Source organism: Tenrec ecaudatus, unplaced genomic scaffold (assembly GCF_050624435.1).
Source record: "Tenrec ecaudatus isolate mTenEca1 unplaced genomic scaffold, mTenEca1.hap1 Scaffold_123, whole genome shotgun sequence".
NCBI classification, from domain to species: domain Eukaryota; kingdom Metazoa; phylum Chordata; class Mammalia; order Afrosoricida; family Tenrecidae; genus Tenrec; species Tenrec ecaudatus.
Window position 1 is genome coordinate 395,508 of NW_027457793.1, and position 144,179 is coordinate 539,686.

The window sequence follows — 144,179 nt, forward strand, 5'->3', positions numbered from 1 at the left end:
GGCAGGTCTCCATAAAATGAGCCTTGGATGATTTTCTACATGAATTTTAATTAAAACAAAAATCATTCATTGTTCAGTTCCAAATCCCTAAAGAGAATGTGAAAATCTTGCTATGGGACTCCCCAGAGTAATTAGATGTTCTGCTGAAATCTAATTGACTTGCATTATTCAGAGAGATCTGATGAATGGGAAACTATGTCATGACATAGATTGTTAGTACAACTAGATGAACAGCCCAAATCTACTAAAAATTAAACAATGGCCATGAATCTACAGTGGATTCTTAAGTACCAAAGAGGAATATGAAGATAATTATTTAATGTGGACATCTTAAATATATCTATTACAATTTAAGTATATTGTGTTGCACTTCGCATTTTCTTTCACTACGGAATGTAATTTTTAAACAAGAATGTCTTTGGAAACTATTTTAAAGGAGCAGTTTGCAATAAAGTGTCATTAATCTTTAAAGTAATATGGAAACCAGCTTATTCTTTTTTTTACAAAGTAATAATTACTGCTAACTGACGTCCTGTAACAAACAAGCCAACGATGTTCCAGGTTTTCATGAATTTATTAACCTTAATATTATTCTCCAATAGCTATGAAGCTGCCAAGAGTTAGGTATTTGGTTGCCAACTAAATGGTCAGCAGTTCAAACCCACCAAAGGTTCTTTGGGAGAATGATGAGACTTTGTTCCCCAAAACATTTACGGTCTTGGAAACCCTATACAGGTTCACTATGCATTAGCGTTGACTCATTAGTAGTGGACTTCTGGTTTTTTGCTTGTTTGTTGTAGTGAATATTCTTCTCTAGGTTGATTAACTGATTCTCAAGAACACTGATTAACTGTGATCCTCATTAACACTGTTGATTAGCAATCTATTGCAGTGTTGCTTTGAGTTGTGGTTCTTTCCCCCTCTTGACAGTAGGAGTTAACTGAACATCTATAACCTTTTCTTGATTGAGGTCTTCCTGGGTTAACATCATCTTTCACCATTCAGATCACGTGTAACACAAAAGACACTGTGTCCCATGGTGCAGATTCTACAAATGGTTATAATGTAAGGTCACACGATGGTGAGTTTTTCTTTTTCTTTTTTAAATCTGCTATTCAGTGATTCAGTAAAACACCACATCTTTATTCTACATAATTTCTTTATCCTTTGGATATCCTCTTCTACATGTTTCATAATATTTGTTCTAAATATTCATATTCATAATGTCCTTATATCTATTCATTCCTTTATAAAGTCACTCCTATGACATATAAAAGGTGGAAATGCAAGCAAAAGCACATCCATTGGAGACAGTTGCTGGAAAATGTGTACAGACATAGCTGAGAGAAGGTTTTCAGAAGGTTTCAGGTGATCTCTTAGGAAACTTGTGTTCTGGTTGTCAGCAGCTGAGGTTTGCAATGATGCCTGACAGATAGTTTGTCTTCTCAACCTTTCTTTCTGAATATTATACCCAATTATAGATTATTATATTGAGATCTGTAATATCTGAGATGCATAAAAGGCCGCTCTTTTCCTTACCAAAGCCCCAATTATGTAAATTTCTAACATCTATAGAAACAAATAAAACCTGAATATATTTTTAAGATAAAAAATTAAATGTTTGCAATCAAGATTATTCTGACTCATGTGTTATGGAACAGGATTACTCCATAGAGTTTTAACTGTCATTGTGAATAAGAATCAACTTGAGGGTACTCAACAACATAACAATGAATATTTATGTAAACAGGATGCCAGACATTTCTTTCATAGTGTCATTTTATACTGCCATGGATTTGATGCCTATACAGACACCTATAGGATAGAGTCTGCTTACTAGGGTTCCTGAAATTGTAAATTTTTATGGAAGTCAACAGCCTCATCATTCTTCCTCCAGAAAGCTGGTAGTTTTGAACCACCAACTTAGAAGGTGGTAGCTTAATGCCTAACCCACAGCACCAACAGGTCTCCTGAAATGCCACTTACTCACTCACTACCAAGAGTCAATTCTGACCCATAGCGACCCTATATGACAGGGTAGAAGATCCCCTGTGAGTATTCCAAGACTACAGCTCTTTTCAAGAGTAGAAGGCCTCTTCTTTCTCCATGGGAGCTGACAGTTGCTATCTAGATGCTGACTTTGTGGTTAGCAGCCCAGCAGCCACTACACCACCAAGGCTCCTCTTGATAGATTTCAATGGCCAGACTTTAAGTTATTAGCTGAATACTGACCAGTCGAGGACCTTAAATGAAGTATGAGTGTGGTAAGTTGCAAGATTGTGCAAAAATGATCCTTAAATTATGTCTGATGTTATGTCAGTGTTTCCAGCTAGTTTCTTTTAGAAAAAAATATATGATTATCATAATTTCTAGGCAATAGAGCAAAAAGCTGATGGAATGTAAAACAAAAAGAACTCAATTTTTTATGAAACAATAAACTAGGAAAATATACTAGGCTTTGTTGTTGAAGAATCATTGTAATATGGAATATTTGTTTAATATTGGGAGTTAATCTCAAGGATTTAGGAAAAGTTAATATTAATGAATAATATTGGTATACATTTTGCTTTTGTTTGAAATTAGCCCACTTGCTACAAAAGCATCAAAGTGACCATTAATAACCATCACTAGTAACCACTGTTACTTTTCCTTCCTTTGCAACCATTCATGCCAGTGTGTTGATCTGGTGGGAAGGAAATCAGGGTTTTCAAGGCTATGAACCTTTTCTCTTTCTTTTTTCCTTTTTATTTGTGGAGTCTTACCCACATTGGAAAAGCATAAAAACACCATTGCACAGCTAATCTCACCAGAACTGGGACAGAATCCCAGTACACCCCTAATCTATGTGGTTCTTTCTTCTTTTTCTTTCCCACCCTCCCTCTTTCCCTGTCGTCATATACCATACCCTTCAAAGTTTGCTACTTTGAGTATGAAAACCTCTTGTTTTCTATTTTTTGTCCCTTTATAATAATAGTGTCAAGAAATATGTGTCTTTATGAGATTGACTAATTTTGCTGAACATAATGTCTTCTAAATTCATCCAAGTCATGAGATGTTTGATTATTGTTTCATTACTATTTTTTAGAGATGCTTAATACTTCATTATGTGTAATGACCAGAGTTTATTTATCCATTCCTCCACAGATGGGCTTTTTGTTTAGATCCATCTTTTTTAACGTTTTATTGGGAGCTCTTACAAATATAAAAATCAATAATTCAATTAGATCAGGCATAGTTGTATAATTGCTGCCACCATCATATTCAAAACATTTTCTTTCTTCTTGAACTCTTTGATTTCATCTCCTCTTTATCCCCTCCCTCCTCCACCCTATCACCCCCCAGGAAAATTGTATATGCCATATCTTACAGCATCCAATGTATCTGTTCACTTAAAAATCTGTTATTCATTCTCCTCATGTGGATTATCATTACTATCAGTTATCACTACTATCAGTTCCCCCTTCTCTGGCTCCCCTATCTCTTCTCTTCCTGTAACTCAGAGAATTGTTATCCCCATTACTATTTCTGAAGCATTTATCTATCTTAGATTGCATGCAGTGAATGATCTTAATTATACAAATGAACATATGTAGATCTAACAAGATTAATATTGTACAACTAAGACCATAATAGTAAGGGGAGGAAATATTAAAGACCTAGAGGATAGTTATGTGTTTCATCAGTGCTATACCATAATAACCCCTAGATAATCATCCCTTTTCTGTGATCCTCTGTGAGGGACTGTCCAATTATCTTACAGGTGGGACTTGGGCGTCCACTTTGTTTAGGCTCCTTCAGGTCAATTTGATTGCTTTTTTTTTCAACTTCTGATACCTATTCTTGTTGACACCTCATGATCATACAGGCTGGTGTGCTTCTTCCATGTAGGCTTTGTTGCTTCTCTACTTGATGGCCACTTGTTTAGCTTCAACCCTTTCAGACCCCAGATGCTATATCTTTTAATAGCCGGGCACCATCTGCTTACTTCACCACATTTTCTTATGCAGCCATTTTGTCTTCAGAAATCGTGTCAGAAAGGTGAGTATCATGCACTGCCACATTATTAGAACAAACCATTCTTGGACTGAGGTAAGATTTAAGTAGTGGCCCAAAGTCTACACACACACCTACATATACACACACACAAATATGCCTCTTTATTATTAACACATATGTGTATATATTCTTTCTCGTGCTTTTCTCTATTTCATTTTTCTTTCCTCCTGCCCCACTATCATGTTTACACATGGATCACCTATCAGTAATTCCTCTCAGATACTTTCAATTGATCAAACATAACCAGGAATACTACACCCTCTCACCATCAATTGCAGAACTCTTGCTTTTCCTTGGTACCTGTTGTTACTGGCTTACCACTCACCTGCTCCCACCTCTTCCTATCCCGGGGCCCCTCTGGAACCATCGGTCCCATTGCTGTCTCCTTGGGATTGATTATCGTACCTATTTTATATAGATAGACACCAAAAGAAAAAAGGAAGAAAGAAGAAAAAAAGAGAGGGAGATGGAGAGAGAGACCATACAAATAGGTCCAAGTCTAACAGTTGTTCCGACCTAGATGAGTATCTCTGTTAAATAGGGAGCAGGCCCTGTTGTTATCCATTAGTCCGATTCCCTTTTCTTTCAGGCATCCACATCCCAGGACCTGGTTACCTCCCTAGATGACAGCACTACAGAGGACAGCACTGATGATACAGTTCGTGGAGAGCAACCCGTCTGTCCTGCTCACGTGGGGACAAAGAGTTAAAAGGAGAGAGAGAATAGACCTCATTTTGGTGTGCCAAGCCTTGAGGGTGGCATTCCTGCTCTGAGTAGCTCATTAACAGAGAGGACTGCAGGGTCTGCCTCAGTTCCAGGCATGACGTCCCCTCCCTAGATGACAGCGCATCAGAGGACAGCACTGAAGATACAGTTTGGGGAGTGCAGCTGGTCTGACATGCCCACGTGGAGGCAAACCAAGAGGGAAGTGCAATAGACCAGCAATGGGAACGAAGCCACAACGTTCCTGAGGAATCCTGATTGTATTCTTCTGACTCAGGAGGCAGTGATTGGCACCTCATTTGTACTGGTTGGGTGACATTTACAAGGGGTCCACACTGGAAGTCTAAAGGTGTAATGGGTGGGGGGCAATAGAGCACGCCATCATTGATGGCACCAAGAGAAATGGGGTCTTGTAGAAGGTAGGCCTCTAGGTGTATCTTTTGCTATTATGGAAAATGTTGTAATAAACATGGGGGTGTGTATATTTGTATTCTGGTCTTTATTTCTTTACAGTATATGACATTAATACAAACTAAATTTTTCATCAATTCTATTAATCATATTTTAATGTTTAAAATATATGGAAAGGAAAATATAGTTATACTTGAAAAGCAAAGTTCAAAAAATCTGCTCAGTGTTCCTAACTTTACTCAATTTCAGAACCACAGATCTAAGTTGGAAAAAACCTGCCCAGGCCTAGAGAGAGTCACATTGCCCCAAGGACACAGAGACTGGAGCTTCATTCTAAGTCCCTTTCTTGTTATTCTATTTGCATTACCATATCACCCCTGTGTTATTACATGCAAACATTCATCATTGTATTTTTCTCACTTTTTTGTATGTAAAATATTGTTACCATCATTCCAAAGAAAATTGTTAATACCAGCAGTAAAGCCAAGAGGAAAACAGTGAGAACCATGATAGAGTTAAAGATAAAAAATAATTGTGAAATTTGTGTCATGTCACCACTTGTCTGATTTGGTGGCTGAATACGACATGGCTGTGGGAGTTACATAATTTCATGTCAACTTGTTAAGTGTAGGGGTGGTGTCTAGTCTCTCAGTCTGGCCACAGCCTAAGGATGCCTTCTTGTGGGCATGGCTGTTTCATGAGGATTCTGGAAACTTCCTCTCCATGTTTCACTTTTCTACATTTGAGACGCTCAGAGAACTGGAGGAACCACATGATGATCCACGCAGGCACTGAGATACTTCCACCACCACTGACTCCACAAGACTTTTCAACAACTGGCCCATGGTCTTCCTGCACTTTTCAACATTAAATGTGCCTGTGTGAATATGAAGATGAAGTTCTGTACTAGTATTATATTTATGGGTTAATTGTATTTATGAACTATTGACTTGATCTGGACTGGGTTGGGGTGTTCTCTTAATATACAATTATTTTTTGGTATGAAGTTCTTTCTTATACATACATGTGTGTTTCTGGACATTTCTCTAGTCAACCTAATCTAACACAATTGCGAAATTGACATTATCAATGTTTATTTTGGTGGGGGAAATGTGATTAAAGAGCCTAGCGTAGATAAAAATGTGAAGCAATTTACCACAAATTAAAGCATCCAGACCACTGAAGAGGTTGAAATGTGATTGTTAATCTAGATAAATCGGAAAAGCCCTCGATGATGACAGCCTATCTGAGGGATGTGTGAGGAGGCTGAAGTCTCCACAGTGATTTCATTAAAATGCCGTGGGAACAAGTGCAGAGCAGACTGAAGTGTTCAAAGTCCACCCTGCTGGTTTGAGATCCAGAAAGAGAACAGCATACACAGTGCAGTGAGCATCGGCCAAGTGCACCTAAAGACGGAACCAAGGAATGTGTGGCTAAACACATTGACTGTACAGGGAGCCAGAGGATTTTGTTCACCAGCAGGCCTTTGACTCTGGTGAAACCAGACTTTTTCTGGGTGGAAAAGTGCTCAAAAAAGATCTTCATTACTAAAGAGGACAAAGCATTGCCAGGCCACACTTGTGAAAGATCGGCTCACTCCGCTGCTGTGTGGGAATGACAGTGGGGATTTTAAGTGAAATATCTAAATTAGGGTATCATTTCTAGAACCCACAGATATTTAGACAACAAAACATAATGAAAAGTAAGCTAAGGGCGATGCGCAGGGCAAATAATAAAGCACGGCTGGCCAAGCAGTTTTTCATTGAATGGGTACATGAAATGCTTGGGCCTAGTTTAAAATATTTTCACAAAAATCTTACCTTTAATAGGACACCTCTTATTGAACAATGCTCTTGCTCATCCTTCAGACTTGGAGGGCAAGTTGAATGAAGGAGTCTCCTTTGTCACTCTTAACTTCTTCCCCCAAATACGACTTTTCTCATCCAGCTCATGGACCGGCAGCTCATTGCTAATTTCAAAACCTGTACACCAAGGCCCTGTTCCAGTGGCTCAACTAGTTGACCCTTCAAGAATTCTGGAAAAATGATGTTCCCATTCTCCACTGCATTATCCTTATTCCCAAAGCCTGAGGGGCCGTCTATTACAAGACCATGGACTCTGCATGGCAAAAGTTGTGGCCAGAGACTGACAGCAATCGGCTTTGAAGGCTTTCCAAGGTCTGAAAGGAGCCTGCTGTGGAGGATATTGGGATTGCTGGCCAGTCAGTGGGTTTAGAGGTAGATCGAGAGGATGCAGGGGTGTTAGTAGAGGAGTGCAATTCAGAGGTCAGCACCGAAAAGCTTCAGAACCTTCCAAAGGAGCCGCAACGTACAGCAGCTGAGGAATATCCTCGGGGAGAAGAGAGGGAGGGAGGAGGTTCCTGGTTCATTAATAACATAAGTGAATGCTCTATGGACGAAAGCAGCCACCTTCTGGACAGGACAGCACCCCGATAAGGCAATGATGGGCAGAATGGTAAACCAAGCAAAGGAAAATGCTGCCTCCCACTTTAGTAGTAACAGTTTGAAACCAAGGCAGAAGCAGGTGCCACCAACATATGAATTTTAGTGAGAAAAGGTTGGGGGGGGGGGCGGCATGGATAGAAAAGGCTCCAGAAAGCTTACTGCCAGTAGTCATTATGGAAGAAAGCCCTTCTAAAAATTAATAATGTTTCTCCTCCTCTTCCATTTTCCCTCCTGCTCCCAGTATTCCAGGAAACCTTCAAGTCAAGGTAAAAACTTGTACATTAAAAAATAATTTTACTGTTTTGGATTTTGAAACTTATGTGCTGTGGTTATTGTGTTGATATATTTTAGCAGGTATTTCCACCACCTTGGGCTGATAACTTTGTGCTGAATTCCTGGAAAAATGGATTTTAAGTGTATCACTGGGCCTTAAAACCAATCAATTGGTTTTAATTTTGTTTGTTTTACACCTTCCCTGATTTTAAACAATGCTAAGATAGACATAAATTAAATATGTGATGATAAGCAATTAAAATATCCACTAGAGGGGATGACTAATTTATCTTACATATGGCATAGGAACTAGTACCACACTTCTGTGAAACAGTGAATGTGACTGCCATGTTCTGCTCTAAATTCAAACCATTGATTCAGAATTTGTGCCTCAGAGGGGTTGAAATGTAGATCGGAAATGACTGATGAACATTTTGGAAATATTAGGTCTTCGGCTTTTTTTATGATGGCACATGAAGGCGTTGTTGTTACTGCAACCAGGAGATAATAAAGTAATCATACAAGTGTCAAATAATAATAAAGACTATTGTTCTTGGTAGGTACTGTCCAGTCAGTTCCAATTCATAGCAACCTTATGTACAATAGAACAAAACACTACCCAGCCCTACAGTAACTTCACAATGGTTATGTTGTTTGTTTTTCACGTTTGAGCCCAGTTTTGCACTCACCGTGTCAATCCTTCTGTCTCAGGCCAGCTCCTCTGCTTTACGAAGCACGACATTCTTCTCCAGCGACTAGTCTCTCCTGGTAACATGTACCAGTCTATGAGAAGAAGTCTCCCAAGCATTCAGGTTCTACTTCTTCCAGGACAGATTTTTCTGCTCTATGGGTAGTCTATAGTACTTTCAATATTACTCACCAACACTGCAGTTCAAATGCATTCATTTTTCTCTGATCTTCTTTATACAATGTCTAACTTGCTCATATGCAGCCAATGAAAAGACAATGACTTCTGTCAGAAGCAACTTAGAGCTCAAAATAACAAACTTGCTTTGCAATAGTTTAAAGAACTCTTGTGAAGCAGACTTACTGAATGGAATGTACCTTGGATCTCTTGGCTGCTACTTCCATGAGCATTGATTGTGTAATCACGCAAGACAAAATCCTTGATTTCAGTTGTTCCCTCACTTATCACGATGCTACCTTTTGTTCCAGTTGTGAGCATCATAGGTTTCTTTATATTGAGTTGTAATCCATACCAAAGAAGGCTGAAATCCATGATCTTAATCAGCAAGTTCTCCTTATTTTGAGCAAGGTTGCACTATTTGCATATCAAAGGCTGTTTATAAGCCTTCCTCCAGTCCTGATGCCACAGTCTTCTTCATGTAATCAGCTTCTCTGATTACTTGGTCAGCACACAGATAGAATAAATATGATAAGACGCCACAACCCTGATGCACTCATTCCCTGATTTTAAACCACAGAGTATCCCCGCATTCTGTGTGCAGAATTGCCTATCAATCCATGGAAAGGTTTCACATGAATATAATGAAATCTTCTGGAATACCCATTTTTCTAAATGCTATTCATAGTTTGTTATTTTCTACACAGGCTGGTGTCTTTTCATAGACAATGAAACACAAATGTACATATTTCTAGTATCCTCTCCTTTGAGCCAAGATCTGCGACATCAGTAATGATGATATATCATCTTCTGAATCTGGCCTGAACCACTGTCAGCTCCCTGTCAATGGACTGTTGCAACCATAGATGGATCATCTTCAGCAATATTTTACTTGCATGTGATATCAATGATACTATTCTCTAATTAGAGCATTCTGTTTGGTCACCTTTCTTTGGAATGGGTACAAATATGCATCTTTTCTAGTCAGTTGGACAAGTAGACATCTTTAAACTTCCTGACATGGACTAGAAATGCTTCCATTTTCTTCATCACCTTGTTGAAACACTTCAATTGGTATTCAATAAATTCCTGGAACCTTGTTATTGGCTCATGTAAGAAGTGAGAAGGCTTTCATCTAGACTGAACTTCTTTCTTCGGTCCATTGGTGATAGCTCATATTCTTCCTACTGAAATGGCTTAATATCCGTGGGTTCTTTTTGGTTCTGTGATTCTGCGTATTCTTTTCTTCTTTCTTTGCCATTACAATGTGGCAACTTAACGCTTGCATTTCTCTTCAATTCTTTCAGGTGCATATATGCTGAGTGTGCACTTCCTTATAGGTATTCTTACATTAATTAATATTCAGAATGTGGAATGTATGCTGTTCAAATCTAGGAAAATCAAGATTCGAAGTGTTAGTGAGCTGAAAGGGTCAATCAGAGATTCATAAGGATTACTATGTCAGGTTTATTTCAAGAGGAATGGTGTTGCATTCATGATTGTAAAGGACATTACAAGCGGTATCTTCAAGTACTATTCTGCCAGTCATAGGCTGCCTATGCACATACAAGGAAATCCAGTCAATACAACCATTATACAAATGTATGCACCCACCACTAAAGCTAGCGATGCAGAAATTGAAGAATTCTCGCAATGTCTTTTGAAATCCAGTTTGAAATTGATCAAACATACAATCAAAAGGCAATGACAATTATTGGTGATATAAATGAAAATGTTGAGAACAAAGAGGAAGGAACCATACTGGGAAAATATGCTCTTGGTGATAGAAATGATGTTTGAGATTGCATGATAAAATTTTGAAGGACCAACGACTTAATCCTCACAAGTACCTTTCTTTCAACAGAACAAATGGTGACTACGCACATGGAGTATGTAAGACAGGTGGAAGCTGAAACAAATGTAAAGAAGTCCACCAGAGCCAAAATATAGCCCTGAATCTATTTCACCTGAATTTCAAGAATACTTTTGGTGCATTGAATACTAGTGATAGAAGCCCTGATGAGCTGTGGGATTAACTCAAGAACATCACACATAAAGGAAGTAAACCATCATGAAAAAGAATAACAACAAAAAATCAAAGTGAATATAAGAAGTGCCACTGAAATTTAATCTTAATGGTAGATTTGCCAAGGCACATGTAAGAAGTGATAAAGTCTCAGAGCTAACAGAACATTTCAATGGGTAGCTTGATAAGACAAAGTAAAATATTATAATTAAATGTGCAAAGACTTAGAGTTAATAAAAATAACAATACATCTAGTAAATATTAAGACATAGCATATTATATTTCCTTAAGAGCGAATACAATGTGAGATCCAGACTGTAGTTGATAGGAATTATGTCAACTGGACACTTTTGGCTATAGCAATCAAATTGCATGACACAAGCCTTTTGTATAAGGCCAAGGGGAACAGCAATGACCACTCTCTCTACCCATTCATCTTCCTGATTTCTGGGACTCTACTCATGAACTTGAGGATTCTCAGCATCCTGTCATGTTTCCATTGATTATGAATTCCTGTACCTACCAACCTGTGACCTTCTTGCTTTCTGGCTCACCATTCTCTGTCATCAGCAGGTGGCTACTTGAGTCTGAAGAAGGACTTAAGGATTAGCATCAGATTTATGATTTGAGTTGGTCTGAGGTGGGATACTTCATGATGTATAATTACTTCTTTTTATAAAATTTTTTCTTATACAAAGATGAGTGTCACTGGATTTGGTCCTCCACATATATCATCCTAACACACAAGCTTTCCAACTATTTTAACAAAAACAGTTTTGATCAGGTAATTTTTATGTGATGAATGAATTTTAATTGGATTACTTCAAAAAGTAGAAGTGTACAAGTGAAAGTAAAAGAAAATACTGATCGTATGGCTAGGCTTACATATACAATTTTATTAAACATAATATTTATTGAACACATGCTATAATAATATCAGTGGAAGGACATGAGAAAACACCAGTGAACAATACCTAGTCACAGCTTTAGAAAGAGCATAATCTTCTTGACAAAAAGACTATGGAAATAAATTAATCAAATGGAAATGAATTTGTGTCATCTGAATGCTTGGTACATATAAATGAAATATAACACAGGAAGTATTGTTTATATTATTATATCAGAACCTCTCATTTGATATGTCATTATTTCTTAGCAATTCCTTTACAATTATGTATATATATTTTGCAATGATATTTCTAATGGATAGACAATGTTGTCTGCATAGAATTTTAAATCACCTCATGATAGGGAACGTTGGAAAATGGGTAATGAAGACTTAAGAATAATTGATGCTTTTGAAGTATGATATTGGCCAAAAACTAAATAATGAAATCAAGCTGTCAGAAGAACAAACAAAAATTTCTTGGAAGAACTACAGCTAGAATGTTCCTTAGAACAAAGATGGTGAGACGTTGTATTACATGTTATCAGTAGGGATCAATTCCTACAAAAAGACATCACGCTTGCCAAAGTCATATGGCAGCAAATAAAAGAGAGATCCTCAATGGGACTGATTGACACAATGGCTGCAAAAATGAGCCCAAACATAGCAAGGATTGTAAAGATGGAACTGATTTGGGCAGCGTTCTATTCTGTTGTACATAGAGTTGAGAGGAGTCTAAACCAACTCAGTACCTAACATCAGTAGATATCTATTTATGAAAAATCAAAGACATTTCTAGAAAAAGTTTTAGTTAATGATTACTATGTACACATAAGATACATCATGTTTTCCAGCACCTTGTAGCTGGTCCAGGATCATATGATAGCTTTGGCCAATATAGATGTTTGTAAGAGATGCTTCTATATGTATCTCCACCTCTCTCTGCTGAACAGAACACAAATTAAAATGGTACTGGAGGTAGAATTGGGATCATGATAGTAGAGGGGGGGGAGGAAGCATTCAAGAACTAAAGAAAAATTGTATGTTTCATCATTGCTACACTGCACCTTAATGGCTCCTCTCTTCTCCGCAAATCTTCTGCAAGGGGATGTCCAATTACCCACAGATGTGCCCTGGGTCCCCACTCTGCACTCCCCTCATTCATAATGCGATGGGTTTTTTTTGGGGGGGGGTCTTTGATGCCTAATAGCTGATCCCTTCGATGCCTCGTGATCTCACAGACTGGTGAGCGTGCTTCTTCCATGTGGACATTTCTACCTTACAGATAGGAGTTGGAAATACAGGGAATCCAGGACAGATGAACCCCTCAGGACCAGTGGTTAGAATGGCTATACCGGGAGCATGGAGGGAAGGTGAGGGAGAAAGAGGGAAGCAATTACAAGGATCTACAAAAAGCTTCCTCTTTGGGGGACAGACAGCATAGAAAAGGGTGAAGGGAGACGTCGGAGAGTGTAAGATATGACAAAATAATAATTTATAAACTATCAAGGGTTGATGGGGGAGGGGGAGCTGGAGGGAGGGGAAAATGAGGAGCTGATACCAAGGGCTCAAGTAGAACGAATGTTTTGGGAATGAGGAGCACAAATGTACAAAAGTATGTGGGGATTGTGATAAGAGTTGTACAAGCCCCCAACAAAATGATTTAATTCTTAAAAAATGGAGGAAAACCAAAATTTTCACCAACAGATGGAGAACTAAACATGCTCTTTGGAGGAAGAAACTAAACTTTGTTTTTCTAAACCACAGTGAAATATAAACAAGCCTAACTAATGCAAAGATGGTAGACACATTATTTCTCTACAGCTTTCTTGTATTACTAACATATACTTATAATGCAATTTTATTTGCCATCTATATGAATGATTATAAGTCTTTTCTTCTCAATGTATACAAAAACAGCCTTTGTAACATTTTAGTATAGGGTTGATATGATGGTTGAGGAAGATCACCCAAATTTTTATAGGTTTAGTACTGTAAAGAATACACAATACAGCTCAGTGGTAATGATTTGCTATGAAAATGAACAAAATACATGATGTCTCATGGTTACCATGTGACACTTTCACTAGATATTTTTTCCAGAAATTCCAAAATTAAAATGTATAAAAAATCATATATATTATTTTAATTTTTCTTCATTTTAATCAAATTAACAAATATATTGAATACTAAAACACATATGTTTTATACTTTTAGATCTGTTGTTGGGGCAAGTTAAAATGAATATCACAATCAGTACTTCTTATAACAATACTCTTTTGTTGTTATGCAAAAGACCATGCTGTGCTCTAAAATTAATGATGTTTGTATTCAATTAAATATTGAAAGTACTTTAACATTATTTCTGTTCAAAGAATAATGATTTTAAATTTTCTTTCATAAGTTATTAAACATTAAGTTAGTAATTAGCATAAAATATTTAGGTGAAGACAAGCAGTTGAAAAACAGATTAAGGAGTAAGTAATTTTGTTTTTTGTGGATTCTGTACAGAATTTTTACTGGAAAGTATCAAATGAAGGCCACGGGTTTTAAAGACAGTGAAAAATTTTATAGTAAGCAACCCAGAAGTTCAATTGTGATTCCAGTTTCTTCAGTTTAATTGTGTCGCTATATCCTCTTTCCAAGAGCTTCAATGTATTTCTATGAGTTGTTTTCCTATTGATTTGTACACAGATAAATCACATAGATTACATTGCTTTCTCTGTGTCTGTGTGGCTATGAATCTAATATTTCTGTGAAATGTAATTTTATATTTTATTAGTAGATAGTGCATATCTATTAGACTTGCCATTTCCAAAATAAATTAAACAGATAATTTCTACCAAAATCAAATATCAAAAGGATTGAGCATTGGTACATAAAAAACTATAACAAAACATAGTTAACAAAATCACACTACAGCAAAATAAAAGACTGGGGTGGGAGTGGTATTTCTTAACACCTAAGCAGAGCGTGTCAAGCATGGTTGATTGTTTGCTTGCTTGTATATCTACTTGTAAATTCATTGAAAGCTAGATTCTGAACTGATCTGCAGTGCTTTTATTGTGTAGCTAATGTTAGATAGCAAGCATGCTTATTGAAAACACGTATACTATTATTCTAAAATAAATCAATTTCTACAATAAACTATTTCAGGTGTAGATCTATCGTGCATTTCTGTTTGAATTTCAGAAATGTGTACTAACCAAAATAAAGGAAAGACACTATATTTCTCAAACACTGTACATCTTGTGTGGAGACCTGGTGGTGTAGTGGTTAGACGTTGCACTGCTAACTGCAAAGTCAATAGTTTGAAATCACCAACGACTCCACCTGAGCCGGAAGCAACAAGGGACTGCCAAAGACTTAGCATCTGTAAGACTCACAGGGAGGTTCTACCCTGCCCTTAAGGATCACTGTGTGTTGGCATGGACTCAATGGAGGTGCTTTCTTTCTTTTTGTCTTTCTTTCTTTTAAAAAAGTGGCAAGATCCCCAGGGAATGCTGAAAGTGGACTTTGGGGCCAGGGCGAGGTGCCCGAACAGACTAGACTGGAAAACGCTCCTAAGGGCCAGCAAACGATCCTTGAACGAGCTACAAGCCTTTCTTTTGTGAAGTGTTTTGTTTTGTTCTTTGTAAGTGGTTTGTTTTTGTTGTTTTATTGTCTGGTTGTATACTGTTGCTTTGTTTTCCTCTGTCTTGTTTTCGTGCATGTTAGTGTCTCCACAGGTCTGTCTGAATAGGACAGGCTGGATGAACTACCTGGAGGAAAACAACTGGACCGAAGGTTCCGGGGGACTTGGGGTGGGGGAGGGGGAGGGGGGGTAAGGAAGTGGTGTTAACAAACACAGGGACAAGGGAACAACATGGGACACAAAATGGTAGTGAGGGGGAAGTGGCAGGCCTGGTGGGGAATGATCAAGGGTAAGGTTGTGTAGAGAAGAGGTATAGCTGTAACCCAGGTGGTGACGGAGCATGGTAGTGGGGCAGGAGGAAAGTCAAGGGAGATGGAGGAAGGAGCTGGGAGTCAAGGGGCATTTATGGAGGTCTAGACAAAGACATGTATATGCAAATATATATGAGGATGGGGAAATAGATCTACGTGTCTACATTCATAGGTTTAGTATTTAGGTGGCGGAAGGACCTTGGGCCTCTACTCAAGCACTCCCTCAATGCATGAATACTTTCTTTTATTAAATTTGCACTCTATGATGCTCACTCTCCCGACACAACTGCTGAAGCCAAAGCAGGTGAACAAGTAAATAGTGATAGTGACTGGGGTCTTAAAGGCTTGAAGATAAACAAGCGGCCATCTAGCACAGAAGCAACAAAGCCCACATGGAAGAACACACCAACCTGTGTGATCGCGTGGTCCCGAAGGGATCAGTCACCAGGCATCAAAGAACAAAAAAACATATCATTGGCTGCACACCTCCATGATACGATCACTGAAGACAAACGGGTGCATAAGCAAATGTGGAGAAGAAAGCTGATGGTGCCCGGCTATCAAAAGAGATAGTGTCTGGGTCTTAAAGGCTTGAAGGTGAACAAGTGGCCATCTAGCTCAGAAGCAACAAAGCCCACACGGAAGAAGCACACCAGCCGGTGCGATCACGAGTTGCCAAACGGATCAGGTATAAGGCATCATGCAAAAAAAAAAGAGAATATATATGTGTGTGTGTGTATGTGTATATATGTGTGTGTATATATATGTATATATATATATATATATATATCATAGTGAATGAAGGGGGAAGTGCAGAGTGGAGACCCGAGGCCCAAGTGTTGACCACTGGAGATCCCCTCACAGAGGGGTTTAGGAGAGGAGACGGGTCAGTCAGGGTGCCATGTAGTACCGATGAAGAACACAGCTTTCTCACAGATCCTGGACGCTTCCTTCCCGCAACTACCATGATCCGAATTCTACCTTGCAGGACTGGATAGGGCAGATATGCACACTGGTGCATTGGGAGCTGGAGGCACGGGGAATCCAGGGTGGACGATACCTTCAGGACCAGGGGTATGAGGGGCGAGGCTAGGAGAGTGTAGGGTGAGTGGGTTGGAAACGGGGAACTGATTAAAAGGATCCACATGTGACCTCCTCCCTGGGAGATGGACGGCAGAGAAGGGGGGGAAGGGAGACTCCGGCCAGGGCAAGATATGACAAAATAACAATCTGTGGATTATCAAGAGCTCATAAGGGAGGGGGGAGCGGGGAGGGATGGGGAAAAAAAGAGGACCTGATGCAGAGGGCTTAAGAGGAGAGCAAATGCTTTGAGAGTGATTAGGGCAAAGAATGTACGATGTGCTTTATACAATTGATGTATGTATATGCATGGATTGTGATAAGAGTTGTATGAGCCCCTAATAAAATGTAAAAAAAGAAAAGAATTGAAAAGTATAACAAAGTAGATTTCAGTTCTTTCAATATGCAGACTAACCAATGCTAAGCAGATGACCCATTTTCACGGGGGAAATGTGCTGCAAAGTACCTCTTTAAAGTGTAAAAAAGTAAAGATGTCACCTTGAGTGTGCCTGACCCAAGTCACACTAATTTCATTCAACTCACATGCTTATGAAAGCTGGACAAAGACTGGAAAGTTGGTTCTATGAATTATGGTGTTGGTGAAGAACATTGACTATGCCACGGACTGCAAGAAACCAACAAAGCATTCAGCTTGTACTTCTTCCAACATACATTTGGGAGGATAGCACGACTCTGTCTCATTTACTTTGGACATGTCACCAAGACACAGCAGTCCCTCGTGAAAGACATCATGATGCTTGGTAAAGTAGAGGGCTGAGAAAAAGAAGCCTAAACAAGGTGGACTGACACAATAGTTCCAACAAGAGGAGAAAACAACAACAGAGATGATGCTGGGTTGGTTATTGCTTTCTTCTTTTGTACACAGGGTCACTTTGAGTAGGAACAAACTGAATGGTATCTAACAACAACCATCTTTTACCCAATTTCTTTACCACTTTGGGCAAAATTCATTCTAGTTTTATACAATGCATTTATTTTTACATATTGAGTTTAATCTAGGTGACAATCATCAGGGTTTTCTACATCTAGTTTTTCATAATCAGATTGAAAACAAGTCTTTCTTCCAAGGTTACCAATGGGTGGATTTGAACTCCAACATTTTAATTAACAGCCAACTATTTTTTTCATGCCATTAGTTGGAATCAGAGACTGTTTAAAATATATTTAAGACATGCTAAATATTAGAGACAGCTGGCCACTAGATTGTGGAAGCAAGCTCAACTGGCTCAATGGCTTCCAATTCACAGCATTCCATTTTATGATCATTCTGTCTTCCTCAATCATCATTGAAACGGACGTGTAAAATTACCAAGTTGCTGCTAAGTAATGAAAAGGGCAATGTCTTGGTCTGAAGACTGACACTAATGCCTAGTTGGTCAACTGTTAAATTTTTTGGTTTCACTTCAACAACTCACTACCATCGATTCAATGCTGACTCATAATGACATTATAGGACAGGGTTGAACTGCCCCTGTTCCTTTCTGAGACTGTAACTGTTCACAGGAGTAGAGAGTCAACTTTCCAACTTCAGACCTTGTGGAGTCACAGCCCTACAAGTAACTACTGCACCACCACGGTTCCCTTTGGGTTTTGATTAGAAAACACCATTGTGTTGCCCTTGTGAGCTTTCTCTTTAAATCTTTCTCCTTCCAAAGGCCTGAATTTTTTTAAGTAACTGACAGTGTGCTTGAAGTGAGTCCATCTGAACCATAGGTTTATTTACTGTAGCTTAAGGTAAAACTGAAAAATAGAACATGCGCAAATATCAATGAACTAGAACATATTTATGATCAACTGATTTACAACAAGGTTGCCAGGTCAATTTACTGATGAGGCAAATAATGTTGGAAAACTGATACCCACAAAAGAATAAGAGGTGACCCTTTTCTTGTACCACATGGAAAAATTAACTCAATATGGACCATAATCCTCAATGTAAAAGCTAAAAGCACAACTCAGGGGAACAAATATAGAAGTAAATCTTGAATCAGGAAACTTTGTTTTTAAACCTGACACCAAAAGCTTAAGTGGCAAATGGAAAGATAAATAGGACTACGTCAATTTTGAAATTTTCTTTTGAAAATAAAAAAACTCAAAGTAGGAAAGTATATATGCAAATTATATTATCTGACAAAAGTACAGAGTACATAAAGTATGGGTGACTTGGGGAAAAAAAGAATGGGTAGCTTTTTGGGTATCTTACGAAATTATATCACCCAGCAGAAAAGGACTAGCACACAAAAAAGAAGAAATTATATCATCCTTTTAAATGTGTGGTGGGTTTTAGCGTATGAAGACTTGTAGTTGTATAACCATCGCTACAGATTTTCACATATTTCATTACCCTAAAAATAAAACAGCATAAATTTTCCCAGTCACTTCCCATTATCCCTACACTTATCTCCTTAAAATCATAGAGAGGTCTGAGGGGCCAGCCTCCCCTCTCTGCAGAAGATTTCATTTCAGAGGACAGTACTGAAGAAGCTATACAGCTCTAGAAGAGGGTCATGTCTGATCAGAGCACACAGGAGCAAATGAAGGAAGAGGAAGAGAGAGTGGAACACATCCTGGTCCACCAAGGCCCGAGGGCGATATTCTGGCTCAGAGCAGCCAAAGCACAGAGAGGACCGACCATAGGGCTGGCCCCACTAGGAGACATGATGTCCCTCACTGACCCATTGTGCTATGGGGGACAACACTGGAGACACAGTGCGGGAATTGCGACCAATCTGACCCCACCACACTGAGGCGAAACATTAAGGGCATGAACAGAATAGCAAGGGGGATAGAGCAACGAGGTCCCTAAGGAATACCAAAAATAGACAGTGGGGCCAGGGCATAACACCCCATCAGACTTGACTGAAAAACACTCCTAAAGGTCAAAAACCAGACCTTGAACTATTTACAGGTTTTTTCTTTTTTTGTGGTTGGTTTTTGTTGTTTTGTTGCTTTGCTCTGTCTTGGTTTTTTATGCATATTATTATCTCTGCAGGTCTATCTAGATAAGATAGGTGGGATAAACAATCCGGAGAAGAAAACAATGGGATCTATGGTTGGAAGAAGAGGGGCTGGCAAAGGGAGGCAGGGGAAAGGAAGTGGGTGTCAACAACCCCAGGGACTAGGGAACAAGTCATCCAAAAATCAATAGGGAGGAAGGTGTGGTATAGGAGGCCTGGTAGGGCTTGAACAAGGGCAATATAACCAAGAGTAATTACTGAAACCCAAATTAATGCAGAACATGAAAGTCGCACAAGAGGAAGGTAAAAGGAAATAGAGATCTAAATCCAGGCATGTATATATGTAAATATAATTATATATGATGATGGGGAAATAGATATGTGCATATATTTATAGGTTTAGTGTGAACATAGATGGACATTATTGGGTCTCTAACTCAAGCACTCCCTCAATGCAAGAACACCTTGTTCTACTAAACTGGCGTTCCATGATGTTCACCTTCCTGACATGTTCAATGAACACAAAGCAGGTGCGTAAGCAAATGTGAAGAAAGCCAATGGTGTCCAGCTCTCAAAAGATATAACATCTGGGGTCTTAAAGACTTGAACATAAACAAGCAGCCATCTAACTGAGAAGCAACAAAGCCCGCATGGAAGAAGCACACCAGTCTGTGTGATCACAAGGGGTCCATAGGATCAAGTATCAGGCATCAAAGAACCATATCACTGTGAATGAGGGGGAGCGCAGACTGGGGACCCAAAGTCCATCTGTAGGCAAGTGGACATCCCCTTCTGGAAGGTCACAGGGAAAAGACGAGCCAGTCAAGGTACAGTATAGCACCATGAAACATATAGCTTTCTTCTAGTTTTTTAATGCTTCCTCCCTACCACTATCATGATCCCAATTCTACCTTACAAATCCGGCAAGACCAGAGGATGTACACAGGTACAGCTCAGAGCTGGAAACACAGGGAATAACTCTGATAAACCCCTCAGGACCAATAATGAGAGTAGAGATGCCAGGAGGGGAAGGTGGGGGAGATCTGCTAATTTGCCATGAGTTAAAAAGTACCTGAGACGTCTACCCCTGCTGCCTCTAAGGAGTATTCTGCCTGTGCTTCTTCCAAGATAGATTTGTGTGTTCCCTTGGCCATCTAAGATGCTTTCAATATTCTTTGCCAGCAGAATAATTAGTTCTTCCAGGGTCACCTTTATTCATATTCCAGCTTTCACATGTATACGATATGACTGAAAATGGCATGGCTTGGGTCAGATACACCTTAATTCTCAAAGTAGCATCCTTGTTCTTCAAAACCTTTAAGAGATCCTGTGCAGAGTTTACCAAAGATTAGACACAATTTTGTTTCTCTCATGTATACCTAGTAATGCTTAACCAGTAAACAAAATGGCTTCAAAAAGTTTGTGGTAAATGAAATAGACAATGAAATATTATTCATAAATTTTTGAAGACTCGCATATCCAGAATTGTTCATTAATTGGATATCTGAAATACATATGGAAGGGGGATTATCTCTACAATAAGAGCAAGGGATGAGGTGGTGGTGGTGTGGAGTGGGGTGGCACACCATCTCAGAGAATGAAAACAGCTGCTTCAATGGTTCCCACTGCAGCGGGGAAACTGCAGGTACACTAAAAGAACACAACAATGACAGCATTAAGGTCTTAGAGCTTAAGGACTCCCTCCCTCCTTAGGCCTCTCTTTCAACTATAAAATGTAGCTCTAAAATGAAGAGCTTCTTGGACACAACTTTCAGGAAGCCTGTGGATCCAGGAAAGCCCTGATCTCAGCAGAACCAATTTGGCAATCCACAGGTCTGATTTTTGACCAGTCAGCTCCCTTGGTCTAGATCACTCAATTATGTTCACATAAATTACAACAAACAGGTTCACACGGTTACCACATTTTGACATATTTCAAAGACTCAAATCAGGTTTTCTTTTAAATATTCTTTGAGTCTGGTGAATTAGAATAAAGTTTGAAGGAGAAAAAATCAGACTGGAAGGGGATGGAGTAAGTAAGGCTCCCCAGTGAAATCCTCCAAGGATAGCCATTGGTTACCCTCAAAGAATGTGCAGGTGCATTGTCAGAATGGAAAACAATTCTACAGCAAAATTTTTCTGACCTTTTTCTCATCAATGAAGTTTTAAAATTTTCTTAAACTTCTTCCTAATAAGCTTTGTGATTGCATTGTGTCTTCAAGAAAGTCTAGTAAGATGACCCCTGTGAGTTCCCCTGCCTTGAACTGGCTGAGCAGGTCCCATCAGAGGCCACTGTTTTGAATAACTGTGTTTTGTTTTGTTCTGTTTTACTTTACAAGTGAATTTCCAAGAGAACTTGTCTGCAATCATCCACTAATTGCAGAGGCATTTTTATGTTTTTGTGTATGATCTGGAACCCTAAAAGCACACTTTGTACGTAGCCTCATACACGATGTTACTAAGCATACAGGTTAAAAAAAACTGCTACTTTTTTTTAAGTATTACTGACATTGTCCCATGATATAAAGATTGGGATCTTTGAAAATGTTTTCCTTTTCCTTTACTGAAATCAGATCTCACCCATAGTACACAACAGGATGTAGTCAAAGGCAAATCATTCATTTCAATTCATTATATATAGCTCACTTTTAAAATGGAGAATACTTCAGAAGTTCTAAATCTCCATGTTTAGTAATGATAGAATAATATTTATAATTATACAGCTATAGAGTCGCTTAACTCTTTGGCAGTGAAACAATTAATCACAAATCCCCTATTTGTGGGATTGGATAGCCTGTGATAGTGACTTTAATATCAACACACCAGAAACTTGTCTGAAACAAGTTACATACCTACCCAGGTTTCCAAACCGGTAAAAAGCCGTGTGCATGTGTGTGTGCGTATTATGTTTACTACTGAATCCAACCTTCAGATATATGAAACTATTGACCATAAAATCATGGAATTCTGAGCATACTTGGCACAAGTTTGAGTACAACTTAATAAAAGACGTAGTATTAATAATCACATTTCTTTCTCACACAGGAAGATGGAAAACAAAGCTAAATAATATAAATACTTGCTCTACTCAGGTTTTTTAATCTCCTTTTTCAAGTGAGAGGGCTGTTATCTATAGTCTATGTATTGGCTCATTTACTCAAAAGTAAATTTATGTTTACCTTCTTCTACTCCTAATATAGTCTTCCCTCCGTATACACGGAGAGGGGATCCAGGACTCCCAGCAGGTACCAAAATCTGAAGGTATAAGTCTCTTACATAAAATGATAAATTGTTTGCATGCGACCCATGCATATCTCCTGTGTACTTTAAATCACCTCTAGAGTAACAGTAACACCTAAACCACTACACATGCTATATAAGGAACACTTTATGCTCCCTCCGTCTCTGAAGGATTGCTTGAGCACTCATCACTCAGTTGCTCTCCCCCACCAAATATTTTCCCTTAGGAGTTGGATGTAACAATGATGCAAAACCCTGAGATACAAATAGTCAATTGAACTTAAAGATCAAGTTTAGTAACCTGTAAATACACCATCCAAACAAATCGCATGTGTTGAGTGGGTGTAAGGACTTTGAGAATTTTCTTAAGGATTCCACATGACACTGTGGCTAAATATTGGGCTGGTGAAAGCACAAGGTCAGCAATTCAAACCCACCAGCCACTCCACAGAAAAAAGATGAGGCTTTCTGCTCCAGCAAAGATTGACAGTTTGGAAACCCTACATAGGATGACTATGGGTCAGAATTGACTCAGTGGTGGTGGAATTGGCTTTTTTGGTTACACCAGTGGTTCTCAACCTTCCTAATGCCGCGACCCTTTAATACAGTTCCTCGTGTTATGGTGACCCCCAAAACACAAAATTATTTTCGTGGCTACTTCATAACTGTAATTTTGATACTTTGATGAATCATAATGTACATATCTGATATTCAGGATATATTTTCATTGTGACAAATTGAACATATTTAAAGCATAGTGATTAATCACAAAAATATGTAATTATATATTTCTAAATATTTTTTCAAATGACAAATAAGTGAATTTTTATCTTGAAGTATGGTATATCATGCGTGCCAAAAGTAAAATAAATTGATACATTTTGCAAAAGTATGCACAAAAGGCCAACATCAATGTGATGCTTGAGATAGCTTTTTTCTCACCAGATCAGAAGCATGTATTTTCCAATGGTCTTAGACAACCCCTGTCAAAGTGTTGTTCAACACTGAAAGTGGTGGTGACTCAGGTTGAGAACCACTGGGTTAGACCGTTCTTATTTGAAAATTCTATACATATGAGCAACACAACTTACAACAACATGTAACTACATCATGTCATACATTAATCATGTTCCTTAATTACATATATATACAAATTCATTAAACCACAGTCGTTCTATTTTTAAAGTCAGGCCAAAACAAAGAGAAAGCTGATCATACTTCCAAACAAAGGTACACTAACATCAAATGCCTAATTTATTACTTAACTCGTATCCATAAAAATGGATCAATTACCCTAACAGTGGTGACAGAGAGAAAGTTGCTGACTGACTGGAAAAGTCTACAAATACATATGTATCATAAAATGAAAACGGTGATTATTAATTACATTTTTTAAGCTAACACTTTAAAAATAATAAAATTTTTAAAAATAACACTTTTAATCAGGGATTTGAAACCATCTTCACAGTTCATTTATAACCAAGGAAGCAAAACTGAAACAGACTGGAAAGAATTACAGTCTATGCTCTGTTGGAAAGTGAATCTGCCTCATTGAAAATAAGGGCAGCCCAAGCAACACCTCGCCACCACATCTCTTAGCCTGCAATCAGAAACAGCGCTGCCCAGCTCAAAGATGGCAGCAAATGCACCATTTAGAAAGTGTATTATCCACCCACCTGGTAACAATACAATCTCCCAAATTAGGTTCCTAAAAGGACTCCCTAACCCTCTTCCAAATCCTCTAATCCAGGGATAAAATCTACAAGGTTTCCCATTCCGGTTTTCTTTCTGCTTCATCCAAATTTTAAAATGTTGAGACTCTTCTGATTTTGCTTCTTCAGACATGATTGAATCAGATCAAAACCCTGATTTAAATTAATATAAACTTCCAGCCATTGAGTCCATGCTGACTCACTTGGACCTTGTACGGGCAGAACTCCTGCCCCTGTGAGTTTCTGAGACTGTCACTGTTAACGGAAGTAGAAAGCCTCTTTACATCTTCCACTGAATCAAAAACAAACCAAACTCAGTGCCACCGACTCAATTCTGACGCATAATGACCCTATTGGGCAGGGTAGAACTGCCCCTGTGGGTCACACCACCACAAGCAGCTGCAATCAGGTCGATTCTGATTCACAGTGAGCTTCATAACTGCTCCATATGATTCTCAATCACTGTGCTCTGTTAAGTACACTGCCAGGCCTTTTCCTGTAAGGCATTTCTGGCTGCTTTGATCCACCAATCTTTCCATTCTTAGCCTAGTTAGTAGCTAAGTGGGAACATGTTTGTGCTGCCCAGGGCCTCTACTATAACCAAACAGAGCTCTCAAAGAAGTAGTTAGTATATAGGGTCACTATGAACCAGAGCCACCTTGATGGCTGTGGTTCCAAGGATGCATACGTGCACATGCACAGTTACACACATACACACACAGTGGGTAATTTTTAGATGAAAAAGAGAAACAATGAAAGTGAACTAAATCTACCCCCTGCACAAATCTGAAAAGTTCCCAATAGGATTGTGATGTTGATCAAATTACCACATCCTAGAACCAATCAACTGTCATTTGATGCACCAAAAGATCAAAACTGAGAAAGCTTGTTTAGTCCCTTAGTTGCCAAAATGCTAATAATCTAGTATACATGAGCATGACGGAGAAATTCACATTTGCTTTTGTAATCAATCACAGCGTCTAAATGCTTAACTTCTTCATGCATAGAGTACCTTTATGAAGACAAAAGTAGCAGCTGTTAATGAAGACTAAGTAAGAACATCTAAGAGGTTAACTCTAGGTCTCCTGGTGATTTCCTCAGTTATACAAATCTGAGACCTTTCAGTACATGCTATATGTGGAATCAGAAGATGTTATTACAGATTTCATATATACATACAGTTCACATTCAACATTGGTTAAATGTTTCAGGCATTATTCTGGATGCTGGGGATACTCTAGAGAAGGCAAACAAAGTCCCTGTATTCACATACCTTCTATGAAAGTGGAAGAAAGAAATCATAAATTGTGATAAGAGCTGAAAGAGCCCTAATAAAATGATTAAACAAGAAAAAAGAAAGCAATCTTAAATAACTCCAAGAGAGCAAGACCCTAGGAAAGGAGGCTAATTAAGTATCATTTTCAGTTTGAATTAATTAATGTTAAAAAAAGATATCCAGAAAGCCAGAGAGATGGAGTGACATTGTTTAAACTCCAGTCCAGAGCTTGAGCCACGATCAGACTTCAGACACCAGTGTCTTTTATAATGCCTATTAATGCTTCCGCTGTGGCGTTTCACCTTTTACAGGACAGTCTGAAGAACACAAAGAGGAACACAGGATAGACTACAAGGTTCATATGCCCACCACCCCCCTCCCAATCGGTTTGGTTGATATTCATAGTCAGCTGGATCTAAAACTTTTATGGATAAGTCTCCAAGAAATACAGGTCAGCGGTGTAAAGCAACAATAAATGAAAACTCCAATTTTCCCCACTTCTAAATAACACCCCTGCCAGTAGAAAATCCCCATGTAAGGCAGAGTTGTTGATTTTGTATATCACTTTTGCTTTGGAGAAGTAAATTCGGTTAAGGTTTAGATTTGCTTACACCTGCCTTGGGAAACTTGGTTAAGATTCTATCCTATACTACAGTATTCTGAAATACTTCTGCTTTTCCACTAAAACCTTACAATGTAGCTTTTGGAAGAAAAAAAAACCCACGATTAATGAACTGCTGAGAATTCTGACTCTCTGGAGATGATTTTATTAGGAATCCTATTTCCAAACAGCCATTCAGTGCTTCAAAATAAGTACTCATCTAATTTAATTGTGATGACTTCGCCAGACAGTAACAGCCCAAGATGATGTTTACAAAAGCATGGGGTGCGGGGAGGGAGTGTTTCATACTTCCTGGGTGTTTATAGTCTGCAACCAGTGATAAAGCGACACTTAAGATTATTTAAAGAGCAAAGCACTTCAAGTTTGGGACCTCCCGTAAATTATCCTACGTTCACTGGGTTGCCTCAGCCCCCAGGTACCTGGGACAGGTATTCCGAGTCGCCATGTGCTTGTGCTAGGAAGCACTCTAGGAAGGGACCCCGGGATGCTATTTCACCCGCTGACCACAGGCTCCAGCATTAGGAGCTACTCCAGCGGAGCTTGCAGCCACACCACAGCAGCTCGGAAATAAACGTGACCCCGCACAGCAGCCAGGCTTCGGCCAGCGGAGCGAGGTGCAGCCTTCCCAGACGCTACCATTCACAAGCACTTGCGCTCTGGCCAGGCAACCTTTTGGACACGCATTCTTACCCCCTTGGGCAAAGCAGGGCTTTGGGGGCGAGGCCGCAGGGCCCCTCGGCGGCGCTGGATTTAAAAACACGTCCGTGAAGCCCGCCACACAGGCTTCCCGCTCCTAACACACACTTCTGCGAGAAGAGACACCTGAGTGGCAGGCGGGCCGCGGCGCCGGCGTAGACGCGATGGCGTGAACGCCACTCTCCGCTGAGGCGCCCTCAGGAGGCGCCCGCCCGCGACCTCCGGCCGCGCCTCAGCAAGGCGTCCCGCGGGCCGCCGGGCGCGGGTGCTCCGAGCCGGCACGAAGCGCGGCACGGGCGCCGGAGCCGCCGGCCGGCACCTGCAGGAGCTCGCCGCCCGCCAGCCCGGGGCCCGGAGCCGCCGCGACCCCCGCCCTCGGCCTCGCCGCATCCGGGTCCCGCGCCGCCGCTCTCACCTGCCCGGCGCCCCGCGCAGCGCGCTCCGGATCCGCTGCGCCGTCAGTAGCCCCAGCCGCCGCGGCTGCCCCGCTCGGTCACCTCCCGCCCGCCGGGCTTGGCACTCCGCCACCCGCCGCCCACGTTCAGGGCCCGCTCTGCCGCCGCCGCCCGGACCGACGGAGCACGCGCGCCCGCGCCTCCCAGCGAGCTGCACGGCTGGCCGGGGCCTCCAGCCGCCTTTCTGGAGCCTTTCCTGGCGGGTCCTGAGGGACCGCAGAGCCCCCGGACCCCTGCCTTCCGGAGCGGCCCGCAGCCGCCTCGCGGGGACCCGTCTGCCTCGGCGTTCCCTCGCAGCCCTTCGCCCCACTTGTGCCCCGCGTCGCCGCAGACCCTCCTTCCTGAGCGTGGGAGCGCGGGGATGTTGCCCCGCAGAGTGGATGCCCTTGAAAGGCTGAAGTTCCCGCTTCCGAGTTCAAGAATATTATTCTGTGTGTTCATTTTTGTGATAACAGCTAACACTTTGCTGCAGTTTCATCGCTTAACCAATCCTTTTCGTATCTGCTCTCCTGTTCGCTTTTCTCTCAACCAGGAAATGTCACGCTCCTCATTCTTGAAGCACAGTTGAATTTTTTATTGATTATAAACCCTAATGTAGACTTACTTTAAAGCTCCTGTACGAGGAGGCTTCAAAAATTCATGGGAAATTATATTCTTTTTTCATTCCATTCTCCCACGAACTTTCAGAAGCTCCTGCGTATTGTGATGCTAGTGTACAATTAGTAAAACCACTCTGGCAAATAATTCAGTAGTCTGGGCTATAATTTAGAACTATATGCTATGCAAAGGAAAGGTGGCAAAACAATCCAGTGGTAAAAGAATACTTTGGTTAATTAGTAGTTTAATTGGCTGAATTTACAAGAAATCAAAGGAAGGAGCATACTACATTCAAAAATAAACTTCAGGAGGATTAGAGCGATAAAATATTCAAAGCATTAAAAACTTAGAGGGATTTTTTTTCAAGAGTAGCAATTTAGCTTTAGTAAGGTGGAAACTTTAAGCAAGACAGGAAGGCTCCTGCCTTTAAAGGAAAGATAAAGCTATTTGACTATATACAAATATGTTTACCTTTTAGCATGGTATCACAATGACAAGAAAAGTGTTTTAAAAGAACAACTGGCTATGCAAAACGCATGGCAACCTAACAAAGAGTTTCTATAAATTATTTTATAAGACAAATAACTCGGTTGTGTGTGATTTTAATACAGGCAATGCATACAAATAGACAACTAACAGAAGAGCAGTTCATAAGCATGATTCATAAACATTGAAAAGATGCCCAATGTCATTGAAAGCCCTGGAAACAAATGGTTGAGATATGCATATTAAAGTCATCGAGAGCATGAGCGATAGAAGAGATATTACAATAAGGCAGTCGCACACATTTCATGGTAGCATTGCTCACCTCAGCCCCACTTGGTGGTCCACGTGGAGAGAGGGGGAAGGGAAGGAGGACAAGGGGAATTGGAAACGGGAGGGTAAAGACATACATCACAGGACGGACTTGCACTATGTTATACAGCAGTGAGAGGGGATGGTCTAGGGGTATACATGCAATAGGAAGAGGAGGGATTGGGGTATACACCTGACAAGATGGGCGGATCCTACTTTTAGGATGGCAGCTTAACTTTGACCTGTTTTCTGGATCTCCATGTGAATCATTATCAGTAGGGTGTGAACTCCACCTACAGGAACCAAGCTAATGGTTCCAAGTTTTTACCAAGAAGCAATCCATTGTCTTCAGCAGCAGGGAGCAGAGACAGCTGTCTGGCAGCATTGCCTTGAGGGACTTTGCAAGCATCTGACCCACACACATTATCCTTCTAGCAGGAATCAACCTAGTTAGCAACTTAAATTGGGTTGTTGTTTTTTTTTATCTCCAGACTATATGTTTTTATTGGAGTAGAAAGCCTCATCTTTCTTCCCTGAAGCTGGCTGTTGGTTTTGAAGAGTGAAACCTTGTGGTTAACCGCCCACCCCATAACCTCCTATGGCACTAGAGCTCAATGACTCTGAACTAGCCAGGTAAAATGCTTTGCCCTCAGGCAGCATTTGTTTGCTTCCACCCACTCCCCTGGCCAGCCCTGTGAGGAGTAGTCTAGCCCTCAAGAACTTGCCTGAGTATGCCCTTGATGGGAACTGGGGTACTGAGGTTGCATGTTCATGCCCTGGCCAAGATGTTTGGAGGGCCCTGAACCAGTCCTGTAAACTTTTCTAATCTGCAATAATGTATTTACTCCAATCATGGTCCCTTTCCCATTTCTGTAGTCACATTTCCAACTGTGATGGTCTGATCTGCTGGGAAGGTGACTTTTAAAGGGGCTTCCTTTGTTTTCCATGTGACCCAGCTGTTGTGGATCCCTTAGGCCCCATTATGGCCTCATTCTTAAGGTCTCCCTCAACCAATGATTTGTTTTTTCTGGACTTTGTCCCATTCAAGATTTAACAAGGGGGTCTCTGTAAATTATATTTGAACTTCGAGTCTTCTCCCTGATCTAAAACAATGCACACACAAATATATACCAATTCGATCATTTCTACATGTACAATTTGCTAACATTCATTATATTTCTGAAATTATGTAGCCATTCTCACTGTCCTTTTCCAATTCCAAATTTCCATCATACACACAAGCTCACTGCCCCTTAAACTTTTCACCTAACCTTCCAAGTTCCTGTGTCAAATCTGATCACAGATAGATTATTCTATAAAAGAACACAATGTCTAAAGCAGATCTTCTTTACTGATTCAGCTATTGGTTGGCTTTAAAAAGGCTTTCCAAAAATCAAACCTGCTGCTATCAAATCAATGCTGACTCATAGTGAATACCCGCTATGGGCTTCTGAGACTGTAACTGTTAGCGAGCGAGACCCTCACCCAGACCACTCACTGAAACAGAGATGGAAACAGTAAAGCTTTATTGAAACAGATTCAAATCTGGGCTCTCACCTGCAACAAAGGCAGGCTCAGTCTGTAAGGCGAGAGCCCAGAACAGCATCAAAAGAGAAGTTATTATACTTCCTTGTGGGGCGTCTTGCCAAGCAAGGGGAGGGGGAAGGCAAGTTCTTGTGTGAAACTGGCAAAGCATTCTCAGGAAAGTGAAACAAAACAGTTTTTAAGTCTAATAAAGTAAGTTCTACATTTAAGGTCAGTTTGTCCCCTGTGGTCTGCCAAATGATACTAGGCTGCTTCTTGGAGCTTAAACATCCTGGGCTGGACTACACCTGTTTCCGGCTGTACCTTAAAAATTTTCCATTTCTGATCTGTGGGGGGGGGGGTTGACCTGCCCGTTACTGTTACAGGGCACAGGGTCACAGTAACTATTTACAGGAGTAGAAAGGCCCACCTATCTCCTGCAGAGCGGCTGGTGGTTTCAAACTGCTGACCTTGTGGATCGCAACCCAACATGTAATCACTACACCAATAGTGCTCCTCAAAAGGACTTTAGGGGATGTTTTGGGTTTAAGGTTTTAGAATCTCCACTTTTTCTTTTTCCCCCTTTCATTTCACCCAATTGATATTTGATTCATACTATTTCATACCTTGGTTTTACACATAAGATAGCTCTTGTTCCTAACAGTTCATACAGTGCTTCTACATTCTCCTCCTAGAGTATATGTGCAAAAATGTGGACATATCATAACACTTTTACAAAAGGAGCGCACATGCATAACCAGTTCACAGATTGAAAAAGAGAACCTAACGACATTGCAGACTCCCACTTGAAATCCCTCCCAGTCACCGACTCTGTCCGCAACTTCTAACATCAGATATCTATTTTTCCTAGTTTTGATCCTTAATTAAGTGAATTCGTACAATGTGAGCTCTTTTTATGTCTGACTTCTTTTGCCATATATTGGTCCTGAGCTCTTGGTGATATACCTATACAACTATGTGTAGCGATACCTTGTTCATTTCAGTTGATAGGTATCATTTTTTTTCATTCTCATTGTTTTATAGTATTTCATTACATCTATAGCTCCAAGGGAGCCCTAGTGCCAGAAAGATTCTACATTGGGCCTCTAACCTCAAAGTAGGCAGTTCCAAACCACCAGTCGTTCCATGGGAGAAAGGTAGGGTTTCTGCTCCGGTAAAGAGTCACAATCTCAGAAACTCACGGGCAGTTCTACCCTGTTCTATAGAGTCACAATAAATCGACATGGACTTATGGCAGTGAGTGAAATTTTTGTATTCTGTTCTATACGGTATCATGTTTCCCTTTAGGAATAGTTGTTATTTATTTGGTCCCTATATGTTTGTTTCCAATGGTTTGATAAGCAAAAAAATTGTAAATTAAATCTCTAAAAGACTGTTTAAAATACAAACTGTCCACTCTTACATCATTGTCAATTGCTCTTCCACATGGACATTGAACTGTTAACACCGAGGTCAGTGGTTCAAGCTTACCAGTCCCTCCGATGGAGAAAGATGAGCCTGTTTGCTCATGTAAAGATTCACAGCCTTGGTGTCTCCATGTAGGCTCATTATGAGTCCTGAGCACCACCTTTCTGTGGAAGCCAGTCATCCTCTCTTCCCAGCCACTGCTGTCATTTCCCAATGGGCACAGGAACAAAGGGGCCATGGTGGCAGGTATCAAGGTCGTCTCTTGGAATTACCATGTCCTGTGGTTAAAGTCCATGGTAAACTACAACAATACAATTCTGACAAGATTACTAATGACACAGACTCTTCAGGAGTGACAGATTCGGACACTGAGTCAGGCCAAGAACCAGGAGCAGCTGCAGGACTTGTGAGGGCAAAGGGAATACAGAGTGGGTGGTGGAAGAAGGCAGCTCCAGAGCAGCCCAGCCACATGATCAGTTACAGAGATGAGGACTACAGTTGTTACGAGGGCTTCCTCTTTGCATGTACACATCCAATATTTGGGGTTCATTTACACAATATAAGATGAAAATGAGGTTGTGTGCTGTCAGTTGTACTCGTGTTAGTTGTGTCATGTTACATGCGAGTACATCTTTGTTTGGAGATTCTGTTTGGTTTATAGAGAAGTGTGTAGGTGCCAAATAGACAAGAGGTGGAGTGTGACCGATAGGTTTGGTGTCAATGTGGCTGGGCCAGGGTTCTCAGTAGGATGTAATCTAATTGCATGGTGAGCAGCTATGCAGTTGTGGTCAGATGAGGGTGGAGGGCAATGGACAGGCAGTTTTCTCCTATTTCAGCAAACTCTGGGGGAAGCCATGCCTTTTCCTCCTGGTACGAATCCTGCAGCTGTCTCATTGACCTCTGGATCTTTGGACATCAACCACTAGCCTGCCACCTTCCCTGCTCATCCTGTCATCTCTCAGTGCCTGCCAAGTTGCCATCTTGCTGGAGCACATAGCTGTGGGAGAACAGCCTGAGGAGCAGGCTCCTGGGAGGGAACGTGGGGATTGGCAGGAAGAATGCCCAGGCCCAACTCAGTGAGCTGTTTAATTTCATCCAGGCTGATGCTCCTCCCTGAGATGTCACGGAGGACAAGCTGGAAACAGTTTGTAAATGACCAGGCACCTCACACCATGAGCTTTCTGTGAGTATCCGAGATGGTGGGACCGTGGACTCTGATGCTTGGGCTCTCAGTCTAACCTGCCCAATGTGACTCTAAGGGACATTCTACTCAACCTTGAAAGTTCCTTGCCCCTGACTCTCACCACCATAACCCACTCTCCTGATTTCCAGTCTTAAGAAGTTTCCACAAAGAGCTACATGAGGCTGGGCCCATTTGAGCTTCTTCAAACATAATTCATTGTGACCCTCATGTTCAGTGTCCACCTTCCTACCAAGGGGTCCTGAGTGTCTCGAGGGCCCAAGGTGGCGAGGGCTGATGTGCAGGCTGTCTGAAGGAGGGAATGTGCAGGGAGTCCTGGGGAAGAAGAGCAGAAACTCAGTGATGTCAGTGCTTGGTGAGAGGAGCAGTATGGCATGGCGGGCGGGGTGGGTGGGGTGGGGAGCAGGTGATGTGTTTAACAGAAGAGCATGGGGAGAGGAGCAGTATGGCATGGGGAGGGCAGGTCATGTAATTAACAGAAGTTCATGGGGAGAGGAGCAGTATGGCATGGGGGCGGGGTAGGGCAGGTCATATAGTTAACAGAAGGACATGGGGAGAGGAGCATTATGGCATGGGGAGGGCAGGTCATGTGGTTAACAGAAGGGCATGGGGAGAGTAGTAGTATGGCATGGGGAGGGCAGGTCATACAGTTAACAGAAGGGCATGGGGAGAGGAGCAGTATGGCATGGGGAGGGCAGGTCATATAGTTACAGAAGGGCATGGGGAGAGGAGCAGTATGGCATAGGGAGGGCAGGTCATGTGGTTAACAGAAGGACATGGGGAGAGGAGCAGTATGGCATAGGGAGGGCAGGTCATGTGGTTAACAGAAGGGCATGGAGAGGAGTAACTCATTGGGATAAGGACAGCTGCCATCAAGGTGAGGGGTGGGTATGGGGTGGGGGTTCAGGAGGCTGTGGATGATGTAAAGGGTGAGGAGGGGCAGGGGTAACAGAGCCTGGGAAAGGATGTGACCATGCACTGCAGATGTCCCTGCCCCAGCCAGGGATACTGTCCAAGTTGTTTGCTCCTGGCCACAGCGTGGCCTTCTGTCTCCTACAGACACCAGGGACAGCCCCTAACAGGGGTCAATTTTGTCAGCAGACATGTCTAGAAGCTATTATTCCTGTGCAGCAAAGAGCACCCAGTGAAGCCCACTGGCAGCCACCCGAGGAGCAGCGATCAGAACCCAAGACTGTGCTGCTTCCCTGCCGTCCACCCCCACAGCCACTCGCCATGTGGCTCCACTGCTTCAGCAGCCACCAGATGAGCCTTCTGAGGGGACAGCCACTGATTCACTGGGCTGGAAGATGGTCAGAGAGGTCTTCTTCAGGGAACTCATATCGTTTGGGCCTTCTGTCCCAACAAGCTCTGACCTTGGCCCATCAAGCCAACCCAGTTCAGCTTCCTCTTGGGCAGCTTTCCCATGTGGAAACGCTGTGAATTCCCAGCCAGAGGACACTTCCAACCTCCCAGCAAAGGCTTCTTTCCATGAATATCTCACAGACATGACCTCTGAAGATAGGGCCACACTTTCCTTGACCCTGACATCCAAAAAGTTCCTGTAAATACACATTGTCAAGAGAACAAGTGAGTTCTGACTGCCCTGCTCCCCCCCCCCCCCCCGAGTTCTTTGGGGATGTTGCAATCACTCAGGCAGAGCAGACCACCACAGTCCCCAGTCCTCTGGAGCAAACCGGCGCAGCTATCCAGCCCTGAGCAGCTCATCTCTCCAGGACCTGGGCCATTCACACTAGAAATGGAGCCAGCTCCTCAGGGGCATCTCCTCTGCACAGGGAGTCCCTGGGGACTACTGCCTGGGTCCCGAGGAGCTCCTCCCCACTGCAGTCTCCCTCTGTTCAGTCAAAGAATTTCCAGTGCTGCTCAGTTCAAATCTATCCATCGTAGCTGAGGGAGTGAAACGGAACAGTCCATTGTGTTTCATTTGAGTGATTAACTAGAGATAATAAGCTCCTCTGTCCCACAGATAGCAGGGCCACATTAAGCACAGCTCGGCTGTTAAACGGGTCACATGGAATCCAGATGAAACGTGGCCCAAATTCATCATATTGCGGATCCAGGGGTTCTGTCAACTCACCCTGGTCACGTCCATTGTCTAGGAAATGATGTTGGATATAACGGCCATTTCTCTTAAGGATATGTTACTTTTTCTAGGAAGCAAGTATTGGACCCTTCCATCCTGGAACATAGGAGGACAACGAAAAACAAAGATTCAAGGAAGCAATTAGCCCCAAGGAATAACAGTACCCTTGGACCACAGCTTCCTGAAACCTAAGAAGAGAATAATTAGGTGGACCCCAATACCAACTACCAACCAAGATCATAATCGAGGATCTCTAACCAAGATCATAATCAAAGGACCCGGTTAAAATAGGTGGGAATGTAGAATAAAAGTTAAAGACCAGACTTACTGGACTGAAAGACACAGAAGGAACCTGGAAGACTGTTGCCCTGAGAGTACAACTTCTAACTTGAAACCCAAGGCACCTCTGTAAGTCAACTTTCCTAAAACCCACCACTAGCCCAGTGAAAAATGTGGTCTGGGGGACAATCCACACTACAAAACTAAATGGGTAACATTTTCCGAAAACCTAAGAGGAGGAGACAGGGAAAGTGGACAAAAGAAAACAGGGAGCCCAGGGAGTTAACAGGCAGCTGCTACCTCACTGCAAGAAGTGTGACCAAGGTCACTCAACAATGGTGTAGGAACTGTTGATTGGAAAACAAACTTGCTGTGTAAACCTTCACATAAAACACAACTATAATACAAGAAAAATGTTTCTATCAACTCTGTGGAAGGAGGATCAAAAGCTTGTTGCCTGTACCTGGGTAAGTAAGCAGTTCATGTCCACCTCTTTCTATGACCATGACAACATTTCTCATCTATGAAACAATATCAACCAAAGGGATCGTCAGTAGTTTGTGATTCCCATTTAGTTATATTTGTAATTCTCTAGTTTCTTTGATAGTTCTATTTGTGTTTCTCTTTCACTTTTACTTATGAAAAATCTTTTTATTTGGGGCTTTTTTTGGGGTATTTTATTGGGGGCTCTTAAGACTTTTACTACAATCCATGTATCAATTGCATCAAGCATATTTGTACATGTTGCTATCATAAGTTTCTAAACATCTACTTTCTATTGAGCCCTTCTATTTTACTTTTATATCATAAACACCTGAGTTTCTGAGGTTGGCGAGGGAGTGTAGTAGGTACATAATTTCATGCCAAGTTGAAGCTATATAAACGTGTAGGGGTGGAACTGAGCCTGTCAACCAGGTTACAGCCTGATGGAGCTTCCTTGTGGGCATGGCCTTCTCCGGGGCATCTCCCTCCCTCTCTGCATTCACCTTCCTGCTGGCTGACCCTGGTTGCTACCACTGCCCTACAGATGCTTCCACCACCATTGGTGGAATCCACAGGCCTATGATCTTGCATTCTGCATCATTGCATGTGACTTTATGAGTCTGAAGAAGGACTTATGGATTAGCATCAGACTTTTGGACTTGAGTTGTACTGGACTGGGATGTGTCTTTGATATATAAGCACTTATTGATATAAAGCTCTTTCTTACACATATATGAGTGTCTCTGGCTTTGTCTCTCTGGTCAACCTGGCCTAACACAGGAAGTATATGGAACTGGAGTTCCTGAGTGGCACAAAGAGTTGAGTGCTCCACCACCACTCATGAAAAGATTTACAGTTCAAATTAGAGCTTGGAATTGGTTCCAACTGGTTCAGTCATGGCAGACAAATCAAAGCAGAACATACACAAGTTTTTTAAATTTGGGTGAACCTAAACAGTAACTAAAATGGGAAGTTTAGAGGCTGAAGTCCTGTCATGAGAGTCCCTGGATAGACATAATGGGTCCTTCAAGGAGCATGGTGCAGTAGCTGGGTTAGTGACAGGACTGTGGAGACCGACATGCATTCAAAGCCCAGTTTGGCCACCATCTTTGAGCGGGCCACCAGAGCTGTTTCTGAATGTTCAAGTTCGAACCTGCAAGAGATGTGGTTGCTATACAATGCATACGGTGCCTGTGGTAGTTCTGTAATATGGTGTGAACTTGAGACTACTAAGAGTGAAGGGGTGGAATTTACCCTACCAATCAGGTTGCAGCTTGATGACCTCATTTGGAGGCGCTCCGGAGATAAATAGCCTGCTGGAGGAGGGACACAGACACTCTGCTTGGTATTCCTGATGGCAAGACACATGGAATTATGATAGAGCCCTGGAGCTGGAGGAGCCATGTGGAGGCCCACACCAGCACTGAGATTCTTCCACTGCCACTGGATCCACAAGACTTTCCACCCATTGGCCTGTGTTCTTCCTGCATTTGGCATCATTGCATGTGTTTGAAGACAGATGATTGATAGAAAGATGATAGATAACCTCACCAGGAAGGCCTCACAAGGCTCTGAAAGACTCACATTCTCTGTGATAGGGCTATTTTGCCAAGTAGGCCAATCAGAACACGTGGGCAGAGTTTAATCATGTTGAAACTTGATTAGCGGGCAAAGAGAGAAATGGCTTTCCTAGGCCCCTTCCCTTTTCTCTTCCTGCCTGGTCATGGGACCAGCTTGAGCTATGCTTTACCCCAACCTGGACTGCACTACCCGTGGGCCAAGCCAACCCATGGATGGGATGGCTAGAGCTTGAGGCTTCTTTGAGATCTGCTTTGCCAGGCTGCTGCTGTGTACATTGCTTGAGCTTGAGGCTGGTGGATCCTGTGGCAGTATAGGGGGCTTTCCTAAGCTCCCATGCTACTGACAATTGCTGACTAACCCTGCTGTCTGCTGCCTTCAGGCAGACTTGGCCTGTCTTGCCTGAGGGAAGATTCCAATGTCTGCTTCATTGACCTTGGACTGGCATCCCAGTTCAGTTGAAGGATTTCCAGTATGTTAATGGTTGCATGAAAGTGAGTTCAACTAAGTCTTCTACACTGCTCGGTTAATGTTATATTCATTCTCGATGTATAAACCTATCCTTTTATATATAATCATAAATTTTGGCTCACTCCCTGCAAGACATTCTAGAGGAAAAGCCAAATGGACTTACCCTGATGTAGCCAGAGCCCTGGCAGCTGGAGAAAACATGTGGAGGCCCCTGCCAGCACTGAGATGCTTACACCACCACTGGATCCACAAGACTGCCCACCCACAGGCCTGTGATTTTCCTGCATTCGGCATCATTGCATGTGTTTAGTGAGTCTAAAGAGGACTTTATAGATTGTTATTGGACATATGGGCTAAAAACGTACTTAACAACTTGATCTGGACTGGGCTGGAATGTTTTCTCAATATGAAATTGCCCTTGATTATAAAGCTCTTTCCTATTAAAAAAAACCAAAACAAACACAAATGTCCTGGTTTTGTTTCTCTAGTGAACCCTGCCTAACACACTGTCCAAGCTCTCATAAGCCATAAATCAAATATGGAGCAAAACAGTCAAGCAACTGGTCAGCAAGAGAAAATTTCCACTGGTTCAGATCAGTAGATGTTGTCTATCAGGGTCTTCCAAGGAGATCAGATCATTCATCGGTTCTAGAAGGGTACTGGGAGCTTTCTTCAGGAAGGGAACCCTGCACAGCAGCGGACTCACACATCTACACACAGGGCAGTAAACTTGCTGGGAGGAGGCAGGCATTAACCACTTTACTCAAGAAAAAACAACCATTTTATTCACTGAAGAATAATTATTTTTCCTGTGGTTTTAGGGAGGCTGGTACCAAACATGGGATATGGAATCATCCTTGGTCTAATGCATCCCCTTAGGTGGAGAGTCTACTTGTTCTGTGCCATCAGCAAGGGCTTAAAGTTTTTCTGGAACCCAATCTGTGAGCACCTCAGAAGCATACAGGTACCAGAGTACACACCCAACTCATGAAGTGCTAGCCAAGGATGCAAAGAGACTCTGCTCTGACAATGACCCCAGTGGGTGCTGCTGACAGGGAGGCTGGTAGCTCCAAGACACCTGTGTCTCTGCAGGTAAAGGGTACAGCTGCCTGCTTCTGTAAAGATCTGGTCTGTGAAACCCTACATTGGGACTCTGAATCAGGCTGAAAGGACCACAGACCTGCTGAACAGCAAACCAGTCGCCTTGGAAGCAGGACTGCCAGAACGCTCCTCAGAAGCAAGGATGGTGAATCTGTGTCTCACAGTCGGACATGACATCATCACACAAGTACCTGGAAAAGACATCCTGTTCGGTAAAGCAGAGGGCCAGTGAAAAAGAGGAAGACCCTCAAGGACATGGACGGACACACTGAAGGCCACAACGGGCTCAAACCCAGTAACAGTGAAGACGGTGCTGCGCAGGCCGTGTTTCGCAATGTCGAACATTGAAAGTCGACAGGGGTCAAACCCACTTAACAACACCTGACAACTGGGATGGGGTGACTGGATGGCGGTGTGGATGGCTGGATGGAAAGCTGTGCACGCACATAGTGGTGAGATGGAAATGAAGAGGAGAGTTCAGATCATGAATGCTTTCATAAATTTTCATTTAATGCTAGTGAACATTTTTATCATAAACGCAATGGACTACAACCGGAAGTGGAAACCCCTTATCCTACTCTACCTGGGCCATCATCAAAGGGTTTGCCACTAGGTTTCTCAGAGGAGAAGCAATCAAAACACACAAATGTAGAGCGTTGACAACCACAAAGAGAACTGGGGGAGGTTTGGCCTTGCACCACAGTGCAGGTGGGAAGGTGGCTGGCAGTGCAGTGTGAACTGATCAGATCTTGTCCAAAGAGTGGACTCTGGTCTGTCCCTGGCTGAGTGAAACTAAATTGCCTTTACCTTGTGACCTCAGGAACAATCTCAAATACCAAACTAGTCCAAGATCAAACTATTCTAAAACAGCCGTGTGCAGGAACATCACTACGTTTCTCAAGGAGTCTGGGAGTTGCTTCTTCTGTGGATCAGAAGCTGCAGCTTGTCTTCAACATCCAGACGAGGCACATGTGCTCCCCATGAAGTGCCAGCCACCTCCCCAAGAGAAGCTCAGTCCAGACTGCTGCTGGAGAATTCACAGAGCATCTGCACCCCTCAGACGGCATCACTGGAGGCTTGGCCAGCAGGCCGCTGCACCTGTAACCAAGCACAGCACCTTCCTCTGCCTCCAGGTGTCCTCAGAGTCCTGACTTTCCAGCCCAGAGGACATCCTGGATGCCAGACTTCACCAGCTTCCTGAGCCCAGTGGCTCCCACACAGTGCACTCCCTCCTCTCCTCAAAAACCCCTCCTCCACTTCCACCTGCAAGCCCTCACCACCACCAAGTACTAAGTTCCTCTGCACCTCAGGGGTGCTATGCACAGGCAGGAGCAGTGTCTCTCGTCTGGGCCAGGCACTGGGACTTCAGGAGAGGTCACACAGGGCCTGGGGGAGGCCTCACCTGGCCGGTTAGAAGGGGTGGGCTCAGCTCCACAGCAGACGTGACTCCGGGGAAGAAGGACTCAGCCTGGGCCAACTCTGGTCTGAAAAACAAACAGGCAGGATGTCAGGACAGGCTGTCTCAAGTGTCCAGGGAGGCTTGGGAGTAGCATCCATGCACTCAGTGAGATGGCAAAGAGTGGGTTTGGAGATTAGTTTTATTATAAACTGAAATTTACATAATTTTATTATTTCCATATGCTTCATTCAAGTTTCCTTTTAGCAATGAAAATTTAAATAGTGGAGGGAAGGTAGGGTATAAAGGGGGAACCGATTACAGGCATCTACATATAACCTCATCCCTGGAAGACCGACACAGAAAAGTGGGTGAAGGGAGACGTTGGAAAATATAAGATAAGACAAAATAATAATTTATAAATTATCAAGGGTTCATGAGGGAGTGGGTAATGGGGAGGGCGGGGGGAAATGAGGAACTGATGCCAGGGGTTTAAGTGGCAAGCAAATGTTTTGAGAATGATGAGGGGCAACGAATGTACAAATGTGCTTTACACAAATGATCTGTATGGATTGTAATGATTTGTATGAGCCCCCGTGAAATGATTTTAAAATTTTTAAATAGATCATTACTTTTTGATTTTCAAACAGAAATAAGAATGCTTAAGAAAAACTTCACTAAAACTGATGCTCTTGAGTCAGAGAGAACTGAGAAAAACCGCTACACTGTGCTGTCTTGGTGGTCTCACTGCCTGGACACGAGGACCACTGCCCAGGGATGACCCCCAGTACTGAAAGCGTGACACTGACTGACCAATGCACAAACCCCACTTCAACGTTCTCCACACTCTCTCCCCAGTGACTCAATGTCCCTCCTGTCTGCATTCAGGAAGGCGGTTAGAAGAATCCCTCTGTGTCCTGTGCTAGTCTGCTCCCAATAAAACGCTCTCTTCTCACCAAAGCCTGCACTGGAGCAGACATTTTGGCTTGACTTCAGCAGCACGCAGAGACCCAACTTCTGTGGCAACACATGTGGGGGTTCATCCAAGCCCCCCTTCCTACCTGTGACGCATGGACCCTGCAGCTGGAGTGGGCCAATGCCAGTCCCAGCCCCAGGGAGTTTGTTACTGTTCCAAGACCTGGACAGGCATTTCCAAAGAAGAAAAAGAGAAAGAAAAGGCACAGGGCTGTCACACACTGGGGGTTGTGTGTGTGTGTGTGTGTGTGTGTGTGTGTGTGCACACCACAAGGGGGGACTGTCACACACCACACAGGGAGTTGTCACACATCACCCGAGCTCCAAAATGTCAAGACACCACAGGTCCTGGGCAACCACTGGGCCGATGCACTGGCTACTGCCTGCCTCTGCCTGAAGCTCGCTGCTCAAGTAGCAGCAGAGACCCTCCAGCTCAAAGCCTCAACTCTGGACTGCAACTGAAAATTAGACTTGTCTGAACTTGAATACACCCCTGAAGACCTAGAGAGCTGACAAGCAGACACTCAACGGGACACTGTCTGTGTACCCCACAAGGCAGACCACCTGCAGTCTGCATGGAGGACTTGTGGACCCCACACACTGAAGACAAATCCCATCTGGCTCTCGGTCCCTGCACCCAGTATAGAAGGGATGCGCTGCCTCCCCTGGATCAGGTCCAGGAACAACTGGGCGGTGCCCTGCTGGATTTGCCAGTTGGCATCCATATAATAGAAAAGGCCACCGAAGCGTTGAAGGCAATGCTGATGGCGCTCATCCCACCTCTGAGCAGCATCTGAGCAGAGGCGCAGCTGGGGTGAGCACATTCCTCACACAAGTGCCCTGGGGCATCGGCCAAGCTTTAGGGGCTCAAGCAATTTCACTGCTGGAAGAAGAACCACACTGTGAAAAAGCCTCTGGCAGAGCTGTGTCTACAAAGGGAGTAATCGGGGACCAAGAACTTCCCTCTCCTGTGTAGAAACCAGAGCCACATTAGGGAGTGATTTCACCAGGGACCAAGAACTTCCCCTCCATTAAAGTGATTTCACCAGGGACTGAGTACTTCCCTCTCCTGTGCAGAAACCCAGAGCTGCCAGAGAAGTTGGCTCAAGCCCCTATGAGATAGTATTTTTACAAATGTTGCCACTGGGTCAATTCTGACCCAAATGACACTGTGTCAGACAGAGCAGAAGTGTCCCAATTAGGGTTTTAAGACAACATATTTATAGCAGCAGACTGCCACATCTCGCTCCTGGGGAGCAGCTGGTGGGTTTGAACCTCTGACCAGCAGAGAAGTGCATTCTGCAGGCAGGGCCCCTCAGGAAATGCCATGAGGAAGGTGCACATCAAACCCACCCTCCATCAACAGGAAAACCTTTTCCAGGTTGCCTGCAACCCCGTGAAGCCCTTTCAAAACCAAAGTCTGAAATGCAGAACCAGGATGCTGCTGCTCAGAGCCCCACAACCTGTGTGGAGACAGGAAAAGACCAGGAAGAGGCTGCTGGGAACCTGGGAAGCCTCATGGGCAAGTGAGCCCAAGCTCTACTCAGACACAGGCCAGGGATGGTGCCCACATAAGCCTGGGTATTTGTGGGTGCCTTTCCTGTTTACCAGAAAGCCAAACTCTTTGTAGAAGCAACCTGGATGAACGCTGTTAACTTTCAGAAATGTCAAATCTGTGTGCTCTGAGGGGTGAAGAGAAGGCTGGACCCCCTCCTACTGGGCCTTTGTTGCCTTTACTTTCCAGGGTCCGTGGTGGAAAGGGTATCCCAGACTGTGGGGTTGTATGGGGCCACTTTTGTGGAAGGATGAACTCCCACCGTGGGTTTCTACAGGACTGTCTTTGAGGAAGAAGGAACTCTGAATGTTGGGTTCTGGGGCACCAGCTTTGGGGAAGGATGGACAGCGATCTTTGGGGAAGAACAAATTCTGAGCATGGGGTTTTTCAGGACACTCTGAGGAAGGACGGACACTGACCTTGGGATTCTATGAGACTACCTTTGGGGAAGGATGAACTCCAGAGGTGGCAATGCAGGCTGTGTCACCTGTAGCTCCACGTGTCCACCACTGCTACCTGGGCCTTCCTCCAGACACATAGTCTGGGTGCTCCCACGGGGCATGTCAGTGAATCCTGGGGAAATAAGGGTTCACAGATTACACAGGGAAGAAGCAGGGAATATGAGGCAGTGGCTCCACATTGAGGCTGGCCACGCTGGCCAGGCTCGACACAGTAGCAACACCTATGTTCGAGCAACCAAACAGGCTAACTGGCCTCCCTAAACCTCCTGACCCAAACCACCTGGTCAGGCTGGTTTCTGAGGGCACATCTGCTTTCTCCCATTCTCTCTCCCCTGGGGACCTCTCCAGTGCAGGACATAAGGCTTAAGTGCCAATCAGACCACCTCTGTCTCAGCACAGTGTTATACTTCTCCCTCTGAGACGGAGATGATCAAAAGGCCATGAACCAAACCAGCAAAGGGGGGGCAACAGAAACAGGACAAACAGGGGCGGGGCGACTACAGGCCTGCAGCGTTGGGAAGCCAACGGAGCCCACTAGATGATGGTACGGGGCACAAGGCAAGGTGTCAGGCACCAGGATCCCTGAGAAAGGGGAGCATGAAGGAAAAGCAGGGGGTACTGGTCAAATCACCTCCACACAGCGGAAGGAAAGTCCTGTGCCTTCCTCACACCTGTGGCTGTGTCTCAGCCCACTGCAGAGGTCCATTTTGTTGATGGACCCTTCTTTTAGGATGACCCTCTTCTTTACTGGGTATAACGTCCTTCATCAGAGACTGGCCCCTTCTGATGCGACATTCAAAGTATGTGAGACGGAATACCACCATTCCCTCTTCCAAGGAGCTTTCTGGATATTCTTTTTCCTCTTGTTCAAACTTCTCAGAGTCCATGCAGTTGGTATGACATGCCAGTACCACAATCCAGAGAAATTAATTCTTCATTTATCTTCTGTTATCATGTAAATCAATAGAAAATTCCATGAATTGGGTCAGGTGCACATCAGTCCTCAAATTAACATCTTTGATTTTAAAGAGGTATTTGGCAGCAGGTTTGCCCATGCAATCCATCATCTGCTTTCTTGACTTCTGCTTCCATGAGAGGGAACTGTGGATACCAGCAAGCTGAAATCCTTCAGGTTCACATTTTCTCTGTTAATCGTGTTGCTCCCGAAAGGTGTCCAGTTATGGAGATTTTTTGAGATGCAACCCATCCTGAGTGAAGGCTGCAGTCTTTATCTTCTTCAGTCAGCGCTCCATGTCCTTGTGACTTACCACATGCAGCCACGGCGGTGGCACCTGCATGCTGCAGGTTATTTATGAATCACCCTCTAATGCCGACGCTGCGTTCTCCTTCACAGAGTCCCTCTTCTCAGATGATCTGTTCATGTGCAGAGTGAATATGTGCAGGGACACCGCCTTAGCGAGCACCTCCCCTGACTGTAAGCCATGTGACTGTAAACTGTGTGACTGGCTGACTGCCTCTTGGTCTATGGGGAGTTTCCAGATGAACACAACTGTATGTTCTGGCATTCCCATTCTTGGCAATGTTATCCATAGGCTATTCGAAGGATATTTTTGCCCTCTGAACTCCAAATTTACACCTGTCACATTCATTTTTACAACATTTCAGACAGAAATAACCAAATACAACTTCTGGGCATCAGAACCTTCACTTCCCATGTGCTTCTCCTGAAGAGAACAAGTAAGATACAGGACTATATTTGACCTCCAACTAGTCAAAGAGAAAAGACTATCAGAAAGCAGAGGTCAGGCAAGCATCCTCTCTCCACCTTCATGATTTGTTTCTCTAGTATTCCACTCCCTAGGTACCATATGGTGTAAGGCCAGGTTGACTAGAGAAACAAGTGCAGTGAGATTCATATATGTGTAAGAAAAAGCTTTATATCAAGAAGGAACTGTGAATCAGGAAAACAGCCCAACCCAGTCCAACTGAAGTCCATAAGTCTAATACTAGTCCATAAGCTCTTCTCCAGACTCATGAAGCCGCATGCACTGTCGCTGAATGCAGGAATGTCGCAGGTTGTTGGGTGCAAAGTCTTGTGGATCTAATGGCTGTGTGCACATCTCCAGAGGTCTTGCAGCCATCAGGGTCAGGCAACAGGAAGCTGAAGCCAGAGAGAGAGGAGGAGGTTCCCAGAACTCTCCGTAGTAGGCGGCCACGCATACAAGCAGATACCATTAGGCATAAATGGAAGGCTACACTCCACCCTGTACTTTGATAAATCTCCAAGTTGACATGAGATTATGTGCATTTGTATTCGTACTGGGAAGTAAGATACTAATAAGATGATGTAGACATATAAAGAAGACAGAGTAAGTTTTAAAGAAACAGCTATGAAGTTATTAGTTTCTAGGCTTTGCTAAGTTAATTTCCCATGTAATGTTCAGAAAAATATGAATATTGCTAACTAATCTACAGAATTATTTTACAGTGGCATGAACATACTGATAATGAAATTAATGTTAATACATTGGCGTGGTCACGTGCACTGGCTTGCTTGGTCACTTGCGCAGGTGGGCGTGGTCCCGTGCGTGGGCAGGCCTGGTCACTGGTCACGTGCGTAGGTAGGCTTTGTCACGCACACTGATAGGTGTGGTCACGTGCGCAGGTGAGTCTGGTCATGTGAGCAGGTGGACGTGGTCAAGTGCAGAGGTTAGCCTGGTCACGTGCGTGGGTGGGCGTGGTCACGTGAGCAAGTGCCCGTAGTCACGTGCGCAGTTTGGCGTGGTCACATGCACAGGTGGGCATGGTCACATGCACCGGTTGACAGGTCACGTGCGTGGGTGGGCGTGGTCACATACACGGGTGGCCACGTGCGGAGGTGGGAGTGGTCACGTGAGCAGGTGCGCGAAGTCACGCCCTCCTTTCCCCTGAACCCTTAAGAGTTTATAAATAATTATTTTATCTTATCTTACACTTCCCGGCATCTCCCCTCACCCACCTTCCCATTGCCCATCTCCCAGAGAGGAGGTTCCCCATAGATCCCCAAGATCGTTTCTCTCTTTCTACACCCCCTTGCCTACCAGTGTCGCCACTCCCACCACTGGTCCTGAGGGGTTCATCCGTCGTAGGGAGTGACCAAGGCCAAGGTAACAGAGAGGAATTACTGAAACCAGAATGAAAGTTGAACATTGAAACCAGAATGAAAGTTGAACATGGCAAAAGTTGTAACTCTTAATGGGAGCAGAAAGCCTCATTTTTCTTTCATGAAGGGTTGGTGAGTTTGAACTGCTGACCCTGTGCTTAGCAGTGCAATATGCTAAATCAGCTAATGAAAAATTTATGGTTCATAATGATCTGATCTGCAATTACTTGTTGAAATAGCAAAAAAGAAATTGGATAAAGCTGGAACAGGATGAATTGTGGTTAAAATAACCAAAGCAAAGCAAAAAAAAAATCCCTCCTACAAACTCACAGCCATCAAGTTGATTCAGACTCATAGTGATCTTGTAGAACAGAGCAGGACTTCCCTCTTTTTCCCAGACTGTAAATCTTCAGAGGGACAGAGGTCTCTCTCCATCTTTCCCACTGGGTTTGAGTGGTGGATTCAAACTGCTGACTGTGGGGTTTGTAGCTCCAATCAGAAAGTATTGTGTAAAAGTTATAGCCTACTCAGAAAATATTTTAACGTAAAATAAATAAATAAACTTGATAAACAGATAAAAGGAAAAATTACAAATAAAACAATACTGGGGCTCAACAATTTAATCAAAGTGAGCAGCAATTTGAAATATATATAAGAAAAAGACCTTCAGATATTATTCATTAAGGTATGCCGTATGGGAATTTTAACTGCAAATAATTTCATAAGTGCTATAGTTTATTGTGCCAGCATGGCTGATAAACACAAGTAGGATTAACTGAAGGGCAGAGGGATAAATGGCTTGCTTGTTCTGTGCCTCAGTTTAGAGGGGTACACTACCTGTGGGATGCCTAGCATGTGGACTGTGTCGCTGTAAGTTGAGGTCCCTTTAAGCCCACACGATTGGAATGTTCATCTCTGGAGCTGGGGACTGACAGTTGATGACAGTTGGGGACCTGCCTTGCTGTTTGCTGCCTGGGTATATATAGCCCAGATCTCTCTACAGAAGGGGACTGGCAACTGGCGGCTCTCAAAACTTGAAGGACTGCTAGTGTCTCACTGCTTTATACTTAACTGTTAATTTCTTGTATTATCTATCTGTATATTATTTAACAGTTTATTTCTTGAATTATATATCTATCTTTATATATATAATTACTAACAATCTGTTTCTCTCTCGGTACCAGGAGTGCTTCTAGTGAAATAAACTATAAATATGGAGCTCTTAAATTGGCTTTCCAACCTATTTAGTCTTGACGGGGATACGTCTACTACCCGTACTAATCCATGGTGTGAAATAGCAAAGATAATACCTAAAGTAGCATCTAAAGTAGATGACGTGCTGGATAAAGGAGATGCTATAGGCAATCGTACATTTGACATTTTCCAGGAATTTTGTGATAATGACAAGTATAGGGAAGCTGGTTGGCTGGTCCTTCATACAATGGAAAGTGTTATTAAGGAGAGCGATGATCTCAGAGCCTCAAAAGCACACCTCAGGTGCAGACTAACAGATTTGAAAACTTCCAACTGTGCTACAAAGGAGAGCCTTCTCTCCTCTAGTAAAAGAGCTGACATTGCTGAGAACCAGGTCCAGAGTCTCATTATACGAGTGGCTGAATTACAACGGCAGCTGAATTGCAGATCTAGAGTAGTATCTGAAACCAAAGTGAGGGCATTAATTGGGAAAATTTGGGACCCTGAAACATGGGATGGGAACATATGGGCTGATGATCCAGAAGAAGAGGATATAGAGCTCTTAGGAACACCTGAGCAGATTAGCCAAACTATTCAAGTTGATATGCCAGGTGGGGCTGCATCAGTAGCATTACCTGAGGAAGATGCCTCGCAAGATATTGCAGAGAGCACGCAGGAAACACCCTCACCACCCATTATTTCCGCTAGACCTGTCACTAAAATTAAATCTCAGAAACCTCCTAAAGGTGAGGTTGAGAGGATTATCCAAGAAGTGCGCTACACACATAAAGACCTGCTCGAGTTCTCAAATACGTACAAGCAAAAGCCTGGAGAATACCCCTGGGAATGGTTACTAAGGGTGTGGGATACTGGTGCACGAAATGTGATATTAGACCGGTCTGAGTTTCTGGATATGGGACGCCTAAGTACAGACTCTTCTTTCAATGTCTCTGCGAGACAGGCTAAAAAAGGACCCAAGTCTTTATTTGGTTGGTTCAATGAAGCATGGACTGCCAGATGGCCTAGATTAGACCAACTTGAAGGACCTGACCTACCTTGGTACACTGTAGAGGAAAGCATCCAAAAGCTTAGAGAAATTGGTATGTTAGAATGGATCTATCAAGATATTCCCATACATCCAAAAAGGGGGTGTCCTGAAGACATACCCTTTACCACAACCATAAGGAACAAGTTTGTGAAGTGGGCCCCAGCATCTCTTAAGACTCCTGTAATTGATATTCTATGTGCACCAGGATTAACAGTGGGCACTGCCCTAAGCGAACTCCAACATTTGCCCACAATGGGGCTGATTGGTCCCCATGATGGTAGAGGGCAGGTGTCAGCACTGAAACAACAGAGACAGGGTGGGCGTGGTTATCATAGACAAGAAGTTTTCAATAATAATCAAAGCAACCTGTCTCATGTGGAATTATGGCATTGGCTACTTAGCCACGGTGTCCCTAGGAATGAAATAGATGAGAAGCCTACTAAATATTTCCGTGATGTGTACAGGCAAAAGAATGGTACATCAGGTGAACAGCAGAATAGACAGTCACGATCGCTCAATCAATTCCCAGACCTGAGCCAGTTTACAGACCCACAACCCCTTGAATGAAGGGGAGGCCGGGTCCCTTGTAAGGAGGATACTGCTACATCACTGAAGGTTTATACTGTTAGTCTTTCTTCTAGCCTTCCCCAAAGGGACCTGCGGCCTTTCACAAGAGTGACTGTTCATTGAGGGAAAGGAAATACTCAAACTTTTCAGGGATTACTAGACACCGGCTCAGAACTGACACTAATTCCAGGAGACCCAAAATGTTTTGAAGGCCCACCAATCAGAGTGGGGGCTTATGGAGGTCAAGTTATCAATGGAGTTTTAGCTCAAGTATGCCTCACTGTGGGTCCTGTGGGCCCCCGGACCCATCCTGTGTTTATTTCCCCAGTTCCCGAATGCATCATTGGAATAGATATACTTAGTAACTGGCAGAACCCCCATATCGGATCCCTAAAATGTGGAATAAGGGCTATCATGGTAGGAAAGGCCAAGTGGACACCATTAGAATTGCCATTACCTAGGAAAATAGTAAACCAAAAGCAATACTGCATTCCTTGAGGGATTGCAGAGATCAGTGCCACCATCAAAGACTTGAAAGATGCAGGGGTGGTGATTCCTACTACATCCCCATTTACTTCACCAATTTGGCCTGTAAAGGAGACAGATGGATCCTGGAGAATGACAGTGGATTATCATAAACTTAACCAGGTGGTGACTCCAATTGCAGCTGCTGTCCCAGATGTGATTACATTGCTTGAGCAAATTAATACTTCTCCTGGTACATGGTATGCAGCTATTGATCTGGCTAATTCCTTCTTCTCAATAATACCAGTCTCAAAGGATCACCAGAAGCAGTTTGCCTTCACCTGGCAAGGGCAACAATATACTTTCACAACTCTCCCCCAGGGGTACATCAACTCTTCTGCCCTGTGCCATAATTTAGTCCAAAGGGACCTTGACTACCTGTCTATCCCACAAAATGTCACACTGGTCCATTATATTGATGACATTATGCTGATTGGACCCACTAGGGAGGATGTATCAGACTCTAGATTCATTGGTACAATATCTGCGTACAAGGGGTTGGGAAATTACCCAACAAAGATTCAGGTACCCTCCACATCAGTAAAATTCCTAGGGGTCCAGTGGTGTGGGGCATGTCGAGATATTCCTACTAAAATGAAGGATAAGCTATTACATTTAGCTCCCCCAACGACTAAAAAAGAGGCACAACGCCTAGTGGGCCTCTTCGGATTTTGGAGGCAACATATTCCTCACTTGGGTGCTCTACATCGACCTATCTATCAAGTGACACGAAAAGCCTCAATTTTTGAGTGGGGCCCAGGACAAGGAAAGGCTCTTCAACAAGTGCAGGTTGCCGTGCAAGCTGCTTTGCCACTGGGACCATATGATCCAGCTGACCCAATGGTGCTAGAGGTGTCAGTTGTAGACAAAGATGCAGTGTGGAGTCTTTGGCAGACCCCTATTGGTGAATCACAGCGTAGACCATTGGAGTAGTCTTGCCATCCTCTGCAAACAACTACTCCCCCTTTGTAAAACAGCTGTTGGCCTGTTACTGGGCCTTGGTGGAGACTGAACGCCTCACCATGGGCCACCAAGTCACCATGAGGCCTGAATTACCTATCATGAACTGGGTATTGTCTGACCCACGTAATCATAAAGTTGGACGTGCGCAGCTACACTCCATTGTTAAATGGAAGTGGTATATACGAGATCGGGCCGAAGCAGGACCTGAAGGAACAAGTAAGCTGCATGAAGAAGTGGCCCAAATGCCAACAGTCTCCACTGCTGTCACATTGCCTCCTTTCTCCCAGTCTGCACATATGGCCTCCTGGGGAGTTCCGTACCATACTTTAAGTGAAGACCAAAAAAGTCATGCTTGGTTTACGATGGCTCTGCGCGATATGCAGGTGCCACTCGTAAGTGGACAGCAGCAGCACTACAGCCCCTTTCTGGGATCTCCCTAAAGGACAGTGGGGAAGGGAAATCTTCCCAATGGGCAGAACTCTGAGCAGTGCATCTGGCCACTCAGTTTGCATATAAGGAAAAATGGCCAGAAGTGAGATTATATACTGATTCATGGGCTGTGGCTAATGGCTTGGCTGGATGGTCAGGGAATTGGAAGGACCATGATTGGAAAATTGGTGACAAGGAGGTGTGGGGAAGAGGTATGTGGATAGACCTCTCTGAATGGGCCAAGAAAGTAAAGTTGATTGTATCTCACGTGAACGCTCACCAAAGGATTACGTCTAAAGAGGAGGACTTTAATAATCAAGTGGATGACACGTGCTGTGGAGACTGGTCCTCCTCTTTCCTCTGCCACCCGTTATCGCCCAATGCGCACATGAACAAAGTGGACATGGCGGCAGGGATGGAGGTTATACATGGGCACAGCAACATGGACTTCCACTCACCAAGGCTGACTTGGCCACTGCCACTGCTGAGTGCCCCATTTGCCAGCAACAGAAACCAACATTAAGTCCAAGATATGGGACAATTCCTCGGGGAGATCAACCAGCAACTTGGTGGCAGGTTGACTACATAGGACCACTTCCATCATGGAGGGGACAGCGTTTTGTTCTTACTGGAACAGACACCTACTCTGGATATGGATTTGCCTTCCTGCATGTGATGCTTCTGCCAAAACTACTATTCGTGGACTTACAGAATGCCTCATCCACCAGTATGGCATCCCACATAGCATTGCTTCAGATCAAGGAACTCACTTTACAGCAAATACAGTGCGGCAATGGGCCCATTCCCATGGAATCCACTGGTCGTATCATGTTCCTCATCATCCTGAAGCTGCCAGCTTGATAGAACGATGGAATGGACTCCTAAAGACACAATTACGGCGCCAACTAGGTGGCAACAACTTGCGGGGCTGGAGCAATGTTCTCCAGGAAGCTGTACACGCTCTAAACCAGCGGCCAATATATGGTGCTGTGTCTCCAATAGCCAGAATTCATGGGTCCAGGAACCAAGGGTGGAAGGTGGAGTGGCACCACTCACTAATACTCCTAGTGATCCCCTTGCAGCATTTTTGCTTCCTGTCCCAGCAACCCTGTGTTCCTCAGGCCTGGAGGTCCTGGTCCTGAAGAAAGGAACTCTCCTACCTGGAAACACAGCACGGATTCCACTGAACTGGCAGCTGAGAATGCCCCTTGGGCACTTTGGACTTCTCATGCCTTTGGATCAACAGGTCAGGAAGAGTGTCTCTGTACTGAGTGGGGTGATTGATCCTGACTACCAAGGAGAAATTGGACTGGTACTACATAATGGAGGTAAAGAAGAATATGTCTGGAATCCAGGAGATCCCATAGGCCGACTCTTAGGGTTACCATGCCCTGTTATTAAAGTAAATGGTAAGTTACAGCAACCCAATCCTAACAGGACTTATAATGACCCAGCCCCCTCAGGAATGAAGGTCTGGGTCACCCCGCCAGGCCAAAAACCACAGCCAGCTGAGGTGCTTGCTGAGGGCAAAGGTAATACAGAATGGGTAGCAGTAGAAGGTAGTTCTACCTATCAATTACGACCACGTGATCAATTGCAAGTAAGGCTTGTAATTGTATTTTCTTTGTATGTGACTATTGTGTATATTTCCTTTGTTCAAGTATGTTATATGAGATATAATTTGACTCAGTGTGTTTTCATTTATATGTATGATAGATGATTGATGATAAGTATAAGTGTGATTTCATTAATATCTGGAAATTATATAAGTATGTATTGGTAAAGAATTGTGTACAGGTGCCAGGCTGGCAAGGGGTGGATTGCTATAGTTTATTGTGCCAGGCTGGCCGATAAACACAAGTAGGATTAACTGAAGGGCAGAGGGATAAATGGCTCGGTGAGCCTCACCTTGGTTGTTCTGTGCCTCAGTTTAGAGGGGTACACTACCTGTGGGATGCCTAGCATGTGGACTGTGTCGCTGTAAGTTGAGGTCCCTTTAAGCCCACACGATTGGAATGTTCATCTCTGGAGCTGGGGACTGACAGTTGATGACAGTTGGGGACCTGCCTTGCTGTTTGCTGCCTGGGTATATATAGCCCAGATCTCTCTACAGAAGGGGACTGGCAACTGGCGGCTCTCAAAACTTGAAGGACTGCTAGTGTCTCACTGCTTTATACTTAACTGTTAATTTCTTGTATTATCTATCTGTATATTATTTAACGGTTTATTTCTTAAATTATATATCTACCTTTATAAATATATTTATATATAATTACTAGCAATCTGGTTTGTGTCTCTAGAGAACCCTGTTCAATACATGCAGTAACACAGGGTGTATAGTTATGGTTGATAACATTGTTTTTGTTCACCCCCTTTTCCACTTAGAGTGAGTTTACTGTTTTTCAATGAAATCTTCAAAAACATTTAACTACTGATGCCTCAATTAATATAATTGTATTGGTATCTATTTTTATTTTGAAATTTACCAGTAGCTGTTTGCATTTCCCAGCCTAGGGCTATATTGGAGTCAATACCTTTTCCCAGTTTTTTGTGATAAAATTAGGTGCCTCAGTTTATATCCGGGTCGGCTGATACTCAAGTATATAGAGTAACTTAAAAGGTGTAAAGTCCATGAGACCTGCTATTACATAAAGGAAGAGAACATCAGGTTTGATAAAGACCCACAAACTAAAGCAGAATTTGGTGAGGAAGGGGTTAAACAGCTCTAATGTCTGCTGCAGAACCAGCAGAAAGAGTGTAAGTGGGAGGTAGAGGCAGACTTAGGGGTAGAGATGGGTGGTGGTGAGAGGCAAGATAAGCCAGAGCAGCAGGAGGGTAAAACGTGCCCAGTCCAAGCAAGAGCAAAGGATCAATTCGGGTATTTAAATCTTTGGGATGTTTCTAACTCTTAGACAGGAGGGTTCCCCCACATCTTTCTGGTGGGTGTGGATAACTCAATGGGCTGGGTGCTGGCTTCTATAGGCGATATCACTTAATTGGGCGGGAAGATGGGCAGAGTTAGCTTTGTAAAAAAGAAACATCTATGCTGTCCTTAGTAACGCTGCCAACAGGCCCTAGAAAGGGGGCTCACCCTTCTAGAGACTTGTAAGCTTTCCCCAAGAAAGACTGGACCTCCCTTTGGCTGAGCTCAAGGTTGAACCCCACCTTTCTAGAGCAGGGCCTGTCTCGTCTTTGACTTGCCAGCTGCCAGGTTGTTTACTAACAGCCACCACAGTGAGCCATCTCCCTTAAGGACCCAAGTCCTGGAAGGACTTAACCCAGCAACCTGGGAATGTCAGTCATGTTTAGGTGCATGGTGGTTGGGCTGGAATATCACTTCAACACCCACAAGGCTGACTGTGCTCCCTGCGGCCGCACACCAGCTGGCACCAAGAGCTAAGGAGTTTCTAGACCTGGACCTTGGGTTCTCCTCCCCTGCCGCGCTCCCGGGAAAAGGTACCGCACAGCTGACAAGAATTAGCAAACCTCCGAAGGAAGCCCTAACGTTTTGTGCATCAGCTGCAGCCACTCGCTTCCTGAGACGCGTAGTGAGAGAAAGAGAACACGGGGCTCACCTTTGAGGTGATGAGGTTCAACGAGTCTCAGGGAGAAAGTACCGCTGTGTGGGAAGGAAACAGAAGCGGGTTCAGAAACCCACAAGGCAATGAACCTGGGAACCCGGAAGACAAGACTCTCAGCCTGGGATTACCCCTTTCTCCAACAGGGATTCCCACCACGAACCCTAACCAATCCAAGAGCTGGGGGACGGGATCAGGCTCCTGGGACGCCCGCTCACCTCTCACCAGGTGAGGGGCGCCGCCTGGGGAAGGGGAGAAGGAAAGGGCGCTTGCACCCCAGCAGGGCTGCTGCGTGCACCAGGGTACCCCACTCTGGCCGCCGCCCACACGCATGTCCCTGGAGACGAGCGCCCCTCACCTGGGAGCGCTGGCTACACGGTGCTCAGGTTGTGGGCGCTGCTCTGGCTCCACGCGCAGCGCACAGTAAGTAGGAGCCGCCAAGTGAGCCGCAGTTCCACTAGGCCACCGCGACTTCCGGCCCGTCTCAGAGCGACCCGGGTGGGAGGAGCCCGCGGGGTCAGGGTCTCCACCTTCACTTCCCCTTGGAGGCGGCTCTGGACCCGTCCATTGCCGAGGCTGCCCAAACCCAGGTGCCTGGCGAAGCGGGCAGGGCGGTGCTGTTTGCACTGGGGCGGGGCCTGGGCGGCGCGGGGAGGAGCCAGGGAGAGGCGGTGGGGCGACAATGGACCCTCAGCCCTGGAGGTGGCTACAGCTGCAAAGGCTCAGGTAATGATGGCCAAGGCACCTGCGGAGAGAAACGGTACTTTCCCCCAGTGCCAGGAGTGTGCATGGGGGACATAAAATGATGTACAATGTGTAAGTTTATTGGGGCGCGAAACAGAACCAAAGATCCAATTGGCAAAGTTTTAGAAGCAGGCTTTATTGAGAAGCTTGCGGGTGGGCTCAGCAACTCAGGGTATTGAGCTATTGAAACCGCGCTGGGAAAAATCCTGGCAGCGTTTTTTATGCCCACTGCTGGCCGGCACAGCTGGGAAGGATCAAAGCTGGGGAGGATCTGTACACACAGGCGCTTCAGAAGGGAGAAGATCGTTAATCTTATCTATATGTCAGGGAGGGTGGAGTGACCATATCTTCAAAGAATGTCCTGGCTCTGGGGGTGTTTGGTTCTCAGAACTTGTGGTTTTCAGAACTTGTGGTTTTCAGCGAGGGGAGGGGAGGACAGCGAGGGGTGAGTTCTGAGAGCTAAGGTGGAGGCGCCGAACTCAAAATGGAGTCCCTTGTGCCAAGACCAGGCACAATGTACGTGTGTCAGCCTATGATCAGATTCCCCGGATGGGGCATCATCCTAACTAACGCGAACCACCCAGCCATCCAACCCTGCCACAGTGTTATTGGGCCTGAAGCAAGAAGAGAACCTAATGACCTTTGAGGTGAAGAACCATTCTGCACCCCAAAGTATTGACGTATATAACTGCCTTTAGGAAAAGAGAAGTAACTGGCATTATATGGTCTATGTCCATTATGTCAGTGTAACAAAATTTAAAAATAAAATGGGAGAAAGAGGTCGGGTGGATGGTTATTAAACTCGACTATTCTTAGAGTTGGAGTTTGTACTTTTATCTTGTTTTATTTTGCTTGAATGCTATTGGCGCAGTTAAACATGACAGTTCAGTTCAATGATGCCTATCATGATTTCCACACTCTGCTAATTTAATTTATCACTCACCAGAGGTTATGTCAATCCAGTGATTTGAAGTGCATGGGCAGAATGTTTGCCGAGACTCTTCCATATTGAGAGATCTGGAATATAAATTTACTTCCTCCAAGTAACTCTTGGCTGCTGGGTCTCTCAAACAAGTGCTTATGGGACAGAACAAAGTGAAGCATTTCCCTATTAATTTGCATCCATAAGGATTATGCTTCTTTTATGCCTGTTATACTAGAGAATTACTTTATGGAAGTTCTAGTCAGATTCCAAAGTTGTTGGCTGAAAAGGTAGAGATGAGAATTGCAACACTTTGTTACATTTCCCAATTTGGTCCAATCATTACACAGACTGTACAGAAAATTCTGTTGCCTAACTTTATCGGGAATTGAAAAAGAAGTCACTTATCATAAAATATTTACTGAATTAAACTGATTTATGTTCCCAGTTCTGATGGAGCCACCTTATCCTTCCTTAAATCTTGGGAAACAGAGGCTAGATTTTGTAACTAAAAGGGGACTTCTCTTGAAATCCCCGCCCTGTTTGACTGGGTAGGCTAGAGAAACAAATCCAGGGACACTCATAATGTGGAGCATAGAGCTTCAATCTTCTACCAATGAGTAATTGGATATCAAGGAAACAGCCCCAGCCCAGTCCAGATCAAGTCCATAAGTCTGATATTAGCTCATAAGTCCAATACTAGGCCATACATTCCTCTTAAGACTCATGCAGCACATGCAATGATGCTGAATGCAGAAAGATCACAGGTCGGTGGCTGAAAATTCTTGTGTATCCAATGGCAGTAGAATTTCTTAGTGTTGGTGCAGGTTTCCACGTGGCTCCTCTAGCTCTCCGAATAGTGGGAAGGGGAAGCAGAGAGAGAGGGTGGCCCACCTCCAGGAAGAAAGAATGGAAGTTCCCAGATTTCTCATGAGAAGGTCAAACCCACCAGGAGACATCATGGAGCTGTGACCTGATTGACAGGCTAAACTCCATGCCTAGACTTATTTATTAAGTTAATATGAAATTATGTAACTACTACACCTGCTTTCATGTGACATTTTCTGTCCCCATGGTTAAATCATGAATTGTCCAAACAAAACAAAACAAAAAAAAACCCACAAAAATAAACAAGTCACGGCCATGGAGTTAATATGGGCTCATAGTGACTCTATAGGACAGGTTAGAATCTCCCCTGTGAGTTTCCAAGACTAAATTTTTGCTGAAGTAAAAAGCTCCATCTTTCTCTGTGGCGTGAATGGTGGATTCAAAGTGCTAGTCTTACAGTTAGCAGCCCAACTCATAACCACTACACAAACAGGGCCCCTTATCTATCATTGTAGCTCTACCAGCAATAGCACACAAGTAGAGTCCAAAAGGATCCCTCAGTTATGCAGCCTACTTTCCATTGAATTGCTAACTTAATGTTAGTGATTGATCAGAATCAGATATGCCAAGTTACCACTACCAAGTGCTCCAAAGGGAATCCCATTAGAAGATCCTAGACAGAGTGGGAGGAAAATGTGGACCAAAACTCAATCACCTAAGAGACCTTCAAGACAATGGTCACCTTTCAAGTCCAGTCGTAGCGTAAACAAGTGTGTAACAACCACGGGGTTCATAGGTGAAATTGTACGGCTATAATATATAAAGATCATACTAAAGTCATAGAACATAGGAGAAAATAAAATAAAGGAGTCAGACACATTTTATAGTAGCATGCTCACCTCTGGGATGGCCATGATCTCAGCAGCCAGGTCTGTGCAGAGAGAGGGAGGAGGAGAGAGTCAATCTTTACTGTCATGGGATATTTCTAGGTAGCCATAAGATGTGCATATTCAGTAGTTACATACATTGCAAGGTGGGTGATAACCACAGTAAGGCCTCTGTGTTCACAGGTGAATAAACCTAATACCTGCATTGGAAGAAGGCATGGGGGGGGGATGGGTGCTGTGGCGGGAGGAGACAAGGAGAATGTTTGCTTCTATAGAGAGATAGAATCAACCATGTGCTCACTTTAAGACAGCATAGCTATTAGGGGAGAATCTGTAGGAATGATATTTAAAGCAGGATAATGAACTTGGACTTTATCTCTAACATACCAAAGTGGTGGCTTTCCTATTGTGGAATACTAGCTTTCTAGATTCCCTCTGTTATAAGTTAGGGAATATAGTCCTACTTCTCTCAGTCTTAGTTTCCCACAGTACAGAATGGAACTCACCCTGTTGATAGACTAAATAACTATATAAGTAAGATCAAAAGGACAGGACACACTCAAGAACATATTTAGGAAAATGTGGAGGAATAGAAACAGGAAAGCCTTGAAGAGAGGGGGATGAATAATAGTGTGTTGTTGTTGTGGATAGTTGCCCTCAATTAGGTTCCAGCTCACAGAGAAGCCAGGTACAACAGAATGAAAAACTGCCAATTCCTGCTCCATCTCACAGTAGTTTTTCTGTTTGTGCTCATTGCTGCAGTCAATGATTCGATCTCTCACAAGGGTCTTCCTATTTTTCACTGCCCTTCTACTTTCCCAAGCATGATATCCTTTTCCAGGGACTGGTTTCTCCTGAAAACATATTCAAGGTACATGAGACAACATCTCACCGTGCTCACTTCTCAGGAGCATTCTGGATGTACTTCTTCTGAGACAGATTTGTGAGTTCTTCTTGAAGTCCATGGTTCTTTCAATATTCTTCGCTGTCCTGTCCCGCAGGACATCAAGAACGTGGACCTGAAAGAGGGACTGGGAATGAAGATGGGCAAGGGCCTGAGAAATGAAGGCAAGACAGGAATCTGATCAAGCCTCATTTATTGAGTTGAGAGCAGAGGTTTAAATAGCCAGCGAGGGCTGGCACCATTACATCACATGTAAAATAGGGTACATCTGAGGTAGCCAATAGTCATGCATCTTCAAACAAGGAAGGAATGGCGGGCAACTGATCAAACAGGTAAGTATGCTAATGAAGCATTCCTGGTGAGCCTGGGGGGAGATGCCAGCAGACATGTATTGACCAATGAGTATAGCAGCTGCTAGTGAAAGATCACCAATCCTAGCAAGGGTCAGGGCAGCCACCGTCTGGTGGGAAAGGAACAAAGGGCCGAAAAACCTCTGGGCAGTTTGTATGGCGAGAGTAGATTCATGGCTAAAATCCAGGGTGGGGAGACACGCAGCTCCCTACACTTCGCCAAACCATAATTCAAATGATGCAAGAAGTATCAAAAGAGGATGGGAGGGATACACAAAGCAAGAGGTAGCATATGATCTAAAACTGGTGGTAGTGAAGGAAGAAGTTCCAAAGGTACTGAAGGTATTAACAAAAAACAAGGCTCCAGGAGTTGACAGAATACCAGCTGAAATGTATCAACCAGCTGATGAAGCACAGGAATCACTCAATTCTCTATGTAAGAAATTCAAAACATAGCTGCCTGGTAATAAAACTGTAGAAATTATCAACCAATAGAATTAAAACCACATGCACATAAATTTTTTCAGAAGATGATTCAATAATGCTTGTAGCAGTACTTCAACAGGAAGACTCCAGAAGTGCAATCTGGATTCAGAAGAGAATGTGACATGAGATGTCATTGCTGACATCAGGTGGGTCTTGCCTGAAAGCTACCAGAAATGTGTTTACTTGTGTTCATTGACTATGCAAAAACATTTAACTGTGTGGACCTGTGGCAGGTGGATCTATGGTAACTTGAAGATGTATGACCATGTAGTGGGGAAATCCAACCTGCCAATCAGGTCACAGCTTCATGATGCCTCCTTGGGGGTGTGGCCTTCTAATAATTGGAGAATATTGGTATTTCCTTTTATCTGCCACTCCATATTTCTGCTTGATAGAACTCTGTCTTTCTTCAGGGCCGTTCCCATGTGGGCTGCCTGAGCCTGAGAGCTATTGGTGCCCTCCCACACTACGACTGACCTTGGATCCATGTGATTCTGCATCCACTGGCCTGTTAGCTTCCGTATCCCGCTTCACCTTTATACAGCATCAACCTGCAGCTCTGTGAGTGTACAGAGGACCCTGCCCTGCATCAGACTTGTGACCTTGAGTTAGACTGGGGTGTGATGCCTTCTTGGTGTAATGGTACTTCTTGATATAAAACTCTTCCTTATACACATATGAGTGTCCCTGGATTTGTTTCTCTAGACAACCTGGCCTAACACAGGAACATAGCATTGAGATGAATTTAAATTTCAGAACATGTAGTTGTGCTCATGTAGAATTTGTACATGGACCAAGAGGCTCTCATTTAAAAAGAAGAGAATATTTTGTGGTTCAGAACTAGAAATGGTGTACATCAGAATTGTATCCTTTCATCATACTTATTCAATCTATATGCTGAGCAAATCATCCAAGAAGCTGGAGTTTCTGAAGAAAAACTTGGCTTTTTCCTTTTCATTTTCTAGGAGGAAGGCTTTTTAACATCTGTCAATCTATACATGACACAATTTGCATGCTGGAAAGGATGGAAATATTCAGCATGGATTCCATCACCATGTAAAGAAAACAAAACCCTGATTACTGGACCAAGAGATAATATCATAAATAGGGGAAATATTGAAGTTGTCAAGGATTTCATCTTATTTGGACACATGTTTGCATTGGGCATATCTGCTGTACAAGACCTCTTTAAAGTACTGAAGAGGAAAGAGGTCACTTTGAGGACAGAGGTGCACCTTTTTTCAGCCCCATCATATGCATGTGCAAGTTGGATATTGAGTAAGGAAGACCAAAGAAGAATCAATTCATTTAACTTATGGTATTGGCAAAGAATGCTGAAAGTCCCATGGACTGCAAGAAGATAGTACCTTAATGGGCTTGAAATGGTTAAGGGAAAACTGATGAGGGTGGGGGGAAGAGTGAAAGGATTAGCCTGCTGTTAGTTAAAATATGAGAAGTATAACCATATCAGATTTAGTTTTTGGAATTTAAAAATGTAGCAGTCCCCTACTTGCAGTACAAATTGATTTTAAGCTTAATTAGTGGAGCTAGTCTTCTAATTCAGGAAGATGGTAAACAAGGCCATTAAGATAGGCAGGCATGCCTCAGCATCCCCCTAGAGATAAACAATGGAGTCTAATCCTTCAGGGTTGATGGTCTGGTAACCCCTGGAGAAATATAGGTATAGATACTTGTTACCTGCTTTTTGCCACATAATTTGGGGTACACGCATGCACACACACACACACACACACCAACAGGCGCACACACACCTGCACATGCCAGACACACCTCAAATGTCAGTGTCTTAAAGTAAAATTGACCTGCAGGTGTCGATGCAAATGGGCACATCTGAGCATTTCCAACCAGTTGATTGAAAGGGACTGCTAATTGACTTTCCAGGTGGCACATTCTGTTCCAGGGCTCTGGTTGCATCAGTGTAGCTGCAAGTGGCTTGTCATCAGGAATGTCTTAAAGGGAGTCAATTTATCTTGCCTCCGTGGAGCTATTTATCTCCTTTGCACCTCCAAAAGAGGTCATTAAGCTACAACCTAATTGAATGAGGAGACTCTACCCTTTTGGAAGTTGACAGATTATGTAACTGCACATCACTGGAAAACTAATTCTTAATGGTGTGCTCCTTTTCCTTGATTTCCTAATTTTCATTTGTTCAATGATGGGTTCACTTGCCGCTGTTCTCAATCCATTTTCTGTCCCTACTACATTACTGGTTGTGGTCTACAAAGTGATGGTCTACAAAGTCAAGGCTGAGACTTTCAAGCAACACCCAAGACAGCCTGCCTTCACAAAGTCTGGTGAAGTATATTTTGAATGTATTCTACTACCACAGTTGTACTCAGAGGGATCAGTGAAGGGAGTTTTGTTGGTCACTTAATTCATTAAATATACTTTCATCTCAAGTCTGACAATTGGGACCATGAGAAAAACATATCAATAGGCTGATCCAGACAGACAGAAATAAAAAAGAAGGACCAGAGTTACAAGACGATAAGACTACAATGAGCATTCAAGAGACTGCATCGCTCACCTATGGTGTAGACAAGTGTCACACAGCCTTGCCTTCGAGACCTCATGTGATGTTTGTGAAATGGGGTCTCCACAACATGAAAAGTTGACTCTTCAATCACTTTGGCACTTTCCATGGTTTCCTTGCAACCAGAAATTCACAGTTCTTTTTAAAGCCAAAGAAAGTTATGGAGAATATTTTGTTTGAAATAAAACAAAAAAAACTAAAGAACAAAAAAATCAAAAGACACATGCAAAATTTTGTTTATTGTGGACATTTCTATAATAGCAAAACAATGGGGACAGTCAAAAACTGACCCTAGAGGCATGGAAAAACAAACTTCTGTATGTATACAATGGAATGTTATGGAATATCACTTAAAACATCACGAATCTGTTAGTAATTTTAAGACATGGACGTAGCAAGAGAATATTATGATTAAGAATGTTAATCAATCTCACAAAGATAACTATTTTATGAAATAGTTATTATAAGAAATGAAGAAAATGCAGTTTTCATAGGAAAAGATAGGATTTCAAGGACTACAAGGGTGCTGGAATGTGGTAGGGACAGTAAGAAGAAAGGGAGAGAAAATTTTGGAAGACACACACACACACACACACACACACAAAAGGACCACATAAAGTGGGGGAGGGAGGAGAGCACTGGATAACTTTTACTGATTTGGCTTAATAAGATGGTTAGTGCAACTACACAGAATATGTTTTTATTTGAACTATTGTGATCTACATACAAAAAATCATAAAGAAGTATTTAAAATATATAAAAATGAGTAAATACCAATAAAAATGAAGATAATTTTTTTAATAGAGAGAAATGTGACACCGTGAAAAACCCTTTACATTATTTACCCATTGGATAGCAACATTGCTCTGAATCTCAAAAAATAAAGGAAAGGAAAAACTGAAGAGGACATAGATTCTTTATTGCTATAAAATTAATTTTTAACTTTTAAGGTGCAGCCATATATTGTTTAGTCCTTGCTAGGTTGAACAATAGAGACATAAAAGAAATTCATATGTATTGAAAATGATGTGTGTGGATCTTAAGTTCAAGAACAATAGCTATTAAAAAATAAAACAAACAAACAGAAAACCCACCTCAGATTCTGATCCTGTATAAGCATTATTTACATGGGATTGTGGTTAGAAGAAAGACTTCTTCTCAAAATCCAGTTTCTTTATTTTTAAAGTGATAATGCTTTATTCCTGAGGTCTGAAGTAACATAGGTCTCAGGCATAGATGCCCTTCAATCTCAGAGTTCTACTGGAGTTGTCTCTTGGAAATAGCCTATGGTAGTTACAAAATCTGTTGTCAATTTGAGACTTAAAAATGAAGGGGTGGAGTGTAGCCTGTCAATCAGATAACAGCTAGATGACCTCATTTAGAGGCACTAAGGAGATAAATAGCTCACTGGAGGTGGGACACACACTCACTCCCTGCCAGACATTCCTGCAGACAAGACAAATGGAACTACGCTAGAGTCCTTGAGCTGAAGGAGCCATATGGAGACCCCTGCCAGTGCCGAGATGCTTCCATTGCCACTAGAATCTAGTGACTAGATCGACAAGACTTTCCAACTACTGGCCTGTGATCTTTCTGTATTCGGTGTCATTGCATTTGGTGGATGAATCTGAAGAGGACTTTACAGATTGGTATCAGACATAGGGGCTCAAATCTGACTTACAGACTTGATCTTGACTGGGCTGGTATGTTTTCTCAATATTCAATTGCTTTTGTATATAAAGCTCTTTCTTATACAGGTATGTGTGTCTATGAATTTGTTTCTCTAGTCTACCTGGACTAAGATATAACCCTTAAAGCAATCCCTGTTGGATTCTTAGATTAACTAGTCAGGCAAAACACTGTTCGTTGTGACTGCCATCTGCATTTCTGTCACAACCCTCCAGACATCATTCCACTTAGCAGTCCCACCAAATGTGCAATGCAATTTTTTTTGCCATACTCGCCTAAGGGAATAAATGTAAGCCTCTTAAATCAATAAGGGCTTATATGGAAAGAAAACAAACACAGTATAAATTAAACACTGTTAATAAGTTAAAACAAAGTAGGAGGTCTTTAACACCCAGACATTAAACATATTATATAGCCATGGTAAACAAAAGAGTCTGGTACTGGTACAAATATTCATATGAAGACCAATGGATTAGAACTGAAACTCAGAAATACAATCAAATACCTATAGACACCTAATCTTTGATAAAGGTTTAAGACAGAGTAAGTGGGGGCAGAGATAGCCTTTTCTCTCAGAGATCCAAGTTATGTTGGATCTTCACTTGTACATGAACCGGACAAGAACAACTGTCTCTGAGAAGAAGCAAAACAGTTTATTAAAGGGGGACAGTGTTGGATTTTGGGAAGGGAACGTGAGCTCACCTTGGGCACACAGAAGAATGATGACCAGTTGAGATGCAAAAGTGGCAAAAGGAGTTTATTCACTAGCTTGAGCTAGGGCTTCCCTCCCTCCACTGCCCATCACAGCGGGGACCCAGCGTCCAAAAGGGAATCAGTCCCGAACTTTTTGTTCTCCAGGCTTTTATAGGGCCAGGGGCAAGGAGCAGTCCAGAGTTGCTATTCTTTAAATTTATTGGAGAAAACTTCTGGCGCCAGCATTGTCCAGTGGTGGTTGGCAAGCAGTTTTGTGTGTATCTCCTTGACTGGCTAATGGGGGTGGTGGGCACTGCACCCTACTGGTCAGTCTGGGACAGATGATGCCTTCTCTGACTGAATTACCTCAGTGTCCAGAAATCTGAAATTAGAGCTTAAGCCTGCCCTAGACTTTGGTTTTCATGGTGCTGGTGCTGGCAGTTGTAAACCAGGACCCCACAACAGAAAAAAGAACCTGCACAGTGACCACCCTCCCCCTCCCCCCCAAAGAGAGGGAGAATGGCTGGTCTTGATCGCTCACAGACTTGCGTTTTTATAGGGTGGGGTAAACAATGGGGGCTTTTCAGCTGTGTGAGGAAGCAAGCAAGAACAGAAGTAGACTTTGCAGTTAGCCTTGACATTTTAAAACTTTTTTTTCCTTCAAGATACATGGTGTGGCCTTATACTGCAGCTGCTATTTTCTGGCAAATGTTTGCTTAACCTTAACCTCGGGAATTTCCATAGCTTGACACAAAATGGAGACTGCCACAAGATGGTTCCACTCAGGCTAACTATCACACACCTGCAAAATGATTTTTTTTAATGAAGAGGAAGATAATGCACACCATGTACAAAAATGAACTCAGCATAAATCAGAGACCTAAACAGAAACCCTAGAACCTAAAGAGTAACAATGAAAAATTAGGGACAAACTAAAGGGCACTAACACAAGACACAAAGACACTATGAACATAATGAAATATCCATAGTATGGAAGAAATGTAAAGAACTGAGACCTACTCAAAATACATGTATGCACATCGAAAGACTTCATCAAAGAATTTACAAAGAACGCACAGATTGAGAAAACCATTCAGTAATAAGACATCAGATTGAGGACAAATCAACAAAATCTTTAAGCAACTACAATATTTAACAAGAAAAATACAAATAACGCAATAAAAAATACGCACTGGACAAAATAAACAATTCATTAACGACAGCATCCAGGTGTCCATCAATCATATGAAGAAATGTTAACATTCACTAGGGAGAAGAGAAAAATAAAACAACAGTGAAATACCACCTGATACATTTTAATCAAAATTCAATAAGACAAAATAATAAATGTTAAAGTAGAATAGAAATAGGAATGCTCAGACATTGCTGGTGGACTGTACAATTTTAAAATCTCTATAGAAGTCAGTATAACACTTCCTTAGACAAATGCAAACACGAATATCTTATAATCTAGTAGTCTCTTCATTTTTATATAAACCCTAAAGAAATAAAGAATACAACAGGAACAGACATATGCACACCTGTGTTTATTGCTGTATTTTCCAAAATATCAGAAACAAGGAAACAACCATAGACACCTATTATAAAGGAATAGACAAACCCGGTACTTCCATGCAATAGAAGAAGGCTAAAACCACAAAGATGATCGTGCTGAGGTTGAATGTGTGGAGCCTTCCTGGAGGTCCAAGAGCATGCTGGCCATTAAAAGATGCAAGCAATCTGAACTGGGAGGTGATAAGAAGAGGCAAAGGGCCAAATGATCCAATTCTAAGCCTTGTTTTATCTTGTAAATTTGAAAAGTGTTGAATCAATAGTCGTATTATCTGTAAGAAAATATATTCTTACTTGAAAAAATGTCTTAAACACCACGAGGCATGGAAAAACCTATTATGCTTCACAAAGTCAGTCAAACTTACAAATATTTAATAACTAGCATTATAATGAAAACCAAAGATAAAGAAACTTGGATTATACTTGAAAAGACAAGACTGATGACTGTGAGGAGGCAAAGGACAGGAGGGAACAGGGACAGGAGAGCGATAGGCTATTCAGGAGGATGGGGCAGAGAAAAGAAAGAGAACCACTTGCACGGCGTGTTTAAAATGACACTGCTTTTGGTTTCCATTTCTTGAAAGATGGGCTGTGTAAATAAGTGCAGTGTACATCTTTTTAAATAAATCCCTCAAGATTTCTTATTCCTAAATCTAAACATTGGTCTGAGTGACTAACAAAAAAATAAAACAACAAAAAGCAGGAAAAGTAAAACAGAACTGGATTAGGATCTTTAACTACAGAAAAAAGTTCATTTCAAACAAAAAAAGGCAAAAGAAATCAGTAAAGGATTTTTCTTGTGGGTACCCAACCTACTAAGAATCATTGACTTTATTAATCCATTATGCTGGATTGAAACTGAGAGCAGCGTAGTAAATCCCTTAGCCAAATAGACATACGTAAAGAAGCAGACTAAGACTACGGACAAGAGAAAAGAGCGAAGAAACTGCTGTTGCTGGTTTTTAAATTTCAATATGATTTCTTCTAGAGTTGATAAGGAACACATTTCCATGGCAGAGAAACTCATTCTAGTTCAGTGTCCAGTAGAAATTGTCCTGTGTCAAAAAGTCTTTTTTTTTTTTTCAAAAAGTCTTTTAAGTAATTATTTCCGTGGTTGCCTGATGATCCCTGGCTACTTTTCATGGTGAGCCCAACTTCTGCTTTTGTTCACTGGCAGTTTCAATAGCAATGATGAACAATACTGGCTGCAGTAGAGTTTGGGAAGGTAAAAATCTTGTGGGTTATTGACCATCAAGTAAAGACCATTGTATATAAGGTATTGAATGGGATATTAGATGAATTCCGATTAAGAAAAAACACTGACAGCCCATGTGATTTTAGGTGAAACAATGAAATAGAACAGAAACCTCTTCAGCTAATTTAATGAGATGTTCTTTCTCTCTGAATTGCTAACTTTCTTTCTTTCTTTTGTTCTTTCTTTCTTTCATGCCACATGGCAGGGACATACTTCTATTTCTTTTAGGAGCAGAGACAATATCTACTGGTTGGCGCTTGGGTCCCAGCTGTCCCCTCCTGCGCAAGCCTGGCCTGGCCTGGCCTGGCCTTGCTTCTGTGTCAAAGGAGAGGCAAAGGCTGACACATGAAGCCAGTCCTGTCCCCTTGGTTCCCACAGACGCCCTCTGGAGAGCAGCATGGTGCTTTCTGGCGAGGCCCTGCTGGACACGACTTCTGGTCAGGCTCTGGCTTCCTGTCCTCACAGCCTTCGTGCCTTTGGGGGGGGGGCAGCCCTTGTGTGGGATGGGGGTATTGTCTGTGATGGAGATCACCTCCAGGCTGCCCATGGTCAGCCCTTTGATAGCAGCCAGGCGCCCGGGCCCCAGGCCTTTCACCCCGACTGGGACTTGGGTCGGATGTGGGTCACACCCTTCCCCTTAGCTTTAGCTGCCGCTGTGATACCTGTGGTCTGCGATGCGATGCGGGTGCCCTTCTTGGCATTTCGGAAACCCTCAGTGCCACAGGATGCCCAGGCCAGAGGCTGGTGCGTGGCAGACACGACCTGAATCTGGGTGTTGTTGTAGGAGGCCTTAATGTGTGCGATTGGGATCTCCAATTTCTTTCCTGTGCACCTCAGCGAGCTCTCCGGGAGATGGAGGGTAAATGCTGAAGCTGCAGTGGCTTGAGACCGCGGCTTTCTACTCAGCCGCCACCTTTGCAGCTGCGCCCTGCAGCTGCCTGGAACCCACGTGGGTAGTCCAGGCCGGCGCCACACTCAGGGCCCAAGGTGTCTGGGACTGAGCCCCTGGGCGCAGGAGCCGGGAGCCCGCTGTGCGCACAGCCTGCATGGCTTGGTTTGGCCCCAGCCAGTGTTCCTGAATTGCTCATTTTCAGGAATTGATGTGGTTCAATTGTCACTAAGACAATTTTATGCGCACTTTATTACTGCTGTCTACTTTACGCTCACTTTATTACCTCTGTTTATGCTCACTTTATTACCTCTGTCTACTGAGAACTGTTTTTAAAGGAACACTTTTTTTGGGTAACTGGCATTTTATTGGTTGTTTTGAGATCAGTATAGAGGCATTATGAACAATTAGTACATAATCCTTAATGCATGTATCCGAATCCTAAAATGGCATGTAGATAAAATTTGTTTCTACATTCCAGTGACTTTCCAGCTTTAAATTTAAAGGCAAATTTTAAAAAAGAGATTATCAAGTACCATTATCTTCAAATGCTGGTAAACCTACATCTTAAGTTCCACTAATTCACAATTCAATGTCACACACTACACACTCAAATGTTCAATCCTTCACAGCAGGTGACAATGTAATCAGGAAAACTGAACTACCACGACCAAAGGTGTTACAGAATGCACAGTTCTGAAGAAAGCCATGATGGCAGAATGCTTTTCAGACACAATTCTATTAAGAGAACAAATGTAGAAACAAAATTTTAAATGTTCAAGTCATACAAATGCATGACAGTGACTCCAACTTGCTATTAAGTAGGCTTTGTATTAGGGATACAAAAACTTCCCCCCATTCCATGGAATGTTATGTTGACACCCAAGACAATTCTTCCCACACTTTAGACCCCACTATTTTCTGGTTGTACTAAAAAAATAAACAACCAGTAAATGATTTCACATCATAACAAAAAGCATTTACACTAAAAAATGGGATGAATTGGGATTACCTTCTTTAAAATGTTTCAAGAGCTACTAAAAATTTGCATTTACAAAATAGTTGATAAAAACATTCCTCTGGATTGTACAAGAAGGGAGATAACAGGGCCCACTGATAAGACATGATGAACATTAATCAGACTTGGCTTCTTTTTCTCCTGCTTTATCAGAGGCTGCACTCTCCTCGTTTTTTCCTTTCTCCCATTTTCAGCAGGTAAATTTTCTTTAGCTACTTCTGCCTGTTTTCCCTTTCTTTGCACTTTTTTGTACGAAGATTTATCCTTTCCTGGTGCCTTTTTTGGCGTGGGATCCGCTTTTGCAGGCGCAGGTTTCGCTGACAATCTGGCCGATCTCCTCTTCGACGACTCCTTCACCGCCCCTTCCGCCGAGCTGACCTTCCTCTTGGGCATCTGGGCTGTGGGGAGGGCGCTTGCAGGATGCCTTCGGACCGCGGGGCACCTAGAGTCTTCTCGAAGCTGAATTGCCTGGCGCTGCCGCTCTTCCCGCCGCTGCCCGAGCCCGCCAAGTCCGCGCGTTCGTCTGGGTGCAGAATAGGTGAGATGGGCTGTCACTGGACCGCTGTGCCCCGCCCTCCGCTGGAGGTGGCCGCCACCCCTCCCCGCCATCTCCTGGGGCTCTGGACCCGGGAATGGGGGGTGGGGCGGGGCCCGGAGGCTGCTCCCGCCTCTCTGCTCAGTTTGTTTAAAGCCCAAAGCAACACTTCATGCTCATTTTATTACCTCTGTCTACTTAGAACTGTTCTTAAAGGACAGACTTATCCCATTCAATTTTTTGTTTGTTTTTAATATGATGTACTTTCTTCCTGAATTGCTAATTAACAAAAGTCTAAAGTTGGGAAGCATGCCCTCCACCCACCACTTTTCTGTCAGTTTGTCTTTCTCTCAAGGCTTCTGTGTTGTTGTGACTCAAATGCAAAGGTGTTTCAAATGCAAGCAGGGTCACCCAGAGTGAAGAGTTTTTGGCGCAACTTCCAGACTAAGAAGACACTAATAAGAATGGATCAGTTGCCACTCCAGGACCTAAGCCTCACTCCCAGGCCCCTCCTTCTAGTAGGCCCTCATTACCTCCAGGCCCCGCCCCTTCGGAAAGACACCCCCCCCCCCCCACACACACACCCCCAGGTGATGCAATTTCCTGCGGAACCCAGGTCCTCTGACTTAGAAGGTGCAGCGTGAGTGTCCCACGAGGGTAAGTGAGCCTTTGTTTCTATGCTGATCCTAGGCTCGGAGGCCCCTACAGTCTCAGCTGTGTCCCGATCCCCACGGATATTACAGTTCCTGATTCCTGTCTGCCCGCGTTCCAGGTCGCTGGGAGCTCTTGGGATATTTCCAGTTAACTCCTTTCTGAGCCGATTACAAGACCTTAGGCCCCTGGAATCCTCGGGTTCCCCTTTCCTGCTCAGAGCCGCTCATTCACCCTCAGGCCACAAAGGCCTGATTGAGGGTGCGTTCTTGCCTAGGGCCGTTCCCTCCAGGTCAGGTATGCGAGCAGGGGACCCCAGAGTGGCCTTTACTGAAAGGAGAGGCCAGCCTTGCAGTCATCAGGCCACCCCACTGATGACCAAGGTCTGCATTAGAGCTTAACTTCTCAGCACCTTGCTTCGCAAAAGGGCACAATAGCAGTGACGGCCCCAAGTCCCCGCACAGATTAGGTCCTCAGGTGCATTGCAGAGTCCCACATAGAGCAAACCTCCACTGAACGCTTTCTGAGCGGGAAGCGAGGGCCTGGGAGTGTGGATTACCTTCACCTCTCTCCAGGCAGCCTGGGGAGCCGGGGGAGGGGCGGTCCTTCTTAGAAGCTTACAGGCCTGTGTGCCCTTGATGAAGGTCACCAAACTGAAGACAATACATGGGGTCTCCTTGCCATCCCTTATCAGTCTTGCCGTGACTGCATGGGTCAGAAGGCCCTGGACCGATCGGAAGTGTCTGTCATTGTGATTATTGATTGGCCACCAATCACGCTTTTGTGAGTTTCTTTTGCCCTGCCCCTCCCCCACACCCTCTTTATTTCACATCTCAATTGTGAACCTGGGAAGCCATTTCCACCTCCTGTTAGTGGTTTTCCTCATCCAGATGATGTGTTTGTGTCTTTGTGCTGCCTTTTTCATTTAAGATTTAACAAATGTTCACTTTCAACCATATTTAAAATGGGGTCTCCTTTTTACTCTAAAACAGATCTTTCCTGTGTGTGCCTCCTCAATCATTTCTGCCCATCAGAAACTAGCTTGTGCTGTTTTAGATTGCAAAAGGGACTCCAATATCAAATATAATTTAAGGAGAACATTTATTAAGTCTTAATTGTGACAAAGAGAATACAAAGAAGCAAACAGACGTCACCTGGATGACGGAGATCATTAATGTAGTTCAAGGAATCATTCAAGTTGGGAATCTAAATAATATTGGAACTAGGAAATTCACAAGTTTATGATTGATGGACGATCAATACATCATTGTTATAAGTGGGACTTCTGAAGCAGCGACAGGACCATAATTGGGGCACCTACAAGACTGGTCCAGGGCCATCTAATGTAGGCAGTCAGAGCTAAACTTAAGGAATATAGGACACCCTGGATTGGCTGGAGAATGATGGAGGTTGTCCACTTTCCAAGTTCCTCTGCCTCTGGGCAAATTTAAGCTATATCCTTGCTTAAAGATATAGGCTAAATCTATGGAGAGACCATTCAATTGAACTTTAGGCAGTCACTGCCATCCATAGACCTTCATTAGCTGGGGTGTTACGTCTTTAATCTCTGAGACAGCTCCTGGGACATGTCTCCTAATCTCTGCTGATGCTGCAACTTTCCACTTGGAGTGTGAAGTCTCACTTGGGTATGTCTCCCCAAATAAACCTCACTTCATGGACGGAGTCTGTTATTGGCTCACTTCTCCTTAACACTGCGCTCTTCAATCCATTGCTACCACCCCCACACCGTCCCTCTTGGCTCTTTGAGCATGGCTGGCCTTAAAGTCCACTCAATTTTTTAATAGGGAATTGTGATTTCCTTTTATATTCTCTTTATTTGCAGAATCCAGCAATTATTTATTGATGTTTCAGGTCCTTTTATGGAGTAATCTGGAGAAAGAATAGGTTTTCTTCACCTATAAAGAGTTTCAGTTTTGAAAATCCACAAGGTAGTTCTCTCTCCTGTAGGGTCACTATGAGTCAGAATTGACTCGACAGCAGTGAGTTTGGGCTGTGTGCATGAATATATTTTAGTGACACATGTCCTCAAGGTCAGCACTTTTTTGTTGTTTTATTTTATTTTCACAGTGACATAGAATTTAAATCAGTCATTTAGTGACAGTGACATAGAATTTAAATCAGCGGTTCTCAACCTGTGGGTTGCAACCCCTTAGGGGGTCAAACTACCCTTTCACAGGGATCACCTGAGACCATGGGAAAACATATTTCCCATGGTCTTAGGAACCGAAACACTGCTCCTCTGTCTCCAGGCAGGTCCACCCACATGCAGATACGCCCACATATGAGTACACAGAGGTAAAGACTGTTAACCCATGCTACACCATGATTCAAGACAAAATTTCATTTATTTGTAATTAGAAATAAATATTTCAGAACATATAATTACATACTGTTTTGTGATTAATCACTATGCTTTAATTACGGCCACTTTGTGCAAGGAAAATACATCCTGCATATCAGATAATTACATTACGATTAATAAGAGTATCAAAATTACCATTATGAAGTAGCAATGGAAATAATTTTATGGTTGGGGGCCATGACATGAGGAACTGTATTAAATGGTCGCAGAATTAGGAAGGTTAAGAACCGCTGTCCTAGTGGATACAGAAAATGTTTCTTGCAACCAAATTCTAAGTATGTAAATTCTTTTTATCCTTTGGATTTTTTCCTTTTTTAACTGTTTCTTTTTCAATTTGATTGAGTTTACTGTGTAGAACTGTGTCCCAATGTTAGCTCCTACTTTTTAAAAATTGTGTTATAATTGTTCCTAGTACAAGGCAACATCCAGATATACAATTCTCATATATAGTAAGATACCATCTTATTTAAAATAGGTGACGATTTTCTCTGTCCCCTGCATGGTAGTACTTAAATTTTCTAACCTTTTATCCAAGTGTTCTTGATAGAAGGCTTGTTTTAGTCTCCAGTTTATTGTTCTCAGGTGCACTCCAGTGCATTCTGTTAGTGATGCCATGGGGCCTTAAACTTTTCCTTATGGTTTCTTGCTGTAATCTCTATGTGAACAGATTGCCACCTCATGGGACTCACTGCTTTCATTTCATCACGTTGCCGATCATTTAACCGCCTGAGCAGTAGGGCTTCTTCACTGACTAATTTAGATTTGCCAAGCTGACATGTTTTGCATTATGGACACGATGATACTTTAAAAAAAATATTTTACTATTATTGAAATCATTTTATTGGGGGCTCGTAATCCTTATATACATCCATTGCATCAGCCCATTTTGTACATTTGCTGCACCATCATTCTGACATGGTGATTCTTTTTTTTTTTTTTTGGAACACAACTGAAAAAGGTTTAATCAACAAGTACTAACAACGCCAACTAATGGAACACAAGCTGCTTTTGTTTCGATGTTTGGTTGGAGCTCCGATGCAAAATTTTCTCTACATTTTGCATCGAAATCCAATTATGTTTACTGATGTGGTCAAGCACCAGGGTTCCACTGTACATAACTGTACTTATTTGTTTGTTTGTTTTTAACATTTCATTAGGGGCTCATACAACTCTTATCACAATCCATACGTATACATACATCAATTGTATAAAGCACATCTATACATTCTTTGCCCTAATCATTTTCTCTTTTTTTTTTACATTTTATTAGGGACTCATACAACTCTTATCACAATCCATACATATACATACATCAATTGTATAAAGCACATCCATACATTCCCTGCCCCAATCATTCTCAAGGCATTTGCTCTCCACTTAAGCCCTTTGCATCAGGTCCTCTTTTTTTTTCCCTTCCCTCCCCTCTCCCCTCTCCCTCATGTGCCCTTGGTAATTTATCCATCGTTATTTCGTCATATCTTGCCCTATCTGGAGTCTCCCTTCCCCCCCTTCCCTGCCGTCCCTCTCCCAGGAAGGAGGTCACATGTGGGTCCTTGTAATCAGTTCCCCCTTTCCAACCCACTCACCCTCCACTCTCCCAGCGTCGCCCCTCACACCCTTGGTCCTGAAGGTATTATGCACCCTAGATTCCCTGTGCCTCCAGCCCTCATATGTACCAGTGTACAACCTCTGCCCTATCTATCCCTGCAAGGTAGAATTCGGATCATGGTAGTTGGGGGGAGGAAGCATCCAGGATCTGGGGGAAAGCTGTGTTCTTCATCGGTACTACCTCGCACCCTAATTAACCCATCTCCTCTCCTGAACCCCTCTATGAGGGGATCTCCATTGGCCGACACTTGGGCCTTGGGTCTCCACTCTGCACTTCCCCCTTCATTTAATATGGTATATATATATACACACATACATATACACATATATACATACACATATATATACATATACACATATATATCTCTCTTTTTTTGCATGATGCCTTATACCTGGTCCCTTTGGCACCTCGTGATCTCACTGGCCGGTGTGCTTCTTCCATGTGGGCTTTTTTGCTTCTGAGCTAGATGGCCGCTTGTTCACCTTCAAGCCTTTAAGACCCCAGACACTATCTCTTTTGATAGCCGGGCACCATCAGCTTTCTTCACCATATTTGCTTATGCACCCATTTGTCTTCAGCGATCCTATCATGGAGGTGTGCAGTCAATGATATGATTTTTTTGACATGGTGATTCTTAATGAGAATTATTTTTGTGTTTCTGTGCACAGAAATTTTTTGTTTTAGTTCATTCATTCATCAGTATATGAGGAGCTTTAACACTACAGAAAACTACAGGACTCTAAATCCATGACTTACCTCACAGAATGGGTGAAAACAAATTCCGTCTTTCGGGGTCCTAATCTGAATAATTTTGCACTTTTAATCATGCCATGTTTTCTTTAATCATGTTTAAAAGACTTGTTTTATTCAGCAAGGCAACTCGCTTGCCATTATGTGCCCTTCTCTTCGGTATGGGTTTAGAGTGTGGCCGGGTTATTAGACGTTCATTGTCTTCCAGTACGTACACACACATCATCACTGTTTGAAAGGTGTTCACAGCCGTTAAGGAACCTTCATAAAGCTGAAGAGTATTTCTTGTGACATTTCCTCTATTACAAATGTTATATTCATAGCTAGGAGAGAGAGGCGCAGAATTACAAGACACATTCAGCACTTCTCTAAGGCAGCTGCCTTTCTAGGGTTTGTTTACAACCTAAATGAGATCACACCTTTCATACCGGCAGTTAACACCTTCTTTTCTGTCATCGATTTCTATACTTTCTCTTAAATGAAAACTGGCTCTGACCGAAGTGATGATCTCTGAAGACAAATAGTTCACACACAGATTATTTTAACTTCTAAGGAAGTCCGATACTTGAATTCATACATCTCAGGACTTTGGAACATAATCATACAAATAGAGATATTTTCTTGAAGAAACTATGGAACTGAGAATTCCCAGACTACAACAGGAAGCCCACCCTGACAACACATCTCTCCCTGCCTCAGAGCCTGGTTCTTGTGCTCACTTGATCATAAGCACCCCTTGTAACCCATTCCTGAAGGTAGGGTTTGTTCCTGGGTTCACACTGACTTCCCTCACTGTGTCTCACACGGTAATAGCTGGCCATGTCCCACATTCCAGCTATGGATTTACATCCTTGGCACCTTCTGTGTAGATGACTAATCAGGGCTTCATGAAGTCTGCATATTCTTAGCATAGCGTCAGGTTTTATGTGGCAATCCACTGCAAGCCCCAGGATGGCTGTTCCAATAAGCAAGGCACCTGGAGGATAAATTATATTGATGTATTGATCATGCTGAAGTAATTCTCGGTGATTACCATTTAATCTGTCTCTAGTCCTCCCTTTATTTCCCAGTTTGAGCTCAGACCAAGTGATCTTGGAGATATTATTTGAGGTACTGAAATTGGGACAGATGGGGATCTCAGATCAGGCTATGCTGTAGGGAAAGATAGTGGATCATTCTTCGTTGGATGTTTTGTGCTTTCTGGAAGGTAAGATACCCTGGAACCTGGGCAGGGGTTGCCTATCGTAGGCCAGGTACCCTCATCCAGTAGGTATTTAAGGGAGGAACCCTGCGTTTTGCCTCTGGAAGCCTCTGAGGTTGAGCTCAAAGGTATTCAGCCCTGGGCCATCATCCTGATGATGAAGCATCCACTAATCACTTCTGCTAATTTGTCCACACCAGGGCCTCACTTTCACTCCAGAGTTCATTAAGAAATCCATGTGCCCAGGGAGCCTGGTCAGCATTTCACAGGTTAGGTCAGAGAGGGGTAGGTCTGCTGTTTTTATCACGAGTAACTCTTTGAGGACTTACTTCTTCATGAGAGGAGAACCACAGTGTGCTCTGAGGGGGAGTTCCTGGCCCTGGACACACGGTGTCCAAAGGATTGACATATTTTCAGTTTGGGATGAAAATGCAGCCCTACTTAAATGAAATATGTCTTGTGAGGTTAATTTGTTGGCTCACACCAATCTAAAGGATGCACAGTCAAATATTTTAGGGTTATGAGTGTACACTGGTAGAACAGGTATACAAAATAATTCTCTGAGCCCTTTACCTAGGTCTGAGAAGAAGGCCAATGTTGGTTTTGAAAAATGGATTCAATGGTTCCAATGTATGTTCCACCTTTAATTTTCTGCCTCCTGCATCTTTTGTGACCTGAGTATCTCCCGGGATGAAGGCAGGGAAGAGGTCGTTGACAAAATAACCAGTAATTAATATGCCTTATTTCACATGTAGTGACTACATCTTTGAGGAAGAAACCAAACCAGATGAAATTAGGATTTACAAATTAGTAAATCAGTACAACTGAATCCTCAATCACCTTCCTTATTGGATAACACATCCGTGCATATGTCTAATAGCAGAGGAGATTGCTTGACACCAGGGCACAGTAGAGGTGAGATCCACGACACCTGTGATATGGACATGCTGTTGTTTATCATATAGAAACATTTATAAACCACTTTACTTTGCCAACTAACAGGAATCAGATGCAAATGATTTAATAGTTTACTGAAAATGTGCCTGTGATTCCTGGTTTGGTCTGTCCACCTACCTTAGTTCCTTACATTTAGGTGAAATCTGAAAGAAAAAAAAACAGTGCCACATACGTAATTAGCAATGAGAGTTAGATTTGGGTTGAATTTAGTGTTGTAGAGTGCTAGAGCCAGAGTCTGTATGTTAGATTGGAATCTAGGTCCTAGGATTAATGTTCCCTGTTCAAGAATAAGCGTCAATGGATAGAAACAGAAGATAAATGTTGCGAGTTAAGTGTCAGATGTTGGTGGACAGATTAAAGGGCTTTATATTTAGAATGTGTCCTTCCTAACAGCTTATGTTTGGGGTTGCGTAGGGCTTATGTATTATGTATAAAGATGTAGAGTTATAATTTAAACAGTACAGTTTGGGAAGTTGGTTTTTTAATTTGAGGCTTCCAAGTTGTGCTCGTGACTTAAAAATTTGGGATAAATGAAATTGGTTGTGGATATCAAGGAATGCTCAGGGTGTTATAGTCATCCTGGATGGTAAGGGGCTTTTCGGTTAGTTAGGAGTTCAGTGTTTGAGGAAATTATCTGTGTGTTGTAAGGACGTTCAGCATGTTAAAGTGTAAGGGTCTGTTTGGGAGATGTTCCTTTCAATTAATGGTTTGTGAATTAAGTACCAAAAGTTATTTTTTCATGTTGAAATGTGGCCTACAACATTTTTATACTTATTAGCTATTATGTCATATCTTGAATCTAGTATAAATATGATTGCTGATTTATGATTAGAAGAATTTTAATTTCTCTTTGGAAGCCTCTTTTCTTCCTTAACAAATCTTATTCTGATAGCTGTAGTTTTAATGTACAGTCAATTTTTAATATCTATGGTGAGAGTGGATATTTTTGTACTTTTTCTGAGGTGGGGTGATGTTGTTTCTCTTTCCTCTTAGAAATTTCTCATTCCTCGAATGACTTTGACCTTCCCCCCCCCCCAGGAATGTTTATTAGCATATTAATATGTTGAACTATGTCTGCTTTATTTTAGATTTGTAGGGGTTTTTTTTCCTTAACATTAAAATCCTTTGAATTTGTTTCCTATGTTTTGTGTGTCTATTTGGATAAGTAATTCTTTTTTTTTTACATTAATTGCTATATTACAGTGCTTATTTTTCTTATGTTAAATCAATTCTAGGACAGATTTCAATTAATCATGGTATATAATTATTTTAATGTGTTGTCTGAATCAGTTCCTAATATTTTAAACAACTTTTTCTTTTTTTTAATCATTTTATTAGGGGTACATACAACTCTTTTCACAATCCATACACACATCAGTTGTGTAAAGCACATTTGTACATTCATTGCCCTCATCATTCTCAAAATATTTGCTCTCCACTTAAGCCCCTGGCATCAGGTCCTCCTTTTTTCCCCTCCCTCCTAGATACCCCCCTCCCTCATGAACCTTTGATAATTTATAAATTACTATTTTGTCATATCTTGCCCTGCCGATGTCTCCCCTGACCCACTTTTCTGTTGTCCATTCCCCAACGAGTAGATCACATGTAGATCCTTGTAATCGGTTCCCCCTTTCCAACCCACCCACCCTCTACGCTTCCAGCATCGCCACTCACACCACTGGTCCTGGATTCCCTGTTTTTCTGTACATCCTCTGGTCTAGCCAGACTTTCAAGGTAGAATTCGGATCATGATAGTGGCCTACAAACGGGCTTTGGGTTTCCACTCCGCACTCTCCCCCACTCATTCACTATGGTAAGATTTTTTGTTCTGTTGATACCTGATACCTGAATGCTTCAACACCTAGTCATCACACCAGCTCATGTGCTTCTTTGGGCATGATCAGCTTTCTTTATCACATTTGCTTATTCACCCACTTTGTCTTCAGCGATTGTGTTGGGAAGGTGAGCAGCATAGAATGCCAATTTAATAGAACAAAGTGTTCTTGCATTGAGGGAGTACTTGAGTGGAGGCCCAATGTCCTTCTACTACCTTAATACTAAACCTATAAATATATGCACATAGATCTATTTCCCCATCCTCATATATAAATATATTTGCAAATATACATGTCTTTATCTAGACCTCTATAAATGCCCTTTGCCTCCCAGCTCTTTCCTCTATTTTCCTTGACTTTCCTCCTGCCCACTATCATGCTCAGTCCCCATCAGGGTTTCAGCAATCCCTCTTGGTTACATTGCCCTTGGTCATGCCCTACCAGGCCTCCCACCCCCTCCTCACCACGAATTTGAACAAGTCTTTCATGTAGATCCATTATCAATATTTGGCTACAGTTTACTTTAAATGTATGATCTTGGTATCAGGTTATTACTGGTCTCAAAGAAAATGTTAGTAATTTTACTTTCACAAACATTGTTAATATTTGCACCCAATAAACTTGAACTTAAGCAACAAAACATTAATCTGTCTACAGTTTATCCTTGAAGTTTCTCAGGAATTTAATTGTGATTCAGTTGTTTATAGCCCTTCTGAGCATCCTGAAACCCACACAATTCTCATAGATCACTTGCTCTGGCTGGATCCTCTGATCTTGCAGCTGACCCTTCAGTGTAGACGGCTACGTGATTTACACTCCCCTTGACAGACTCACACCTTAGTGACTGTGTGCTGACCTCACACTAGAGCCCAAGTTTGGGAAATATTCTGTCATAAGACATGCTAGGTGGATCTTAGAGAATTTCCTCAGCTCACCTCTAGGAGAATTGTCTAAATCAATGAGGGGTAGGAATTCCTCAGTGATTTTGTCATTGCTTTGTTCTACATACACACACACACACACACACACACACACACACAAAACCTATTCCTTCTTTTTAGTAAGAGAACTAATGTTCCAGCAAATGTCACATGAAAAATTTGGCATTGGTTACTATGGAAATAACATTTTTAAACATAACTAACACACTGACTGGAATTTTGTGCACGTGTTGGGTACTGATTAGTGGTTTCTGAGGTGGTTATTGTTGTTAGGTGGCATTGAGTTGATTCCACATCATAGGGACCCAGCATACAACAGGAGGAAACACTGCCTTCTCCTTTGGCAGACTCACAATTTTGGATGAACCAATTGCTGCCATCCCTGAGTCACTCCATGTAGTTGGGGATTCCTATTTTTCCCTGCCCTTCCACTTTACCACATACACTATCCTTCTCCAGGGACTGCTCCCTTCTGACAACATTGTCCAAAATATGCAATGTAACTCTTACTCTCTTTACCTCTAACTCGCACTTCTTCAAAGACAGACTTTTTCGTGCTTTTGGAGACCAATGATATTTCAGTATTCTTGGCCAGCATTACAATTCAAACAACTCAGTTCTTCAGTCTTCCTTATTCAGTGTTCAACTTCCACATACATATAAGGCAATTGACAATGCCATGATTTGGGTGAGGTGAACCTAGTCTTCAAAGTAAGATCCCTGCTCTTCAACACTCTAAACTAGCCTAATAAGGCATATTTATCCTATACAATGTATCTATTAATATCTTGACTGTTAGTATCAACATTCTGGTTTTTTGGGTATGTTTTGTATAAGCTAGCAGTATTTCTGGAAGGAGTTAAAATTTAGTCAAGGTTAAATTAAGAATGTTGCTCAAAGAGGGGCCTGGAAGCCAACGTTACTCTGTAACCAACCAATGTAAGAGCCCTGCGTTTAAGCCTGTCAAGACGTGGTGGAATGATGAGCCTTATATTCAAGGTATGCTTGATGGCTGGTGTACATGAGAAAGTTTAAAACAAATTTTACTTTTCTCTAGTAGCCTGACTGGCTGATTAGTTTTAGAGATGCACTAATCTGCACCCTTTGTCCTATAACTGCAACCTCACACAACCCTGCCTTCAGAAACACCCTGGGGGTTGCAGAAGCGCAGTGCCAATGATATCCAACTAGCCACTCAGGCTACTGCCTCTCTAGTTCATCGCAGCATTGCCTCTTCCCACCATGTTCATTTTGTTTTCCCGCCAAACTAGGTTCCTGGTGGAGCATGTTTCACAAGCTCAAGCCTAGGCACTAGCCTTGAACCCAAGCCAATGACACCTCTCCTACAGTCTATGTTGTTTGCTCTCTGTCAGCATTACCTAGAAAGCTTGGAATCCAGAATCTAGGCCAAGATGACACAATAGTTGATCGGTCATCTCTTTCCTGGTTCTCTCTTGTACTTTTAAACTTCTGCCCTCACCTTGGCTCTTTCTATGACCCCTCTACATACCCCTTTACTTCCTTGACTGTAGGCTGCAATCTTTCCCAAAGGCTTTAAAATTGGATGTCTGTAAACACAAGAGCATAAAAGAGTAGCAAATAAAGGTTTCCCTGGCTTGTTTTCTTGTTTAGGATAGCTCTGTCTTGGCTTAGGTACCTCTAGGATGTCCTATTGGTGTCCCTCTGTCTCTTGCTGTCCACCTGTACAACAAATTTCTCTAGTTACCAACTCTACTTTGCATAAATGGACTACCCAACCATAGGCAGTTCTTCACAATAAATATTGTAAAGAACACACAGGATGCAAGGGGGTAGGGACAGGTTAAACTTGATGAAAAGCTTAGCATGGGTTAGAGTGGTGTGACCACTTTCGCCAGATATGTCAAGGGTTATGGTCTGAGGTGCAATACGGGCTGGTAAAGAACGTTCTTCATAAAATACTCCGTTCTTCAGTTAGATTGGTTTGAAAACATGATATTTACCTTCAATGGAGATTGAAAATTTTGAGGCCTTATGCACTTTATTCTACGAATAAATATTGTATATATAGGATGTGGATCCAGCGTTGAAAATGATATTTCAGAAACTAGTAAAATTGTTCCGTAAAGATAGAGTGGACTCTTGTTTAATGCAAACACCCTCAGATGGGAGCATGGTTTTGATCCCAAGGGGTGGGGGTGATCACTATTTAGCACAAGAAGTGTAGGCCAAGAACCTGACATGCCTTTCTTAACATTGATTCCACTTCTGTTTCAGAAAAAAGAAATATGGTCCAGTCTAGGGAGTTAGAAATCTCTTACTACTGCCTTGCACATTGAAGCATCACAAGGAAGAATTTCAACTTCTGGTTGGGTTATTAACCAAATCCATTGACCTGACTCCAAACAGGGTGAGCCACTCTGGGGTTTCAGGAGGTAGTGCCGGGCAGGGAGCTCGAGGGGAAATAGGAGAGCACCAGTGTACAAGGACCCAGGCTGTCCTGATAGTCAGGGTCCGAGGTCTTTGCTCATCTTCCTGAATGAGAGAATTCCCTGGGTAAGTAACTGTTATAATTGTATTTGAATTTAAGTTCTGAGCACTCCAACTTACAAAAGGCTCATGGCATAGTAGTTACAGATTGGGCTGTTTGTTAACTGCAAGGTCAGCGTTGCAGAATTACAAGTCAGGGTGTCTACTCTTATAAACAGTTAGTCTTGGAAACCCACAAAGGGCAGTTCCATCTTCTCATAGAGAGTCTCTGTAATCGGAATACACTTGATGGCAGTGAGTAGGGTTTTAGTTTTGGGTTGCTGATGACAGTGACAACTCAGTGTCTATTTGCTGTGTCCTCACTTTGATTAAGCTTCCATTAAATTCTCTCTGATCATTCACCAAGCAGGTAGATCATCTTCCCCGGGGTTAGATTGCCTTCGAAGTAGATTGCCTGCACTTCTTTCCAGCCAGCCCCACTCCACTTGCCAGCCTAGGTGTATCCTTGATGGAGGTCAACTTCCTGAGTACAGAACAGGGGACATTGTCATAAGTGTTACCTTGACTGGCTTTGTGTAAAGGCTCTGAATCTATCTTGTAAGTACCTCTATCTAATAATGTGCATGTGCTGATCATGGTCCCATTCCTGCTGCTGAAGTCCCATCTGTACCTGTAATGTATTAATCTGTCACCGAACGTCATTTGTGACTTGCATTTTTTTGTATACCCTATTTATTCAGGGTCCCGGCTATGAATCCTCAGTAGTTATTTTGACCTCGTGCTCATGGCCTCCCTTAATATATGATGTGTGTGTTGTTGTGCGTGCATGTGTGCGTGTGTATCTTTTGTTATCTCTTAAGTTTAATAAATGTTCTCCTTAAATTACATTTGGCATAAGGGTCACTTTTCTACCCTAACACACAATTTAGGATCATAACACAGTTCTCAACACAGTTCTTCTTTCCGACATTATCTTGACAGACATAAATGCGGATAAGGTCAGGCCCTGCAGCCTCCTGGTTTCTATCCTGAATGGGAAAATGTTACAAAGGATTTTTTGCTCTGCCCATAAATTCTCACTCCGCCCCTTAGTCTCAGACCAAATACACTCAGCACTGTGTAGGTTGGCAAATGTAGTTCCCCAGATAAATACTCATACGTACACCACTTCACCTACTAACCTCCTGGCCAAAGGCACTGAGCTCTCTTGTTCTGTGGCATGGGAATCCCACTGCTCTGTCTCAGTGTCTTGGTGCTGTTGCCACCCTGTCTCTGTATCTGCTTCTCCCCAATACTTTCTCTCTTGTGTCACAGTTCTCTGTCTTCTGCATTGAAGAGTTTCAATACCAGAATCTAGCATGCAAAGGCCCCACTCCTGGCTCTCTTTTTTAGATGGTAGTGAGATCCTAATTTCTGTCTCTGAAATGGCTCAATTAAACCTGATGTGATGTCCAATGTGACTAATTGACAGGTTAGGTTGTTAGACATCTTATTTGCCTAACTACAATGGTACCAGTCTATTGTTGGGGAAGCTGCCCATCCTCTTAAACCCGAAAAACCAAACTCAATGCTATCAAGTTAACACAGATTCATAGAGAGCTTATCTGACAGGATAGAGCTGCCCCTGTGGGTTTCAAAGACTGTATCTCTTTAGCAGAGTAGAGAGCCATGTCTCGCTTGGGAGAAGAAAGTGCCATCTTTCTTTTGTGGAGAAATATGTGGTTTCCAACTGCTGACCTTGGGGTTAGCAGCCCAACAGTCACCACTATGCCACCAGGGCTCCTTTGCTTCATTCACATTGGCGGGCGACAAACCCACGTAAATATTTGGAAGGAGTTAAGGGACCACAGCTAGAAAGACTGTGTACTTGTGTAAGCCAACGAGCAAATTCCATTAGGTACTACAAATAATGCTGCATTAAATCATTGCTTACCTTGGGATTGAAAAGTGCACTCATTATGGGGGGATATATACTTCTTATTTCTATTAAAAATATATAAATTTCAATCTAATATGATATATACGTGTTTATTTTGGAGCCCTGGTTTTGCCCCATGTATTAAGAGTTGGACTGCTAACCTCATAGTCGGAAGTATAAATCCCATTGGCTGCCTGTCTTGGCTTTAGTGTCTCAGAAACTCCATGCAGCAGCTTTATTGTGTCCTATCGGGTGCTTACATGTCTAACTCTACTTGATGGTGAGTTTTAAAATGTTTCTAAAGTGATTGTGCAATTTATAGTTCCTCTAGAAAATAATTTTCAATTTATAATAGCTTTTTATGTAGCCCATTTGAAATGTTTCCAAATGCTTTAACATAATCATCTTCAAATTTCATTGATTTGTCATTCTCCTTGAGAGTCACACAGTAAGAAATTGGTGGTTGTGTATGCTGTGAGATAGGGACCCAGCTCTTTTGTTTCTTCCTTTTGATATGTATGTTTGATTGTCCAATCTCTATTTTATAAAGTCATCTTTTATTCACATGTCTGAAAATTATGAATTTTAGGTTTTATTGCTCATGGTATAAGCATGTTTTTGTCACTCAATAAGGGCACCATTAACAGTACTGGGGACTTTTTGTAGGAAGAGGGACAGAACAGTAACAGCATCTGGACCTACAGGTTTTGTATTACTCACATTGTATTCTCCCATCAGCCTGCAGATTGTGCATCACCAGCAGCTTAGAGGAAAGAAGAAGTTCCTTATTTTGGTATTATTATTTCTGGGGTGTCTTCATGAAAGATTGAAATTTGTCAACATCATTAGAGCTGATCCTGATAAGACAAAAATAGAGCATCCAAGTTGCTGGCAGTGGTCTAAGCACCAAAGAAAATGAGAAATGATCAGGTGATTTTGATGTATTTTATCCTTTTCTGTATTTCCTACTGAAATCATAGGAACCTGTATAATATACCAATTCAGTTCATTGGAAAAGTAGAAATTTGAAACAGTAGAAATTATATTTAAACTTTGATTCTGATTTCAATATTGGGCTGGAGAAGATTAGGAATATGTTGATCATAGGAATAATACTAAACTACTGACATTGAGCATAAAATGTTGCTGAGGATTCTTTGGATGATATTAGCTTCCAACTCATAATTCATTATTCTATGGCCAACCCATGAGAATCATTCATATTAAGTACTATGCCTTGTTTTTAATGCGAAATAAGATCACATCTTTCAGAGAGTTCAGTATTCCATGGAATTTTTATCTGATAAGTTTCTTTATTGTTTTTTCCTGAAGGTGATATGTTATGTAATCTCCCAAACAGCAGCATCCTCATTAATGCATCTAAAATGGGCCTTGTAGAGCTTTCCTCTAGTTCCTAAGTGCTGCCGCGCCCCCTCCCCCCCACTCCCACTATCATGATCCGAATTCTACCTTGCAAGTCTGGATAGAGCAGAGTTTGTACACTGGTGCAGATAGGAGCTGGAGGCACAGGGAATCCAGGGCGGATGATGCCTTCAGGACCAGGGGTGTGAGTGGCGATACTGGGAGGGTAGAGGGAGAGGGGGTTGGAAAGAGGGAACTGATTACAAGAATCTACATGTGATCTCCTCCCTGGGGGACGGACAACAGAAAAGGAGGTGAAGGGAGACGTCGGATAGGGCAAGATATAACAAAATAATAATTTATGAATTATCAAGGGCTCATGAGGGAGGGGGGAGCGGGGAAGGAGGAGAAAAAAAAAGCAGACCTGATGTAAAGGGCTTAAGTGGAGAGCAAATGCTTTGAAAATGATGAGGGCAGTCAATGTACAGATGTGCTTTACACAATTGATGTATGTATGGATTGTGATAAGAGTTTTATGAGCCTCTAATAAAACATTTAAAAATAAATAAAACGGGCCTTGTAGCAATAGTGGTTTAAAACTGGTTGATAGCTTCTCACCTCCTCTAACTATAGATGTAGAGGAGAATATCAGCCATCAGTACCAGCTCTGATTCCTCTATGGGAGAGCTTAAGCATACACCTGTACCCTCCAATGGTTTTCCAGTTCTGACAGCAGTTACCTTTACCACAATTCACTCCTTCTCAGTTCACTAGTTCTTTTCAGTGGCCACATAGAAATTACAGTACAGAGTCATAGGTTCAAGTTTTATTAAGTAACAGAATGTAACTTGGTATCAGAATCAATAGGCTACACATTGGGATTCATAGTAAGGAAACATTAGGCACATTTGCTCTTCTTCAGGGCAGGCCTGTTTTCCCTGTCCTGAACAGTCATCTTTTCTTCTAAAGATAGGCTCATTTCTTACTTCCATCTGTATAGGCTCCTCTCAGCTCCTTGAGGATATCCTCCTCTTGATCTTGCCTGCCTGTTCCACTATCTTGGCTGAAAAGCCCTCTCTGGACTTTTCGCCATTGACTCCTTTGCCGTGTCTTTTCTGCCCCGGTCATTATCTTCATTGGACGGCTCTTGATCCATAAGTATTAAAGTTCCTTTTGCAGGAGCAGCAGTAGACCAGTCCCTATGAAGTAGAGATATAAGCTGTTCTATGATTTGCTCTGCAGTATTTCACAAAACTAAATATATATCAAGTTAATAACTCTTCAGGATGTGGAAGCTGGTGAGTCCCAAATCCATAGTTCCAGTATCAATCTGGAGAGTGCTCCTCATTAATGTGTTTGCCAAGACTGATGAACCAGCTGTCTCACAAGTTGAAGTTGTTGAATCTGGTCAGATAGTAGGTTGCAGGGGTCAGGAACCCAAAGGGGAAGGTCACACAGCATGCTGGGGCTGACAGAGTAGTGGAAACTCCCAAATCAGGTCATACATGTAGCACTCAGTTGCAAGGATGTCAAGGAAATACTTCCCGTATTTCTGGAAGCTGGCAAATCTTCAAACCATTGGTTCATTCTGAACTTTGTGGCTGCACAGGATAACAAAACTAAATCATTAGGTCAGATGATAGGCCAATATCTCACTGTCCCTTCTCAACCATGCCTGCAGGCAGTTCTCTCTCTCCCTCTGGCTTTTATTCTGGATATGATAGCTTCTTTGGCCATCCTAGCACCTTCACAGCCTAGGTGAGATTAGGTGGGCTTCAGAGGTCAAGGCAATGGCAATAAAACTAGGAGGGGCCCACTGGTGAGCTTGTGATGACAGGTAGCAGGTCCAAAAGGACCCTGTAATTAAAGTGAAGGCAATACTGTCCACAGGTGGCTGAGGAGAATTTGTCCTAAAGTAAACTAAACAAGAGATGTTTTTCCTAAGGTGGCCTCCAAGAGCTTCGAAAGTTGTTCTGTACTCAGGAAGGTTTTGCCTTTGAGCTTTCTGTTCTTTGTCCTTAATTATAAGTTCTTGTTCCTGATCCCGACTTTTACTTTGTTCATTAGTAAACCACTGTAGTCTGTGAGTTTTGTGTGACCATAGCAATGGATTATCATATCCGGAAATAAGACAAAGAGTGGTGTGGGAGGAATGACTTGTGTAAGAATTGACAAAAATGTTGGAGAGCTGAGGTATGTTTGACCTTTCCCATAGGGATCAGCTCTGAATTGAGCCTGATGCCTATCACCACTGAAGGTACTAGAGCATCTTATAATGGTGATACTGCTAGGCCTCCTAATTCCATTTCACAATGTACTGTAAACTTGTTTTTTAATATAAACTGGTATGTGTTTACCTACTGTGTGCGAGTATAAATGGGAGCTATTTCTAGCTCATTCAGCTAATTTCACTCTTACACAAAATTCTAATTTTATGAGTGGATGCATTAATATTTCCAACACTGGATCAGGTCCGCTGGAATGACTTTGTGATTGTGGAAAACATTAAAGACAGACAGACAGCAGGCACAGGAGCTCCTCTTCCCATGTCGGGACTGAGAGATTGAATATATTTTCCACTGGATATATATAATTGCATTTACAGATCTTTCATTAGGCATGCACGTCATAGAGTTAACATACTTAGTCTATGGGTACTATTACAAGCAGGTAACAACAAAAAATCAAGGAGGTGAGTTACTATCTTTACCTAATGCTACTTGACCTCGAAAACCCCAATCGACCCTTCCCTTTTCCCTCCCCAGTGATTTGTTACATTTATATTGGGTTGGCTATACAAGATGATTGCTCTAATCTACAGATAACCTTCAGATATAGTGAAATAGTCTAGTCCACACAAATGATTCATCTACTATGGTAGCTGCTTTAAAACTGCTCCTTAATTGAATGTTAATTTGCTGGGGTCAGGGGCGGGTGGGCACATTAGTTGGCCTGGAGAACGTGTATTTGCAAACATTTCTATTTCAGAACAGTGGAGATTTTTCTATGAATAGGGCTAGTATCTCGTGCTTGTGGTAGCGAGTATAGAAATAAGGTCAAATACTTTCTACTAATTCCTCGGTTTACCACACACTATGGAATGTACTAGCACAGAATAGTTTTTATTTCTGTTTTGCTTTCTTTACTGTACAATAATTTTTTAAAAATCTTCCAATGGAAATTACTTACCATATATACTTGAATATAAGCTGACGTCAGTATATGCCGAGGTACCTAATTATTACCTGGGAAACCAGAAAAACTGATGGACTCGAGTATAAGCCGAGAGTGGAAAATGAAGAAGTTAATGATGAGTTTCAATAATCCAAACAAATAAAAATAAAAATACTAAAAATTGAGAAATCAATGGGGTAATGTATTTAAATATTTATTTTTAACTAAAAAACTTAAATAAAAGGACAAGTCATTTGACATTAGTAAACCAGCACAGTAAGTTGAAAATAGGTTCAACAAGACCAATAAGATATTAACAATGATAGCTTAATAGTACTATTCCCTGAGCTCAATCAGCAACGAAGCTAAAATGTGAAGAGTTAAAATCCTTCAAAACTGGATCCCTAATCATCATCCATATCCCAATGCAGAGCTTCAGCTGGTGTGAGGTCATCATGGACGCTGTCCTCATTGATATTGCTGTCATCACCATCACTGCTGTCATTTTCACACAAAGCGCAGTCTTCACTGCCATCCATTGCATTACTAATACTACCACTGACTCGTGTATAAGCCGAACCCCATTTTTTCAGCACATTTTTTTGTGCTTAAAAACTTGGCTTATACACGAGTATATATGGTAATTAACTAGACTTCTCTGACTACAGGAATCACTGACATTCAACGATGTGGCTGTAAAGTTCACCTGGGAGGAATGGCTGCTCCTGAACCCTGCTCAGAAGACATTATATCAGGATGTGATATTGGAGAACTTTCACAACCTGGTTTCCATTGGTGAGGAGCATTCTAAAGTCATTGGTTTTTCCTATCGTATGTGTTAAAATCTTTGCAGTGTCTGTGGTGTTCTCAACGAGGTAGATTCTTGTTGCATTCTCTGGTCCTAAGTTAGTGGATACATTCTTCTACCCTTGAGAAAACACTATTTACTTTGTTCCTTTGAACATTTTTGTCCTAGAAATACAACATCCTGCACGCTTTACAAACCTTAGGTTAATGATGGTCTGTCTGATTCTGTAAGTTCTCATGAACAGGTTATCTAGTTGTCATCCCAGAAACTTTCTCTCAATTGAAACAAAGAGAACTGTGATCTGTATTAGAAACAAGCTACAGTACACTTTTTCATGTGTGTGGTCAAAATACCTTAAGGAGAATTGGCCAGGGTGGTTGATTCAACTGGTAGAAGGCCTCACAGCTATGATAGGTGTCGGATAATGCCTAAAAGTGTGTACTTGTTCAAATGTGATAGCCCAATTTTAGTGGAAGTTGAGAGAAGAACTCCTCTAGCTCTTCTGAGATTAGATTTCCAATTATTTGATTTTTACTATTGTATATTTGGTTCCATAATTTTCTTTCTTGAAGATTCTCATACCTTTTCCTATTTTATGTTCTTCTACCTTACTATGAAAGTCCGTCTTATACGCCTCTCTCCATACAGAGAACTTTCAATTTGTAACTGTTGTCCAAATACAGAACACTCTTCCCCTATTGAGTAAGAATGGTTTTCCCTTTGTAGTATCTCACCCCACCTTGGATCTTGAGCTCCCACCATAAGCGGGTCTCCATTGTGCATCCTTAGCTTCATCCCTTGGAGTTTCTACAAAGGTTTTGGTGTCCATTTTCTCATTTGGTCCCCTAACCCTTTAAAGTTTTCTTCATTCTGGGTGATATAAGTTCTTTCTATTTTCTAATACTGATGGTCAATTTGCCTTCTGTGTGGGAATTACTTAACAGACATGTTTCTCTATATTTTACTCCTTTTAGTGAAACAAGTTTATGACTTCTGTTAATTTTCAGATATCTAACATCATCTTCCCAGCAAGACAATTGTTATCAGTTTAGAATATCGTTTAGCACTGTACCTTCAATTTTTTTTCCACCTATAGGATTTTCTTTGAAGTTGTCTGCTCCTCTGATAATTTTGTAAGTGGAAAGGACATTTTTAACATCGTGCATCCTTGGATTTTTCACTAAACACTTACCTGATGTATATTCCTTACTATGCAGTATGCCTTCTTTAGGCCCACCCCTTCCTAACACGTCCAAAATGGGAAAGATGACCTTGCTGCTTTTAAAGAACTCTTCTGGCTCTATTTTCAACATTGAAGTTTTGGTGATATTCAAACATGCACGGTATAGTCAGTACTGCTCTTTTGTTTCTGTCTTTTGAGTAGCTTTTTGGTTTCCGTATGTATGATGTCTTTGTTGTAATCCCACAACTCATCTGGTCTCAGTTATTAGTCTTTAGTCATCAGTATTTTATTCCTCAAGATTATTTTTTATATTATCTCTAAACTCAAGTGAGGTAGATATTTTAGCTATTGTTGAGTTCTTTGAACTTTTCTTCAGATTCAACTTGGATTTGAGCATTTGATGATCTGTTCCACAGTTGATCCCAGGCCTAGTTTTGACTGATTAGCTTCTTCATCATTTCTTTCCACAGATGTGGTTAATCTGATTTTTCTGTAGTCCATTCAGAAAAGTTCATATATATAGTTTTTAATTTTGATGTTTAATAAGGAATTTGCTATGAATTCATCATTAGTTTCTCAAAATTTTATTGTTAATTTTGAGTGTCATTTCTATCACTCACACCACATTTTTCAACTACTGATACTTTTTTGAAATTTCACATTCATCAGTGTACATGATTGCATGGTCGATCAATTTCAGGCTATAAAACTTAGGTGAAATTTTCAATATAGATTTTTTTAAATTATTGTTTTGTGAACTCTTACAGATAACATTAGTTCAATCACATCAACCAGCATTACAAAATTGCTACCACAATCAGTTTTAAAACATTTTTTTTTCTTCTAGAACTCCTTGATATCGTCTCCCCTTTTTCTCCTTCCACCCCCACCCTTCAATTTCTTAATTGTGGGAAACAGAACCCGAATAAAAGTGTAAGCAGCCTCATCTCAATACTCCTGACCACAGGGCTTGGAAGACCAGTGTTAATGGTAAAGGAAATCATCCAGAGTCTAGAGGATATAGATAAAGTTGAAACTCCAGAATCTCCAGATAGAAACAGTTCTCTCTATGCTGCCCTCCATTAAGATGCTAGTATAAAACTGTCTCCTACAGGCATCTGACTTTCTCTCCTCAGCTAAAAGATGTCTAGCTTTAAGAGGAATCAGGCTCTCTTTGTTGCTATCAAAGAGTCAACTATTCCTTTGTCTCTTATATGCCTTCTGGATGGGTCCTAAGAGATGGTTGTGTAACTGAGGGGCAGAAATAAAAAGGGAGAGAAAAGTCTTTAGGCAGTCACCTCTTCCATGATGTCAGGTCTGAGCTGGATTGAGAGAATGTATTCTTTCACCACTTTATATAATCTCGAGGCTTGCAAACCTACCCCCACCCCTCAGCAAACACAGAGAGACTTACCTACATAACGAGGTGGCAGAGTCTTTACCGTGGAGGTCCCTGAGTTCCTTGATTGAGTAACTTAACACCACTGCTGAGGGCAGTTAGAGGCGAGTATCTTGTCCCCTGAGTGGGGAGAACAATAACAGAGTGTCTGCTCCTCTAGATAAAACTGGTGGCTATTAGATATTAGCCATATGGTCTTATGAGGTATCATTACAATGGGAGAATATTGTGAGAATGATGGGGATGAATTTTCATTAGGACAATATGACTGGGATGCTTCTCTAATCCACCTTCAGGCTTTTTATTCCAGACAATAGAGAATTTATCTGCAAATGGGCTCTTCCTGGTCCTCAATTTCACAGCCTGATATTTATCATGAAGTGTTCTAAAAGGATCAGGATATTCCAGATTCATACTTTGCCCATTCTGTTGTGTATTTGGCTGCTGAAGACTTTCATGTCTCACTACTACATAAACTCCCTACTAAATCACCTCGATCATTTATCAGCATTGGAGATGAGGACGCTGTACCCTGTTTTTGCTATCTGCTTTATCTTCCTTAATTTCACATGCTACTTCTACGGACCCATTTAACTGTGAGGCTGGATCCCACAGTTAATGTCTGCTTTAAGAGTTGGTACAAAAATGAAATAACAGTTGTAGTCATTGTTCTCACTTGTAGGCATATGAAAATTAACCCACCACTGGCAACATTGTACTTCAGGAAAGATCTTGCAATATACTTTATTGATGGTGAATATGACACCAGTTTTTAATTGGTAAATCTCAGCCTCATAAACCACTTGGTAATCTAAAAATAGCTAGTGCTTAAAGTCCAATAGTACATACACTATCAATTTTAAACATTTCGTTTTTACAATTTGCAATTTTTCTTGATAGTGTTCCATGCATTCTGTCGTCCAATTGTTAGTGCATGTTTGCAGGCAGCTATTTTTTCTCATTTTCACTCATGCCATGTCACCCACTGAAGGTCCCCAAAGCGTTACTCCATTCGCATCATTACTGTAGACTGTACTTTGGGAAGTTAGTACTTCTAAAGTGTTATTTCAGTGCCATTAAACCTGAAGGGCTCATGTTCTAGAAGTTAATCACCAGTTCTTTCTCCCAGTCTGTACTTCTGGAAATTCCACTAAGACCTGTGCACCATGTGTGATCCTGCAGGTATTTGAAATACTGGTGACATTGCTTCCAACACAGCAACCTGCACACCACCACAGGAAAACACTTGAAGATGAGTTTTATAAGCTAGACGTAGGCTTCACATAAACATAAGGATTATGTTTGTGTAACATAGTACCTCTCATATATACCTGTAAAATTGTGTTCTCCCAAGTTGAACATTCTGCATTTTACACGTTTCCAATTTGTCTAGTACCTAGTTGTCTTTCAGTAAAGATTGATGGAATGAATACATCTGACCTCTAGCATCTGAAATTAGAAGGCCTTACCACCTTGTGGTCTATGGGTCTCAGTGTCTTGCCTGTATTCACATTTTTTGCATGTTTTCTACAGTAACTGCATTTACCATTTGGATTGTTTACACAATTGTGTTTGTACCAATGGGCAAGAAACATGAAACATAGTATTTTATTTACATTTATATAAGCAGTTTGTCACTAAAGATCTACCTTGTATCAATGCATGTTTTAAGGGGTCCATTGTAAATCAATATGATGGAGTTTCTATGTTCTGTTTTTTTTTATAGAGACTCAGAAAGTTGATGATCATTTGGTTGAGCACTCGCAACATGAAAGAAGTGTGGAGAGAACTGAACGATGCTATAAATTTTATACATTTGAAAATATTCTTTATCAACACAAAAATAATTTTCCTGTAAAGGCAAATTATGAGATATTAGGCTTACATGATAAAATTGAAAAATCAGATTTGATCATTTTGGCATTAAATCAGAACAGTAGCAGCAAAATAAAGAAGTCAGTTGTTTTCAATGAAGACGAGAAAACTTTTCTCAATATTGAAGAAGAGCAATTTTGTACTGAAATGAAATTCCCTGAATGTGAAAACTCCAGTAGCATGAAGTCACAATGCATTCAGCATCAAGAATCGCACAAAATTAAGAAATCACTCATAGGTGATAAATGTAGGAAAACCCTCTTCAAGGAGTCTTTCCTCTGTGAGCATCAGTTCATTCATATTCTAGATAAGATCTATGAATGCGGTCAGTGTGGGCAAGAATTCAAGAAAGTATTCAAACTCACTGCACAATATCAAACCGCACATAAAGGACAAAAGCCATATACATGCTTGCAATGTGTCAAAACTTGTCACAGTAAATCATACCTCAAGGAGCTTCAGAAAACTCATGTGGCAGGTACCCCCTGTGTATGCAGTGAAGGTGGGAAAGGCTTTAACAGGAACAGTGATGTCACTGCTCATCAGCAAACTCATACTGCAGAGAAACCCTATGTATGTGGTGAATGTGGCAAAGTTTTCAGGCAGATGCGATGCCTGAGAGCACATCAGATATTTCACACAGGAAAGAAACCCCATGTCTGTGGTGAATGTGGAAAAGCCTTTACCTGGAAGACAAACCTCACTGTTCATCAGCGAACTCATACTGGAGAGAAACCCTATGTATGTGATGAATGTGGAAAGGCTTTTAACAGAAAGACAAACCTCACTGTTCATCAGCGAACTCATACTGGAGAGAAACCCTATATATGTGATGAATGTGGAAAAGCCTTTACCTACAAGACAAACCTCACTGTTCATCAGCGAACTCATACTGGAGAGAAACCCTATGTATGTGATGAATGTGGAAAGGCTTTTAACAGAAAGACACACCTCACTGTTCATCAGCGAACTCATACTGGAGAGAAACCCTATGTATGTGATGAATGTGGAAAGGCTTTTAACAGAAAGACAAACCTCACTGTTCATCAGCGAACTCATACTGGAGAGAAACCCCATGTATGTGGTGAATGTGGAAAAGCCTTTACCTGGAAGAGTAGCCTCATTCTTCATCAGCGATAAAAAAACCTTATGTATGGTGTGAGTCAGGTAAAGCTTTTAGCCAGAAGCGGTGCATGGGATATTCTTCCATTTGTTGAGGTCACTCTGGGTTTCTTGTAATAGTGTTCCATTGTTTTCCCCATATATTTTCTTTTAGTCAGGTATATCCCTAGATATTTCAATATGTGCTTGGCTATTTTGAAGGGTACCACCTTTTTGATCTCCTCTTTTGTGGTTTTATCCGATGTGTATAACAGTCCAATGGACTTCTGTTTGTTGACCTTGTATCCTGCCACTCTGCCAAACTCCTCTATTGCTTCCGGTATTCCCCTCGTGGAACTTTTGGGATTTTCCATATATAAAATCATATCATCTGCAAATAACAAAAGTTTCACCTCTTCCTTCCCCAGAGAATAACTTTGATATCTTTTCTTTGCCTTATGCTATTAGCCAAAACCTCCAGCACGATATTAAATAATAGTGGGGACCATGGTCATCGTTGGCTGGTCCCCTTTTTCAGTGGAATTGTATTAGTCTTTTCTCTATTGACTACCACATTGGCTGTTGGTTTTTCATATACAGCTTGTATTGTCTTGAGGAATTTTCCTTCCATTCCTATCTTGTCAAGCGGTTTAAACAGAAATGGGTACTGGATGTTATCAAATGCTTTTTCTGCTTCTATTAATGGTATCATGTGATTCTTACAGTTTTTCATGTCAATGTAGCGAGTGATACTAATGGTCTTTCGTATGTTGAACCATCCCTGCATCCCTGGTATGAATCCCACTTTGTTATGGTGAATTATTTGTTTTATATACATTTGTATTCTGTTGGCTAGTATTTTGTTAAGGATTTTTGCATAGATGTTCATTAGGAATATTGGTCTGTAGTTCTCAATTCTTGTGGGATCCTTGCCCGGTTTTGGTATCAGAGATACTAGCTTGATAGAAGGAGTTCGGGAGTTGGCCATCTTTTTCAATGTTCTGGAAAAGTTTGTGTAGGATTGGTGTTAGTTCTTCCCTAAATGCTTGGTAGAATTCTCCAGTGAAGCTATCTGGTCCAGGGGATTTTTTTGTTGGTAATCCCTTGATAACCTTTTCTATTTCTTCTATTGCTGTAGGTCTGTTGAGATTCTTGACATCCACCGAGGATAACCTAGGGAGGAATTGGTTTTCCAAGAATTTTTCCATATCTTCCAAATTGAAGAATTCATTGGATTTCAATCCTTCATAGTATTATGTGACTATCCTTTTGATTTCATTAGGGTTCGTTGCAATTACCCCTCTTTCATCCCTTATTCTTGCTATTGAGGTTTGTTCCCTCCTTTCATTGGTTAGGTTTGCCAGTGGTCTATCAATTCTGTTTATCCTTTCAAAGAGCCAACTTTTAGCAGTATTAATTTTTTCCATAGTTTTTTTATTTTCCCTCTCCTGAATCTCAGCCCTGATTTTTATAATTTCTTTTCTTTTGCTATTAGTAGGGTTGTCCTGCTGACTCTGCTATAGTTGTTGTGAATTTTGTGCCGGCATATCAATCATGAGTCTCTCTTCCTTTCTCAGGTGTGTGTGTTTTGCTATGAAACTTCCTCCGATGACTGCCTTGCTGTGTCCCATAAGTTTTGGGACATCATGTGCTCATTCTCGTTGGTTTCTAGAAATTTCTTAGTTTCATCTCTGATCTGCGCAATTACACATTCTTTTTGCAGCAGAGATTTATTCATCCTCCAATTGTTTGCTCTTGTTTTTTTTCGTCTTCCTTTTGTTGATTTCCAGCCTTATGGAGAGAGAGGTCTGTATTATTTCAATGTGCTTAAATTTATGTAGATTTGCCTTATGCCCCAGCATGTGATCTGTCTTCAAATATGTGCCTTGTGAACCTGAAAACAATGTGATTTTTTTGGGATTTGTATGAAAAGCTCTGTAAATATCTATTGGGTCAAATTGTCTAATTGTGATGGTTAGTTCTCTAGCCTCCTGTTGAGTTTCATACCCTGTGATTTATCTTTCTCAGAGAGTGGTGTGTTGAATTCACCCACTATAATTGTCGAGTCTGTGATTTCTATTTTAATCTTATGGAGTGTTTGGTTGACGTATTCAGCCGGTCTCTCATTCGGGGAAGATATGTTTACAATACTTCACCTACCATTTCCTTGAGCATCATATAGTGTCCCTCCTTCTCTTTCTATGGTTTGCACTTTGAGGTCAATTTTATACGAGATTAGGATTGCAACCCCTGCTTTTTTTTTTTTTTTGAATTTTTGTTTGCTTGGTATACCATTCTCAGCCTATTTTTGTCTGTAGCCTTGACATGTGTCTCCTGTAGGCAGCAGATTGATGGCCTGTGTGTTCTAAGCCAGTCTGCTAGTCTCAGTCTTTTAATGCCTGAGTTCAGGCCATTGATATTCAAGGTTATTATCTCCATCTGCGGACTCTGTGATGTCATTTTATACCTTTTGTGTTGGCAGTTTTCCTAATTTCCTTTCTCATTAGTGTGTTGTGCATGTGTTTGTGTGTATCATTCTTGAATGCTTTCCATCCTTACTCCAGTGCTATCTTGGGATCTGTTATCTCTTTATTGCCCTCTGGGTGAGGTTGTTCTATGTGGCGGTCTCTTATATATGCTTGGTGAGTGTTCTGCCCATACTGGGTTGGCAAGAATCTTTGGTAGGGCTGCATTTCTTCTAACGTATTCTTTGAGCTTTCCCTTGTCTCAGATGACTGTTACTTCTCCATCTATCTGGATCGGTAATTTGGCTGGGTAGAGTATTCTTGGGTTTGTTTTGTTTTCCTTCAATTTTTGGAACATGTTACTCCACTCTCTCCTCTTCCTCATAGTTTCTGCTGATAGGTGTGTGCATATTCTTATTTGGGAACCTTTATAAGTGATTGCTTGTTTTTCCCTAGCTACTCTCATGATTTTCTCCCTTTCCTCAGAGTTGGATAGTTTGAATATTATGTGCCTTGGTGACTTCTTGGGATTCAGTCTAACTGGTGTCCTTTCAGCCTCCTGAATGCTTGCCTCTTTTTCATTTATTAAGCTGGGAAATTTTCCTCCAAGAACTCACTATTATTGCAGATGATTTCTTTGTTGTGTCTTCCTCTGGTATGCCAATAATTCTGATGTTGTGCCACTTCATAGCATCCGACATAGCTCTTGGGTTTTCTTCAGCTTCTCTAATGATCTCATTAGATTTTTGTTCATGTTTGTTAAAGTCTGCTTGGCTGTCCTCCAAGTCACTGATGTGGTTCTTTGCTTCCTCCAGTCAGTTCTCGGGGTCCATGTTTCTGCTACTGGTTTTTGTTATCTCCTCCCTAAACTCCTGTATTTTCCCTTGGTGTATGGCCTTTATCTCCTCTATCATTTCATCCTTTTTCTGTATTGTTTCCCTCATATCATGTATGACTCCAAGCAGCACTCTTAAAATATTGGAAGACATATGGAAACAATTAGTCCAGAGGAAAAATGGACCACAGTCAACCTCAGCCTCCATGTATCTCAGACCAGAAGAACTAAATCGTGGCCATCTACCACTGCTAATTACTCTGAAAGGGATCGCAAAAGAGTGTCCTGAGTAAAGTGGGAGAACAAAGTGGAACAAAATCCAAAATCATAAAATAGACCAGGCTTTGCATGAACAAAAAGAGCATTCTACTGAAAAAGCAGTTGATCCTAAGGCACGTTTACTTATGTATAAAATGGTCAACTCTGGAGTATTGGAGACAATCACTGGCTGTATTATTACAGGAAAGGAATCTCTTGTCTTTCATGCATGTAGAGGGAGCATGGAAGATGAAAAGGATGATAGTAAAGTTGTACCTACAGAATATGCTATCAAGGTATTTAAAACAACACTTATTGAGTTCAAGAATCTTGACAAATATATTACGGATCATTAAAGATTTAGACTGCGTGAGTAAACTAAATCCACGTAAGATTATCCACATGTGGGCAGAAAAAGAAGTGCACTATCTCTCAAGAATGTAGAACATTGGAATTCCTTGTCCAACAGTTGTCATGCTCAAGAAACACATTTCAGTTATGTCTTTTATTGGCCACGATCAAAGTTTCTCTTCATTAAAAGAAGTAAAGCTCAGTAGTGATGAATTTAACTATGCACACTATGAAACTCTTGATATGATGCAGCAGTTGTATGAGTGTGCACTGGTCCATACTGACATCAATGGGTATAACATGCTGTGGCATGCTGGAAAGGTCTGGTTGATTGATGTCAGTCAGTCTGTAGTACCAACCTCACGGCCTGTAATCCCTGTTCTGGGAATGTAGGAATGTCTTCCAGTTTTTCCAGGAAGGAGGTGTTATGGAAGTTCTCAGTGAATGAGAACTCTTTAATGCTGTTTCAGGCTTAAACATCTCAGCAGATAATGAAGCTGATTTCTCAGCTGAGGTAGAAGCTTTGGAGAAAATGAGCAAAGATTATGTTCACAAGAATGGAAGGAAAGCTGCTTCATTTGTCAAGGATGACAGAGGTCCACCAGTACTACATAATGAATAACACCGATGCCCACTGCCTTTCTATGTTAGCAGTGACTGTGACCATGATCCTACAGGAAAAAATGTTCTCTATAGTTGGTATGAAAAATGAAAATTTGGTTTCACAAAAGCATGGAAACAGGCAAAACCTTTCATTGGAACATCATTAAATGGAATTGAATGGCACGTCTTCCATACTATAACACCCAAGGAGAGACATCATAAGTTTGTGGAGAAGATAAATGCATAATAACTACCTAAATATCCTGGCTCAAAAAGTTTCTTTAAATTTTCAATTTTTTTGCATCTACTTAATATGGTTAAATTGTAACTCACAGCTATAATGTAAATGGACTATTTGAAAGCATGGGCTATAAGATTTAAACCATCTTTGGCCCATTCTACGCTCTGTTTACATTTTATTCAAACTAGTTATTAGTTTTCTAGGGAAATATGGCAAATGAGAAATAGAGAATTCAATGGTAAAATTACCTTTAAAGCAGATCAGGAACCAAACTAACCAGCTGATTTGAGTGATCTGATCTTTAAATAGTCTCTAGTACTGAGAATGGCTGAGCCCTTCTGCAAGAAAAGCAAGCTCTCTGCTTTCCTCATTAGTTTGTTAGGATGAGGTTTACAAAGTACAACATGGTGAATCCTACTGTTACTATTAACTCAGATTAGAGAAAGAAAAAAGCAAAACATGTTAACCCTTAAATGCCAAATAAGTTGTTCTTAAACATTTTTATTTCTCTGATACTTTTTTAACTGCATTTCAGAAAACTGTGTTTGAGGTAGATACTCATTACAATCCTAAAATGTTTACTCTTAGGAAGCACAGGTTAAGTAGCTGGTGATTAGTGACAGAAATTCCAGAGGACTAATTTTTAAAAGCTTTAGCATTTAAATGTTTTGTTTTGTAACATTGGCTGTTTCACAAAGAGCAACAAACCATTGCTGCGTGAGATTCTTAAGTGTGTTGTGAACATGCTTTTTTAAAATTGAAAATGAAGAGATCGTTAGAAAAAATATATAGACCAGGCTTTCTGGTCTGACCGAGACTGGTGGAATCCCAAGACTCTGGCCGTTAACGACTCTTCACTCTTGGAACTGTGCTCTCTCCTCTGACTCAGGTTTCTGCCAAGTGACATGTAGGCTTGGAGGGGGAAGAACAACATCTGAGAGAGATGCACTCCTTAAAACATCCAACTGTACGAAATCGTAAGGTCAGCATTTTCTTATGGATAGAAACTTGTAAGCAGGGAGGGACAGGAAAGAAGCTTGAATAATAATGGAAAAACAGGGAGGGCGGAAGTGGAAAGAATGCTGGTACATCCTGGGGACTGCATCAATGTATGAATTGTTGAATGGAAAACCAATTTACTTTTGTTAAAAAAACAAAACATTTTAGCTGCAAAAGGTAGCTTTATCGTTTCTATTTGGTCACCAGCTTAGGGGAGGGACTCCTGGGCGGTGCCACTGTGCCTGGCCTGGCAGGTTCAGGTAGCGGGGCAAAGGCCAACTGTGAGGCAGAGGGCCCCTCAGGTGGCTCACCGCAGTTCCTAGTCGGGTTTGAGGGTGAGCCTCTCCAGAAGATACTTGCCCAGCCCACTCTGGGAGCTGGCCAGCCTGCGGAGGTTGGTTAGGTGGTCTCCCATCTTGAGTTTCACCTCCTCATCTAGGAAGTGGTTTTCCAGAAAGTCACAGAGATGGGGGTCAGTGTGAGTGGATCCCACATATGCAGGCCCAGAAGGGCCTGATTGAGGGTCTTCTCCAGGGCCAGCGCAGCTTCCATGGTGTCCAGGTTCTACCCCACTCATCTTCCCACGGCTTCTGCACCTCCTGGAAGAAGGCCTGGCCACCACGCTGGTTTTGCTGCTTTAAGAGATGTTCAACTCCCTCACGCTTCTCCTTTGCCAGCTTGCCGAAGAAGTGCCTCTTGCCTTCCAAGGCCACATCATTGTGGTCGAAAAAGAAGCCCAGAGGCCCGCACATGCAGGTTGACCAGAAGATTGACTCTGGCCTCAGCTTCAGTAGAATAATTTTCATGGATCTGAGACCTTTTGACTGGTTGGTTTGGAGGTCACCACACACAAAAGTGTCAACTGGTCCCAATAATAGGGGTTAATCAAGAAGTTCGCCCAGAACATTACGTCAGGAAAGGAAACTGGAGAGTGGTCGAATGGAGGTAGTGAGTCTCCGGATCTGTTCCGTTCAAACAGTTGAAGCAAGACAGATCCACAGGAACACATGGCGAGTTTCTATAAAATTTTAAATCAATAAAAGTTGAAAAAAAAAATGAAGAGCTCATGTTTCTTCAATGATTTCATGTAGGACAGTTACCGTGCAGCTGTATTGAGTGTGGGGATACTTTTACCTGTTTCTAAGTTTTCTTGACATAAAGAATCCCGCAAAACTGAAAAAGCTTTAAATTCAAATGTGGTTGGGAAGCCCTCCCCAGGGAGTCATGTGTCATCACACATGTCAATATAGTGACTTTGTATATGCCTTCTGTGGCGTCTCTCTTGTGTCAGTAAATACCAGTGGAATCCTAACTGATGTAGCTCTGGTGAGACGGCCTTTAGCCAGAAAGGAGTCAAGTGACAGTAGAGGATTAGAAACCATATAAATACAGTGAATGTGGCACTGTGCATGAATTTAGTGACTCTGGAAGTGTCTCCAGTGTCTAGCTACGTTTTATTTTATGTTCCACAAAGCTCAGGATCAACTTTTATGCACTGATTATACAGGAGGGCTGACAATATGCCTGCTTCATTGTGACTACATGCATATCCTGCGGGAAATCATGAATACAGAGACTGGGAAAGTCTGATTCATCCTATGTTTGTATATACATTGATATCAAGACCAATCTTATTTTACATTCGATCTCCCTTTTGACCCATGTTAATATAGTTTTAGTCTTTAAAAAAGTGGAGAGATACTCTGACCATAGACCAGGAATGTGAATGGCCTCACTGTCTTGCAGAATGCATTGGAAAATGGATTGTTGCAGATGCAGTTAGGTTAAAATATAGCCCTTTATCTTTTGAGCTCCATTATGACACGTTTTAAATCTATTGCAGTTTTTAATATTCCTCTTCCACTCAGATTTATCTTTTTAAATTTGTTGTTGTTGTTTAAAATAGATATTTCTTGTAAATGAAATCCATGATGCCTTGTTGTAGTAATGCTGGATCATGTAGGAATTCAGTTTCTGGTTACTTGTAAGTATCGCCATATCATTTTCCAGTGTCTGTATGTATTTACAAGTCACCAGCATTATATACGAGTTCAAATCCCTCTATATCCTCTTCAGCATTTGTTGTTTTCTGTTTCTTTGATTTGAGCTGACATTGTGGGTATAAAGCGTTCTCTCATTGTGATTTTAATTTGCATCTCTGCAGGCTAATGACTGAGAATTTTTCATGTATTTGTTAATGACTTGTACTTCATTTTGAGTGAACTACATGGTCATACCTTTTCCCCATTTCTCTATTGGGCCTTTTGTTATTTTCTTATTGATATATTTTAGAGTTCCATATATTTTTGTAATTAGCCCTTTGTCTGATGTGTCATTGGTAAAAATTGTTTCCCAATCTGTGGGTTCTCATTTCATTCTCCTGATAAAAGTTTTTGATGTGCATAAGTGATGTCATTTCAGCAAGTCCAAATCGTCTACCTTGTCTTTGCTGAATATGCGTCCTCCATTATACTTAGTAGTCTATGCATGCCCTGCAATTGGGTTGTTCTGGGGTGTATAGTGTCGCTATGGGTTGTAGCCACTAAACAGTTCTATCTTGGAAGAAATACGACCAGATTTTCCTTAAAGAAAAAGATTGCAATGCTTGTCAAATATTTTGAATATATTGTGTCATGTGCTGTGAGAAATGAATAAACACTATGCCATTTCCTTCCAAATTGGGAGTCATTTTTTTAGCTGGTGGCCAATGGGAGGATTTAAGTCTCTTAGAAAATCCCCAAGGGCTGACCCCAATTGCAACTTCATTGACAACTCCCTCTCCCGCAGAATAATTCACTTCAGAGGACAGCACTGAAGCTACATCTCAGGGAGAGAGACATGTCTGAATGGAACATACAGGAACAAATGAAGGGGGAGAGAAAAAGTAGAGCGCATCGTGGACCACCAAGCCCTGAGGACGATATTCCTGCTCAGAGCAGCCAATGCACAGAGGGTACCATAAGGCAGGCCCCACCACGAGACATGATATCCTTCACTGACCCATAGTGCTACAGCGCACAACACTGGAGAGACAGTGCAGGGCTTGTATGCAATCTGACCCCATCACACTGAAGCAAAACACTAAAGGCATGCAATAGAACAACAAGGGGAACAGAGCAATTAAGTCCACGGGGAATACCAAAAATAGACTGTGGGGTCAGGACAATGAACCCATCGGACGTGACTGGAAAACACTCCTAAAGGTTAAAAAAAACAACAACACAGACCTTGAATTATTTATAGGCTTTTCCTCTTGGAAACTTCTTTTGAAAACTAAATGACTTATTAAGTTTGTTATTAGGGTAGTAACCTATGGTGAGCAAGAAAACAGCTTATGATACCATCTCTGTCCTGCCTTTAATTCTTTTTTAAAAAATCATTTTACTGGGGGCTCATACAGCTCTTAGCACAATCCATACATCCATCCATTGTGTGACGCACATTTGTTGCCATCATCATTTTCAAAACATGTTCTTTCTACTTGAGCCCTTGGTATCAGCTTCTCATTTCCCCCCTCCCTGTCCCACCCTTCCTCACGAACGCTTGATAATTTATAAATTATTACTTTCTCATGTCTTACACTAACTGATGTCTCCCTTCACCCACTTTTCTGTTGTCTGTCCCCCAGGGAGGGGGTTATATATAGATCATTGTGATCAGTTTCCCTTTTCTCCCCCCACCTTTTCTTTACCCTCCTGGTATTGGTAATCTCATTATTGATCCTGAGGGGTTTGTCTGTCCTGGATTCCCTGTGTTTCCAGCTCTTATCTGTATTAGTTTACAATCTCTGGTCTAGCCAGATTTGTAAGGTAGACTTGGGATCGTGGTAGTGGGGGGAGGGGGGAAGAAGGATTAAAGAACTAGTGGAAAGTTGTATTTAACCACATTTGCTATACTGCACCCTGAGTGGTTGGTCTCCTACCAACGGCCCTTCTTTAAGAGGATGTCCAGTTGCCTACAGATTGGCTTTAGGTCTCCACTCCGTACTTCCCCTCATTCAGAATGATATGATTTTTGGTTCTGGGTCTTTGATTCCTGATACTTAAACCTATTGACATCTCATGATCACACAGCTGGTGTGCTTCTTCCATGTGGGCTTTGTTGTTTCTCAGCTAGATGGCTGCTTGTTTATCTTCAAGCCTTTAGGATCCCAGCCACTATATCTTTTGATAGCTGGGCACCATCAACTTTCTTCACCTCATTTGCTTATGCTCCTACTTTGTTTTCAGCGATTATGTTGGGAAGGTGAGCATCATGGAATGCCAGGTTATTAGAAAAAAAAGTGTTCTTTCCTTGAAGTAGTACTTGAGAGAGGCCCAATGTCCATCTCCTACTTAAGTGTACATGCCTGTATTGAGACCTCTATAAATGTCCTTTGCCTCTTGGTGCTGTCCTCTATTTCAGAGTTTCTCAACCTGTGGGTCACGACCCCTTTGGGGCGGGGGTCGAACAACCCTTTCACGGGGGTTGCCCGATTCATAACAGTAGCAAAATTACAGTTATTAAGTAGCAACAAAAATAATTTTATAGTTGGGGGGTCACCACAACATGAGGAACTGTATTAAAGGGTCACAGCCTTAGGAAGATGTAGAAGCACTGCTCTATTTGCTTTTACTGTCCTCTTGTCCCACCATCATGTTCAGCCTTCTTTCCAGTTTAGTAATTCGTTACTGCTACACTGATTAAGCCCCTTGCTGCCCTTGATCAAGCCCCACTAGGCATCCTGCGCCCCTCTCTCCACTGATTTTAATTAACTTATTGTTCCCTTGTCTCTGGGTTCATTTCCCCACCCCCACCCCACATCCTTCCTTTCTACCACATCCCCTTCTCCCATATCTCCCTCAGAACCTTTGGTCCAATTCTTTTCATCTCTGAATTGTTTATCCTGCCTATCTTCCCCCTTGTTACACTTCCCCCTTGTGATAGTAACAAGTATGTAAAAATAACAATACAGAATGGGAAATCATAGGAAACTTTAATCAACTGTAATGACTGAACTATGCCATGTACCCTCTTTTGTATTATTAAAGCTATTATGCATTATTTTCATTAGCAAACCATCCCATGATGATGGATCATGTACAGAAGAATGCTAAGAAAAGAAAATATAGTGAGGATTTTTTACAGTATGGTTTGACCTCAATCATTACAGCAAGGATTAAGAAACTGCAAAGTATTATTTGTTGTGAAATTCTTTCAGCAGAATCTAAGAAGCCGAACAAACGAAAATGCCGTTTTGATAACAAGCATCTGAGTTTTGCCAACAAGGATCCCAACTATTTTAGAAGCAAAGCTGATGGACTCAATAATGCCAGACTTGACACTGGTGGCAAGTGCCACAAACAAAATGTAGCAGCCATTGAAGCTTTATATTTGGTTACACTCAGAATCACCAGAGCTATGAAACCTCACACCACTGTTGAGGATTTACTGTTGCCAGCAGCCAAAGACATTGTCCGCCTTATGAATTTGTTATGAAATCGAGTGAAATTTCCTTATTTAACGACCCTGTCCGCAGAAGAAAAGATGACATGTCTGCTGATATTCCTGATCAGGTTATCCAGGAAATTAAATCTCCACTTCCAATATTAACATCCAGCTTGATGAATCTACAGATGTTGCAAACTGTAAGATGAGTTTCTTTTCTGTAAACCTCTGGAAATGACAAGTACACATGATGTATTTGACACAGTTGGTTCATTTCTTAAAGTGCATAAGATCTTTTGGGAAAATGTTTGTGGTGTTTGCACAGATGATGCTGCAGCAATGCTAGGATGTCGATCTGGATTTCAATGTTTGGTACTGAATGAGTCACCAAAAGACATCAGAACTCACTGTACAACTCATCAGTACACATTAGCAATGCTGCGACAAGAGTTACAAGAAGTAATGAAAAGCATCCTAAGTTCTGTCATTTTTTTAAAGGTGGGCGCTTTAAACAGCTGACTGATTTTGCAATTATGCAATGAGATGTATGTGCCAAAAATGCTCTGCTATTTCACACTAGGTGACATAGGTGTTAAGAGGAAAAGTTTTAAAATGTGTTTTTGAGCTTCATGATGAACTGAAAAAACATTTTTAATCAGAAGGCAAGACTGGACTTTGAAAAACTATTCAGTGACAAATGTGAACTGAGGAAAATAGCTTACTTAGTTGACATCTTTGCATCTTGAATGAGTTAAATTGATCACTGCAAGGACCAAATTCAACCTGACTCGATTTGTCTAAAGAGATCCGATCATTCCAAATGAAACTTCAACTTTGGGGTAAAAAGTTGGATGAAAATAAAGTTTACATGTTGCTTAACTTATATGGTTTCTTTGAGGAATATGACATTGAACCAGGCAAAAGGAATATGATGATAATTTCTGTGAAAGAACACTTGCACGTGTTTGCAGACGAAATTTCATCTTATTTCCAAATCTACCTGACACACCATTTGCACTTACCACAAGCCAAAGTTGAAGTTGTTCTTAAGACAGCACAAGAGGAGCTCATTGAACTTATTAACAGCGATACAGTGAGAACTGATTTCTCTATAATGCCAGTTTAAAAATTCTGCATCAAGTGTTTGCAATCATATCTTGTTCTGTCTGAGACTATGTTGCACCTTCTTCCATTTCCAGCATCATATCTTTGTGAAACAGGGGTTTCCAGCTTGTTGGTTATCAAGTCTAAATACAGAAATAGACCTGTTGTGGAAGATGATCTTCGTTGTGCTCTTGCAAAGACTGCTCCGAGCATTTCTGATGTGGTGAGAAAGACGCTATCTCAACCTTGACACTGACATTGGCTTTTTATGCTTACTGTTGCAAAATGTAGCAATGTAGTTTACTGTTGTTATATTAAGACTGTCACCCACGGTACACCATGCTTCAAAACAAAATTTCATTTATTTGTAATTAGAAAGAAATATTTCGAGGGGAGGGGGACCAGCACCCAGCCCCGACCGCACGCACTCCTGCTCCAGGCTAGCCGCATGCTCCGGGAAGCGATTCCCGGGCGCCCCCTCCCCGCAGGGACCTTGAAACCTGTTCGAAGTAACCTGCGAGACTGCGGGGTGGGGGCGGGGGTGGGGACACCAGGACTCAGTCAAGGAGAGGGGGGTGTGCGCGCATAAGGAGGCTCCCCCCCGGCCGGAAATTTTAAGTATGCAGCCAGAAGGACGGACCGAGCGCCGAGTCCGAAGAGTGCCGCCTCGAGGACTTCCTAGGCCCCGTCGCCCGATTTGTAAAGCGGCCCCCAGATGCTCGGTGAAGAACTGAAGGAGGAGTCAGGGGGAAGAAGAAGGGGTTCGGGGCTCGGGCCTGAAGGGAGCGGCCCTCGCGGTGACCCAGGCCCGAGCCCGGTAGAGGTCCTCCTCGCGCTCTTCCAGGGAGAAGCGGGCCGCGTCGAGGCGCCGGGAGCCCAGAGTGAGCGGAACATGAGCAATCGGGTCGGGGTGCCGACGTGCGCCTGCGGGGCCGCCTGCACTGACCACGCCGCAGTGCGGCCCCGCTTGGCGAGTGAAGGGCGCCTGGGACGCAGAGGACCCGCGTGCCGGGCTCGGCGGCTGGGAGGGAGTGGGAGGTGGAGACCGCGGACTGCAGTTTCGGGGGTGAGGAGGGGGGACAGGCGCTTCCCCTTCCGGTGGAACCCTTTGCTGGAGCTAAGCTCGCCCTCTCCCGACGGCCCATTCCCGAGTGTCCCCACCCCCGGAAGCGATGAGCGAATCCAGCACAGGGGGAGGGACGTCACTTCTCAGGCCTCGCCCTTCTCCAGATAAACTCGGAATGTCAAATATTTGTCTGCTAGCCGGTGCTGGGCGCTTAAGCTCCTGTCTCGGATCCTGCTCCCGCAGGAAGAGCCTGCCCGGGGCCCAGGCTCGCCCTTCCTGGCGTCCCCAACGTTCAACAACCCTTTGCTCTGACCTTCTGCCACACTCTCCCACGGGGCACCTACGTGGCATAGCTCCCCCAACATGAGGGTACCACCCATCTCCCCCAGTGACAGAACCTTCTGAATGGAAGCCGCCGCTTTGGTGTTTTCTGGAGAAACTAAATTCGTTACAATAACATTAGGAGCCCTGATTTGCTGAGCTCCCTTACCTCCTTCAAAGGGGGCTTCCAGGATCACCCCATTATTATTGGACAAGCCAACTCCTGCCCCTCAACTGACTTCTATAGCTCCTCTCTGCTTCTCTCTTCCAATGTACCATCTTTATCAACCATGTGCTACTTCATCAACTACCAGTCTGTCAGCTAGTGCATTGTGGCCCCATGTGTGTAACTGTGATGCTGGAAGCGATGCCAGTGGTATTTCAACTGCCAGCAAGGACCCATGGAAGCTTCCAGACTAAAACAGACTAGGAAGAAAGACCTGGCATGCTGCTTCTGAAAAATAGCCAATAAAATCCTTATGGTCCCCCCCCCCCAAAAAAAGAAAGAAATATTTCACAATATACAATTACATATTGTTTTGTGATTGATTACTAAGCTTTCATTATGTTCAATGTGTAACAATGAAAATACATCCTGCATATCAGGCATTTATATTATGATTCATAACAGTAGGAAAATTAGTTATGAAGTAGCAATGAAAAAAATTTTATGATTGGGGGTCACCACAACATGAGAAAGAGGTCCCTGTGAAATACTGCTCTCCCATCCCCAGTAGATGTTACCCATCTAAAGCACACCCTTTCCAGCCAGGAGACACCTTTTCTATAAAGTGGTTGACCTCTACAGGACTTACTCCTCATTGGAAGGAACCTTATACCATCATCCTCACCACCTTCATGGCTGTTAAGATCAGTGGGTTCTCTGCTTGGATATGTTAGATTTGGGGAAGGAAGGCGAGCTTACCTTGGGCACGGAATAATCACGACCAGTTGAGATGCAAAAGTGGCAAAAGGAGTTTATTAGCTAGCTTGAGCCAGGGCTTTCTCCCTCCGCTGCCCCGCCCAGCAGGGACCCAGTGTCCAAAGGGAATCAGCCCAGAGCTCTTTGTTCTCCAGGCTTTTATAGGGCCAGGGACAAGGGGCAGTCCAGGGTTGCTGTTCTTTAAACTTTTTGGAGAAAACTTCTGGCGCCAGCATTGTCTAGCGGTGATTGGTGAGTAGGTTTCGCATGTGCTTTCCTGATTGATCGGTCACTGGTGGGCTGTTACTCGAACTCTATTGGCTAAGGCATCATCAGGCGATGTGTCCCATTGGTTAGGTCTGATCAGGCGATGTCAGGTTATATCCTATTGGTTAGGTGGATCAGGTGATTTGTTGCATCAGTGACCAGGAACCTGAAACCGAAACCTAGCACTACCTCAAACCCCAGCTTTCATACAGCCTGTTTTAACTTTTACTCTGCTGATTCTAGCAGTTGCAAACCCATGCCCCACAGATGCACCACTCCCACTTGAAGGGCATTCGAGAAGAAAACTCATGGGTGATGACCTCAACCACAGAAGATCCCTTAAAGCTAAGACTCTTATTTTCTAATATTTACTTCCTAGTTTTCTGCAATTGCCATAAGACCCAAGCCCACTTTCTACCTTGGACTAGCCATCCCCTTAGTGCCCCAGGTAAAAAACATTTTAAAAAACATTTTATTAGGGACTCATACAACTCATCACAATGCATATATACATCTAATGTGTAAAGCACATCTGTCCATTCCTTGCCCTCATCATTTTAAAAGCATTTGCTCTCCACTTAAGACCTTTAAATCAGATCCTCTTTTTTCCCCTCTCTCCCACTCTCCGCTCCCTCATGAGCTCTTGATAATTTATAAATTATTATTTTATCATATCTTTCCCTGTCTGACATCTCCCTTCACCCCCTTTCCTGTTGTCCATCCCCCAGGGAAGAGGTCACATGTAGATCCTTGTAATCAGTTCCCTCTTTCCAACCCAGTCTCCCTCTACCCTCCCAGTATCACCACTCACACCCCTGGTCCTGAAGGTATCATCCACCCTGGATTCCCTGTGCCTCGAGCTCCTATCTGCACCAGTGTACAAACTCTGCTCTATCCAGACTTGCAAGATAGAATTTGGATCATGATAGTTGGGAGGGAGGAAGCATTTAGGAACTGGAGGAAAGCTGTGTTCTTCATCGATGCTACATCGTACCCTGACTGACTCATCTCCTCCCCTAAACCCCTCTGCAAGGGGATCTCCAGTGGCCGACAAATGGGCTTTGGGTCTCCACTCTGCACTTCCCCACTCATCCACTATGGTAAGATTTTTTTGTTCTCATGATGCCTTATACCTGCTCTCTTCAACACCTTGTGATCACACAGGCTGATGTGCTTCTTCCAGGTGGGCTTTGTTGCTTCTGTGGTGGATGGCCGCTTGTTTACCTTCAAGCCTTTAAGACCCCAGACGCTATACCTTTTGACAGCCGGTCACCATCAACTTCCTTCGCCACATGTGCTAATGCACCCGTTTGTCCTCAGCAATGCTATCATGAAGGTGTGCACCCAATGATATGATTTTTTTTTTGTTCTTTGATGCCTGCTAACTGATCCCTTCGGAACCACGTGATCACACAGCTTAGTGTGTTCTTCCGTGTGGGCTTTGTTGCTTCTGAGCTAGATGGCCGCTTGTTTATCTTGAAGTGTTTAAGACCCCAGACGCTATATCTTTTGATAGCAAGGCACCATCAGCTTTCTTCACCGCATTTGCTTGTTCACCCGCTTTGTCTTCAGTGGTTGTGTTGGGAGGATGAGCATCCTAGAATGCCAATTTAATAGAAGAAAGTATTCATGCATTGAGGGAGTACTTGAGTAGAGGAAAACCATCTCTTTTGCTACGTGTGGAGCCGCCTTGACCATTGTAGATCTACAGGGATCAGTACGGTGCTTCATCTCCCCTCAAGACCAGACATCCCAATCCTACTCAGCTTACTGTAATTTTACCAGAATAGCCACTTACAACGGTATAGCCCTGTTTTACCACACCCTGACTACAGCTTGTTTGCCTGCTCATTTGGATTAGTTACTTGTATCTCCTCTTATCAGTTTAACTTTTCGGGCTACCTGAGTTATGTACCCTAGTGAATATCTTACCCTGAATCTCAGTGTATCACCAAGAACAAAGTTCGATTCTCCTACTGAATTCCCTTTAATAAGATGGAAACGAGTTCCTTTAGTAATCCCACGACTAGTAGGGTTTGGAGTAGCTGCCTCAGCTGCTACTGGAATAGGAGACTGTATTTAGAATGACTAAATTTCAGAGAACTATCACAAAGCGTAAGTATAGATATCAGTCCCAGAAAATTCCATAACCCAACTTTCAGAGCAAGTAGAGTCATTGGCAGAGGGGGCTCTCAAAAACTGTATGGGGTTAAACCCCCTGTTCCTTAAGGAAGGAGGGTGACCTGCTGATTTAGGTAAAATATGCTGTTTTTAAATTTTATTTTAATCATTTCATTGTGGGCTCTTACAGCTCTTATAATAATCTGTACATCAATTATATCAAGCTCATTTGTACATAGGTTGTCCATCTCATTTCCAAAACATTTTCTTTCTACTTGAAAACTTGGTATCAGCTTCTCCTTTTACCCCCTCCTCCCTCACTATCACAGCCTTGTGACCACTTGACAATTTATAATTATTTTAATTTTTATATTTTACATCATCTACTGTCTCACTTCACCCATGTCCACTGCATCCCTTCACAAATGTTTCTGTTTATCCCCCTTGAGGGTGGGTGGGTTGTATGTGGATCATTGCAATCATTTTCCCCTTACTCTCCCCACTTTCCTCCTACCCTCATGGTATCTCTATGCTCATTAATAGCCCTGAGGGTTTTATCTGTCCTGAATTCTGAGTGTCAAGAGCTCTTATCTGTACCAGTGTACATGCTTTGTTCTAGCCAGATTTATAAGACAAAACTGGGGTCATGATAGTGGAGGCGGAAGCATTAAATAACTAGATAAATGTGTGTTTTGTCAGTGCTATACTGCACCTTGGCTGGCTTGTCCCTTCCTTGTGACCCTTCTGTAATGGGATGTCCAATAGTCTACAGATGGGCTTTGATTCTCCATTCTGAGACCCCACGTTCGCAACAAAATGGTTGCTTCTTCTGATACCTAATCCCATGGACACCATGTGATCACAGGGGTTAGTGTGCTTCCTCCATGTGGATTTTGTTACTTCCCGGCTAGATGTCCACTTGTTTAACTTCAATCCTTTAAGACCCCAAATACTTTATCTTAAAATAGCTGTGCACCATCAGCCTTTTTTACATTGGCTTATGCACCCATTTTGTCTTCAGTGATCATGTTGGGAAGGTATTACAGAATGCCACGCTATTAGAACAATGTGTTCTTGCAAGGAGGAATTGAAAAGAGACCCAATGTCTGCCTGCTACCTTAATACTTAACCTATATGCATGTACATAGACCAATATTCCTATCATTATATATTAATATATTTTCATATGCACATGCCTATGTTTATACTTCTATAAATGTCTTTTGCCTCCTACTTCTTTCTTCTATTTCTTTTTTGCTTCCCTCCTGTCCCAGTATCATGTTCAATCTTCATTCGGCTCTCTGTACTTCCTCTCAGCTACGTTGCACTGGCTCAAGCCTCGCTAGCCATTCTATGCCCTTTTCGCCATTTATTTTATTTTTTAAATTTCTTAAATAATTTTATTAGGGGCTCATACAACTCTTATCACAATCTATACATATATCAATTGGGTAAAGCACATTTGTACATGTGTTGCTCTCATCATTCTAAAAACATTTGCTCTCCAACCAAAGCCCTGGCATCAGGTCATTTCCCCTGCCCCCTGCCTCATGAGCTCTTGATAATTTATATATTATCATTTTGTCATATCTTGCTCTGACCCACGTCTCCCTTCACCCACTTTTCTGTTGTCTGTCCCCCAGGGAGGAGGTCACATGTAGATCCTTGAAATCAGTCCCCCTTTCTAACCCACCTTTCCTATACCCTCCCAGTATCTCCACTCACACCACTGGTCCTGAAGGGATCATCCGCCCTGGATTCCCTGTGTTATCATTTCCTATCTGTACCAGTGTACATCCTCTGGTCCAGTCAGACTTGCAAGGTAGGATTCAGATAATGACAATGGGGGTTGGGGGAGGAAGCATTTAGGAACTAGAGGAAAATTACATTTTTCATCATTGCTACATTGCACCCTAACTGTCTGGTCTCTTCCCCAAGACCCTTCTGTAAGGGGATGTACAGTGGCCTACAAATGAGGTTTGGGTCTCTACTCCGCACTCCACCACTCATTCACTATGGTAAGACTTTTTGTTTTGATGATTCCTGATACATGATCCCTTTGACACCGCGTGATCGCACAGGCTGGTGTGATTCTTCCATGTGGGCTTTGTTGCTTCTGAGCTAGATGGCCGCTTTTTACCTTCAAGCCTTTAAGGCCCCAGACACTATATCTTTTGATAGCTGGGCACCATCAACTTTCTCCGCCACATTTGCATATGCACCCATTTGTCTTCAGCGGTCGTATCAGGGAAGTGAGCACAAAATGATATGTTTTTTTGTTCTTTGATGCCTGATAACTGATCCTTTCAGCACCTCGTGGTCACACAGGCTGGTGTGCTTCTTCCATGTGGGCCTTATTGCTTCTGAGCCAGATGGCTGCTTGTTTACCTTCAAGGCTTTAAGACCCCAGACGCTATCCCTTTTGAAAGCCGGGCACCATCAGCTTTCTTCATGACTTTTATTTGTTCACCCACTTTGTCTTCAGCGGTTGTGTCGGGAAAGTGACCATCATAGAATGCCAATTTAATAGAAGAAAGTGTTCTTGCATTGAGGGAGTACTTGAGTGGAAGCCCAATGTCCCTCTGCTACCTTAATACTAACCTTATAAATATATGCACATAGATCTATTTCCCCCTATGTACACATATACATATGTACATATCTTTATCTAGACCTCTATAAATGCCCTCTGCCTCCCAGCTCTTTCCTCTGTTTCCGTTGACTCCCTCCTGTCCCACTATCATGCTCAGTCCCCACCAGGGTTTCAGCAATTCCTCTTAGTTACATTACCCTTGATCATGCCCAACCAGGCCTCCCATACCCTCCTCACCACCGATTTGGATTGCTTGTTGTTCCCTTGTCCCCTGGGTTTATTAACACTACTGCTTTTCTCCCCACCTCCCGTCTCCCATGTCCCCACGGAACTATTGGTCCTGTTGTTTCCTCCTGCAATTATTCATCCAGCCTATCTTATTTAGACAGACCTGCAGAGATAATAACATGCACAAAAACAAGACAGAGCACAACCAAGCAACAATATAAAACAGAACAAGAAAGTTAGTTCCAGGATTATTTGTTGCCCTTTAGGAGTATTTTCCAACCAGTCTGTTGGGGCATCATGCCCTGGCCCCAGAGTACACCTTCAGCGCTCCCTGGGGCCCTCACCGCTCCATTCCCTTGCTGTGCTGCTGCATCCCCTTAATGTTTTGCCTAACTGTGGCAGATCCGATCGGGTGCAATTCCCTCACTGTGTCTCTGGTGTTGTCACCTATAGGGCTATGGGTTAGTGAGGGACGTTATGTCTCATAGTGGGGCCGGCCATGTGGTCCTCTCTGTCGACTATCTGTTCTAATTGGGAACATCGACCTCCTGGCCTGGTGGAACATGATGTGCTCCACTCTCTCCTCCCCCTTCATCTGCTCCCATGTGCTCTGATCAGATATGTCCCTCTTCTGGAGCTGTAGATTCAGTGCTCTCCTTTGAAATAAATTCTTCTAAGGGGAGGGGTAGATGTCCCCTTAGTAGTTAGGGTTAGGGCTGGCCCCGCACACGTATCCACTGGTTCCCTACTCCACACCGGCATGTTGCATTCACATCTTGGAGCATTGGGTTGAAGTCTGGTCCCTCTTTTCCTGTGGTGACACAAACAATACCCTCCCCTTGGGTGAGTTAGTGCCCTATGCTCCTGCCACCCTTTTCTCTTTTATTATTTTTTTTCCTTTTCCCCACCTCCTTTTTAGTTGTCTGCCATGTGTACCCCTGTATTTGGTTTGGTCCCTGCCATATTACCTGGTCCTCACCCCAGGCATATTTGTATACCATAGCTTTTTCCCTATGCCCCTTTTGCCTTTTTATTCACTTTAAACTTACCTCAGCAGCCTTTCAAGTCTTTCTATATTTAAGTCAATGCTATCTTGAAGTCTGTTATCTCTTTTTTGCCCTCTGGGTGAGGTTGTTCTATGTGGTGGTCTCTTATTTATGCTTGGTGAGTGTTGTTCTTCTGCCCATACTGGGTCGGGAAGGATCTTTGGTAGGGCTGGGTTTCTTTTAACGTATTCTTTGAGATTTTCCGTGTCTGGGAAGACTCTTACTTCTTCATCTATCTTGATCGATAATTTGGCTGGGTAGAGTATTCTTGGGTTTGCATTGTTTTCCTTAAATTTTTAAAATATGTTACTTCACTCTCTCCTCTTCTTCATAGTTTCTGCTGATAGGTCTGAGCATATTCTTATTTGTGATTGCTTGTTTTTCCCTCGCTGCTCTCATGATTTTCTCCTTTTCCTCAAAGTTGGATAATTTAACTATTATGTTCCTTGGTAACTTCTTCTTGGGATTCAGTCTTGCTGGTGTTCTTTCAGCCTCCTGAATGGTTGCCTGGTTTTCATTCACTAAGCTGGGGAAGCATTCCTCCAAGAATTCTCTCACTATTGTTGCAGATGACTTCTTTGTTGTGCCTTCCTCTGGTAAGCCAATAATTATAATGTTGTTCTGCTTCATAGCATCAGACATAGCTCTTACGTTTTCTTCAGCTTCTCTGATGATCTTATTAGATTTTTGTTTGCATTTGTTAACGTCTGCTTGGCTGTCCTCCAAGTCATTGATGTGTTTCTCTGATTCCTCCAGTTGCTTCTCAGGGTCCATGAGTGTGCTACTGGTTTTTGTTACCTTCTCCCTAAACTCCTGTATTTCTCTTTGATTTATGGCTTTTACTTCTTTTATCATTTCATCCTTTTTCTGTATTGGTTTCCTCATATCTTCAATGACTCCAAGTAGCATTCTGAAAATTTCTTTCTGTGGCAGCTCAATGTCTGCTTCCTCTATGCATGTCGTTATGTTCAGGACATCTACTGGCATTACCTTTTGTTTCTCCCATTTTTTTCATTGAGATCATTGGGGCTGATGGATGTTTATGTTGCGTTGTTTCAGATGAGCCAGGTGCCATTTTCCAGGGAATCGAAGAGCACTGGCTCTCTCTGGGAGACTTGTAGGAGTGCTTTTTGAACTGCCAATAGCTTATTTCACTATGGAATTAACTTACCACTTTATCCTCCAGTGGCTTACCTCTCAGGGGAGTGACCCAGAAGGGTTGTCTGCTTCTATGTTGCCGAGGTTGGGCAGAGGTTCCTACCGCAGCGTTGAGGGGTGTTGGCTGAGCTGCCTTATTGCCCAGGCACACAGGCAGGAATTCCCCAGTAAGAAGTTGAGCAGAGTATCCCCTGGTAGGGGTCAGCAGGGATTTCCCAGCCTCTTTAGCTATACAGGGTGGAACTCACCTAGCTGGGTGTGGCGCACTTGTAAATGCCCTAGGGTAAGGGGAGTGGTCTGGAGGTTAGCTGTAGAGTGTCAGTGATCAGGAAAGAGGCAAAGAGGAGGGGAAAAAAGTTAAAAAGCAAGCCCGATGAGCCTGTGGGGGCGGGGGAGTGGGAGGATATAGTGAAGAGATGGAAACAAAACAACAATGTAGCTGAGTCCTGATTCCCAATAGTGGAGCTGCAAGGGTTTAGTCCCTGCTCCGTGGTGGCAGTGGCAAGCTGTGACTGTGTTGAGAAAAGGCCCCTGCCCAGGCCTCCAAGACTGACTGGGGCGAACAGAGAGGAGATGCAAGGGTCTAATCCCTGCCCCGAGGCGAGCGGTGGCAAACTGTGGCTGTGTTGAGACCAAGTCACCCTACAGGCTCCAAATGGTCCTCGCCCTGGCAGAGACAGTGGCGGGGCCAAGGTCAAGCCCCAGCCGGCCTCCACTGAGGTAAGCCAAAAGCCCCCAGCCCCTCAAAACCCCGTGGGTCTGTGCCTACTTATCTTTATGATGCTCCTCCTGCGTTTCAGCAGTGTTGAATTTCCCTCTAAGCAACTCTCCTGGGCTGAATTTGGCAGTCTCTCTGGTATGTGTTACTCTGTCGCCATCTTCCAGAACTCCATTGTTTTTTGTCACTCTCTATTTTCATATTTCCCTTATTTTCCCCATAAAACAACTGAGTAAACGGTGTGGCTTTATCTGACTTCTTGCTAGGCAAAGAAGAAAAACTACCATGAGGGAGAGGTCAAACAAACATCTACTCTCCGTTTTAGTATTTGTTTCTCCAGTATCCCTCTTCCAAGGTACCATAATGTGTTAGTCTGGGCACATTAGAGAAATAAATCCACAGAAACTCATGTGTATAAGAGAGTGTTTTATATGAAGGTTAAGTGCACATCAAGAAAACAGCCCAACCCAGTGCTACCCAAACCCACAAGGTCAACATTAACCCATATGTTCAACACCAATCCACAAAGTCCTCTTCCATCTCACCAAACAGATGCAATGACACTGACTGCAGTAGGAAAGCCGAATCAGTGAAAGGGTAAACATCTCAGTGCTGGCAGGGGTCTCCACACGGGTGCTCCAGCACCCAGGGCTGCATTGGGGTAGGTCCATGTGACTTATTTTCAGGAGTGTCTTGCAGGAAGTGAGCCTTGCCAGCTGAAGCAAGGAACTGGCTAAGGCACCTGCACCCTGGTCCGACCATCACAAAGCAAGAGAAACTAGAAAGGCCAGGCTCACAAAACCATTTATCTACCCTCTTCCAATTAATCCCACATGTGTTTATTGGCCAGGTTGGCACAATAAGCTTTAACTGTCTCAATAGGTTTAGTATTAAGGTAGCAGATGGACATTGGGCCTCCACTGAAGTACTTCTTCAATGCAAGAACACTTTGTTCTATTAAACTGGCATTCCATGATGCTCACCTTCCCACCACAATCCTTGAAGACAAATGGGTGCATTGCAAATGTGGTGAAGAAAGCTGATAGTGTCCAGCTTTCAAAAGATATTAGTGTCTGGGGTTTTAAAGACTTGAAGATAAACAATCAGCCATCTGGCTCAGAAAAAAAAGCCCACATGGAAGAATCACACTAGCCTATGTGATCATGAGGTGTCAAGGGGATCAGGTATCTGACATCAAAGTACACAAAAATAATATTGTGAATGAGGGGGGTCTAGTGTGGGGACCCCAAGACCATCTGTAGACAACTGGACATCCCCTTATAGGTGGGTTAAGGGGAGGAGACAAGCCAGACAGGGTGCAGTGTAGCAATGATGAAACCTATAGCTTTCCTCTAGTTCTTCTTTTAAATTTTTAAATCACTTTGTTGGGGGCTCATAAAACTCATCACAATCCATATATGCATCCATTGAGTTAAGCACACTTATACATTTGTTGCTATCATCATTCTCAAAATGTTTGCTTTCCATTTCAGCTCATCATTTTCTCCCTCCCTCCCTGTTCCCCTATCCCTCATGAAACCTTGATAATTTACAAATTATTATTTTGTTATAACATACACTGTACAACATCGCTCTTCGCCCACTTTTCTGTTGACTGTCCCCAGGGAAGGGGTTATATGTAGATCCTTTTAATAGGTTCCCACTATCTCCCCTACCTTCCCTTCACCCTCCTGGTATTGCTACTCTCAGCATTGGTTCTGAAGGGATCATCTGTTTAAAAATAAAAAACAAAATACAGTTAGCCTAAGGTGCTTTACTGAATGAAGTCTCTATGGAATCATCACAACTGTCCACATACTCAAAAGCAGACAGATTGGATGTGGATTTCTTCTAAAGGGGCCAGATAATGCTGAGAGTCTTCACTTCTTTTTTTTTTTAAAACAGTTTATTAGGGGCTCATACAACTCTTATCACAATCCATGCATATACATACATCAATTGTATAAAGCACATCCGTACATTCTTTGCCCTAATCACTCTCAAAGCATTTGCTCTCCATTTAAGCCCTCTGTATCAGGTCCTCTTTATCCCCCTCCCTCCCTGCTCCCTCATGAGCCCTTGATAATCCACAGATTGTTATTTTGTCATATTTTGCCCTATCCAGAGTCTCACTTCCCCCCCTTCTCTGCCATCCATCTCCCAGGGAGGAGGTCTCATGTGAATCCTTGTAATCAGTTCCCTCTTTCCAACCCACTCACCCTCCACTCTCCCAGCAATGCCCCTCACACCCCTGGTCCTGAAGGTATCGTCCACCCTGAATTCCCTGTGCCTCCAGCTCCCGTATGCACCAGTGTACAACCTCTGCAAGGTAAAATTCGGATCATGGTAGTTGGGGGGAGGAAGAATCCAGGATCTGGGGAAAACTGTGTTCTTCATCGGTACTACATCACACCCTGACTGACCCATCTCCTCTCCTAAACCCCTCTATGGGGGATCTCCAGTGGTCGACACTTGGGCTTCGGGTCTCCACTCTGCACTTCTCCCTTCATTCACTATGGTGTATACACACACACACACACACACACACACACACACACATATATATATATATTCTTTTTTTTTTTTTACATGATGCCTTATACCTGGTCCCTTTGGCACCTCGTGATCGCACGAGCTGGTGTGCTTCTTCCATGTGGGCTTTATTGCTTCTGAGCTAGATGGCCGCTTGTTCACCTTCAAGCCTTTAAGACCACAGACACTATCTCTTTTGATAGCCGGGCACCATCAGCTTTCTTTGCCACATTTGTTAATGCACCCGTTTGTGTTTGGCGATCGTATCATGGCAGTGTACAGCCAATGATATGATTTTTTGTTCTTTGATGCCTGATAACTGATCCCTTTGGGACCACGCGATCACACAGGTTGGTGTGTTCTTCCATGTGGGCTTTGTTGCTTCTGAGCTAGATGGCCGCTTGTTTATCTTCAAGCTTTAAGACCCCAGTCACTATCTCTTTTGATAGCCGGGCACCATCAGCTTTCTTCACCACATTTACTTGTTCACCCACTTTGGCTTCAGCAGTTGTGTCGGGAGAGTGAGCATCATAGAGTGCAAATTTAATAAAAGAAAGTATTCATGCATTGAGGGAGTGCTTGAGTAGAGGCCCAAGGTCCTTCCGCCACCTTAATACTAAACCTATAAATATAGACATATAGATCTATTTCCCATCCTCCTATATATATTTGCATGTATATGTCTTTGTTTAGACCTCCATAAATGCCCCTTGACTCCCAGCTCCTTCCTCCATCTTCCTTGACTTTCCTCCTGCCCCACTAGCATACTCCGTCCCCACCTGGGCTACAGTTATACCTCCTCTCTACGCAAACTTACCCTTGATCATTTCCCACCAGGTCTGCCACTCCCCCCTCACTACCATTTTGGGTCCCATGTTGTTCCCTTTTCCCTGTGTTTGTTAACACCACTTCCTTACCACCCTAGCCCACCCCCACCCCAAGTCCCCCCGGAACTGTTGGTCCCGTTGTTTTTCCTCCAGATAGTTAATCCAGCCTGTCCTATTCAGACAGACCTGTGGAAACACTAACATGCACGAAAACAAGACAGAGGAAAACAAAGCAACAATATACAATCAGACAACAAGAAAAACCACTGACAAAGGACAAAACAGAACACTTCACAAGAGAAAAGCTTGTAGTTAGTTGAAGGATCGTTTGCTGGCCCTTAGGAGCGTTTTCCAGTCCAGTCTGTTGGGGCATCACGCCCTGGCCCCAAAGTCCACTTTCAGCATTACCTGGGGACCTTGCCACTCCATTCCCTTGCTGTACCGCTGCTCTCCCCCAGTACTTCGCCTCGGTGTGGTGGGATCAGGTCTGGTGCAATTCCCACACTGTGTCTCCGGTGCTGTCCCCTGTATCGCCCTTAGTCACTGAGTGGCATCATTTCTCATAGTGGGGCCAGCCATGTTGTTCTCTCTGTAGACTGGCTACTCTACTCAGGAACATCCTCCTCACGGCCTGGTGGGCCAAGCTGTGTTCCACTCTCTCCTCCTGCCCCTTCATCTGCTCCCGTGTGCTCTGATCAGATATGTACATCTCCCAGAGCTGCAGAGTCAATGTAGTCCTTTGGAACAAATTCTTTTCGGGGGAGGGGCAGGAATCCACTTCATTTATGGTGCTGGGCCCAGCCTCCCAGACCTCTCCACTGGTTCCCTACTCCACGCCGGGATATTGCATTCACACCTTGCGTCACTGGGTTGAAGTCTGGTCCCACTTCCCCTGTGGAGATATAAATACCCTCTCCTTGGGTGGATTAGTACCCCATGCCCCCACTACCTTTTTCTTCCTTATATTCATCCTTTTGTTTTCCTTCCCCCCCCCTCCTTCACCATTGTCTACCATGTGCATCCCTGGTTTTGGTCTGGTCTCTGCCATACTACACAGTCTTCACGCCAAAAATGTTTGTATACAGTAGCTTTTTCCCCTATGCCACTTTTTCATTTTTTAAAAAAAATTTTAATTCTTACCTCAGCGGGCTCATGTTGTACTTGTCCTTTTGTGCCTGACTTACTTCGCTTAGCATGATTTCCTCCAGTTCTTCCCATGCCACTATGTGCATCATACATTCGTCACTGCTTCTTAGTGATGCGTAGTACTCCATTGTATGTATATACCACATTTTTTTAATCCAATCGTCAGTTGATGGAAATTTCAGTTGCTTCCAACTCCTTGCAATTGTGAACTGTGCCACAATGAACATTGGAGCACAGATGTCTGGTCTTGGTTTGTTTCTTGCCGCTTCTGGGTATATGCCCAGTAGGGGGATTGCTGGGTCATATGGTAGCTCTATTTCCATCTGTTTTAGATATCGCCAGATTGATTTCCATAGTGGCTGTACATACTTACAGTCCCACCAGCAGTTGATGAGAGTTCCTCTCTCCCCACAGCCCCTCCAACACTTGTTGCTTTCTGATTTTTTGAATTGGGCTACCTTTGAGGGTGTCAGGTGGTACCTCATTGTTGTTTTAATTTGCATTTCTCTTATGGCTAAAGATTGGGAACATTTTCTCATATGTTTGTTGGCCATTCGGATTTCTGTCCCTGTAAAATTTCTGTTCAAGTCCTTTGCCCACCTTTCAAGTGGGCTATTGTTTTTTTTCTTTTTGGACTCTAGCAGAGTATTGTAAATTTTAGTAGTAAGGCCTTTGTCTGATGTGTCATTGCTAAAGATGTTTTCCCAGTCTGTGGACTCTCTTATTACTCTCTTGATGAATTCTTTAGATGTACACAAGTGTTTTATCTTCAGTATATCCCATTTGTCAATTTGTGCCTCCTCTATGTTTGTGTATTTCCCTATTTCTGACAGCCTGTGTATGTTGAACCATCCCTGCATCCCTGGTATGAATCCCACTTGGTCATGGTGAATTATTTGTTTTATATACTTTTGTATTCTGTTGGCTAGTATTTTGTTAAGGATTTGTGCATCAATGTTCATTAGGGTTATTGGTCTGTAGTTCTCGATTCTTGTGGGATCCTTGCCCGGTTTGGGTATCAGAGTTATACTAGCTTCATAGAAGGAGTTCGGGAGTTTGCCATCTTTTACTATGTTCTGGAAAAGTTTGTGTAGGATTGGTATTAGTTCTTCCCTGAATGCTTGGTAGCCATCTGGTCCAGGGGATTTTTTTGTTGGTAATCCCTTGATATCCTTTTTTATTTCTTCTATTGCTATGGGTCTGTTGAGATTCTTGATGTCCACCGAGGATAGTCTAGGGAGGGATTGTTTTTCCAGGAATTTGTCCATGGCTTCCAAATTGTTGAATTCATTGGAGTACAATCCTTCATAGTACTGTGTAACTATCCTTTTGATTTCATTAGGGTCTGTTGTAATGACCCCTCTTTATCCATTATTCTTGCTATTGAGATTTGTTCCCTCCTTTCTTTGGTTAGGTTTGCCAATGGTCTATCGATTCTGGTTATCCTTTCAAAGAACCAACTTTTAGCGATATTAATTTTTCCATATTTTTCTTACTTTCCCTCTCCTGAATCTCAGCCCTGATTTTTAATAATTTCTTTTCTTTTGCTATTAGTAGGATTGTCCTGCTGACTCTGTAAATTTTGTGTCAGCGTATCCATCATGAGTCACTCTTCATTTCTTAGGTGTGCTTGTATTGCTATGAACCTTCCTCTGATGACTGCCTTTGCTGTGTCCCATAAGTTTTGGTAAGTCGTGTGCTCATTTTCGTTGGTTTCTAGAAATTTCCTGATTTCATCTCTGATCTGCACCAGTATGCACTCCTTTTGCAGTAGAGAGTTATTCATCCTCCAATTATTTTCTCTTATTTTCTTTGTCTTCCTTTTGTTGATTTCCAGTCTTATGACACAGTGGTCAGAGAGAGAGGTCTGTATTATTTCAATGTGCTTAAATTTATGTAGATTTGCCTTATGCCCCAGCATATGGTCTATCTTCGAATATGTGCCATGGGGAGTTGAAAAGTATTTGAATTTTTTTATATTTTGATGAAAAGCTCTGTAAATATCTATCAGGTCAAACTGTCTAATTGTGGAGTTTAGCTCTCTAGTCTCCTTGTTGAGTTTCTTTCCCTGTGATTTATCTTTCTCAGTGAGTGGTGTGTTGAAGTCACGCACTATAATTGTCAAGTCTGTGATTTCTTTCTTAATCTTTTGGAGTGTTTGGTTGACGTATTGAGCTGGTCACTCATTCGGAGAATATATGTTTACAATGCTTAGTGGTTCATTGTCTATGATTCCCTTGAGTATTATATAGTGTCCGTCCTTATCTCTTTTTATGGTTTGCACTTTGAGGTCAATTTTATCCGAGATTAGAATTGCAACCCCTGCTTTTTTTGTATTGCTGTTTGCTTGGTAGGTCCTTCTCCAGCCTTTCATTCTCAGTCTATTTTTTTCTGTAGCCTTGAGATGTGTCTCCTGTAGGCAACAAATTGATGGGTTGTGTTTTCTAAGCCATTCTGCTAGTCTCAGTCTTTTAATGCCTGAGTTCAGGCCATTGATATTCAGGGTTATTATCTCCATGTGTGGACTCTGTGATGCCATTTTATACCTTTTGTGTTGGGAATTTTCTTACTTTCCTTGCTCATTAGTGTGTGTATCATTCTTGACTTCTTTCCATCCTTAAGCCATTGCTATCTTGGGGTCTGTTTTCTTTGTTGTGCTCTGGGTGACGTTGTTCTATGTGTTGGTCTCTTTTTTGTGCTTGATGAGTGTTGTTCTTCTGCCCAAACTGAGTCGGCAAGGATCTTTTGTAAGGCTGGGTTTGTTGTAATGTATTTTTTGAGTTTTTCCTTCTCTGGGAAAACTTTTACTTCTCCATCGATCTTGATCGATAATTTGGCTGGGTAGAGTATTCTTGGATTTGCGTTGTTTTCCTTCAATTTTTGGAATATGTTACTCCACTCTCTCCTTTTTTTCATAGTTTCTGCTGATAGGTCTGTGCATATCCTTATTTGAAAACCTTTATATGTGATTGTTTGTTTTTCCCTAGCTGCTCTCATGATTTTCTCCTTTTCCTCAAAGTTGGATAGTTTATCTATTATGTTCCTTGGTGATTTCTTCTTGGGGCCCCATCGTGCTAGTGTTCTTTCAGCCTCCTGGATGGTTGCCTGGTTTTCATTCATTAGGCTGGGGAAGTTTTCCTCCAAGAATTCTCTCGCTACTGTTGCAGATGACTTCTTTGTTGTGTCTTCCTCCGGTAGGCCAATAATTCTAATGTTGTTCCTCTTCATAGCATCAGACATAGCTCTTAGGTTTTCTTCGGCTTCTCTGATGCTCTTATTAGATTTTTGTTCACGTTTATTAAAGTCTGCTTGGCTGTCCACCAAGACACTGATAAGGTTCTCTGATTCCTCCAATCGATTCTTAAGGAACATGATTCTGCTATTGTTTTTTCGTTATCTCCTCGCTAAGCTTCTGTATTTCCCTTTGGTGTATGGCTTTTATCTTCTCTATCGGTTCATCCTTTTTCTGTATTGTTTCCCTCATATCCTGCATGGCTCCAAGCATCATTCTGAGAGTTTCTTTGTATGGCATCTCAATGTCTGCTTCTTCTATATATGTTGCTATGTTCAGGACATCTTCTGCCTTTGTCTTTTGTTTCTACTGTTTTTTCGTTGAGGTCGTTGTTGGGGCTGATGGCTGTTTGCATTGAATTGTTTTAGAGGGACCAGGTGCCATTTTCTAGTCTCTCTCTGGAAGACTTATAGGAATGCTTCTTCGAACTGCCTACAGCTGATTTTGCTACGGGATTAACCTTCCACTTTATCTTCCTGTGGCTTCCCTATCAGGCGAGTGCCCCAGATGGCAGGTCGACTGCCTGCTCCAGTGTTGCAGAGGCTGGGCTGAAGTTCCTGCTATTGGTTTGAATATTGATAAGTTTTGGCTGAGCTGCTTTATGTCCCCAGGTATACAGGCAGGAACTCCCTGGTGAGAAGTCTGAGGAGTATCCCCTGGAGAGCAAGCAGGCCTTTCCCTAGCCTTGGACTGTCTATGCAGGGTGGAGCTCACCTAGCTGGGTGTGGCCCAGGCGCAAATGTCCTTGGGCAATGGGAGTGCCCCGTAAGTCAGCAATGGAGTGTGAGAGAGCAAGGTAGGAATAAGAGGGGGATAAAAATTAAAAATTGAGACTAGACTGTGCAGGGGTATAGGGACGTGAGGGAAGGAAAAGCAACTATGTAGCTGTGTTCCAATCCCTGCCTGTGGACCTGCAAGGGCTTACTCCCTGCCCCAAGCCCCAGCGGCTGTCCACAGCTGAGCCCCAAGAAGAGTCGCAAGAAAGCTGCTGAGCAGCTCCCAGAGAAGTGCGGGGACAGAGAGCCGAGATGTTGACAGACGCCGCAGTGTAGCTGAACCTTGATCCCTGCCTGTGGAGCTGTGGGGTTTGGGTTTAGTCCCTGTGCAGACCACGCGGTGCGACAAGCTGTGGCTGTGCCTTGAAAAAGCCCCTGCGCAGCCCTCCAAGGCTGTGTGGGAATATAGAACAGAGATGCAAATAGAAGCAACAATGTAGCTGTACCCCATCCCTGCCAGTGGAGCCACAAGGGTCCTGTCCCTGCCCTGAGGCAGGCAGGGGAAAACTGTGACTGTGCTGAGACCAAGCCCTGCTACAGGCTCCAAATGGTCCAGGCTCCGGTAGATACAGTGTCTGGTCTAGGGTCAAGCCCCAGCCGGCTTCCACTGAGGTAAGCCAAAAGTCCCCAACCCCTCAAAACCCCGTGGATCTGTGCCTACTTATCTTTATGATGCGCCTCCTGCGATCCAGCAAAGTTGAATTTTCCTCTAGGCAACTCCTGAGCTGGATTCTGTGGAGTCCCTCTGGTATGTGTCACAATCTTCCTCTTTACCATATGAGTCTTCACTTCTTTATGCAACTTTTAGTGATTAAAATCTAGTTGTTAAACAAAGACCTCCAAAGGCTGGCCTAAGGCTTGAAAAATGCTATTCTGGATATTTACTGATGGGCAACAGATGTTTCCCATGGTTACCCTGAGTCCTGAGTTAATGTAAAATAGGTATAAATGACTTCTCAGAGTGTACATTTAAAATCAATAATATGAAATTTATATGCATTTTGATTTCAGACATGACATAACAGACATTCTATTTTGCAATATTATGGTCTCCTCACTGGGATACCTTCTAAATCAAAACTTCTTTCTTCCCATGACTTGAAGAGGCTGAATTGGCTGTACCACTGCATGGGGGGGGGGGAGGAACCTTATATTTTGGGTGGCATTCATTTTACTAAAACTAATCTCAAATTTGGCAAAAGAAAAAGAAATTGGTTTCTGAGTATCGTCAAAGGTGAGAGCTTATTGCAGCATATTTCACACACCTGCTCTCCACCATCCCCTTCCCCGCAAAACAAAACAAAGAAAAAATTGTAGGTTGGGCACCAAGAGGGCTGGGCCATCATTGCCAGATAACAGAAAAAAGTCTTTAAGAGATGGCGAGTAATCTGTACCACTTTGAGCTGTAGTAGTAGGTCCTTGCCATCCATTCAAGACCTCTCCCAGGGCACTGCCTGATCCAGTTCCAACCAGAACTGGTGCTGCATACTGAGTCACCACTGATGGTGCTGGTGACAGTCAGTGTCTGTGAAGGTCTCACCACCCGAGGGGCTGACTCTTGCAGCTGCAAATGGGACAGGCCACCTGGAGACAAAAACAAGTACATTAAATACTCCACCTGACTGTGAATATATTGTGACCCACTTCATCTTCCTGGCTCTGACCTTATGGGAGACCTAGCACCATGAGGAGGAGGAAGAAGGAGACAGACATTTCTGAAGTAAGGTCGCCGTGGCTAAGTAGGCTATGGATCTCCTGGTGGAGAAGTTGCATTAAACATTAAACCATGACTAATATTTGCCTGTGAGTGTCCCTGACTGGTATGAAATCTGAGGACCATGAATAGCTTGTGAGTCACAGCTACACAAGAAGGTTTCTCCAGAGTTGGTTCCTGAAGCGACTTGGAGACAGACAGGTGGAAGAGCTAGAAGCAAAGGTGCTCACAGTCATGGTTGAGTTTGCAGCTTCCACCGATCCAAATGCCTGTAATCTTCAATTAACGAGAATTTCATTGTACTGTACTTTGTGGGTTGAATACATTCAAGGCCTCATTCACCCACTGATTTGCTCATTGCCAGATATGAGAGCCACACGCACACCAGGAAATCTTCTGCACTAAAGAACAATCGCTGAATCAATCATACAAACAAGCAAGCAAGCAAGTAAACACACAATCTCTTCCTCAAAACCTAAATCTACCGCCATTGGGTCAATTCAGACTCATTGAAAACCCCCGTGACTGAATACAACTGCTCTTTAGGGTTTCCAGGGCTTCTAATATTTATAGGCGCACATAACTTCATCTTTCTCCCAAGGATTGGCTGCTTGATTTGAAATCCTAGTGCTGTGGCTAGCAACTCAATACTTAGCCCACAGCACCACGAGGACTATTTATAGACCTGCCTCAGGGAACCTATATTACCAGCTAGTATGATGTTACTGTCCCTCACATGCCCATGGAAGTTGGACAATGAGTATGGAAGACTACAGGAAAATTGACGACCTGAAAATTATGCTTTTGGGAAAGGATATTTAAAAGCACCATTGAGTGCAAGAAGAACACATAGATCTGTCTTGGAGGAAGAACAGCCAGAATGTTTCCTGGAAGCAAGAGGAGTCAGAAGAAACACCATGTCACCTAGCAACAACAAAGATTAATATGCATTTAAAATGGTTAGTTTTTTAAAAATATTTGGCTGGTCGTGAACATATGTAAGGAAACCTTACCTCATCCACTCTGTATCCATGATGTTCTACTTCAGGCTTATTTTTGTTCCCCAAATGCAAAGGACATTTTAAAAATGTGATTTGAGGCCCTCAGAAAATGTCAGAAAAAGGAAAAACTTTGGTTTCAGACTTTCATAGATATCAGTGTACACTGTAAGGAAAGAATAGCTTTATAATTTGTGGGTTTTATTAAAGATTTCTATGTTTTGTATCAATAATATTTTCTAACACACGGGTATATCTACAAGGGGCCCTCAAAGAAGTGCCATACATACATGGAAAAGGCCCGGCATCCTGTGCCTGTGCTGTTTGTGTCCCAGGATCCCCTGCCGGTCGGAATGCCCCTTCAGTCCAGGAATTCACTCTGAATTCCCCTCACTGTGTCTCCTGCACAGTAATTCACAGCATGTCCTCTGTGGTCATGGAGTTCAGCTGCAGGGAGAGCTGGTTCTTGGATGTGCCTGGGCTGATGACTACACGATGTTTGCCTGGTGGCATGTAATCTCTGTCCCACTTTGACTTGTAGTGGGTCCTTCTTGTCCCCTAGAGGCATTTCTTATGGAGATGCCTGATTCAATTCCAAGTAGCACTTGTGCTGGACACGGAGTCCCCAGTGATGGTGAAGATGAGAGTGAGAGTCTGTGAATGTCTCACCACCTGAGGGCCTGGCTCTTGTAGCGGCAGCTGGCACCGGACACTTGGAGTCTCAGAGAACAAACATTAAATGCCCCATCTGTCTTTGAATCTGCTGTGACCCACTGCATCTCCCTGCCACTGACCTAGGTGAGTTACAGCACCATCAGAAGGAGAAAGAACAAGGAGGCAGACGTTTTTGTATCAGAGTCTTCCTGACTCAGCAGGATCTGGAATCTGCTGATTGGGGTGGGGTGGTTGTCTCATTTAAATAAAAAAACCACACCACGCGTTCGCCTTTGAGTGTTACTGGCTATTATAAAAGGTGGGGACTATGAACACCAGATTAATGGACAGGCCTCACAGCTCTACAAGGAAGTGTCACCTGAAACAAGTTGGATGCGGTCAGATGTCAGAGATTGGAGTGATGTGACCCATAGGCCTACATTGAATTTGGCAATCATAAAATTATCAGAGTTCAGAGTAACTGTCTTATTTGACTGAAACACATGCATCCACTAATTCATGCTTTAATTTATTCACAGTTATATGAGGAAGGGGTAATAGATCTATCTATGTGCATATATTTTTAGGTTTAGTATTAAGGGAACAGATGGACATTGGGCCTCCACTCAAGTACTCACTCAATGCAAGAATACTTTGTTCTATTAAATTGACATTCCATGATGCTCACCTTCCTGACATGATTGCTGAAGACAAAGCGGTGCATAAGTAAATGTGGTGAAGAAAGCTGATGGAGCCCAGCTGTCAAAAAATATAATGTCTAGAATCTTAAAGGCTTGAAGGTAAAGAAGCGGCCATCTAGCGCAGAAGCAACAAAGCCCGCATGGAAGAACACACCAGCCTGTGCGATCACGAGGTGCCGAAGGGATTAGTTATCAGGAATCAAAGAAAAAAAAAATCATATCATTGTGATAGAGGGGGAGTGTGGAGTGGGGACCTAAAGCTTATCTGTAGGTCACTGGACATCCCTTTCACAAGGGTTGCAGGGAGTAGATGAGCCAGTCAGGGTGCAGTGTAGCAACGATGAAACATAAAACTTTCCTCTAGTTCTTAAATGCTTCCTCTCTCCCCATCCCACATTCATGATCCCAATTCTACCTTAAAAATCTGGCTAGACCAGAGGATGTACACTGGTACATATAGGAACTGGAAACACAGGGAATTCAGGACAGATGATCCCTTAAGGGTCAGTGGTGAAAGTGCCGATACTGGGAGAGTGGAGGGAAGGTAGGGTAGAAAGGCGGAACCGATTACAAGGATCTACATAGAACCTCCTCCCTGGGGACAGACAACAGAAAAGTGGGTGAAGAGAGATGCCAGACAGTGTAAGTAAGATATGACAAAATAATAAGTTATGAATTATCAAGGGTTCATGAGGGAGGGAGGAAGAGAGAAAAATGAGGCACTGATGCCAAGGGCTTAAGTGGAGAGCAACTATTTTGAGAAAAAGGGCAATGAATGCACAAATTTGTTTTACACCATTCATGTATGAGTGGATTGTGATAAGAGTTGTATGAGCCCCAATAAAATGATTAAAATATTTATTCATAGTGAGATCTAAGAGCTACGAATACTCCAGATATTCTTCAGCACTGAGGAAAAATCAGTAAATCAAGCAACAGTTAGCAAGTGAACAATCTCTTCCACAAAAACCAAACCCACTGTGATTACATCTATTCTGACTCACATGAACCCTATAAGACTGATTAGAACTGCTTCTGGCTGTAAATATTTACAGGAATAGACCACCTCATCTTACTCAGAAGGAGCAGTTGGCTTGTTTGAATCCCTGAACTTGCGGTGAGCAACCCCATACTAATCCCACAGTACCACCATGTCTCTTTCTATCACTGTACCAAGAGCCCCACATGACAGGGTTTTTAAATGTCACTTTGAGAATCCAAGTCATAGTATTTTCAATACTGTTTTATGAATAGGTACTCTGCACTATGAATGAGAAGGACCCATAGAAAATGGTGGTTTTTGACTTATGGTGTTGAAAAAGGATGTTGAAAGTACCATAGGATGGACTGACAAAACAAAAAGATGTGTTTTGAAGGAAGTATAGCCAGAGAGTTCCTTAGAATCAAGGACAGTGAGAATTCCTTTCAAGTACTTTAGATAACTTATTCTGATACCAGTCCCTTGAGAAAGCCATCATCCGTGATAAAGTGGGAGACCAGTAAATAATAAGTCACATCATGAGATGAATTGACACAGTGGCTTTAACAAGAGCTCAACAATATTAATTGAGATTATGGTATAGAACTAGGCATTATTTAGCCCTGTTGTACACTGGATCACTGAGAACTGGAACTGATTCTGTGGTGCTTAACATCATGACAGATAAATAAAAACACATCTTCTCAGGTGGAATAGCAGTGCTGGGGGGGGCAAAGGGTATATATATACCCTTTGCCCCCCCCAGCACTGCTATTATATATATATATATATATATATATATATATATATAATCTTTAACATTCTTTATTTTGAAACAATTTTAAATTTATAGAAGTGTTACAGATTTATTTAAAAACACCAATTGTTACCAGTTTGCCTGTTTGACTTCTCCTTTTATAGATATTTAAATTTTTTCCTCTCACATAAGAGTGGGTGTATGTATTATATTCTCATATACATTTGTTGGGTGAATATATGCACATATTATTTTTTCTTTCTCAACTGTGAGTCAATTGATGTAAATATTTTTAAGACACATGGGCTTACATTGCATTCAAGAAATTGTACTTCTAGCAGGAGTGTTGGAAATTTGTATTTCTATGATTTTAATTTTACCAATGATTTTAATTAAAATTATAAATTAAAAAAATCATTTTATTGGGGTTCATACAACTCTTAACACAATCCATACATACATCAATTGAGTAAAGTATCCTTATACATTCGTTGCCCTCATCATTCTCAAAATTCACCTTTCGCTTGGATTCCTGGAATCAGCTCATTTTCATTTTTTGAAAGGGTATGTATTTTATGTGGGAAAACACCTGGCCAAAGAAATACATAGCAGCCTACATTGTCATTATAATTGTGCTTATGCTGAAGTTCACTGTATCTTGTATAATTATTTGGCAGCAAATATCTACATATTTATAGAACTTTAAACATCCAAAGTTATTTGGGTGCAGGTTGGTTGTTACAGACTCAGTGACCCTGCATGAGAAAGAACTGTAGGAACAGGATTTTCTTTTCTTTAAAAATGACTGGAGCCCCACTGGCTGCTCTGAAAAGCCATCTCTGCATTGTTCCCGGGTTCCGCGCTTTGCAGCCACCTCTGCCAAGCGCCTGCTCCGCCACCGAACTCGTCTTTCCTTGTCGTCCGAAACACCAGATCACCAGCGTGAGTGTGCCCCAGCACGCCAGACACGGCAGTGGACACCTGCGCCGAGATCACGACCAACGACGTAGAGGAGGAGGAGGAGGTTGTGGAGGAGTAGGAGAATGGAAGAGAGGCCCTCGCCTGCTAAGGAGTAAAATGGGGAACAGAAAGCTGACAATGAGGTAGAAGAAGAAGAGGAAGAAGGTGGGGAAGAGGAGAAAGGTGATGGTGAAGAGGAGGCTGAGGCAGCTACAGGCAAACGGGCAGCTGAAGATGCTGAGGATGACGATGTGGACACCAAGAAGCGGAGGACTGACGAGGATGACTAGACAGCAAACGGAAAAATTCAACTTAAAACAGCAAAACAAAATCACCAAGGCCACCGTGGCCTAGTCACCCTCCACTTGCAGTCTCAGAATCTAAACATGGTCACCTTCAAGTAAGAGTCTCGCCTGGCCACCTCAGGCTCACCACCCCACCAAAACCACACCGTGAATTTGCAACAGGGGAGGCAAAAAGAACCTAAACTTCCCATGCCCTGCTTTTTTTCTAAAAAGTTCTTTAAAAAGGAAAATTTGTATTTTTTATTTACATTTTATATTTTTGTACATATTATTAGGGGTCAGCCATTTTGAAGGATCTCATATAATCAAACCAGCCTTTGGGGCGTTCTCTGTCTTACTTCTGACTTTACTTGTGGTATGACCATGTTCGTTATAATCTCAGAAGAGGAAAAAAAACCTTGTGGGAAAAAAAAGCAGAAATGACAACAAAAAATGCAATCTTATTCCAAGCATTCCAGTAACCGTTTTTGTGTATGTACTTAGCTGTACTTTAAGTAGTTAGTTTGTATGAGATGGTTTAAAAGGCCAAAGATAACGGTTTCTTCTTTTTTTATGAAGTTGCTGTTTATTTATTTATTTGCCTGTTTAACATATGTGTGAAGCAATATTGTCAAACAATAAACCTGAATTTTATTTTGCTGAGTTCTAACCAAAAAAAAAAAAAAAAAGAGAGAGATAAAGACCAGAGAAGGTTTATCAGGTCCTTAACCAACTGAGTCACTGGGTGGTTTTGAACTTCCAACCTTCTGGCTATCATTTGAGCATTTAATTGCTGTACCACATAGTTTTGTACTCCAAGTTCACCTAAGTATGACGTACATGAATCGGCCTTTACATTCTGCAAGAGAACATTTCCCTTCAGGTTGGCCAGTGTTAAAACATTATATAGAGTTCTTCAATGACTGCATTATTGCTAATTTTTTGCTCCCTGGGTATTTATTGTGTGGTGCTGCCCTATGCATTGTGTGATTTTAGTTTTAATGCTGGACACTAACTGTAGTGCCAAAAAACCTGCCAGAGTTATGTAAACGAATCGTGAGTCCACGAATGGCCAAATATCCTACAGGACGAATTTATGCATTTGAGTTACAGTGTTAGAGTCTAATAGTAAATACATCATGGGATGCCTAAAGGACTAGCAACTCTGTCTTGGAATAAGCACATCCTGGATGTTACTTGGAAGGATTCAAGTAAGATTTTATCTCACTGATTTTGGCATGTCATTAGGAGGTACCAGACCTGGGGAATGGTGTGTGCTTGGTAAAGTGGAATGTCAGTGAACAAGAGAGACTTTCTAAGGATAGATTGTCACAAAGGCTGCAATGATGAGTCCAAACAGAGGAGTGATTGTGAGGATACTGCACTTCGGGCAATATTTCATCTGGTTGTACATAGGATCTCTGGGAGGTGGAGACAACTCGGTACCTAACAATATAAACATATACTATATATTCCAGGTCATTTGAAGTTAAAATTATTATATACATGTACATTGTGAGCACTCACTGGAATGAAAATATTTGACATACATCTGATGACTTGGGGAAAATTTGGGATTCACATGATAATTTCTCCTGCATTAATATTTTTATAAGGAGCCCCTTTGACATACTGATTATGCTTTGTGCTGAGATCTACATTGAGATCTACATGTCAGCAGTTTGAAGTTTCTAATGGCTAATTTTTTCAATTTCCATAAACCACATTATTTAATAACAAATAATTATTTTGATCTCCACAAATGCAAAGGTGGTTATAAAGTATAAAAACCAGGGTTATTGGGTAAAAGGGACTGCAGGACACAGGGTACTAGGAACTTCAGAAGCCTAGGGATTTGGGTGGAAACATTCATTCAGGCACACTAAGACACCGCTTGAGGTGGAATAGCCATCATGCAGACCTAGGAAGTGTGATATCTAGGCAGTGAGTCCTTCTACTCACTCACAATCACCGACTCCTCAGAACTTTTCTGGAGTCTGGGGAGACTGTATGTAAAGACCCCACAAAGGATCAATGTTCAGCCTGGATTCTGGAGGGATCAAAGTATTAAAGATACTTGCTTGTGTTTGCATCACTTTTATCCCTATCATTCGTCTCCTGCAACCAAATCTCAGCCCCAGGGAGGATGGCAACTACAGTGAACAGTCCCTTCTGTATGACATATCCAGTTGGACAAATAGACCATTTGAAAGGGCTCTTCGATTCTGTTGCCCTCTCCCTCCCTTAGACAAAACTGCAGCCAGCACCAGACACCAAACCCTCAGGCTAAGAGTTTGTCACAAGTCCTGAAAGAGCTATCAATATCCTGAAAATCTAGCCTGCAGAAGAGAAGACATAGAATCAATAGCGACAGGTGAAAAAGATTTTAAAAAGCTACAGCTGAGTATAATTCAGACAACCGATATCAATGAAAACAAGAGAGCTTCTCACAGTGTAAAATTACTTTTACTTTTGTTCTATTATAATTCAAACACTTTCACATATCTCATCTCCAAAGATAACTCCAGCAGTTGGTCATAATACAGCTCATTATAACTTTAATACAGCACAACTCAGAGATTGTGTGTTCTGGGTCTTTGAACTGATATGAGCCAATTCAGTTGTGGGCTGATGAAGTGAATGTGAAATTGACCTGTTTTTTAAAAGCTTGAATGATCTGGAAGGCTAAATGGAATGCGGGAAAATATGGTTTAAATTCTTGGAATAGTGATTTGGGAACCTTTCAGGAACCTGTTTTATGATGCCAAATCACTTCCAACACTGTGGATGGTGACACACATTCAATGAAGCAAGTGCTTGGCTGCCAACTTTGAGCCGGCTCTATTATTTTACACTCAGCCTATCCAGACATTTCCTTGCAAACAGGCATTATTTTTTTAAGCCAAATAAGTTTATAATGGCTTAATTTTTCAATTTCCATAAACCACATTATCTAATAACAAATATATATTTTTTAATCTCCACAAATGAAAAGGTGGTTACAAATTATAAACACCAGGGTTATTGGGTAAAAGGTTCTGCAGGACCCAGGGTACTAGGAACTTCAGAAGCCTAGGGATTTGGGTGGAAACACTGATTGAGATGCACTAAGATACCGCTTGAGATGGAATAGCCAACATGCAGACCAAGGAAGTGTGATAACTAGGCAGTGAGCCCTCCAACTCAGTCACAATGACCGACTACTCAGAACTGTTTTGGAGTCAGGGTAGACTGTATGTAAAGTCCCCAGAAAGGATCAGTGTCCAGGCTGGAGTCTGAAGGCATCAATATATTAAAGAAACTTGCTTGTGTTTACATCATTTTTATCCCTATCATTCTTCTCATGCAACCAAAATTCAGTCCCAGGGGGATGGTAATTACAGTAACCAGACTGTTCTGTCTGACTTCTACAGTAGGACACATAGAACATCTGAATAGACCCTTTGATTCTGTGCCCCTCTAGACAAAACTGCAGCCAGCACCAGACCTGAAACATGCAGATTAAGACTTTGTCAAAAGTCTAGAAAGAGCTGTCAATACCCTGAAAAACTAGCCTGCAGAGAAGAAGACACAGAATCAAAAGCTACAAGTGAAAGAAAAAAAAAAAGCTCCAGATGAGTGGAATTCAGACAACAGAGACCAATGAAAACACTAGAGCTTCTCACAGTGGTTCACGCTGGTTTACTGGTAGCCAGGTTGAAGTCACATTGACCTGAATCAGTGTCTCCACCCAAATCCCTAGGCTTCTGAAATTCCTAGTACCCTGTGTACTGCAGTCCCTATTACACAATAACCCTGCTGATTCTAATTTATAGCCACCTTCTCATTCATTGAGGCTTCTGATTCAGAGTGACTGTGCAGGACAGAGAAGGAACTCTGGGATTTCCAAGGCAGCGGGTCTTTATGGGAGCAGCCAGCTTCATCTTTGTCCTGGTGAGTTGTCTGGTGCTTTTCTAACACCAAACTTGCAGTTAGCATCCAGATGTTAAACCCCTGCACCAATAGGTTTTCTGTTTGAGTTTTGTAATCATCCACTGCTATTAAATCTGTTCCGATATATAGTGAGCAAGTGGACAGAGCAGAACTGATCCCTAGAGTTTCTGTTTGGTGGAAAGCCTCACCTTGGTCCTGGTGGTTTCAAAGTGCTGACCATGCAGTTAGCAAGCACAACACACTCTACCCCCTGTGCTTCTCAGTGTGAGGGCTCAACTAAAAAATCATTGCTACTGATTCAGGTCTGAGGTTAGTGTCTCTATGGGTCACAGTAGAGCTGTCTCTGTGGGTTTCTGAGATTGCAGATCTTTGTGGAAATAGAAAGCATCCTCTTTTTCCATAGAAGCATCCGGTGGTTTGAACTGTTGACCTTACAGTTAGCAGCCTGTCATGTTATCCACTTTCACAAGTGTGCTGTGTGAGGACTCAAAACAAAACCAAACTCACTATCTTTGAGTCCATGTTGACTCCTAGTGACCCTCTTGGATAGAGTAGAACGGCTCCTGTGGGGTGCTGAGGCTGTAACTCAATGAGTGTAGACATCCTCAACCATCTCCCAGGTGAGGGCTTGTGGAGGAAAAATATTACCTAAGGGGCTTAATGGAAGGGAGACTAGAGTCTGTCCCCTGAGGAGCAAGCCCTACTGGCCATCGAGGCAATGCTCATAAAATTCTTTCCTAGGTGGCAGCAGCAGCAGCAGCAACCTGGTTGGTGGAGACCATCTATGTAATCTAGAGCCTGCATAGTGTCACAGCACTAACAGCAGAAAATGAAAAGCTTGAGTTACATTCCTTTCCCTTGGTTTCAATCCACATGAAAATAGTGAGTCATGCTTCAGGAGTGAGCAAAGAACTATAGGTGAGGTGAGACCTGGCCACTGGTCACGTCTCCATGAAGACAATGGCGTTGTTTTAAGTCCAGCAGTTGCCTGAATGTTGCCCCAAACATCTGAGCAGGGTGGATCCAGGTTGCATGTAGTCTTGCTGCCTAACCCAGATGAAAGTGCATCTCTAAAACACTCACTGCCATCGAGTTGAGGGTGATGTATAGTGCCAACATGGGACAGGGTATAATTGACCCTGTGTATGTTTTGGTGGCTGGAACACTTTTCTGGGAGTAGCAGAACTCTTCTTTCTCCTGAGAAAGGGGCCAATGGTATATATTTTTGACCATTTTGTTAGCAGCCCCGTTTTACACACATTCCTCCACCAGGCATCCTGAATTGTGTTAAAATAGGGGGAGTGAAAGTGGCAATCTAGCTGCGCGCACTCTTGGCGACCCCCTGTCTGTCATAGAACTCTGCTCCATTGGTTTCCCAGGGCTGAGAGTTTGGAAGTATAACACCAGGTCTTTCTTCTGAGTGACCTCTGGATGGATTCAAATAGCCAGTCTTTTGCTTAGTAGCCAAGCCCCTTCACTTTAAATAACCCATAGGTGTGATTAGTTATTTAATTGACTAACCACAAAGTGGAAGATGTGGGGAGAATTATCAATCACACTTTCCAAACAAGGAAACTGAGGCACACTAAGACACCGCTCGAGTTGGAAGAGCGTTCATGCAGAACTAGGAAGTTTAACATCTAGGCAGTGAGCCCTCCTACTCAGTTATAATCGCCGACTACTCAGAACTGTTTTGGAGTCAGGAGAGACTGTATGTAAAGACCCCACAAAGGATCAATGTTCAGCCTGGATTCTGGAGGGATCAAAGTATTAAAGATACTTGCTTGTGTTTACATCACTTTTATCTCTAGCATTCGTCTCCTGCAACCAAATCTCAGTCCCAGGGAGGATGGCAACTATAGTGAACAGTCCATTCTGTCTGACATCTCCAGTAACAAAAATAGACCATTTGAAAAGGCTCTTTGATTCTGTTGCCCTCTCCCTCCCTTAGACAAAACTGCAGCCAAAACCAGACCCCAAACCTGCAGGCAAAGAGTTTGTCACAAGTCCAGAAAGAGCTGACAATATCTAGAAAAACTAGCCTGCAGAAGAGAAGACATAGAATCAAAAGCGACAGGTGAAAAAAAAAAAAAGCTCGAGGTGAATGTAATTCAGACAACCGAGATCAATGAAAACAATAGAGCTTCTCACAGTGTAAAATTACTTTTACTTCCGTACTATTGTAATTCAAACAGTTTCACATATCTCACCTGTAAGGATAACTCCAGGAGATGGTCATAATGCAGCTCATCATTACTTTAATACAACACAACTAAGAGATTGTGTTTTCTGGGTCTTTGAACGGATATGAGCCAATTCAGTTGTGGGCTGATGAAATGAATGTGAAATTGACCTGTTTTTTAAAAGCTAGAATGATCTGGAAGGCTAAATGGAATGCGGGAAAATATGGTTTCAATCCTTGGAATAGTGATTTGGGAACCTTTCAGGAACCTGTTTTATAATGCAAATATACTTCCAACACAGTGGATAGTGACACACATTCAATGAAGCAAGTGCTTGGCTGCCAACTTTGAGCCGGCTCTATTATTTTCCACTCAGCCTATCCAGACATTTCCTTGCAAACAGGCATTATTTTTTTTTTAGCCAAATAAGTTTCTAATGGCTTAATTTTTCAATTTCCATAAACCGCATTATTTAATAACAAATAATTTTTTTAATCTCCACAAATGAAAAGGTCGTTATAAAGTATAAACACAAGGGTTATTGGGTAAAAGGGAGTGCAGGACACAGGGTACTAGGAACTTCAGGTGCCCAGGGATTTTGGTGGAAACACTGATTCAGGCACACTAAGACACCGCTTGAGGTGGAATAGCCCTCATGCAGACCAAGGAAGTGTGATATCTAGGCAGTGAGCCCTCCAACTCAGTCACAATAACCGACTACTCAGAACTGTTTTGGAGTCAGGGGAGACTATATGTGAAGTCCCCAGAAAGGATCATTGTCCAGGCTGGAGTCTGGAGGCATCAATATATTAAAAATACTTGCTTGTGTTTGCATCACTTTTATCCCTATCGTTCTTCTAATGCAACCAAAAGTCAGTCCCAGTGGATGGCAACTACAGTAGCCAGATTGTTCTGTCTGACTTCTACAGTAGGACACATAGAACATCTGAATAGACCCTGTGATTCTGTGCCCCTCTCCCTCCCATAGACAAAACTGCAGCCAGCACCAGACCTGAAACATGCAGATTAAGACTTTGTCAAAAGTCTAGAAAGAGCTGTCAATACCCAGAAACACTATCCTACAGAACAGAAGACACAGAATCCAAAGCTAAAACTGAAGAAAAAAAAAAAAAGCTCCAGGTGAGTGGAATTCAGGCAACCAAGACCAATGAAAACACTAGAGCTTCTCACAGTGGTTCACGCTGCTTTACTGGTAGCCAGGTTGAAGTCACATTGGCCTGAATCAGTGTCTCCACCCAAATCCCCAGGCTTCTGAAATTCCTAGTACCCTGTGTCCTGCAGTCCCTATTACCCAATAACCCTGCTGATTCTACTTTATAGCCACCTTCTTGTTCTTTGAGACTTCTGATTCAGAGTGAATCTGCAGGACAGATTTGGAAACCCCACTCTTTATGGGAGCAGCCAGCTTCATCTTTGTCCTGGGGAGTTGTCTGGTGCTTTTCTAACACCAAACTTGCAGTTAGCATCCAGATGTTAAACCCCTGCACCAATAGGTTTTCTGTTTGAGTTTTATAATCATCCATTGCTGTTAAATCTATTATTATATATAGTGAGTAAGTGGACAGGGCAGAACTGATCCCTAGAGTTTGTGTTTAGTGGAAAACCTCACCTTGGTCCTGCTGGTTTCAAAGTGCTGACCATGCAGTTAGCAAGCACAACACACTCTACCCCCTGTGCTCCTCAGTGTGATGGCCCAACTAAAAAATCACTGCTATCGATGGCCCAACTAAAAAATCACTGCTATTGAGGTTAGTGTCTCTATGGGTCACAGTAGAGCTGTCTCTGTGGGTTTCTGAGATTGCAGATCTTTGTGGAAATAGAAAGCCTCCTCTTTTTCCATAGAAGCATCCGGTGGTTGAACTGTTGACCTTACAGTTAGCAGCCTGTCATGTTATCCACTTACACAAGTGTGCTGTGTAAGGACTCAAAACAAAACCAAACTCACTATCTTTGAGTCCATGTTGACTCCTAGTGACCCTCTTGGATAGAGTAGAACGGCTCCTGTGGGGTGCTGAGGCTGTAACTCAATGAGTGTAGACATCCTCAACCATCTCCCAGGTGAGGGCTTGTGGAGGAAAAATATTACCTAAGGGGCTTAATGGAAGGGTGACTAGAGTCTGTCCCCTGAGGAGCAAGCCCTACTGGCCATCAAGGCAATGCTCATAAAATTCTTTCCTAGGTGGCAGCAGCAGCAGCAGCAACCTGGTTGGTGGAGACCATCTATGTAATCTAGAGCCTGCATAGTGTCACAGCATTAACAGCAGAAAATGGAAAGCTTGAGTTACATTCCTTTCCCTTGGTTTCAATCCACATGAAAATAGTGAGTCATGCTTCAGGAGTGAGCAAAGAACTATAGGTGAGGTGAGAGCTAGCTACCTGGCCACTGGTCATGTCTCCATGAAGTCAGTGGTGTTCATTTGAGCCTAGCAGTTGCCTCAATGTTGTCCCAAACATCTGAGCAGGGTGGATCCAGGTTGCATGTAGTCTTTCTGCCTAACCCAGATGGAAGTGCATCTCTAAAACACTCCCTGCCATCGAGTTGAGGGTGACTTATAGTGCCACCATTGGACAGGGTAGAATTCCCTTGTGTATGTTTTTGTGGCTGGAATACTTTTATGGGAGTTGCAGACCTCTCCTTTCTCCTGAGATAGAGGCCAATGGTTATATATTTTTGACCATTTTGTTAGCAGCCTCATTTAAGACCCATTCCTCCACCAGGACTCCTGAATTGTGTTAAAATAGGGGGTAAAAGTGGCAATCTAGCTGCGCGCACTCTTGGCGACCCCCTCTCTGTCATAGAACACTGCTCCATTGGTTTCCCAGGGCTGAGAGTTTGGAAGTATAACACCAGGCCTTTCTTCTGAGTGACCTCTGGATGGATTCAAATAGCCAGTGTTTCAAAATTCCATCCATGTTTTTCAGAAATGCGTGGTATCCACTGTGTGTATTTACCAGAGGTTCTTTATCCAGATTCCTAATAATGGATATTTGGACAGTTTCCAGCCTCAACCAACATGGCAGAATCTCTTACAGTAAAATTTCTTAGGACAACCTTCGCTGCTCTCAAAGCATTATCAATTTACTCTGTGTTGTTATGTAAAGTCAATCGTCCTTGAAATTTTACTCACCAATGCAATTTTCAGTTTTCTTACAAGGATTAATCCTTATCACCCATGATAACCATATGCCCACCCAGAAATAACACAATATAAACTCTGTGCAATAATAAGGAAATAAATAAACAAACAAAAATAAAACCAGTCACTCCAGTGTCCATAAACTTCTGATGTGACGTCTCCACTTTTAATTCTTCTTTGAGATCTTGCAGACCTTCCATAAAATACTGGATTCATCTAAAAGCCACAATTTTATATTGAGCATCCAAAGTTCCAGTGACATGGGATATCCCCTTGAATTTTTAAAATACATGATAATAGCTTTCAGTTCAAAATGCTTTTCCTCCACACCCTACAAAACACATACCTTACTTTTCTTTCTTTTTTTAAGGCTCTCTAAGGAAACTAAGACAACTGTATTGCTGAGACAACTTGTTTGCAACAATCCACCGATTCACCAAACATATGTACGTACATTTTACTTGGAATAAACCCTTGCATATAGGAACTGCTTTGCTCCCTAGCTCATTGGCTCCAACTGGATCCTAGGCTCTTCTTCCCACTGGGAAAATCAATAAAT

The 144,179-nt window shown here is 42.5% G+C and overlaps 1 long non-coding RNA gene and 2 pseudogenes across 1 annotated transcript; 1 reads left to right on the forward strand and 2 right to left on the reverse strand.

Annotated features, from left to right (window-relative positions):
* Positions 1-39,928: 39,928 nt before the first annotated feature.
* Positions 39,929-43,769, reverse strand: LOC142436016 (uncharacterized). The gene is made up of 3 exons (XR_012781717.1): positions 43,634-43,769; positions 40,670-40,751; positions 39,929-40,365 (listed from the first exon to the last, which is right to left on the reverse strand). It is a non-coding gene; the product is annotated as an uncharacterized LOC142436016 (long non-coding RNA).
* A 21,254-nt stretch (positions 43,770-65,023) lies between these two features.
* Positions 65,024-68,993, reverse strand: LOC142436007 (small ribosomal subunit protein uS11m pseudogene; annotated as a pseudogene).
* Positions 68,994-70,272: 1,279 nt separating this feature from the next.
* LOC142436008 (serine/threonine-protein kinase RIO3 pseudogene) lies at positions 70,273-100,534 on the forward strand (annotated as a pseudogene).
* Positions 100,535-144,179: the final 43,645 nt, after the last annotated feature.